This window comes from Pleurotus ostreatus, assembly GCF_014466165.1.
Source record: "Pleurotus ostreatus strain PC9 chromosome Unknown scaffold_6, whole genome shotgun sequence".
NCBI lineage: Eukaryota > Fungi > Basidiomycota > Agaricomycetes > Agaricales > Pleurotaceae > Pleurotus > Pleurotus ostreatus.
The window spans coordinates 3,151,365-3,289,784 of NW_023503161.1; the positions used below are offsets into that span (position 1 = coordinate 3,151,365).

The window sequence follows — 138,420 nt, forward strand, 5'->3', positions numbered from 1 at the left end:
CACGTCAACACAATGGCAAACCATGGCGCCTTGCAATCTGAGATGGGTCAGAAGCGGGCGGAGCAAACGGGTATTGCGTTTCGACATAGTTACAACTTGTGGTACGAGGTAGTCAGGAAGGCTAACAATTCGCGGGACCTCTTCTCCGACACGGAGGTTTTTGATCGCAGCCCAAAGCACGTCGACCAAGTCAAGGGCCTGGTAGACATCTTCCGTAGCTCAGCCACCAAGAAACGCTTTGGAGTTAGAGAGGAGTTTCGGGTCAGTGGGGCAGCGATGGCCCAGGCATCCAAGGCGATTAAGCACCAGGCGCGTGTCCGCCATTTTTTGACAGGTTAACTCATCGCTGATGGTCCATTTTCCACGTAGATTTGGCAGCGTCTGGGGCCAAATTTCGTCACTTGGGTGCCTAGCAAATCCTTTTTCGAATTTCTGGCCTTGAGAATCCTGGCATTGGATGCCTTCCACCGTTACGTCTGGGAAAGGATGCCGACGAACTACGGCACAATCACAGGCGTCGTTGCCTTCTTGATGCAGTCCGTTGTCTTCACGCCGCCACTGACACGATTGTTTGTTCGACAAGCGCTTCGAGACCTCTACTTCAAGCAAAATATGCAGCGTTTTCAGATGTTTTTTCTCTCCTCTTTGCGTCTGAATGAGGCCAACTGCCTTCCGGAAATCTCTCCTTTCGACGACCTCAAAGTTCATCAAGAGATGGGAGTCTCATTTCGTCGGCGACCTCCTCGAGTGCAAATGCCGCAGCAGGGAAACGAACGATTTCCATTGGGGAGAAGCCCTGGCTGGAATGAAATTCAGCAGACGCTGCTCAGGGAGCCATGGACGCTTCTGGGTCCTTTCAAGTGGCCGCTAACCTTGAATAACATTCTTCATGGGCTGCCCAATTCGATGGAACTTAGGGCTGGCTATCTATTTACCAGGATGACGTACTGCACATGGTGGTTCCTGGCTGAACATATGGTCACTCGGTTGGTGGCACCCTCAAATGTGCAAGAGGCGCTTCAGCAATGGTCGGTGACATCAGCCTTGGAAACCCTCAAGCTGGCTGTTTGCCTACCCAACTCAGCTGGGCTACGTGGCAGCATTCCTGGCGCAAAAAGAAAGCCAGCCTTTCAAGCATGTTTTAACGACTTCTTTCCCATCCGAGGTACCGAACCACAAACGAGGATTTGGCAGGCGCTAGCGGGGGAGGTTGGATATTTAGGGGAGTACTGGGCGCAGGTCGATTCTATTACAGAGGATCAGCGTGCAGAACTTGGAATGTTATTGGCAAAGCTTCTTGGCTGCTGCCAGTGTTTGCCCGCTCGGAAGGGGAACGAACTATGGTACACCAAGATGCAGGCCAGTTTAGGAGAGGACGCTGTCGTCTTGGATACCAACCCTCAATTCTATTTGCTGGAATCAGTGGGTGGAGGGGGTCAGCGAGGCAGAAGACAACGACGGAAGGCACGCACATTGCGGTCATCGCTGCAGTTTCAAACCCACCAATTGGAGGTCCTGCACAGAATACCTAGAGGAACTGCCTTGGCGGCCATTCGACGACTCAAATCAATCAAGAACCGACCGCGGACTGGTAGGGCAAAGAACAAAAGGGTGCCTCCAAAACGCAAGACTAGACAAGTAGAGGGCATAGATGAGAATCAAAACCGCATCAATTATATTGATGAACCAGAGGGCGCAGCGCATGGAGAATCGCACGAGCAAAGCGAAGTTGATAATTTGGCACCTGAGGATGGAAGCGAGCTTGATAGCGAAGAAGACTCAGGCTCTGAGGATTCTAGCTTGTGGGGCTGACATACGTGTGCTATAGTAGCATGAATACTCAATGCAGTTGTGCGCTATGTATTTAATTTTCTACCTGGGAATAAATAAGCGATTGAGATTGCAGGTGGTGGCCGGCCATCTCGGCCATCGAGCGCTTATTTGCTCAGGAAAACCGGAGCAACATTGCCCATAAGATCACGTGATAACAGGGGTCAGGGGTCTGCATGTCGGTTCAGAGAAAAATATGCAGTATTTTTGTTTTTTCAAAATTCATCATATAGTGCCTTTTAAAATACCCAAATCGTCCTCAACATAACATCGTGATATACCAAAATTTGTCTTTGCCCCTATTTTGCGTGGGAATTACATGTTTGTGACATTTTTACTTCCTGACGAACATTCACCGTTGCTCCTTGCTCTCTTCGAAATCCAATAGATATCTCTCTGCTATAGACACACAGAAATGTCCTCAAACAACACGGAACAACTTCAGTTTTCCTCCAATGCTGATAATCAGGACATGCAACTGATTACGGAGCCATTGGCAATCGGGTATGATTTCGAGGATCCTTGGGGCGTACGTGCGCTAATCAATTGCCTCATAGAACTTCGGGCCCTTTTCTTGCGGCTGTGGAGCGATTGGGGATTTCAGAGCTCCCCTGGATAATGAGTTTGGCTCACGTCGATCTCGCACTCTCTGTAAGTCCTTTGATGTCATGTTGACGTTACTCATCCGTATCTTAGCCACAACAGAAGACGTCGCTTGTCAATCAGATCACCTCTGCTGAGAGGGAAATAAAGCATTGGATCGAAAACCCATTCAGTAAAGATAGCCATAACTCGAAGGCTGCCCTCGTCATAGGGATAATAGCGACGTATTCCCTGCTCACTGCGATACAACTCAACCCGACGCTCTCCCACAACACATGCGGCCCTTCTCCTCAACCCGATGGTTGCATCAAGCTGGCGGGGAACAGCACGGATTCCATCGTCAAATTGTACGATTGGCCGGTCATGGTCAAAAAAGCGCTTTCCTCCCTGGGACAAATGTTGGAGAACCCGAAAGAGCAGCAAAAGGCCAACCAATTCTTCTCTGCTCTGGAGCAAGGCGACGACGATCTCGGATATCTGTACGGGATATTCCAAAAGTCAAAGAACTCGTCGAAAGCATCAAGGATAGTGGCCAACTTCGCGCTGGCGGCAGCTGGCCTTCGTGCCGCCTTGGAGGTAAGTCAGCATCTAGTTTTGATAATAAGTGTGTCTCACATAGGCTTCCCCAAGGGCAAGGAAATCCCGGAGAAATGGGGGCGGGCTGATAAGCAAACGGGGGCAGAGTATCTCCAGCAACACCGGGGGGCGAACCCAAGTGTGGGACCGCAAGCGTTGCTACTTCCCCTCCACCAGGCATTGGCGGTCTCACCCTTGCTGCTTCTGCAAACGAGGGACGCCATGGGGAAGCATGTGGCAAGGCATTGGCATCTCTTAGTAAGTCAACGTACCTCCTTCCAATTCAAGCTGAATGAAATTGTCGTAGATGTGGAAGCACCTAGGCTGCCAACGACCTCCTTTGCTGGGCTTGATCGAGAATATCATTTGGACGACCCTGTGTCAAGTTGCTGTGAGGCCGAAGGAAATACCTCAGGCCATGGCATCCCTATACGAACGTCTCAAAGAAATGACACGGTACGACAAGGAGAACAACGCGTTTGAGTTGGAAGTTGAGCCAGAGTGCCATGAATTCTACAAGTCGCTGGAGCCTCTCTTTTACGTGCCAACATCTGTCGACGACGGCCCGGCATTGGCCCAACCAGCCCTAGCTCCCGGAACCCCCCCAACCCCGCCGTCTAATACCTCCTACCATCCTCCAGCTGCTGGACCTTCGGGGTTGAATGCCCCGAGGGAAAACTCACCCCCGCCTGATGGCCCTCTTAGCAATGCCGGCAAAGGGGATGACGCCGAGGACAAGGACGACAACGACAACGACAACGACAAAGACGACAACGACGATGAAAGGGACGATGATGTGGATAGGACAGAGACTGCCGACATCAACCTGGATGCTGGCAAAGTGGGCGGTGGCCAAGAGCCCATTGGAAGCAGCAAACGCAGACGCGGAGACGACGACGCCGAGGACGACGCCGAGGACAACAACGACGACGACGACGACGACGATGACGACCCAAAAGCTGGGCCATCAATGCGCAAGAGGCTAAGACCCACCGTGCCCTCCGACGACAGCGACGATTACCTTACGCACAAGCTCAAGAGGCTACACAAGCACCCATCTACTCCGTCCCCTGGCGATGAGAACGACAACCAAACCCCTTCCGCCACCAAGCCCCCCGCCTCCAAGCCATCGCCTGCGAAAAAGGGCCCACGCAAACCGCCCAGCAAGCCATCCTCCTCCAAAACAAGGCGACAGACGTCCACAACCCTAAGCCGATCGCAAGGTGCTGAAGGAGGAAAGAGAGGCGGCATTCCCCCCAACCATACTAGGGGTCCCAGAAAATGGCTAGCTCGTCTTGTAGGTACATCTGCTGAGGAGGTAAGCCGCTTTTAATCAATATAAATATTGATTTATTGACTCTTTCAAAGCGCTACGCTGCTCCCCCAACTGTCCTCTTTGATATCCGCGGCGAAGCCGTCGAACTTCTCCCATCCTTTCATGTAAGTCGAAACACCTTTTTGTCAGCATTTCCTAACATCATTTTCAGCACGAGTACGCCAGGGAGTCTTTCCTCGCGTTGATCAGAGGCATTCGACGGACGTGTGGAGATCGTCCCCCCGATTATACCTCGGGCGACGGGAATGGCACCGCAATCAAGTCTGTGCCTTACGATGTCTATAAGCAATGGTCCCCCAGCCAAGTGGGGGAGCTGTTGAATACGAAGGCCATCTTGGTGACGGGCGTGCCTGTAGAAGCTCCGGAGAGTTTCGAGGGCGCATTAAGGGGTCTAAACAGATTCCTTGACGCATCCATAATATGCAACGGTGAGCATCGCTCAGCCAAAACACCCTGCCGTCTGCTGACTTGCCATGTAGATCAATCGATAGATTTGGGTCCCACAGGCAATGAACGCCTTAGAAGGGCCACCCTGGAAGAGATCATCGCAATCTCCAAGTCGCCCGAACGCAAGGCAATCAACTTCCTCGACTTCCCTGGTCCTCTGCCAGCAGGAACGCCGCTGGTCTCCGACGACACCTTGGATCGCGTTTGTTATTCAGCAACATGGTCCCACCACATGCCTCGGAAAGCGGCAGACATGTCGGCGCTGACATGGACCATTGCTGCCACTCCGTCAACTTGGCACCACGTACATGTTGACTCGAACGGTTTCGGAACGGTAGTAGTTGCTACTTACGGTAGGAAGCTTTGGGCGTTGATCCGACGAAAGGACGACCCTTATTCGTCAAGGCCTATTGACTGGGCAGAAGATGTCATTGGCTACAATGACGCTGTTTTGGACTCGGAAGACTACGAAGTGTCTTACGTGATTTTGGAACCGGGAACGCCGCTGTAAGTCAAGTTGCCCTTGATTTTGTATCTGTCGCTGATCATTAAAAAAGGGTGATGCCTGGAGGGTGCCCTCACATGGTTGTAACCCTTGAGGACTCAACCGTGTTCTCAGGGAGCCACTTTTACCATGGGAGGAGCATCCGGCGTCATATGTTCAGCCTCATCATCTCTGCTGCTATGCCCAGCGCCACGAACACGGAGCACGACGAGTGCACAATTTCTATTATGGGGCGCGTAGTAGAGATGATAGGAAAGGCTTGCCTTACTCCCAACGTTGTTCCTGGTAAGTCCGCTTAAAGAGTCTTTATTTTACTTTTTTACTCATCTTTTTCTGAAATAGATAATCTCTGGCACCATCTGCCCGAAGTCTCCACAACGGAGGGCATGAAGGATGTCCTCGTCGTTTGTGCCGTAGGCCGGCTTCTTCCGGTCTTCTTCTCTCAGCACGTCGAATGTCAGGATGAGGTTGCCGTCATCTCCTCAAATGCTCTCAGAGTGGCACGGCAGATCCAGGCTTCGGATAAATTCAGGTTTAGCTTCGCTGGCCGGCCTCTGAGTTTCATCGGAGATATTTACAAAGTATATCTGCAGCAAGTCTGCAGGATATACTGTCACTTGCTTTCGGAGCAGGGATATCCTATTCCCCTTGAACAGATACGGCGTTTGCGCGAATGCGACGATTTTGAGCCAGGATTCCGGGGTGGGCCAGGGGGCGGCAAGGCTCCCAAACAGCCAGATAGCCTTTCTGATTTGCGTTTGGACTTGGCTGTGGAATGTTTCATAGATTTTGTCTTGGAGAAATAGTCGCATTTCTCATTTATTGCATGTATCATTGTCGTCTTGTATCATTGTACTGGTTTCTTTTTTCAGTTTTAAAAACTACTCTGCTCAGTGCATTGGGCATATAAGTGCGTGAAACTAGTCAATGATGTAATCCTGTATAGTTGTGAAAAGCGGCTGAACCCTAATAGCGATAAACATACTGACGTAGGGTTATAGGACATATTTTGAAATCGTAGGATAATCCTACCCGCTAAATCCCTCCTACCCCAACTGTTGTTACCCTAAGTCTACTGTAGTTTACCCTAACTTTACTGTAGTTTACCCTAACTTATTCTAATGATGCAGGCCTGCTGGATGGCCCTCTGTGATTCTTTGAACACCCCAGAGGCTGTCTGGCCTTCCAGGAAGCCTGCCGTGTGAGAACGAACGGTCAGAAAAATATTTCAGGCGGCGTGGAAGGAGCTGACGCACCTACAGCCATGCACAGGCAGCCAGGCAGCCCGCAGCGACAGTCGCGAGCTTGCTGGTGCATGTACGGGGCGCGTAGCCGCCCACACGGTCGTAGGTGACACACTGTGGCCATCCAGGCAGCCCATGCTTGCTTGGGAGTGATAGAGCAGTCCCAGTACAAGCGCGGGCTTCCTGGAAGGCCACACTCACGAGAGGGAGTCAGAACGACGGCCATACACATAGACAAACATGAGGGACTTACCTCCATCAGTGTGGGCTGCTAGGAAGCCCACGCTGTCGGAGTCAAGGTCTATTAGTCAAAAGAAAGTAAGTTAGTAACTGATCACACTCACCGTGGGCTTCTAGGAATGCCACACACACAGTGGGCCAACAGAGGACTCACGTACATCAGCGCGGGCTGCCAGGAAGCCCACGGCGACCGTGATGAGCTTGCTGGTACATGTATGGGGCGTAGCCGCCCCCGCGTGTCATAGGTGACACAGCACGGCCATCCAGGCAGCCCACGCTTGTTTGGGAGTAATGAACTAGTTACAGTACAAGCATGGGCTGCCTGGATGGCCACGCTCATGAAGGGGAGTCAGAACAACGCCAGGGGACTCACCTCCATCAGTGCGGGCGGCCAGGAAGCCCGCGCTATCAGAGTCAACACCTATTAGTCAAGAACAGGTAAGTGAGTACGTACATATGGTGCTACACTCACCATGGCCTTCCAGGAATGCCACGCGCGCAGTGGGCCCACAGAGAATACGTGTACATCAGCACGGGCTGCCAGGAAGCCCGTGCTGTCGGAGTCTACACCTGTTAGTCAAGCATGAGTAAGTCAGTACGTATTCTGTTGGTCCTACACTCACTGTGGCCTTCCAGGAAGCCCATGCATGCAAGCGCCACATATATTCAGTCCACCTACAGCATGGGCCGCGTGGAAGCCCACGACGAGCATACATACGTCCCCCATTGTATAAAGTTTGTATACCCTACTTACCATACATTCTCATTCACAACGCGGGCTGCCTGGCCGGCCACGACGTGTGTCGACAAGCCGTAGGACTTACAGCCCTCCATTCAGTGGGCTTCCTGGCCGCCCATACGGTGGCTTAGCATTGAGACTCTCACTCGAAGACATCACCTCACGCTGGCCTCATCGTCGACTGAGTTATTCCACTTGATCTACGGCTCAAAAATTCCTCTTTTCTATGTTTTGTAGTGATACATTTCTGTTCTTCATCTCACTGGGCCTCCGCGCCGCCCGTACTATGTATTGTAGTTAATATACTGTCGTTTATATGCATGATGAACGTACCTAAGTCATTCATCTGTGGGTGGGGGTGCTTGGCGCAGTCTACGTCGCATTTCCCTTCGTCCTACGCTCACGAATTGAATATTAGATCGCGTCTGGTGACTTGGTTAGGAAAACTCACGTCGTTCGATCCGGATCAAATTCCTCCACGTCGTGTACAGAGCGTACGCGATGCCGACGACGATCTGGGCGATATTGATAGCGTGCAAGATGTTCATGGTGGTGCTAAGCAGGTTCTGACGTACGTAAATGAGGCCTGCGCTTCACCACGGGCCGCCTGGAAGCCCACGCGGTGAGTACGTACTCCTCCCATCATACCGTACTCACTCGACTTCACTCACAGGGCGGGCTGCCTGGATGCCCATACGGCGCTCAAGTTCCCCTGGCAGTCTAGCGAATGTTCAGCAAATTGGATGTTCGTAGCTATGTAAAGTACAACAAGGGTAGTACATGCGTTGCAATACAAGATGTGGCGTGAAACAAGAAAGTAAGTACGTGATACAGCAGCAGCGAGATGAGTACAGCAGGGGGGGGGCATAACGACATGCGGGGCGGGGGGGGTCTACCATGGAAAAGTATCTGAAGGAGGTCCAAGTTAGCAGATGGCGCTGGAGGGGATGAAGTACTTACCGTCGACACTAAAAATCCTGCGTTCGTCGGTGACGTCCTCCAGCAGCATCACCTTGACGAGCATGCGCAAGGCCCCGTTCTCCAGCCCGCAATGGACGCGCTAGTCAAGTTAGTGGCAGGCGAACGTTAAAGGGACGAGCTACTTACCTTGACAGAGCCACCCACGTCAGTGGTCCACTTGTACTGCGCTCGTTCGTTTCGCGCGTAGACGGCCAGTTGCTGGCCGTGGACGACAACCTCGACGTCCTCGTGCTCGATGCCCGGGAGCTCAAGTTGGAAGGCAAGGGCCTTGCTGACATCCTTCGCCCAGATAGAGCTATATTGGTGTCAGATGAGCGGCGAACGCGTAATCGCGTACTTACGAAGGAGGGAGTACGACGGGCATACGCCCGAGTGGAATGGGCGAAGGACGGGGGGTCGGCGATGCTGGTACGTCGCAGTATGAAAGGGCGGGTGATGATGGTTGGACATGGATTGCCAATGGCGAATCGATGAGGAGGGGCGACGGCGATTGAATGCGGGTGGGCGCGGGAGTTGGCGAGTGTGGTACGCCAGACGGCCCTGGCGTTGGCGAACGGCGGGATGGTGGCGATAGGACGGGGGTGGGCCATTTCGCGGGAGTTGGCGAGCATGGTACGCCAGACGGCCCTGGCGTTGGCGAATGGCGGGATGGTGGCGATAGGACGGGGGTGGGCCATTTCGCGGGAGTTGGCGAGCGTGGTACGCCAGAGGGCCCCGGCGTTGGCGAATGGCGGGATGGTGGCGAGATGGCACGCAGGAGTAGGTCCTCCACGGCGCGGGAGGAAGCCTGCGATGACTTGAGCTGGTCGACCTCCTCCGTTTGGTGTCGAGTCGTCGCCGCAAGAGGGAGACGCGTAGCCTTCTCTGCCTTCTTGGGCTGGCGTGCACGATTGGGAAGGGCGCCCCGCCTTCTCATTTCGTCGCGGAAATATGATGTGAATCTCTGTAAATCAGTTAGTACACCCCATAAGATAGAACAGGCCACGCACCTTGTTCTGCCTGTCCGTCATGTCCCACCGGGACAGCCACTCCTCCCGAAAGTCCACCCAGAACCTCTTGCGCCCAAATTCATCGTCGATCGTGTCTTGGAAGGCGTCGGACCTCGAGGTCATGAAGGCTAGCTGGGCTGGCGTGGCCCACGGTTCGTCTAATCGTTGTCGAGGTGGCATCGTTGTGGTGGAAGGGAGTAGAGATGGCGGAACGGAAGAGAGAGTGGCCAGTGCGCAGGCGCCAAAGCCCACAACCCTGAGTCACGTCACATTATGTGACCTGGCCCCTGCGCCCCAGTCACGGTCTCCCTTCGCCACGGGCAGCTTGGAAGCCCACAATGTGAGTACACATGCAATGTATATAACATATAACGCGGGCTGCTTGGACGGCCACGTTCACGATGAGAGGTCCTGCTGGTGAAAACAGGTCAGCGCAACGGTCCAGGACTCTCCACGACGCGCCAGGAAGGCCGTGCATGCGATACGACTCACCTCCATCGGCGCGGGCTGCCAGGATGCCCACGAGAACCTGAATCAGTAAGTCAGTACGTACTCATGCGGCCTCACTCACAGTCGCCTTCCAGGAAGCCCGTGGACGCAGAGGAGTACAAAAATACTCCCCCAACATCCACACGGGCAGCCAGGACGCCCGCGCTCACGCTGGAGAGTCCTGTGAATGAATACAGGTAAGTCCACACGTCAATCTAGTTGTCGTGCACTCACCGTGGCCGGCGAGGAAGCCCATGTGTGCAGACGAATATGATACACGACCCCCACGCCAGCATGGGCTGCCAGGAGGGCCGTGTTGTCAATGGCAGCGCGTATCTGTCAAAGTACGTAAGTCAGTACATGTTCTATACGTACCACGCTCACGGTGGGCTGCTAGGCCGCCCACGCGCAGAGGCCAGACGATACGGGCGGCCTGCGTACATGTCAACACCAACGGCGGGCTTCTTGGACACCCACACGTGTACGCAGGCACTACGGGCGACACTGCGCTCACCACGGGCGGCCTGGAATGCCGAGACATATTCTGTGAACGTATAACGGTCAGTAAGTTCACGTTAACGCAACTAAGACTTACCATCACCATCCAGGATGACCAGGCGTGCAGACGAAGTCGATACGGTGGACTTAGGATGCTGGGATGCCCACGCGGGTAGGGGGAGTACTGGGGCGGTCGACTGCGCGAGCATGGGCGGCCAAGAGGCCCGTGTTAATGGGACCTGTCAAGGTACGTACGTCAGTACGTGTTCAATATGTACCACACTCACGGCGGGCTGCTGGGACGCCCACACATGCACGTAGACGATACGCGGGATTCCTCGTCAACGCGGGCGGCCAGGAACCCCGCGCCATACTTTGCGAACGTATGGCAGTCACCCACGCCAGCTGCGTTGACAATGGCAGCATGTACGCATGTCAGTACATACTTACATACGACACTCACGGCGGGACACCCACACGAGTATGTAGACGAAATCCTAGATATGTGAAAACAGTAAAAAGTAAAGTAAAAAAATGTACGCGAGAGTATGTATATAAAAGTACGAATGTATACGATATGCGAAACGACCTACTTGCGACCACGAGCGCGACCACCGCCTCCACGGCCACGAGGAGGACGAGGAGGGGGGAGATTGACCTTGGGGACATGTTCCCGGGGTTGGGCCGTCGCCGACTGTGACATATGGACTCGTTTCGCCGCAAGGGGGTCCTCATCTGACGACGACTGTTGGTCTGAGCCAGACAAGTCTGACAAGTCGGCTATCAGCGACGTGAAGTCTTCGCCGTCATCTGGGACTGCTGTGGGACGTCTATGCGCTCGAGGCCCGCGGGTTTCGCTCTGTTTGTCGACCGAAGAAACACGCGACGGTTCCCCCTCTTGCTTGATCCTTGCAATCGCCCCGATGTCGAGGTCGTCCTCAGAGTCAGTCCCCGGGAGTCGACGCCTCTCTGCATCTCTTCGCGCCATCTTTGCCTGCCTCTTCTCAGTTCGTGGCGATTTCTCTGGCGACGAGTGTGGTTTATGCTTAGATCCAGCCCGTGGTGGCGTCGTCGGGTCTGCCTGCGTCCAAGGGGGACGAAAGCCAGGAGAGTCGACATGTCTGGCCTTCGAACGTTTCGACTTGCTTGAACGCTTGCGGCTCTTGGGTTCCTCCCAGTCGTCTATGTCCATTGGCGCGTCCTCCGTACCCGTGGGCGGCGAGGAAGGCCGTCGAAGCGCGTCCTCAATCTCCACGAACTCCCTTTGCGATGGCGACACCAGTGGCGTCCTCTGTGTTGCGGGCTGCGTCGCAATCCATCCCGCCGGCGATCTTCCCTGCATTCCAGCAGTGGGCCCTGCGTTCCCTGGCCCCATCAGCAACACGGCCTGCTGGGAAGGTGGCGCTGCGCCTGCGTCATCCGTTGTTGTCTGCCCAGCAGGTGGATCTATGTCCATCGCCCCTGTCGCCACTGCGGGCTGCCCAGAAGGCCGCGCAACGCTCCCAGACGATTGGGCTGTCAACGAATGCGAGCTGGGCTGGTTTGGAATGCCCCCTCCAACCACGGGCGGCCAGGAAGGCCCTGCTGCGTGGCTGGGCGCGTTGGGAGTGCTCCCTCCAACTGCGGGCAGCCGGGAAGGTCCAGCTGCGTGGCTGGGTTCGTTGAGGGTGCTCGCCCCAACAGTGGGCGGCCGCGAAGGTCCAGCGGCGTCGTTGGGTTCGTTTTGCACACTCCCCTCTGCAGTGGGCGGCTCAGATGGTCCAGCGTCGTCGTCGTCGTGGACCTCTGCTGCGCTTTTCACCCTCCCTTTGGCCTTGGGTTTGGGTCGTGGCTTTGCAGCCGTCTGGCGCTTCGCCGCTGGCTTTGGCTTTGGCTTTGCCTTGCCCTTCACTCGCTGCTCAGCTCCTTCGTCCGCACCCCCCGTCGCTGTCTGCTCCGCCGCCTGTTCCTCCTCCTCCACGGTGGGCGTCTTGGAAGCCCATGAGATCGAGGGAGTCTGCGACCTCGATATCGACTCCAACCCCGCGTTCTTCGCCGCGCCTCTCGCAGTGCGGGTCTTAGGCAACGCCTAGCTATCAAAGCTCAGCCAATGCAAGCATTGGCTGAGCTTTGATAGCGGGGGGCAGACCCAAAAAACTGGGAAATCCTTACATTTTTTCGGGGTGCGGTATCGACACGTAGTGTCGATACCCACTGCCGAACCCAAAAAACTACAAAAACCTAGACATTACACTAATTATTACCCATTAGTTGACGAGTTAGTATATTTATAAACCTAAGAAGCCATGTTAGCCGAGAAAGTTGCATACTCAAGCATAGACTTACTAGCTACATCTTCCCGCACACCCCTCGCGAACGGGAACCATCCGCGACGTCCGACGTACCTGCCACCTTAACCCCATCCCACTCTCCCCTCCTCCACCCTACTCGTGCCACCTCTCGCAGATGGGATCCATCCATGACGATGTCGAGAGTTGTCGAAGGTCTCGCGGATGGGATCCATCCGTGACGATGTCGACCAATGTCGAAGGTCTCGCGGATGGATCCCATCCGTGGCAATCCCCGGGCCGTTGATGATTTCGCGGACGGAATACATCTGTGACGTTATTGACCACCCTCGATCCCTCCCAGCATTCTGTCGATCGCTGCACGTCCCCACGTGATGTATCTCGCGGATGGGATCCATCCGTGACGATGTCGATGGTTGTCGAAGGTCTCGCGGATGGATCCCATCTATGGCAATCCCCGGGCCGTTGACGATTTCGCGGACGGGATCCATCCGTGACGTTCTTGACCACCCTCGATCCCTCCCAGCATTCTGTCGCTCGCTGCACGTCCCCACGTGATGTATCTCGCGGATGGGATCCATCCGTCACAATATTGACATGGCTGGCTACCTTGATCCCCCCCTCGATCGACACCCCTCCACACGTGACATATTTCACGGACGGGATCCATCCGTGAGGTTGCCAACGCGTCCCCCTAAGCAGAGTCCATTCAGCCTCCCCACGTCATCGTTCTCGCGGACGGGATCCATCCGCGAGGATACTGGCGCCTAGCCAACCGTTATTGGATCCGTCTCAATCCCTCCCTCCGTCGACGGTTGCCGTCGACGCCCCCGTCTACTGATTCCCTCCCCATGCATCCACCGCCTGCCTTCCACCCGTAGCGCCACCGTTCCGTCGTGTTCTCCCCTCGTGCGCAAGGTCGAGCTACCGCCTGATATGCATGCCTTGTCTGCGTCATGACCCCCGCAGCTTCGTTTTTTCAGCGACCGTGCCCGTCGCCATCCGCGATAACGACTTGGGCTTCCGAGCAATATCAATGTTGCTATATGCGGCGGTAATGGCGTGTACGGCTGCGCAAGACACGTTGCAGGCGGCGCCAGGATAGTCTTGCGGCTTCACTGAGTCCGCGGCCGTCAAGGTTTGACCACTGGAATCTGTTATGAGCGCATATATGGGTCGACAGAGTGCACCACGTACCTGCGCTTGTGCCATCCGTCACGCTGCTGTCCCTCCGCTTTCCAGGCCCTCGTGCTCAACTCTCCTGCTCTGAGCCACGCTCGCCCTCTGTACCCGCCATCCTCGCGATCCGCAAACTCTGTTGAGCCGTTGGGTGTCCATATATGCGCGCCGCACGATCAAATTGAAGGACAGGGCCTCTGCGTTGATCAGGGTGAGCATAATCCTCGTGCGCAAGAAAAGACCTACCCTGGAAGTAGAGGGTGCTATCAACGAGCGAAGCTCTACATGGCCGTATTTGCCCGTGGAACCTTGCGCAGGCAAGATGTCCTTTACGACGCAGCGGCCGTTGGGCAGGTTTGCTAACGCCTACATGAATGAAGGGCTCAACCTGACAGAATGGGGACTCACCTAGCAACGACGGCTGAAAAAAGGTCCCCCGGCCACTGTGTCCCACCTCCTCCGCATCCCTCGTTATGCTGGTGGCAGACGCGGCGCGCGTGGAATCAGCTTTGCGTATCCAGCATTGCGCAGTGTGCGCCAGAGCCTGCCGCAAACCGTTAATATGAAGGGGAGAGACAATGAGCATGTAGGGGTATGCAGTTGCATCCCCCTCGTCGTTGTTGCCGTCAACTTCGTGCTCGTTGTCGTCGTGGTGTGCGTTTGAGAGGTGGACGGGGTTGAAGACACTAAGTCCGAAGTCGGCTCACGGAACGGAGCGGAGCTTGATCGAGCACGTGGCACTTGTTCGAGCGCCACAATGCGGGGCAGCCCCGCCCTCAACCCGCCGTCAATCGTTTTCCTCGCTATCGCAATCATGGAACGAGGTAAGTAATGAGTACCACAGCGCTTGGGTTGAACTCACCACCATCGACAACTCCAGACACATCCAGCCTCAGCCAGTACCCCTCGCAAGTTCGTACAGCAGCAGCGCGTTTCCTGAACGCTGACAACAGCCCACGGACAGCGACGGGTGCGACGAGTGGTCTGGCAGCGGAACGATGACAGCGCCGTCGACCTGTCCGACTCTTCCTCTTTTTCTGCTTCTCCCTCGTCTTCTTCCCGCATTAACGCCACACCATTCACTACACTTGCTTTGAACGAGGGCAAGCGACGGCGGCCTCGACGTTTCTCCCGACCTAGATGGAAGAAATCCGTCATAATGCGGCAGACGGTGCATGTATTCGGTACAGAAAGTCGAGCCCCGCGAACACAAACACGAAAGCGAACGGAGATGAAACCAACGCGAACGCCGAACACCGCGAACGAAAACGCTAGAACGGGAATGGGGGAAGACATACAAGGCGGAGCAGAGGAGACACGAAAACGAGAACGAGAAAGCAAACGAAAGGGAATGAGGTACGTACCTATGTTGTATCGCTCGTCGTGCGTTTGCGCTGAGCTGAACGGTCTTGCAGGGTGCAGAAGTCGTCTGCGTTCGTCTGGAGTCGAAACGGCTACACGGCCCCTGGGGATGATTGACCAATGCCCACTCACCACCCCGAACGTCTCACCACGCCACCACCCCAACTCGCCACCACCCCAACTCACCACCACCTGGGCACACCCTCAATCCACAACGCAGAACGCAGAACGCAAACGACCCCGGCCCAAACTTACGCACTCACGAACCCACAAACGCCGAACACGGAACTCGGCTCGTCGCACGCCAACGAACGCACGTTACGAGCTGGAGCGGGAGGTGCGGGATTGTGAATCTGACGGCCGAACGACCACACGGTCAAATTACAGCACGGGGGGACGGTCGAAGAGCAGAATGGGGGGCACCGGGGGACGGGGGGTTCAGGGTGCGTACAATGCTAGCAGCAGCAACGGTGACACGATGGTGTTGGCGGCGGCGGCGGCGAAACGACAGGCCAAACACCATCAACCAACCACTAAACTCCAACCGCCAACCGCCAGACAGTGTACCCCAGTCAATGATCGGCTATCACGTCGGTGAGCACCCCGTTCGCTCGCTACTCACCCTTACTCACGCAACTAATCACTCAGACGCGACCTTTGGTCGCTAACTCCTACCCACGCCGCCAACTCCTTGCTCACCAGCACGCCGTCAACACGGCCTAGAGCGCGCCCCAACACCCAGCCAACTCTCACGGACGCCGCGAACACGCCGGACGGCCCTCCAACGCGCCCTGATGCTCAAGCCGGTGCTTACACGTTCTTCGATCTTCCCAGTCAGCACCCACGCCCTCGAGAATGTTGCTCAACGCAAAACGGCACGGGAAACGACGGAAGCGAATGAGAGGCAATGAGCAAAGAGAAATGGGGACAACTAAACGATAAAGAAGAGAGACGGGGCACGCCAAGCGGCCTACCCGTCGTGTCAGTTGTCGATTACCTGAGTGCGAGTCCGTCATCTGCTTGGGAACGGAGTAACGACGTGAGTCGCCGTCCTTTGTCCGCTGAACTCCCAATAGTGACCTCCGCATACAGCATCTACTGCAATATCCGCCGCGCATACACACGACAAACGCAGCGACTTCTCACCCACCATCCATCCCCTACTCCTCACGCTCAAACCTCCCACCTCCAACTCGAACCGGCGTCCTCGCCGCGCCCATGAAGGCAGCTCCAAGTCTCAGCGCTCAGCCCTCGTCTTCTCCCCTTCAGCCACCACCATCATTGCGCCCGCGACAACAACTCGCGGCAAGTCTGTGAATTGGAGGTTAGCAAGGGACACGAACAGCTGAACTAGCAAAATGATGGGCACGAACAGGGAGACCACGAGTACAAGCGAAGGTGTCGAGAAGGGGACGAGGGGACGCGGACGAAGACACAAGCGACATTAACTCGGACGCGGACACCGATACGGGCAGCGAAAATGAACTCGGCGTAAGGCGTGATGCGGGGCAGTGCGCAGCCAGCGCAGAAACCGTGCAAGCAGCGGAATCGGGAACGGCAGAAATAGGGCCATTCCAACAAGTCCGCGCGTCCCAAACCGCCGATGAACGACCCCAACGAAGATCCAGGCTATGAAAGACGACCGCGAGTGATGTCAGGGATCGACGCCGCGATGAAGCGCTGGGCGGGCTGGGCTGGGTTATTTGGCGACGGGCTTGCACTGGCGAGTAAGTTGGATGAAGGGGCTGGGGGATTCGTGGCCACGGCTGTCAGTCACAGGTACGCTGCCGTCGCTGTCGATCTTTGCTGACTTGGACGATTTGCCGGCGCCGCGTTACTCGCACCCATGTCCCATCGTAAACAGTGCCTGCCCGTGGCCCTCTGCGCTTCTTGTCTTGGAAAGCTCCTCGTGTCATCCTCTAGATCCCAGGCAGCGCGCTGATGTCCGATACCGCACTAGAGAGCGCAGACAGGCTCGTCTAGCACGAACGATGCCCGTGCAAATGGGGATGAATTGGGAAACGAACGCAAACGACAGAAAACTCAAACGAACGCAGCATTTCCATACGAAACAAGTGTTACGGACTAAACTACCACTGATCTACGCGTCGCCGCAGTCTCTCCGCATCTTCGTGATAAACGTCTCGACGTATTTAACAATGTCGTTCCTCTTGCTGATAAACTTGACTAGGGTGAGTAACAGCACGTCGTTGTCGGAGTGCGTCCCCGCGTTGTACTTGATCATCCCCCTTCCCTCTTTGAACGTAACCCTTGCTTTACCGCTCACAAGCTCGTCAGAGGTAGCCCGTCGCATCGGTAAGTTGGCCATGAGGTACGGGAGGAATGTCGCGAACGACGGGCTTCGGTTACTCTTCCCAAATCTTGAGGGGTTCCATCTTGGATCCAATAGCACTGCCGTTCCAAACTAGACGTACATGTCAAGTATATATCGATACAAGAGCACAGAGAGTCCTACCTCCTTGTAAAGCGCGAGCGTCCAGTTACGCGCGGTTATCCCTTTCTGCTGACGATCCTTGAATTTCTTTCTTTCCCCAGCGTACCACTTCTCGTAGTCCCTATTCGAACGCCCCAGTTTCATCGTCTCCAATTTGTCGCTATATGCCTCTTTGAACCGCGTATCTGTGTAGGTAGTCTTCCACTCTGTTGGTTTGCTATTCCAATCGATAGCCAGCTTCAGTTGAAGCACTGTATTGAGTATAGAGTGCACAAAATCCTGAGTCACATGCGTTCCTCTTACACGGACAATCAACTGAAAGTAGTCTTATCAGCAAATGCCCTCCAATGTTATTCGTACTTACATCCTCGCGCCGCTCGATACGTTTGTCCAGATCCAACGTATCTATCTCCTTGTCCCAGTCTATCTGCTCTTTAAACGTCGCCTTACTGCCAACGAAATCTTCGAAACAGTCCTCCTGCGCCTATCGATTAAACCGAATACAGAGTGGATAGATATACCACTTACAATCTCCCCGACCTGAGGCGCGTCGTACCCAGACAGCAGCCTCGCAAACGCAGCGTCCTCCTCAAGCTTATGCTCAGCGAATCGTTTCTTGGATACGCTAAGCCACAGCGTTTCAACGGTGCATTTCTTCCCGTCTGACAGCAGCCCCGATATACGGTCCAGTCGTTCCTGGTCCAACACTCAATACCGGCGAACATACGACGTTTGTACACGCACCTCGTTAATACCCTCACCGTTGAGGGTCTCAGACGCCACTGAACCCTCATTACCCTTCTCGATGGCGTCCTGTGTGTCCACCCCATCCCCGCTGTTCGTCTCGCCACCAAGCCGCGTATCCTCTTCATCATCGTTGATTGTATCGCCCGCCAACCGCGTCTCCACGTCGTCCTCGCCCATAGGCCGTCCCTTATCCCGTATACCCTGCATCTCACTGCGAACCCGCTTTGATTTACCTCCGTTCGGGATCCATCCTATGGTCTGTCTGCGTTTCAAACCCCTCGAAGGCGCGACATATGACTCTGTGTCGATATCCAATTCGATACCATGCCTAGAGTAAGGCTCGCGTTGTACGTTTTGTCTACTTGCAGAAACCAGACTGGGCCTCGCTAACCTCGTCTTCGCTTTCGTAGATATATCGTCTGATAGTAAGCATGTAAGAATCCTAAGTATTGCGCATATATCACAGACACTCACCATACAACTGGTCTTGGGTGGCGTCTACGGGTATGCCGCTCTGCGTAGCCCGCAAGTCCTGAATCATCTTCAGCGTAGCATCCGCGATAGCCTCGATGAAGTCGATCTGCCTGCCAAACCCATCGCGTTCATAACCCCTGGGTACCCCGCTGTTCAAATTGGATTCTGACGCGACTTCGAACGTCCTCCTCATGTTCAGGAACAGTTTACACGCCGATTCGACCGCGTTATCGATGCCGGTCCCTCCAGAAGTGTTCGTCGACATCGTTGTCATGGGAGTCTGCGAAGACATGCTTGACATCGACATCCAGAGCTCTACCAAGTTCAATGTCCGTCATAACAAGAAGACTTCACGTACCCATGCTTAATCCACCGCCTTCGATGTCAACATGTACAAGCACGCGTTAATCCTTATCGTTATCATATTCTCACTCCAGCAGAACCACCACCGAATGCCGTCTAGTACCGACTGTACGCGACGCAACCGTTTTCGACGGATCTCCACCCTGGTCCAAATACACTCTCGCCAACCTAAGTAGGATCTGAGCTCATTCTCGTCGTTTAGCATACCAATTCACCACGCGTACGCATGTATCAGAAAGTACCGTCGATCTACTAGCGTCTTTCTGTGATTGATCGACACGGATGGTTCCCATCCGTGTCCTGTCTAAGTTTAGAAGCAAGGACTCCAACGACGATCGTATACGCTTCCATTCATCAATCACCAACGGGAGCTTCTCTGTCGCGCGGAACCGAAAGGCCTGTCGATGTTTAAAGTGGACGTCTATGTGGACGCCTTGACGTTCCCCACTCTTCCGTTCTCCTCGCGTCGTTCGTTTCCCGACACAACGTTCGCGTACCACGCTTGATTGTTTCACCTGCGAGGAACTTCCTGCAGCTGACGTGTATCTGACTACTTGGCCTGCTAGGAACGTCCTGCAGCTCTTGTTCACGATGTCGAGTCCGCATACAGAGAGCCAAGAAGATGATATAAGTATCTCTATTAAACGTGAGTGGATGTACTCTCGTCTGTTCACGATACTCATATACGAACAGCTGGCGTTGTCGCTACTATCCAACGCCAAGACGGTTTTTTCGTTTGTTCTTGCGAGTTCAAGTCGTCGATTGAATCCACGTTCCGGGCGCACTACCGTGAATGCCATTCGAACGAACCGTCGGGGGGGCTGCTTCGGAATGTGTCTCGAACGTTTAGCTATGTCGCCTCTGTGATGTCGCCTCCATCGATTCGAAACAAACCCATCCCCTATCTATATTATCTGACGGATTACAGGGTGTAATCGGTCGACCTCCTCCAAAGTGGACGCAACAACTTCACACACCTCCGTTAGGGTGTTCTGATGGAGAATCACCTTGTCGCGTCCACCTTTTCTTGTCCCGTTGTCCCTCCATGCCCCCTTCTTCGTCGAGAATCTTACGCCACTTTATTAGGTTAAACCTAATTTGCAAGTATGGAATTCTTCAAATCTTGTTGCATATATCCCATGTATACATACTAATAATGTACTCTACAAAGTCTGACGGTGTTCGGCGGTCCCGTTTGTGAGCAATGAGGCATACAAATTGTGTCTGACCGTCATGACCGTCATGAGCGCTTGATTGACGGTCAGTGACAGTTATGACCCACGCCATGCTAGGGACATCTGAAGGACATCGCAGACTGTGTCTACCACGCTGCACACTGGTGAGTACTCCTCCAGTGACTGTTGTGACTCTCCATGACCGTCAAGTTGACCGTCAAGTTGACCGTCATGACTGTCATGACCATCAGCCTATCCACTGACTCCGGACCTAGTGCTGGGTTAGGTCGGCCCAAAACTGGTACTTATGGACCACCCTACCTCTTTCTTTCAACCTCATCATATCACTTATTGGCCAGAACCCTGTAATATATCACACAAATATGTATATTTTACCATTCAACTACCAAGTTAGATAGCTATGTGGCTTGGGATTAGAGCGTTAGAGCTCGCGAACGCGAGCTCTAACGCAATTCCATGCCTTCTCATGCATGCAATCCTATCCTATTCTCTTGAAATCGAACAACTTACTTGGATTAGAGCCTTCAGAGATAGGAACTTAAGGGGCAGGAGCTTCGGATCCACGTATATTTCCAGTAGAGCTCAGTTACAAGTGATATTGACAGCCAGGTAATTGATCTTTCGGATTAAGGACTGCCTTTAAACAATAAGGGTTAGAGCTCGTTTACGAGCTCTAACGCGGACTCACCATCAAATGAAAGCCCACGGATTAGGGCCTTACGGCGTTAGGACCTTAGGGGGTTGAGGTTTCGGGTTTCGGTATATTGCATCTGGAGCTCGTTTACGAGCGACTGTCTCGGCTGGTTAGGTTAGGTGAGTGCAGGAGTAGTCGGAATTAACATTGCGTACCAGTTACAAGGGTTAGAGCTCGTTTACGAGCTCTAACCCGGACCCATCACGACCCCCAAGCCAACGTATTAGGGCCGTAGGGCATTAGGATGTTAGGGAGTTGAGGTTTCGGGTTTCGGTATATTATCTGGAGCTCGTTTACGAGCGACTGTCTCGGTAGGTTAGGTTAGGTGAGTGCTGGAATATCCAGACTTACCATTGCCTTCCACAAGTTACAAGCGTTAGAGCTCGCTTACTGCGCAGAGACTTGAATGAGCAGGTGGCCGGGCGCATCAAAGGCCGGAGGCGAAAGGCGGATGCGAGACGCTCGAGACGGTGGCCCAAAGGTCAAGGGACCACGGCGAATGCGCTAGGGCGGGTAGACACTGGTCCACAATGAGCGGTGATCACGGCGAACGGAGGGGGCAAAAGCACAACAGGGTAGATAGGCCCGGGCGAACAAGGAGGCGGTTACGGGCATCGCGGACAAGGGAGCAAGACGGCCATGTGATACAGGGGCTCCCCCGACGAGGGAGTGGTTACGGGCATCGCGGACAAGGGCACGACGACCATGTGATACAGGGGCTCCCCCGACGAGGGAGTGGTTACGGGCATCGCGGACAAGGGAGATAGATGACCATGTGATACAGGGGCTCCCCCGACGAGGGAGTGGTTACGGGCATCGCGGACAAGGGCACGACGACCATGTGATACAGGGGCTCCCCCGACGAGGGAGTGGTTACGGGCATCGCGGACAACGGAGATAGACGACCATGTGACACAGGGGCTCCCCCGACGAGGGAGTGGTTACGGGCATCGCGGACAACGGAGATAGACGACCATGTGACACAGGGGCTCCCCCGACGAGGGAGTGGTTGCGGGCATTGCGGACAAGGGCACGACGACCATGTGATACAGGGGCTCCCCCGACGAGGGAGTGGTTACGGGCATCGCGGACAAGGGAGATAGATGACCATGTGATACAGGGGCTCCCCCGACGAGGGAGTGGTTACGGGCATCGCGGACAAGGGCACGACGAGCATGTGACACAGGGGCTCCCCCGACGAGGGAGTGGTTTGACAACAAAGCAAGACGCACCAACGACAAACCATGAAAAAAACGTTCGGTCAACGGAATACATGCGTGAAATACTGGACAGACCATCACCGTTCTACGCGAAAGACTTAACCACGCCTCCGCAGGAAAACTGTGAAGAAAAGCCGATGACAGCCTATGCAATAAGCCCACGAGGCCTTCAAACATGACGAAGGGACACCCCTTACCTAGTGCATCCATAAATAATCCATGTCCCGTGCCGTACGCTCAATGCGCGTCGTGCCCGACGGTCTGAGAAAAAAACTTGTAAGGGCAGGAAAGCTGACGAAACTCAACGTACCTCGCGCATTCATTTACAGCTCCTGCCAAACTTCCCTATATCCTTTTCCCCCCATCCACTCTGGCCTAGTTCTCCTAGCGGCCAACACGAATCCTTACTAACTACCATTACCCTCGACGGTATGTAGCGTGGCCGACGCACGGGAGGCGGGTTGTTCGTAGGCAACCTTGACGACAATCGATGCAGGTGCCGCTGATCTACGATCATGGGCCACCCTAGGATACACCGTCGCTCTACGAGCGAGGGTGTTCCCTTATCGAAGCGAAGCGGTGTGAAGGTCGGCCAGTCCACGAGGTCATAGTTGTTCGTTGATGTTGATGCCAATCGATGCAGGTGCTGCTGATCTACGATCATGGGCTACCCTAGGCTTCACCGTCGCTCTACGAGCGAGGGTGTACCCTTATCGAAAAGGCGCGTCGGAGGTGATGAGGGACGGAGGACAATAGAGGACGACGAATCGAAAATAGGCGCCCTACCTTATTCTGCCATTTGATCGGAGACTGATCGGAGTTCAATCGGACGGCTCAACTTTAACACTTGCACCCGGCGCTTATTGCTGCTTCATCAACAACACCAAGTCCGAAACGTAAGTGCTCCCCTTCGTTGGCCCCCACCTTCCTCCATCCCTCTTCCTTTTCGCCTATGCGCCTCAGTCGTAGACTGCCGCCATAGGCTGCACTTGCCCACAATCGTAGATTGTCGGCGTGCGACATACCACCCATATACAACCCTTGTCGGCCCCTACTCTCCCCCCTTTACCTTCGTTTCCACCTATGCGCCACAGTCGTAGACTGCCGCGATAGGTCTCGCTTGCCCACAATCGTAGATTGACGGCGCGTCGATTACTCTTTCTATTTCGATCGTCGCCGATGTCGTTTTCCAGTTCCAAACCCATCACCCAAGAACCACCTCTTTTTAGACTTTTCTCGCTTCTTCTCTCAAGTAATCGCTGCAAATGCTCAATGTTTAGCTTTTATAGATATACTCAATGTCTCTCACGGCTGAACAAGCCAACAAGAATCCGGACTTGCTCAGTCGCAATCGCGACAAGCCTTCGATATGTCGCACATATCTTGACGGCACCATGGGGGCCATCCTATTTGAAGGCAAGGCGTTCATCACCACGCCAAACGGTGACAATGTCTACGAGCCGGTACTTGGGCTCACGACCACAGTCCGACTCAGGCAGGATGGAAGATTCGGTGCCGAGGACCCATTTCAGCTCCCTCAGCAGTACGTCCGAGAACACAGTCACCTTGCATGCATCCGTAGACCACCAACGCGCCGGGAAGACACAAACGATGTTATGTTCATGAACCCCGTCTATGAAGACCACTTCCGCTCATCCCACCAATCCCGTATTGGACTGCTGGATCAACGACTCGTCTCCCGCATCCGCGAGCCCTCTGTGCTTCTTGTGAAACGATATTACGCCTTTATTGAATCGAGGCCCGACCTTTTGCAGAACCGCCGATTCCATGGACACGCCACGCAACTGAAAATTTGGATTGGACGCTTGGAGAGCACCAAGGCGTCCTGGCCTGACATTTTGTTCTCATTTACTCAAGCCCAGAGACACTTCCTCGAATTGGAAGCGTACCTGGAGTACATGCAGGTCCGACAACCACTCATGAACTCGGACGAATATGGGCGGATACTGTCGCCCACGGCCAACTTTGTGGGCGCCGTGACCAACAAAGTCGTCATAGTCGAAGAATTCGCCAAGGCTGGCATCCCTGTCTGGCTTATTCGCCCTATCCGCGAGTTCCACGAAGACACGCGCATCGACACCGTCATTACCCCTACTCCTGCCGAAGCCATGAACATCGAACTGCGACCTTGGCGCGGTCACAAAACCAACGTATGGAACCAAGATGCGGCCGACCCGCAACGTCACAACAATCTCATGCTTTTCGGCCGTGAGTTCCTCGCTTACACCGACTTTGGTCGAACATCCGTTGTACGCGACACCATCGAAAGGCCGCCTCCAGTGCCCAGTTTTGGCCACGACTATTCCGCAGGCCCTGCTCGCGCGCCAAGAGCGCACAACGAGCCACAACATGGTAAGTCGAACCTCAGTTTATCTTCTACTTCTCATCCCTTATGCCAACAAAATCAGATCCCAAGCCCCGGATCCAGCTCAGCCCTACGGACGTGTTACACTTTCGGCCCAATCTCCATCGATTCATGCCGATCATGATGGAGTCATGGGTACACGGCCTTTCCACCGTCGCGGTGACCAAGAAATACATCTCCCCGCAATACAAAGAAGGAGCAAACGGGTTCATATTCCCACCCCCCACGACGTTTGTGCCACTGAACTCGGACACCGACCTCAAACCACGGCAACTCAAAATCCTCCACGCGTACATCACCCACCTCGACGTACTGTTACTTCGCATGTCGCCTCGACTGTCGCCAACCCTCATCTCGCGCAAACGCTGGGATCTATTACTCGGGCCTGAGAGATCGCAACCGCATGCTACTCCTGTTGCCGGCCCTTCCTCGCGAGATACCCACTCGAGCCAGCCTGCTCCGAAGAAAATGAAACTCGACAACAACTATCTTCGTCGCCAATGTATGCAAGGTCTCCTCGCCAAATGGACTGCAGAATACGACAAAGACCACCAGAACCGCAACGAAGATCTCAACTGGCGCAGTGAGGTCATCCCATCTGACAGATGGCCCCACGATCGTATCACTGAACGCATCATGTACGAAGTAATCGAGACCAACTTTCGCTGGGAGCTTCGTATGCTTGACGGCCAGATGCTCGCTGGGGAGGTCGACCACATAGCACATGACGATCTTCTCAATCAATGCTTCCCATCACAGAGTTTCGAAGGCGAAGGAGGAGGTGACCACATGAACGTCACGTACCTCACCGCCTGGAGTGGCCTTTCCAATCCAAACGACCTCGAGAGACGCAAATATGTTCTCGCAATCTCACGCGTAATGGTCGACTGGCGGGATTGCCCGGGCGGGATCGTGGACGCTCTGCGACAGGAAGAGTCTGACGTTGACTATGTGGAGCTTGAGAAGACATGCGCATCCTACTATTGCAGGAGCTTCTTCCACCACTTTGCCCGTGCGCCGTCTGTTCCCCATCGCACCAAGATTGACCCATCCATTTACATCATGCCGTGAACGCTATTCCTATTTTCTTGTCAATCCCCTTGCTCCCCTTTTTTGGCATACTCGATTTCGATAGCTACACAAGTCGTATGTAACACAATCGCACTTTCCATCTTGCACGAAGCCATGGAGTGATAAGATAGACAGATAAGCGCCCTCGCTCACAGATAAGATAAGATAATTGATAAGATCTACTCCAAACATGGTTTGTTTGGACTGGACGCACATGGACAATAGACAAATTCAAGTCCGACCGGTTCCTACTTTTCTTCACTGTTACCCACGTCGAGCTGCCTCGTAGAGGCCCCCCGATCGTTGGATAAAACAGCGACATGGTCGTAGACCATCTCGCTGCACTCGACACACTACACTCACGCTCTGGGACCCCTCGATGGACGGCGATGGACGACGATGGACGGCGATGGACGACGACGATGGACGCGAAGGCTCACATGGTGGACAACGTCGAGCAGCCTTGTAGAGGCCCCTCGATTGTTGGATAACCCAGCGACATGGTCGTAGACCACCTCGCTTCTGTTTTTCGCTCTTATTCCTTCCTGGGAGGACCCCGATATGTCGGGAGGTCGGCCAAAGTGTGCCAACAATGACTGTAAGGCCCAGTCCCTCCAATGCCGCAGATCATCCGACCACTTACTGATCTCAGCGTAGATCATTTACATGACATGTCCCTTATCTTTTCAACCGCTGGGGTGCACTCGATGGTCGGCGATGGTCGGCGATGGGCAGAAGACTCGGAGATTGGCAAATGAGGTGCGCCCTTGTCCTTCCGTCTTCTCCATCTATACTAATAAAGTAGCTAGAGAATGTCCTTTCCACATTCATCACTGAACAGCCAGACCGATCTGCGCAGAAGGTCATCCCTCATGTGAGTATGTCAATCCTTGTTCACAATATCACAATAATCACACGTCGCAAAGTGACACCTTCTTTTTCGTTTCATTCAATGTCTCGTTGGGCTATGCTCATAAAGCTAGGTATGTGGCACTAGAGCTAGCCAATCTCCTGCTAACCTTTCGCCCCCTCCAGCACCCTCGTCGCCCGCCTTGCCAAATTTCTACGCCATCACTTCTTGTCCATTATCCTTGCATTTCTTTCACCTTTGCGTCGACTCAATCGTAGATTGACTCACGCACGCCCCAGAGTCGTAGACTTTCGGGCGGTTAATTCTACATACCATCAGCATTATCAGGATCAATTTTAGTGTAGCACCCTGTATTTTCAACCGTTATCGTTACGCCTTCTGCTCAATCCGTTCTCCCATCGCAATCCATTCTCCCATCGCAATCCATTCTCCCATCGCAACCGCATTTCCTAGATATCATTCCCTTTCCCGTTTGCATTGATCTCTAGTCACCCTCGCATCGCATATACTTTATTGACCCGGACGGCCTTCCCTGGATATCATTTTGTTACTATTTTCACTATTCAATATCGCCATGCCTCCTTGTCCTCACTGCGGCGATGAGGCTAATTCAAGCCACACACCACGCGTCCACCCTGCTGAAGTCTCAATAAAACCGAATGGTAAATATAAACAAACAAATACGATCCTTATCTTATCTAATCTTCGTTTAAGAAACCACTTGTTTCGTTATCAAGCGAACGGCCAGTTACTCGTATCCATGCCCGTTCTGCCCAGAGAAGCACAATCGAGAGATCGACATACGAGATCATATCTCGAACCATCACGCAGGCAGCCACTCTACGGACCGTCCCCACTCGCCATCCCTCGTTATGCCCTCTAGTTCCCCTTCGTCCTCGAAGCGATCAATTGACCTCGTTGAAGACCAAGCTGTAACGCCGAAACGAATTCGCATCCATCCAACGTCCCCCGCATCACTACCTATCATCTCCCCCCCATCGTCTGTGCCCTATGCCATTTCTGAACCGCCGTCTGACTTTACACTTGTCCCTGAAACCCCCACTTCCGATTTGCCTATTATAAAGGTCACGCAGCTCCCCCCAAGTACCCAGCAGCTTCCCCATTCCACCCGCAAGCCCCGTCGGCGAGAAACCGCCAAAACATTTACGTTGAAAGACGCCGGGATCTATTTCCATTCGCCCACCCGGCTGTTATTGTGCCTCGAATGTAGCTCGGCGGTACCAGCCCAACATCTGGCCACACATATCAACGAGTCTTGCCCTCAACGTATCAGATTCGACATAGACCGCTTGGCCTCGGCATTGCAGGAACTCGGAACCAATCTTTCACCCCTCCTTCCCGAAGGAGGCTTCGACCGCCCCATTCCTATACTCCCCGTTCAACAAGGTTGGCGATGTGCTACCCCTGGTCCCTGCTTTGGTCACGTATTTGGATCTAAAACCACCAAAAATATGCACCAGCAAGCAATGCATCCTCAACAGACGCCAATATTTGTCGAAACTAAATGTCAACGAATATACAACCCTTGCAACTTCACTAAATATGTCGCAATCAATTCCACCGCACCTCCCGACGACTTTTTACCCCCCAAGAGTTCTTGGCGCGATCTGAAGAAGCAACTGCAAGATCAAGGCGCCCTCACGCTGGAAGATCATCGTCTAATCACCCACACCCAACTCTCACCGTTAGAAAATGTCACCAAATGGCATCTCACTCTCCCGGGAGCGCACCTTGGCTTTGCCCACACTTATTCTCGTCCACCGGCACCAGAACTTGCTCCCTCAAACTTCCATCGAATCTTTGACGCATTCAAGTACTACATAGTCCACATCGTGGCACCAGTCCTTGAGAAGAGGAGCAATACTATGCTACTCCGTCTCATTAACTCTCCAGACAAGTAAGCATAAATAGTCACTTCGTTTGTACTATATTAAACGGACATCATTCAGAGGCAATTGTGAACGATATCCCTTTCGACTACCGCAGAATCAGAAGACCGTCCGCGACTATGCGCATATCTTTTCCTGCATGATGACTTTCGTCGTTCGTGCCGCCGACAAGGCCATCCCCGGCTTCCCCGTTACTACCACGGACTCGCAGCTATACCTAATAAGGCAATTCCTGAATTCGAATATCCCGGAGGACCTGGTCCACGCACCTCCTTCCTTTTGGGACCTAGTACATCAAGTCTGTTGGTCCATGCTCACATCCATCCCGGTCTCGAATGAATTTAACGAACTCGACATTCCTTTGACACGTTTCTTGATCGCCTACCACTTGCTAGACGACCTGTCCGCTAGATTCAAAATGGCAACCCACATCTGCCACAACATGATCGCCATTCAATGGTGCTGGCGTGCTATGGGGCTGTACCAATGCAAAAAGCTTGCATCCTCAAAGGACAACAGCGAGATGGGGTAAGTCCTTGGCCTTCTTCTGAACCCCATACTAACGCAATGGAACAGTGTATACGAGGACATCTCCAAATATCTGACGGAGGGCGGCCACTCCCCCTTTGCTGTCCTTCGATGCCACATCCATCCCATCACCGCGATCTCGATGCAAGAGCCCAGCCTCCCTCTCTTCCTGATGGGGGCAGACATGGAGACTTTCTCCTTTAAATCTCATCCGTTCACTATGTCCTCTTTCAAAGATTTCGCAGTAGGCCTGGTCTCTTCATCCGAGTCGCTGCTGCTATCCCTTCTCGACGGACTCGATATTACGGACCTTGATGCACGCATCCACACTGCATTGTCACTTGACAACAGCGACGGATGGTTCAAAGACACACTACGAGACGAAGAACACGGATATTCCTTCCTCACCGATGAAAGAAACGGGTTCTCGCGCTATCAGGACTCGCTAATGGACCACATATGCCGCAACGACAGCACTGTCTATGCCGTCCATACTCCTGACGGCATCCAATTCAAGCCCAACGCCCTGTTGTCCTTCATCGACGACGTCGATGACCTCGTCGAACACCTGTACGCCTCGTTGAACTTCACTTGGGCAGGAGCAGCGAGGGGGACGGAAATAGAGGACATACGTTATAAAAACGGCCATGCCCCTCGCAATTTGTACTTCACCAACGGCGTTCTCACCTTTGTGACTTTCTATAACAAAACCCAGCACAATACCGGCCGTCCGTCGATGATTCCTCGCGCTGTCCCACCCCGCTTGGCACGCCTCTTTATCATCCTCCTCGCCGTCATCTACCCCTGCACCCAGTACATCGCCAACATTCAGTCCACCAAAGCCCATGCCGTCCTCTACAGCAGCTGCATCTTTGTCCATCGAGCTCGACCGCTCAACACCGAGCGGATGACTGATATTTTGCGACGATTCACTCAAGAAACCTTTATATTTCCCCTGGGCGTTCGCGACTGCCGACATCTGATGAAATTCGTGTTGAAACACGCCGTTGGTTTGGCGCTGCAAGAGGACCCGGGGGACAGTCCGTCATTGTATCGAATCCTCGATGGACTCTGGGGACATTCCTCCAAAGTCTCGCAAACATATTACGCAGTTGAGGAAGACACGTTCTCTCACATTGATGCGAAAGACGTCACCAAAGCACAGATATTCTCGCTAGCCTACCACGAATGGCTCGGGATTGGTTACGAGCACCTTCCCGCCAACCTTCGCATTGGCCACGCAGAGCCAGCCAAAGCTCTAACTCAGGCTCCCGCAGGCAAAATTGATACCGCTGCATTCGTCCAATCCCTCCATGCCACCATTCCTATGCTTGGTGACGCCCTCCAAGCCACCGTCTCCGATGCCGTTCACACTTACATGGCAATGCACGCCATTCAACCTCGTCCGCCTACACTCCGTTCTCTCCCCGTCTCCCCACCCTTTCGCGTCATCGTCCATCCGTCGCGCAAAGTGGCTTTGGAACGCCTCTACGGAACCTCGGAGCCTCGTTTTACTAGTCCCCAACAAGGTGAACTCTTTGAACTTGTCATGCAGAACACCCGCCACGTCTTGGGCATTCTGCCGACTGGCGGTGGAAAAAGCTTGATGTTCTATGGCCCCCCGCTGATGGAATCGGAGGGTATAACCATCGTAGTTAGCCCCTTCGTTGCCCTAGCGAATCAGCAATACCGAGAAGCCAAGCGGTATGGCATTGATGTAGTTCAATGGCCATCATCCACCATCGACTGCTCATCCGCACGGCTACTCGTCGTCAACGCGGAGCATCTCATCCATGGACAACTGGACGACTGGCTCACAGCCGCATCCAAACTCGGTCTCATCAAGCGAATCATTTTTGATGAAGCGCACGAAATCCTCGTCTCCAGTAATTATCGTGATTGCTACTCCAAGGTCCAATCGCTCATGGATCTTGGCGTCACCATTGTTTTCCTCACCGCCACCATTTATCGATCGAGTATTCCTGAGCTCGCAAAGGCGTTCAACATTGAAAACTTGGAGGTTATCGCTGCGCCCACGATACGACCCAACATACGTTACCAAGTGGATACATATTCTGATGAGCGGCTGATCCTTGAACATCTTACACAAGCATACCGCGAGGCTGTTCAGCACGCTACCCCTCGTGATCGTCTACTCATCTACTGCCGCTCATATAACGAGTGCGATCGCGTCGCCGCCGCCTTGCGCCTACCGGTACACAAGGCGAAATATACAAATGATCCGGCAGCCGATGCTGACACCAGACACCGAGTTGAACAAGATTGGCTAACGGGGGTCACACAAGGCCTCGTCGCGACCACGGGCTTTGGCACTGGTATCAACTACCCTTACGTCAACCACGTCTTCGTCCTCAATCCCTACGACATGATCAGCGTCACTCAACAAACTGGCCGCTTAGGTAGAACGGGAGAAGTTACATTCGCGAGGATCATAGGACAAACTAGCAGGTATCGCAAAGCACCCGCCATCACAGGGGTCGATCATGCCGGGAAACACCAACTCTACCAATTGTTCACGACGAATACTTGCAGAAGGCTTTCTCTCGGTAGTTTCGACGACGAGTCCCATTCGTGCCACTCAGTGCCAGGTTGCACCCCATGCGACTATTGCGACACTCTTGAGGTAAGCCCTATCCAGCTCACTAGCATTAACTTATTTAAGACCTCGCCTCATTAGAACCTTCCACCCGTCCCCCCTCGTTATACATATCCGCTACGCGACACGCGTTTGTCACGCGAACAAGTCACGTGTGAATCAGGGGGTCAGATCACGAGCGAGTCAGGGGGTCAGATCACGAGCGAGTCAGGGGGTCAGATCACGAGCGAGTCACGGGGTCAGATCACGAGCGAGTCAAGTGATCCGGTCACGGGTTCCAACTCGATGATTTTTGACAAGTCCACACGACCTGCCGTCCATGTAAGTGCACCGTCAAATCTGTACTTTTCTTTGCGCTAACAATGCTCAGGCCTATCATGACATTGGAGATCACTATCACAATCATCTCTCCACGCCAACGTTCTTTGACAAGCATGTTGCTCGCTCCGTGTCTCCGCCGCTCCCTTCAACACCTCGACCGCACTCCCACCATGAAGCCCTAGCATTGAACAAACAGGAAGGTGTTGCCAAACGTGATTTGGCACAGGTCCGCTCGCAGTCATTCAAGCGCCTTGTCGACATGCGAGACAGGTGTCTAACGTGTCAAGTTTTCGGCCGAACTCCCTGTGGTACCGAAGACGGCTTCCGATGCCCCGTAGGTATATACGGATACAGATGTCAATACATGCTGGACGGCGAACCGTTGCCGACACTCTACGGGGACGTTTACAAGATGGCACTCAGGAATTTCGACAAGACCTGCCGCGTATGCTGGATCTGTTATTTTCCTTTCTCGTACAAAACGCACACCAAAGACGATGACATTTGCAAAATGCAGAAAGACGTCCTCAGCCCCATCGCATGGGCATTATTCTGCCTTCCCATTGTGCTGTCACCGTCCGTAGCCCATGGGTTACAAGACAAGCTATTGCACACCGCCGGCATTACAACTCCCATCTTCCAATCCCTCGAAACATATTTGCAGTGGCTTGTTAAGCCCCACCCGACTGTCCAGAACTCTGCAAATCTCGTAGAATTATGTATTGCCTTTGAACAGCTGTATCATGCTAAGGACTGGCCGTAGACCGTCGTAATTACTTGTACTCCCGTACGCTACACTGCAATCTCTGACGCATCCTCCTCCAATTTGTCCACCGTCTCGTCTATGAACCGTGCCATCGCATCTGTCGTGAAGTATCGAACTACCTCCACCAGCATCCTTCTGTTCCCCACGTCGTTACCCGTGTGCCACGGCACGTCCCCATCGCCTTCCGCGTCGTCGTCAGCTCTTCGTCGTCGTTTCAATACATTACCTAAAACGCAGGCATGCAACTGATGAAAATCAGGGGACGACGTCTCTGTTGGACTCCACAGAGGATCCAAGAGCACGATGCACCCGAACTTGTCGCCCCTCAGCCGTGGGTCACATAATCATTCTCAACCACTCACCTCTTTGAACAACGCAAGGACTTTATTTCCCCTCGTTACCATCTTCTGGTGGGCCTTGGTCCACCTCTTCCTCCAGGCATGCTCCTTCCCCTTACGTTCAAACACTGGGACATGAGAAAGCGCATAACCATATTGCAGCTCGAACATAACGTCGCTCTGTTCCTTTTTCCATCTCCTCCCGACATCTGTATCAGGCATATTGTTCCTGTCAATGGCCAGGCGAAGTCCAGCCATCGTCAGAAAGATCCCTTCCAGTAAGTTCACGCTTCCCTGCATCATAGACCACTCGATTAAGAACTAATCAAATCATCGTTAACCTCATTCGCATCGACCCAAAACCACAGCGCGCACCTTCTCCGATTCCCATACCCTCTCTTTTTCAGACTTTATATCACAAAGAGCGATCAAACGCTTCTTCGCTTCCTTAGGCCCGCACGCATATGATGACTTCATCTTGCCGAATGCTTCATTCTATCCCAGATTAGTATACACATCTCTCTCCCTCCCAAAACGCACTTACTAGCCGTTCCATGTTGATTTCTCCGTACCCGACGATAAGCCTCGCCAGAGCTTCCTCCTCCAAAAAGCTTTTATGCTTCGGCTTGTCGCAATACCCTTGGAGTGCCTCCAACAAATCCCTTTCCGTTAGCTTGCCGTGGACAGCACCAACGTGCGTGTACACGCAACAGAATCGATCCTTTCCAAGGTAAGCAATCGTCTTTGAACATGCCGAGCAAACTTACATCAACCACCTCATACCCCGCCATGTTCACGTTGTCTATCTGTTCGCTCAACGTATGGGACAACTCCTCGATAATGGGCACTTTGGCTTTACGCCGTTTCCTTGGTGGCCTCTCGTCATTCCCCTCGCCGTTGCCGCCGCCGCCGCCTGCTTCATCCCCTGCGCCTGCTTCATCCCCTGCGCCTGCTCCATCGCCTGCGCCTGCTCCATCGCCTGCGCCTGCTCCATCCCCTGCGCCTGGTTCATTGCCTGCGCCTGCTCCATCCCCTGCGTCGTTCGCTTGTCCCGTTCCACCACCAACACCTAGTTCTTTCTGCTTTCGTTTCCTCGCCGACAGGCTCGTGTTTTCTAAATCTTCTTCGGAGAACTCATCCATATTATCGGCAACGTACGCCTCCATGACTTTGGCGCGTCGTTAATACATATATGCGCATATACTCGTATCAACGCACCCTCTAAAGTCATCCCATCAACTACTGCGCCCCACTTCAACTTCGCGCAAGCCACTTTGGCCAACATCTCCCGTGCCATTGCCTCCCTCTCTTCTAGAAACAGCATATATGCTTCCTCTTCTTCCTCGCCAGTAATGTCGCTGTACTCCAGGATTAACTTACATGATTGTTTCGCCTCATCCCAGCTTCGCAAAACTCCTGCTAATATAGCTCTCCCTGAATCGCCACTGAAACTCTGCGTTGCGTCCCAAGAAATCGACCTTTGTCTCTTCCCCAGCGACGTCCGATCGGTGCTTCCCTCGGGGGAACTACGCCCAGGGTTAGACACGGAAGACAGCGGTGCACGCAACGTTGAACGAGACGGTGAGGACATGGGGGTATGAGACGGCCAAGACATTCCGGTGCTGCAGATGATGGTTGAGAAATAAGGCGCGCAAGGCATGCGATAGCAATCCCGCGGGGCATTTGGCATTCTGGGTAAGCACCGACTTTGACGACGACACCATCCTCGGACTTTTCGGCCCACGCGAAGCATCTTCCCCAACTCCCCACCACCTCGACCCTGATCGAACATATGCTTCTCACTGACGTCATCAGTCCCAATTTAGATTCCGATTGGCACCTCGGTCTATCCTTATCTAGACAAAGCACACTTGCTCGCGCTGTCCATATGCCATGGTCGTAGACCATCGCCTGGCTGTCATCACCCACGGTCGTAGATCGTCGGTGGTCTGTGCGCGCCTACATATCCACGCCCATCATTTCCTGCGCCGTCCCCCGTCCTTCTCTTCCATACCGCCATCATGTCCTCCCAAAAGTTCCCTCCCTTTACATCGGCTGACTTCACCTTCGTCGTCGCTTCCACCATCGCCGAAGCTGATAGCTTCATGCAAGCCATAACCACTAGCACTGTTGCTACGGACACTATATTCGGATTTGATGTAGAACTCACGCCAACCAGGGCCGTACGACTCATTCAAATTGCCACGCGTACGCAGGCATATGTTTTTGATATCACTCTCATTGGCAGTAAGTACATATATGCGCTCGTAACCGCCTCATCTACACCTTTGTAGCTTTTCCCACCTCTCTATTGGACTTCGTCGCCAATGCCAAGTATACGAAGATAGGTGTCGACATCCTTGGTAAACCACCATCACTATCTAGCTCACCTGTGTCTAACATCCATATCCAGGTGATGCCAAAACGTTGCCTCAAGCATCTATGCGCTCGGGCGGCGACCTCAGTCGCCTACATCGCACTATCGACCATTTGGGCGCTCACCTCGGACTCCACTTTGCATCTTCCGTCGCCCTCGCCAGTCTGAGTGAGCAGTGGATAGGCAGGACCCTCGACAAGACCTTACAAAAGTTTGATTGGTCCCAAGACCTCCAAACGCATCATTACACCTGTAAGTGGTGTGAACGTGCAGTCACTATATGTTTTCACACTCACTCTACGACAGACGCTGCTGCCGACGCCGCTGTTGCCATTCGAATATACGATGCCATACTCCAAAGACATGCCTCTATGGCTGTTCCCAACCCCTTCTGGACTTTTGTCGATATCGATCCCCTCAGCGGCAAGGCCGTTGGCCTATACGACGAATACCCACCTTATTCCGCCAAGAATTCGGCCCATGTCAAAAACATCCAGGCCTGTCTCAATAAGATCCAGAAAGCGATCAACCTCGCCGACGCTACTAACAAGGTTACATCTGGCAAGACGTGGAGTGAGATAGAGAATCCGGCTATGGTAGTGTTTTGTGCAGACTTGACTCAAGCCCTCGCCAGGTACCATAGAACTGTGGCCGCATATTCCCAGTAGACACTATGTTCATCATTGCAGCAAATGATATACCTTACTCGCAGTATACACTCATACGCAATCACCTATTTTAGACGAAACCCGGTTCATACAATCTCGCCTCTCGTAATCACAAATCCCCGTAACGTATACCTATAACCCTTTGTCTACATTCATGTTACGTCCATTGCCAAAACGCTCACACGATCATCGTAGCTCGTCAACCATTGCGCCGTCTGTGGGTCATCCGTCGAACGAGGTTGCCAAAGCAGGGTATCTCCGTACGTGGGTGTCCACGTCGTTGATCCCGCTGGATGTCTTACGCTACGCGTCCTACAGTTAAGTACCCTTCTTCATATCTGCAGGCGACGCTTGACGAAGAGTTCGCTCCACCTCCGCGAAGACAGGAAGCTCGAAGCTCTTGCACGCACTTTTTTCCCCTCGAGCAGTCGCTGGATCGGCCTACTACCTCCCCGTCAATCTCAACCGAATCGTTCAGAACGTTTGCCACTGACCAAAGGATCTCGTACCAGCCTATAACTTCGACGCCCTTGTGAATCGCCTCGTCGTGAGTGCTAACTAGCCCTGCGCGCGAGGGATTGACGAATAGCGCATCGACTTCGGCGATGGTAGAACATTAGGCGGGATCGTGACCAATTTCGGCGTACGACGTGACGCCTTGAACAGTCGTATAAGCGCGCTCGTTGAGACGGCGCACACGCACGATAACGGGTTCGTTCGAGCGATGCGCCAAATGGCAGGCATCCGTGTTCCGCTTAACGCCGCGTCGACGTCGATACTTCTTCCGATCAAGATCGACCTCTTATGTCCGCATTGACATCATACTTCTTCGATCATGATCGAAATTCTTAACTCCGCGTCGACGTCGATCAAGATCTTTCGATTATGATCGACCGCACCTTATACCCGCCCCGGCCCGCTCCAAGCCGCTCGACGCTTCCGTCCTTCAATCACCACCAACGACATCGACAAAGTGCGAACTCCCCTCGCTCCTCCTCCTCTCGCTACTGATCAATGCAGTATGACCTTCGTATACATACTAGCCAGCCTATTATCGAGCCCCAAGAGCCGCGGCAAACGAACAGCCTTGGAGGCAGCCGCACAACGAGCGCTGATCGTTTGGAAAACACGGATCGACGACGCGCTGGGGTACGATGCGAGCGATGTCGAACGCTGGATCATAGTGTAAGCTCTATTACACGTGTTTTGCTACGCTGACCTCTTGTAGTCACAGCAGACATCGCAATTCCGCGGATCTACGACAACACGCCACGATACGCGGCTATACCAACGGGCAACCGGTCGCGACGATGCACTTGCGCCTAACGAAGGATTTCGTCGCAACGGGGATCAACGTCTGGGCAAACGGTGTGCCCATGACCGCGCAGGTTACGGATCTTGTTGGGTAAGTCCTCTCGCACTTAGCCGCAATCATTATCCATCTTTCGTTTCATAGGGAAATATATTAGCTATGCCCTACTTAGCCACATCTTGCTTCCGTTTTGATTCCGCAGACATGTACACGGTTGCTGATTTCGAATCTATTCACTACCCTTGCGATCTTAACGCCAACCAATGCCTATCCGCCAATCACCGTCAATCCATCGGGTGCGTATACACTATTTTCTTTTTCTACTTTCTTACTTACACGCTCATCCACTCAGGTCGATTACTATGCCCTACAGAACCTTACAAGATGCTGTTTACTGTGTTATCTACAACGCCCAGAGTCCGTTTGTACGCCCAATCCACCTTACACACGTCGCCTAGCATCCTTTCCACTCTCTGCATCCGCGCGTCGCGCCACGTCAGCCATACCACAGCGAAAAGGAACGCGTTTGTTATTATCCCCATCTTGCACGTTTACGCCGCTCGACTCGTTGGACCCGCGAGCCACCCACACCCAGTGAAATGGCCGAACACGCAACACGCAACACGCGATATGCGAAGTGCTCGACGCCCATTCGGGTGCGCCCGAAACGACAGAAAACGTGCAAGTCTCGCGGACGGCACGCGAAGAGAAAATGAACAGGGAGGGGGAGGGGAACACGAACGCCAACACGCCGCTTGATTGAAGCGGAATGTGAGGGTGCAGCCTGAGAGCAGGGACGGCGCAGCGCGGACTCTATTTCGCTGTAGACATTATGGTGGTGCAAAGGGCAGGTGGGTGAGTGAGTCGTTATGGCAGACGGGTAGCTGACCTCGTCTCAACCCCCCCCCTCCCCTCTGTGCACCCGTCGCCTCTTTCAAGCACCCACGCTCCGCAGCACGCGCGCTCGCACTCCTTTGGCTTCTTGGTCGAGGCCTTGCCAACGCCTGAGACTTGCCTGACCCCGCGCGCCTCTCCAAGTTGATGGATACTACTGCGCGCGCAGTCGGTCGTTCCCGTTAATATAGGCGTCGGGACGCTTCAACAAGAGACGTCAAGTTCGGAGGAAAGGCCGCAACAAGTCGCCTGCTTACCTCGTCCGTCTCCCCTCCCTCCCCAGGCCTACTACGTTGGAATCTTGCCTGCTACTCCGCGGTCTTCTAGCACGCCCATCGCACCATCGTTGCGATATCCATGCTTCGCAACCGCTGTTCTCGTCGCCGCATTGGATTGAGGGACGTTGAGGGACCTCCTGTGGCCCTCAAGCTGTCGTCGGCGGCAGTTTGTGGATTGAGCTGCGTCGGGAGCAGGCTCTTCCCCAGAATTGCCGAGATGGGGCATGATGCGAGATCATATCGAGGCGCGCCGTTGCGGCCTTGCGCACCACGATGTCGGAGGTCTATACACGCAGGTGAGCGCGATTCCATTGTGATAACGACGACCGCTACTTACCTAGTCGTTTGAACGCCCTGCCCTTCCTAGCCGCCCCTCCGTCGCCTTCCTCGTCGTTCCTCGCGCTGGTCGACGCCTATGCCGACATCAGTTCCTCTTCACTCCCTTCCGCCGCGGTTGCTGCAGTGGTCCGATATGGTAGCCAGGACGTACGCCGTGTGGATGATGAGTAGCACGACTAAGTCAAAGACGCGCGGTGGTGGAGTTTGACGCGATGGGACAGTGTATGAGGCGTGCGCGTGGATGGGCGAGTAGAATGGCTGATGGAGGGTAGGTCAGGATCTGGCTCAATCATAAGTCCATATGTACCCAATAAGTAGCCGCCAGTCGTACCTGACTAGACTGGTTTCTCTGCCTTGTCCTTTGCGTCCGTCCCTATGTCCATGCGTGAAGGGTGAACGGTCCTCGTTGCCCTCCTTCTTGTTGCTAGATCGGGTTATCGAGTGATTGTTGATCGTGCTGGAGGTTGAACTCCAGCATAAGTCACAGCGTCCACCGATGTGGACTTGGTCGTCGTACAAGTCCGACAGCGCCTGTTTCTTGATCATTAGGTAAGCGTGGGAGCATTTCGTTATTTCCTGCACTTTATGGTCAGTTGCACGCTTACCAGACAGATCTCCCGTATCCTCTCCGTCTCCATCCATTCCACAGTCCTGATTGCTGGCAGAGAGGCACGGCAATACACAGCGGCTTGCAGAAGCACGGCGACGGTTAGAGACGGCTGAGTCCGCTCTGCTAACTCACACCCCCACTCACTCTCCGCCTCAGACTTAGCCCTCCGCTGCCAAGTCCCCCCTTCGACGCCTACCACATCCCCAACCGTCCTCAGGGCCTCAACGTCCCCAAACTACGGCCAATGCCCTCCCGTCGCCGCCCCCCCCCGTTTTGGCCCAGCGCCGCATCTCGCACCGTACATGCGTCGTCGACCGTCCATACTCGGGTACCACGTCGGTGAGCACCCTATTGGCTCGCTACTCACGCTCACTCACGCAGTTTATCAGTCAGAAGCGACCCTTGGTCGTTCACTCTAACCTACACATCCTAACGACTGCCAACTCCCCAGCACGCCATCGCACCCAAGCACGCCGTGAAAAAGGCCTGAACCCACCCCACTGCCCTCCAACATGCCCTCACGCCTAGCCAACTCCCAAGACGGCGCAAACGCATCCCAGACCCTCGCCCTACATATACGCGCCGCGCCAGGGCAGTACGCGCCATTCAAGACACTGGAATCTCCAGATATACAACCCACGACGGAGAACCCCAAACCCGGAACGCGCCTTTGGTCTCGATTACGCCCACTCCCACTATCTCTTGCCGCTGCTTAGTTCGGCGCCAGCGGAAGTTCGGGCAATCTAACAGGTCCGTAGCTTCTTCAGGGACGACAGAATTGAATACTCACCCCCTCGCAGCGAATGGCTCCCAAAGCCAGGGCGACGTAAACGGCATACCGTCGGCCCCTCCGCCACCTTCGTTTCCGCCGACGAATGCTAAGGGTCAACGCATATGCAGACAGTGCGGGTTTGCCTGGTCGGTACAAAGAGGCAAAGCCCTGCACCCCAGCGTCACTTGAGTCTCTCGTCGCCTCGCGTCCAGTTGCAGCAACTGGCACCCGTCTGCGCCCATTCCTCTCTCCATCGCTCAACACGCAACACAGCTCCCCGTGTGACCACCTTCCCCATATCCATATCCCTCTCTCTCTACACGCCTCAGCCGCCATCCCTTCCTCAATCACACGCGCTCCCGCGTCCAGTATCCCCTCCAGTCATCGCTTACACACGCATACATCCTCCCTAGCGTCCCTGCGCGCTGCCCTTCCGTATCCACTCACCAAATCGGCGTCGCCGCGTTCTCACTCAACTCCTCCGACTCTCCCTTCAATCTCACTCACTCACACCCCACGCCGCCTCCTGCGCCCAATTGGACGCGCCACCCTCTCACGCCGCCTTTTACGGCACTCAACGACTACCAGCTACCGACTACCAATGTCAACGTCGCCGACTTCGACTCCAGGGTCGACTCCAGGCTCGATTCCCGCCCCAATCACCCGTCAACGCCCATCAGCGCTGTCCACAGCCATTTCCAGACGCGTACATCCGCCTGCGCTGCATCTCCTCTCCCACCATCTCCAACGGCGACTACTACGGCTTCTACAACCCCAGCGCCTGCCCTATCAACCCCACACTTTCCCAGCTCACTCAATTCAAGTCTATGCCCCGAAATGCGCCGAAACGGCCTCGAACGCCCGTAAACGATGCCGCAAATGTATACCACTACTCCCACCAACTCTACCTCCCGTACCCTGCCTAGAATCCCCCAAACTGCGTCGAATACCCCGAGCCACGCACAAACACTAAAAACAAGGCGGAGAGACGCGTTCCCGGCATTGGTCGTGCGTAGTGCGTAGTGCGAATGGGTCAGGCTCGGATCGCGGGGGAGTACAGAAAGGAGGAGGCGGGACTATATGAGCGAATGAAAATGAAGATGAGAATGAGTACGAACGAACGACATGAAAATGAATAAGCGAACGGGAACGAACACGAAACCAATGCGAAATGCAACGGGGAGACGATGGGCAGACGCTGGAGAGATGGAGACATAACGGGATCCGGGAATACGACACGAACTAAGGAACGAACGAGGCAACAAGAATGAACGAACGTGGAACCAAAGGGAAGCTAACGAAACGCGCAATACGAAGGGTTGCGGAAGTAGAGAGCAGCGAAGGGACAAGGGACTATTGTGTGGGAGCCAGGTATGTTCCCCGCGCTCTAATATAGCTGGCCGCCGACTCACCAGGCAGCATAGTCGAATCATCGACTCCCTGTCCCTCCTGTGCCAACATCGCACTCTGAGGCTGCGGTTGCCCGGGCGCAGGCTCGCCCATTCGCGTCCCCTCACACGCACGCCAACCCTTTCTCTCAAAACTCCCCACTCAGCCATCTCAGCCACTCACTCCATTCCCTCTCCCTCGCTCTTTCCCTCACTCGCGCTCCCATCCTCGCTCAGCCACTCCAACTCTCCCTTCGACCTCACTCGCCTCACGCGCCGCAGTGCGCCTACCCTACGTCCCGACACCCGATCCGACGCGACTCCCTCACATGACCCTCAAAACGGCTGCCACCGACTACCAACGTCCTACTACAATCCCACGTCGCCCTCTCTCTTTCCCCGTCCAACGTGACGCCATTGAGCGCCCTCAAGACCCTCGCCTGGCCGTCCCCCGACGCATTCACTGCCAGCCCTGCTCCACCCCTCCCGTCAACTCCAAAACGGCTACTACAATGGGTCCCTACGACCCCCAACCACCCTAGCAACTGTGCGCTTGCTCACGAACCTCCAAATCAACTTCACGCCCCCAAAACGGTCAACGACGACCACCCAATACCATAACACCGCTCCTCGCCCCCCAGCATCCCGCTCAAAGAATCCAAGCCGCGCAAGTTGCTCGACCTAGATGTGTCCGAACACGTACGCTTCAGCAAGTCAGAATCAAAGGCACCAACGAAGACGGGATGCGTAAACGAAGCGAAAGCCACAAACTGCATAGGCAAAACGGGGCGTAGGGAAGAAACGAAAACAAGGAACGTGCACGCACACACCGACTTAGGGCCAGACGGCGCCGGAGAATAGACTCGTCACGATGGAATGGGGCAGATACGGAACGGGACACGAGATATGCACGCGAAGACGAAGTACGCACCTAGTTTCTTTTCGTTTTTGCTTTCGTGGGTTGAGCGTTGACGTTTACGCTGGCATTGTGTTCGCGTGTTGCAGAGTCGACGCGAGGACTGTGAACCTGGTTGTGTGATATGACGCGGCGGGCAACGGGTAAAGGGTAGTGGGCACCATGTAGCAGGTCGTGGCGCGCGCAGATAAATGGGGAGAGAGATTGAAAATGAAGAAATGAAGACGCGAATCACGAAGTAATTGATAAAACGAATAACGAAGAGGTGAAGCAATGAAGAAACGAAGACGAAGAAACGACGAAGTGAAGAAACGAAGAAACGAAGGAAGGCGTCTGCGTGCGCGCGCTCTCCTCGACGCCTTGACTGCCCGCCGATAATCCATTCCGAATCCCAATGCACTAAACCCGCAGTCCATCCTCATCGTCATCGTCATCATCCGCGCGACCGCACCCTGTACCTGGATGTCCCTGCCAGCTGGGGCGATGAGCAGTCCAGAGGGAGCCCGAGCAGAGCGTCTCGCCGGGTTATGGCATGGCGGTGTTGCGGAAAGATGTCAGGGACGGTGCGTCTGCGCTATTCTGCGCCCGTCGAAAGGCGCCGGGGCAGCGTGGAGGCCGAACAAAGGTTGGCGACAGAGCAGTCGCCGCGCACAGGACGAGCTGCAGGCTGATCAGATCATAAATGTACGCGAGTGGGTCGCGTTTTCGGTATGGTGATTCTGGGGATGTTGGGCATGGGAGCATGGCTCACGGCGGAGGATTCTGCAGTCGCCGTGGGGACGAGGGGTGGCCGTATAGCAAGGCGAGGGTTCGTAACCCGCGTCGCTGATCGGCCGTGATGGACAGCTCCTCCGCTTTTCGCTGTGACGCAGCTTGAGGAGCGTGTGCTGGGCTTTTGCACTAGTTTTGGTCTCACCCCCCTGTGTGTACTTCACCTTTAAGTGTCGGCCTAGATGTCCTTTTGTGTATATCCCATGTAAGACAGTAGCTGACGTCTACTGTCCCCTGTTCATGATGTCGTCGTCCTGGCCTTGCCCGTCCCTCGATCTGACCTCCAATGTCTGAATGCTCGTGAACGTCTGTTAGACATGTAAGTCGGACCCCAACTTCTCGGACAAGATCCGCCACATTCGCGATCCCAAATTGCGTATGGCGGTCTTTTGGAGCCACTGCAAGACGAAGATGATTTGTGAACCCGATGAGCAGAAGGACGAGGCCGATGGTGCCGATGCCGAGGAACCCAAGAAGGGGCACGGCGGTTGCGGCCATACCCAACCCCAGGTGCGGAAAGAAGGCTTGAAGCCGTTCGTGCAATATAAGAAGTCGAAAGAAGACGACGAGGTCTGTATCACCTCGCCATTCTGCTGAGATCGCAGCTGATGAGATCCCGTAGGATGGCAAGTCGCTACAGCCCGACATACGGCTCATCACGCCGTCGGAGGTGTATACGACGTTCAAAAAGATGACAGACTCGGACCTCCAAATCATCTGGCTATCCGAGGAGTATGCTCGGCCAGAATGGATGATCTTGACCGTCATGCCTGTTCCTCCGCCGCCTGTGAGGCCAAGTATTGCTGTAGACGGGGGCACCATGCAAAGCGAGGACGATCTGACATACAAGCTCGGGGACATCATCAAAGCCTCGGCCAACGTGCGTAGATGTGAACAGGAGGGTGCTCCAGCCTACGTTATCTCCGAGTTTGAGCAGTTGCTCCAGGTCAGCTCGTGCTTGGATCTTTATGAAGTTTGAAGCTTACCTCTCGGTGTTCAGTTCCATGTCGCTACCTACATGGATAATGATATCGCTGGGATACCCCAGGTGCTCCAGAAGTCGGGTCGACCTGTCAAGGCGATTCATGCTCGTCTAAAGGGCATGGAAGGAAGGCTACCTGGGAATCTGATGGGTAAACGTGTTGATTTCTTGGGGCGTACCGTCATCCCAAGGGACCCAAATCTGGAGCTGGATGAAGTAGGCGTACCGAAGTCGATAGCCATGAACTTGACCTTCCCAGAACGAGGTGCGTGTGAAGTCAAGGTCTATGGGTCCCTCCTACTCACCGTGTAGTCACACCGTTCAACATCTCTTATCTACAGGAGCTTGTTCGTAATGGTCCAACAACGTACTCTGGTGCTCGGTATGTCATCAGAGACACTGGCGAGCGCATCGATCTGCGGTATAACAAGTGTGCGGATGCTTTCCTTCAATATGGCTGGATCGTTGAGAGACATCTAAAGGATGGCGAGTAAGTTTACCTTTTCAAATCTCCTGCCCGGCCATTAGCTCAACCTACCGCTAGCTACATTCTTTTCAATCGACAGCCTAGTCTTCACAAGATGAGTATGATGAGTCATCGGGTGAAGCTCATGCCCTATTCGAGTACGTGCCTCCCTATAATCTCTGAACCCCGATACTCATCTTTCCATCAGCGTTTCGCCTGAATCTTTCCGTGTAAGTGTATTGTGCATGGGCTATCTATGAAGCTAGACGTCTCGTTAGTACGCCGTCTTACAATGCCGATTTTGAAGGTGACGAGATGAACATGCAGTACGTGTTGTCGTACTCGTTTGTCGTTTGTATTCTCAAAGCAGCCCAGTATACCACAGAGTGAGGAGACACATGCGGAACTGAGCCAGATAGCTTGGGTACCACAGCAGGTGAGCAACGATGTTCCGTCTGCCTTGCTCCAGCTCAAACCTTGCCACAGATTGTCGCCCCAAGCGAACAAGCCAGTCATGGGGTTCGTGCAAGATACCCTTTGCGGTATACGCAAGCTCACGCTGCGAGATACGTTCATGGACTGGAATGCCGTCCAGAACATCCTCTTGTGGGTTCCTGATTGGGATGGCATAGTGCCGATCCCAGCCATCATCAAACCCAAACCGATGTGGATGGGTAAGCAGATCCTCAGTTTGGCCATACCTCGGGGAATCAATATCTTCCGTGCGGCGGAACCTAAATCGTCAAATCCCGATTTTGACGACGGGATGTGCACTGAGAATGGAGAGATCGCCTGGGGGATAGTCGAGAAGAAGACCGTTGGTGCCTCTCAAGGCGGTCTCGTCCACGTCATCTTCCGCGAGAAAGACCCCGAGGGCGCGCGCGCTGTTCTCTGGATTGCAGAAGGTCGTGAATTACTGGCTTTTCCATAACGGGTTCAGCATTGGCATTGGGGACACGATTGCAGACGCCAAGACGATGGCCTTCATCACGCAAACTATCGCCAGCCACAAGGCCGAAGTCGCAGCCATCACCGAGCGAGCGACTATCGACGAGCTCAAGGCCGCCCCTGGTATGACAATCTGTGAATCCTTCGAAAGCCAAGTCGAGCGGCAACTCAATTTGGCCCGTGATACATCTATCTATCTTATGCCCAGCCAGTGCTAGCACTGGCCGGGCTAAGATAGATGGTGGGGATAACCGAAACACGGTGTCAGAAATCCGTAGCCACACTGTGGCTACGGTGGGAAAATTTTATATACCTTAGAAATATTATATTAGCACCTCGTAGCCACACTGTGGCTACGCTCAGCGGTAGAAAAATTGAATATACATTTGAAACCTTAATTAGCAATTCGTAGCCACACTGTGGCTACGATATTTTACTTAGTAATGAGTGGGCCGCGACGGAGTTTCAATCTCGGCCGCCCGGCGACCGGGTCCGTCGTCGCTGGCTCGACCCAATGGCAGGGACGGTTTTAGAAACTCGTAGCCACACTGTGGCTACGGTGAGAAAATTTATGTACCTTGAAATACTATATTAGTAACTCGTAGCCACAGTGTGGCTACGGTGAGAAAATTTATATACCTTGAAATACTATATTAGTAACTTGTAGCCACAGTGTGGCTACGCTTAGCGGTAGACAAATTCAATATACTTTTGAATATTGAATGAGCAATATCGTAGCCACAGTGTGGCTACGATATTTTACTTAGTAATGAGTGGAGCGGGACGGAGTTTCAATTTGGGCCGCCTGGGCGCTTGAGCAGGGTGGAATCACCCTGCTCAAGCGCCGGCAACTGGCTCCGTCGCTGCTGGCTCGACCCAATGGCAGGGACGGTTTTAGGGTTAGGGTCACCGAGCAAGCGACTATCGACGAGCTCAAGGCCGCCCCCGGTATGACCATCCGTGAATCCTTCGAAAGCCAAGTCAAGCGGCAACTCAATTTGGCCCGTGATACGTCTGGTCAGTACGCGCAAAAGAATTTGAAGGAGGACAACAACGTCAAGCAGATGGTGGTCGCCGGTTCGAAGGGTTCCTTCATCAACATCTTCCAGATGTTGGTTTGCGTGGGGCAACACAGTGTGGAGGGGTGACGTATACCGTTCGGCTTCCGTCATTGAACACTTCCTCACTTCACGAAGGACGACTTCAGTCCTGAGGCAAGAGGCTTCGTCGAGAACTTGTACCTTCGGGGGCTAACGCCCCAGGAGTTCTTCTTCAACGCCATTGCAGGTCGTGAGGGTCTCATCGATACCGCTGTCAAGACTTCCAAAACGGCTTACATCCAGCGTTGTCTCGTAAAGGCCTTGGAGGATGTTCAGGTCTGCTACGACGGGACCGTCAGGAACTCCCTCGGCGATCTTATCCAGTTCGTCTATGGCGAGGATGGTATAGATGGTGCCTTCATCGAAAAGCAGAACATCGCGACCTTCGGTGTCAACCATGCTCAATTCAAGCATAATTATCATGTCGACGTTGTTGATCCCGCTGGGGGTTTCTTGCCAGGCGTCCTTCAGGTCGGAGTCGACGACTCCTCCCCCAAGCTACAGGCGAAGCTAGACGAGGAGTTCGCTCAACTCTGCGAAGACAGGAAGCTCTTGCGCGAATTTGTTTTCCCTCGAGCAGTTCCTCGCTCGTCCCACTACCTTCCCGTCAATCTGAATCGAATCGTGCAGAATGCCTGCCAGATCTTCCACATTGACCGACGGAAACCGAGTGATCTCGAACCAGCCTACATCGTCGATGCCGTAAGAGACCTCGTGAAGCGCCTCATCGTCGTTCGTGGCGACGACGCCTTGAGTCGTGAGGCGCAGACCAATGCCACCCTCAACTTCAGCATGCATCTTCGCGCTACATTCGCGTCTCGGAAGGTCCTCGAACAGCATCATCTAACCAGGGAAGCGTTCGACTGGGTTCTCGGCAAAGTCGAGGCGAAGTTCAACCAGTCCATTGCCAATCCACCCTCGGTGTACCGCGTCTGAAGGAGATCATCAACGTCGCCAATAACATTAAGACCCCTTCGCTGTCGGTGTACTTGGAGCCTGAAATCTCAAAGAATCAATACCTCGCGAAGAATGTCCAACAGGAGCTCGCTTACACGACTCTTCGTACCGTCACGGCCGCTGTCGAAATTTGGTACGATCTTGACCCTTCCTCTACCATCATCGAAGACGACGCAGTGTTCGTCGAATCTTTCTTCGCAATCCCCGACGAGGAAATATCCAGCAAATTGCATCTCCAATCACCTTGGCTCCTGCGTTTAGAGCTTGATCGAGTCAAGATGATTGATCGCAAGCTTACTATGGCCTACGTCGCCGGGCGTATCTCCGAATGTTTCAAAACCGACATCTTCGTAATCTGGAGTGAGGATAACGCGGAGAAGCTTATTGTTCGTTGCCGAGTACTCAGTACGCACGACAAGGAGGATGTCAGCGAGGTCGAGGAGGACGTTTTCTTGCGACAGCTAGAGAACACTATGCTCAGCTCCGTCAGCTTGCGCGGCGTGGAGAACATTAACCGTGTCTTCCTGATGGAACATGACAAGGTTACGGCCGCTGAGGACAGCAGCATCCAGGCCAATCAGGAGAAAGAGTGGGTTTTGGAGACGGACGACGCCAAACTCAAGGGTTAAATCGAACGTGACAAAAGCAATCACAATCGCACCGTCCCCCACAGCCATACCCTCAACCCCCATCCCTAACTGCATGCTCGCAACCACGACCAATCGCAAACTCCCTACGCCACGCCCGCAACCATCAAGCCTCCGTTCAACGGCGCTGGCCCGCACGTCTATCACGCTGTCGAGTCGGCGCGCCAGAGCTGTTTGTCGTTGTGAACGGGTGTACGAATAGGCGGGTCAGCGAGACGGATGGAGAGAGCGGAGAGGGACAAAGCAGGGGATGGGGGAGCGAGCAGGGAATGGGGGAGTCAAGGGACGAAGAAGGAATGCCACACCACTTTGCCATGCACGGCGATCACTAACTGCGAGCCAGAGGTAGAGGTGGTCCGTTGTGCATTTGTTCTGTTGCAGCGGGTACATGTACATAGAGACGCGAGGGTTGACCTCGCATCAGTGACGTCCCCACGGCCCCCTCCTTCTCTCTGCGCACCCGCCGTCTCTTTCCCGCATCTTCGCCTTGTTACTCGAACAATACCGCTCCCATCGCTCTCTCCAGTTTCTTGGTCGAGGTCTCACCATTGCGCGAGAATGACCTGACCCCGCGTGCTTCTCCAAGCAGATACGCGCCCAAGTGGCCGGTCCCGTTAAGAGGAGCGTCCCTAAGCTACAAAAAGAGACGTCAAGTAGGAAGGAAAGGCCGCAAGTAGTTGTCTGCTTACCTCGTCCGTCTCCCCTCCCTCCCAGGCTTACTACATTGGAATATCGCCTGCTACTCCGCGGTCTTCTAGCACGCCCATCGCACCATCGTTGCGACATCCTGCCTGCACCCGATGGGTCTCTCGCTCCTCAATGACTTCAAGTTTGCCTTCGTGGTGCACATCGACAGCGTCGACGAAGATCACGAACCGTCTGCATGCCGCCAGCGCGCGGTGTGCATTGTCATGGTGAGTAGGTGGGTTGAGACAAAGAAAAAGGCAATTGACTCATTGACATAGATGTTGAGCGAGCTAATATAAATACAAGACATGGATGGACGCTATCAATACAATCATGGGGGGGAGTCCGAGTGTGCGCGGCCAGGGAGCCTGCGTTAGCGATACATTGGGAAGGCAATTGAAATCGAGATTGTATGTGAGCTGTAGTGTCGTCGAAGGCGTGTTGTACAAGATATGAAGCAAACGGGCGGGAGAGCGTGCGCCTAGAACCTACCATGGCCATTCATCTGACAGAAATGAAGTTAGCGATGCGAAGATGGTGTGAAATAGACTTACTGGTGATCGTGAACACCCAGTGATCGACATCGGCGACCACGGCTTCCTCGACGGTGACAGCGAGGCGTAGATCTCCCGAGACGATCCCGCCGTGGACGCGGTCCGGCTATGGACGTGAGTGAGTGACCGTGAATGGCGCGCGCACTATGGACTCACCAAGATATTGCCACCAAGGTCCATCTCCCACTCGTACGATACGCTTGAGTTATGCGCGCAAACAGCCAGCCGTTGGTCTTGTACGAAAAGACGTACATCGTCGTGCTCAATTCCCGGTAGGTTCAGTTGGAAGCGGAGGGACCGCGTCGCAGCTCGCTGCCGTACCTGCCTGCAAACGACGATGTTACAGGAAAAGAGAGAGAGAGAGAGAGAAGGGGACTTACCGAGGAAGAGGGGCTATCGTTTCATCGTCCCGTCTCTCTCTGCCATCCGGTGGGGGCGAGCTCACTACATCTTGTAAAAGAAGTCTCTCAACTGAGACTGTCGACGAGCGGGAGTAAGGAGGGTGCAGTGAGGAATCTAAAGGCGGGGTCACTCGCGGGGTGATCGAGAGACCGAGAATGAGGTCCTCGACGGGGCGCGGATCCTCCCTGAATGATGTCGAAGCGACGGGGGAACGAGTCGCCAAGATCAGCTCCGAAGTCGGCTCCAATGAGCGTGTGTCTTGATGGTGAGATGTCCAAGCGAGAGGAAGACGAGCAGGGGCATCGGGGGGGGTTGATGGAGTAGCCTTCGGCTGATTTGGCTTCTTGGGCGCTGGCTTGCGCTTGCGCCTTGGGACAAGGCCCCGTTTGATCAATTCCTCGCGGAAATACGAGGAAAACATCTAAAGTATCGGTCAGTATAGTATCTCATCGTTCCACGGCCACGCACCCTGATATGTTGGTCCAATAAAGGCCACCGCTCCGACCAACCTTGACGAACCTCCGCGTTGAACTTTCTACGCTCAGCTGTCCCCTTCACCGTGGCGTGGTAAGCTAGAACCTTTGTACTCATGTACTCGAGCTGCTCGGGAGTGGCCCACGGCATATTGAATCCGAACGAGGGGGTGAACGAGGTGGTGAGCAAGCGCGATAAACCCTTGCCCACGTCCGTGACACTCAGTTCGGCGCCAAAAAGACTCACACGCCACCGTCTCGGCGTCGTCCACGTGGCGTGACACTCTAATACCATCTCCTATCCACTGACTCCGGACCTAGTGCTGGGTTAGGTCGGCCCAAAACTGGTACTTATGGACCACCCTACCTCTTTCTTTCAACCTCATCATATCACTTATTGGCCAGAACCCTGTAATATATCACACAAATATGTATATTTTACCATTCAACTACCAAGTTAGATAGCTATGTGGCTTGGGATTAGAGCGTTAGAGCTCGCGAACGCGAGCTCTAACGCGATTCCATGCCTTCTCATGCATGCAATCCTATCTTATTCTCCTGAATTCGGACAACGTATTTGCATTGGAGCCTTCAGAGATAGGAACTTAAGGGGCAGGAGCTTCGGATCCACGTATATTTCCAGTAGAGCTCAGTTACAAGTGATATTGACAGCCAGGTAATTGATCTTTCGGATTAAGGACTGCCTTTAAACAATAAGGGTTAGAGCTCGTTTACGAGCTCTAACGCGGACTCACCATCAAATGAAAGCCCACGGATTAGGGCCTTACGGCGTTAGGACCTTAGGGGGTTGAGGTTTCGGGTTTCGGTATATTGTATCTGGAGCTCGTTTACGAGCGACTGTCTCGGCTGGTTAGGTTAGGTGAGTGCAGGAGAAGTCGGAATTAACATTGCGTACAAGCTACAAGGGTTAGAGCTCGTCAACGAGCTCTAACCCGGATCCATCACGATCCCAAGTCAACGGATTAGGGATGTAGGGCGTTAGGACCTTAGGGAGTTGAGGTTTCGGGTTTCGGTATATTGTATCTGGAGCTCGTTTACGAGCGACTGTCTTCGTTGGTTAGGTTAGGTGACTTGAGGACAAGTCCAACTCACCATTGCGTAGCGTAGGAGCACTTGCCTTCGCATGGATGCAGTGGGCACGCTAGACGTGCCATGTGGACTCGCAGGCTCCGGGGGCCGGGCTGAAGGACGCCGTGTCCTGAAAGACGGCGAACGGCGGCGGGGGGAGGACAGGAGGACAAGGCCTTCCCCAACGAGGGGATGGATACGGGCATCGCGGCGCAGGTGAGATACGCACGTGAGAGACAGGGGCCCCCCCAGCGAGGGGATGGACACGGGCATCGCGGCGTAGGTGAGACACGCACGTGAGAGACAGGGGCCCCCCCAGCGAGGGGATGGACACGGGCATCGCGGCGCAGGTGAGACACGCACGTGAGAGACAGGGGCCCCCCCAGCGAGGGGATGGACACGGGCATCGCGGCGAAGGTGTGAATCGGCAGTTCGGCCGAGCGAAGACACGTGAAGCTGCACAGGCGGGCACCACTCCCGAGCGCGCGATCACGAGCAAGCAGACAGGGGCCTCCCCGCCAAGGGCGCTGGGCAAAGATGACTGGCAGAGGCCTCAGGCGAACACAAGGGAAATCGTTTGGTCAAATGACTACACGTGAGAGGTAGTGAACACCCCACAGTCCACACGAAAAACTCAGCCATGCCTCCGCAGGCGAAGCGCGAAGGAAATCCTATCAGAGAACAAAATCCACGACTGCCTATACAGTTAGCTCACGGGCCGTTGACATAGACGTAACCAGGCAACCAGGACTTACGGAGTACATACATCGACAGCCCATGTGCGCTCGCGGCGTCCTGTCTCTTTGAGCTAACGATCTGAGAAAAATAGGTGAGGTGCCAGAAAAATCCATGGAAATCGACGTACCTCGCACATTCATTCAGCGCTCTACCCAAGATTCCGGCCTCCATCATTCCCCCAGCCACTCCCTAGCCCTTTCTCCCTATCGTGGCCCATCCGACCCCTCATCGGTTCCGATATCTTCTCCCGCTGCGTCGCGCGCAAAGAACAAATGCCAGGGTGTGCCAACTTCGGCCTCGGAGGTGGTGCCAGAGGGCCAGGAGCCGGTAGTCTACGACTATGGGCATCCTTAGGGTCCACCGTCGCTCTACGAGCGTGGATGGACCCGTAGCAGCACGGTTGGGTTGTTGGACGTCGGCCGGGGCAAGGGAGTGTAAAATTTGGACGATTCGTTGGTGCCAGAGGGTGAGGAGCCGGTAGTCTACGACTATGGGCATCCTGAGGGTCCACCGTCGCTCTACGAGCGTGGATGGACCCGTAGCAGTGCGAATGGGTGGTGTTGGTGAGGGACAAGGGGACGAACTTACAATAAGCGCCTCCCTCTGGCGTTTGATCGGAGAACGATCGGAGTCCAATCGGATTACTTAACACTGACACCCGGCGCTTATTGCTTTCACGAAAAACCTAAGTCCAAACGGTGAGTACTCCGGTCCCGCTTGCTCCTCCTTCTTCCCTCCCTCCATCCATAGGCCCGTCGCCACAGTCGTAGACTGCCGCGATAGGGTGCACCTGCCCACAATCGTAGATTGACGGCGTGCAGCTATCTTTTATTCGTCTTGATCGTCCCCGATGTCCCATCCTAAAAGACACCGTCTGTCGCCAGATTCCTCTTCTTTCTTCTCCTTTCGCTTCTCCTTCCCAAGTAAACACCGTATATACTCAACGTACGAACTTGATAGATACTGTCTATGTCACTTACCGCCGAAGAAGTCAAAAAAAAACCCGACCTGCTAAGTCGCAATCGCTCGAAGCCTTTGGCAAACTTTGGCTATCTCGATGGCACCATGGGAGCCATCCTATTCGAAGGCAAAGCGTTTATAACTACTCCCAACGCCGACAACATATTTGAGCCGGTTCTCGGGCTCACTACCATCGTCCAGCTCAGGCAGGATGGCAGATTCGGCGCTGAGGACCCCTTCTTGCTCCCTCAGCAGTACATAAGCGAACACCCCCATCTTGCATGCATTCGCCGACCCCCCACCCAGCGAGAAGATACCCAGGATGTCATGTTCATCGACCCCGTTTATCAATACCACTTCTGCGCATCTCACCAATCCCGAATCGGCCAAATGGACCACCACCTCGTATCTCGGATCCGTGAGCCAGCCGTTCTCCTTGTGAAACGTTACTACGCCTTCATCGAATCCAGACCTGACCTTGCGCAGAATCGGCGGTTCCACGGCCACGCGACCCAGCTCAAAATCTGGATTGGACGCTTGGAGAGTACCAAGGCGTCCTGGCCGGATATTCTATTTTCTTTTACTCAAGCGCAGCGGCACTTCCTCGAGTTGGAAGCCTACTTGGAATATATGCAAGTCCGCAAACCGCTCATGGACTCGCCGGAGTACGGAGGCATACTCAGGCCCGCGGCCAACTTTGTAGGCGCGGTGACGAACAAGGTTGTCGTTGTCGAAGAGCTAGCCAAGGCCGGCGTGCCTGTTTGGCTTATCAGGCCCATCCGCGAGTTCAACGCGGACACGCGTATCGATACCGTCATCAATCCTACTCCCGCCGAGGCCATGAACATCGAGCTGCGACCTTGGCGCGGCCACAAGACGATCGTATGGAACACGGACGCGGCTGACCCCCAGCGCCACAATAATCTTATGCTCTTCGGCCGCGAGTTTCTCGCCTACACGGACTTTGGTCGCACATCATCTTTGCGTGACACCATTGAAAGGCCGCCCCCCATTCCCAGCTTCGGCCAAGACTACTCCGCGGGCCCTTCTTGTGCGCCCAAACCGCCACAAGACGACAAACAAGGTGAGTCGAAACTTAACTTATCGTCCTCCTCTAACGTTTTTGCCCACAGACTCGGAGCCCAAGAGACGCCTTATCATAAACCCGGCGGACGCCCTCCATTTCCGCCCCAATCGTCATCGGTTCATGCCGATCATGATGGCAGCCTGGCAACATGGGCTTTCGACTGTTGTGGTGAAGCAGAAATACGTCTCCCCGGAATACATAGAGGGAAGGAACGGATTCATCTTTCCTCCGCCCACCGCGATCGTGCCACTTAACTCCGAAGACAACCTCAGACCGCGCCAACTTAAGATCTTGCATACGTTCATCAACCATCTTGATGTACTCTTACTTTGCATGTCGCCTCGGCTGTCGCCAACCCCCCTCTCCCGCATCAAGTGGGATTTCCTACTGGGTCCAGAAACGTCCCAAACGAGCGAGCCTGCGCAGAAGAAGATCAAACTCGACAAGCACGCCATTCGTCGCCAAAATATGCAAGATCTCCTGGCCAAGTGGACTGAAGAACTCGATGAGGATCACAAGGATCGCCATGAAGATCTTAACTGGCACAGCGAGGCTCTCCCATCCGACAAATGGCCTCACGATCGTGTAACCGAGCGCATCATGTACGAAATCAGGGTTATAGATGAAAAAAAAAGATTGTAGGGATCCCCTACCGACTATTTGAACCCTACCATAGGGTTTCCAACCCCTAAATTAGGGTTCAAAATGTTTCTCCCACGGCCGTAAATGTCCCACACTCACCGCAGAAGTTGCCCGAAAACCACACGGGCACCTCGGCAGCCCACAACGGGAGTGGGACTGGTGTAGTGCCACTCTTCACGGGCACTCTTGTAGCCCACAGTGAGAGTGGGACCACAGTAACCCTCTCTGCTCCACGGGCTGTTCAGGTGCCCGCAGTGAGAGTGGTCGATAACGGTGGGCTCCACTCCATGGGCCACTAGGGTGCCACACCGCACACAGCCTCACATACCACTCACCGCTGCACGGGCACCGTGGTGGCCCATAGCGTGAACACGGCCAATACAGGCCTCTCACACCACGGGCACCCTGGTAGCCCATGCAGCGGACAGCTTTCCTGATGCTGCACTCTCATGCACGGGCATCCTGGTAGCCTGTGAAGCGGACAGCTCTTATTGTGAGTCCATCGTGCAGTGATAGCGGCCTAATATAAATACAAGATAGGTAGTGGGGTGCTATCAATACAAGTAAGCGGGGTGTAAATGCAACAAGATTGTACAAAATGAAGAGCTACGTATACAAGATGGGTTTTAAGATCTAAGCATGCAAGAAGAGACGATATTGCGGCAGCAGACGCGCGGTGATTGCGTCAAATGAGAGAGAATGGGGCGCGTCTACCATGATGGACATGTACCTACGGTGGAGTCAGGCGTGGCTAGAGAAATAAGCAGGCAAATGAACTTACTAGAGATGTGGAAGGTGCGCCACGCGTTGGTGACCTTCACGTCGCCAGTGACGTTCACGATGATGCGCAGAACACCGTCGGCGAACCCAGATCTGACGCTTTCGGGCTACTGTAGTGAGTAATCAGGCTGGTTGAAGGACTTGGGGACTTACAATTACTTGGCCCCCCACGTCTGTTGACCACTTGTATGAGACCTCGTTCGTTTGCGCGACCACCGAAATCCGTTGGCCTTGGATAATGAGGTCGATGTCGTTGCGAGTGACGCCCGGCAACTCCAAATGGAATGCGAGGCACTTGCCGAGCTCCTTTTGAAGGATTTTGCTGCAAAGATCAATAAGAGGTCAATAAACGAAAACGAAACCGAAGAACTTACGCGGGCGGGGAAACAGGAACATCCCCTGCTTTTGGGGGCATGTGCAGGGGGCGCGGAGACGGGGACTGAGACGATGGAACGCACTCTGTCCAGACGCGGAAAGGAGATGGCGATGTCGAGTGATGCGAGGATGCGGGAGATGGCAGAGTGTACGGAACGGGTGGGGTTGGCGATTGAAGTCGGAGGCGGGATTGAGCAGGTGTTGGTGTGTGGTCAAAAGGATCAGACAGGCCTGGTGTTGGCGTGTGATGTGAAGAAGGTGGGAGGGGGGATGGAACTGGCGTTGGCGAATGGCGGCGGGCACGAGATGGGCCTGGCGTTGGCGAATGGCGGCGGGCACGGGATGGGCCTGGCGTTGGCGAATGGCGGCGGGCGCGAGATGGGCCTGGCGTTGGCGAGTGTTGTGAAGAAGGTCGGCTGGGGGATGCGTGTGGCACTAGGCGGCGGTGATAAATCGTGATGGACTCTGTTGAAGCAACAGGAGAACGAGCAGGAGGATCTGGGGGATTCGGCATTGCAGACTTGCGCTTCTTGCGCTTCTTGGGTGTTGGCTTGCGGGTGCGCCTAGGGATGAGGCCCCGTCTTATCAGTTCCTCGCGGAAATACGAGGAGAACATCTATTTGATTCGTTAGTAGACCATCTGAGAGTTCCATGGCCACGCACATTGGTATGCTGCTCTAGCAAAGGCCACTGCCGCGACCAACCCTCACGAAGCTCTGCGTTGAACTTCCTACGCTCAGGAGTCCCCTTCACCGTGCCGTGGTACTGTAGAACCATCGTGTTCATGTAGGCGAGCTGCTCGGGAGTCGCCCACGGCATGTCGAAGGCGAAGGAGGTGGCGGAATAGAGGCAAGTTCGATAACCCCTTGCCCAGGTCAGCCACCCCTGTTTTGGTGTCACAAGTGTGACTCAACGTTGGGCGCTTACGGACTTGTTCCATCCCGACCCACCACCACCCTGCGCGAACGTCGATTGGGGCTGGTTGGGGGACTGGATGGACAGTTTCACTGGTAAGCTCCACCTTATCTCTGCGTCCGGGCTCACACCCTATACCCGTTTCCCCTCACCACGACCAGTGAGGATGACCAGGCGTGCAGACGAGGTCGATACAGTGCACTCACGACAGTATGGGCTGCTGGGATGCCCACGGGCGTAGCCGCGCGTACCAAGGCACTCCCAGCCACTCCCTTCGTTCAACGGGCACCCCCGTCGCCCGCAGCCACTTCTGCGCGTACCCAGCCACTCCCTTCGTCTTAACGTCGCACCCAGCCACCCCCTTCGTTCAACGGGCACCCCCGTCGCCCGCGCCGACTGCTGCCCGTACCAAGGCTCGTACCCTGCCATGGTCATCGCGATACCGACTGGGGACGAAGACGTCGTTCTCAGCCTGCAATTACTTGCATATCTCAGCAAGTACCCTCATGTCAGGCAAGCTTTCTACAAGCCTCGACTCTCCTTTCACCCAGCAAGCGCACAGCTACCTGGCCGGAGCTACCCTGGAGGTGTACAGGTGTGAAAGGAGAAGGAACGCGCGAACGCCTCTGTCTATGGCTCCTCGATTGCGGGGCCGTCATCATCATCAACATCAACCAACCCCATCCCATCAACTACGAATGGACCTTCTCCGTCGTCTTCGACCTACAAAGCGTTCACGTCATCTCCCAACCCCCAACCCGTCCACCAAACCAACGTCTTCTCCTTGGTCGAGCGCTTTACGTTCCGACCTAGCGCTAGCGAGTCGGATTTACCGAACGCGCCACCGAAATTGCCCCAAGAAATACAATACTGGGCCGGAGTGATTATGGGAAACGCGTGTAGGAAGGATGAAAGTCGTAATGGGATCAGGCAATGTGCCAACAGTGCGTACGGTACCTCTCTCTACCATTGCACAACTCATGTTTTCATAGTGCTCTGCGGTCGCTGGGAGTCGTATCCACGGGAGTTTGATGTCCCTTGCATATTCTTTCCGAGCAATTTCTCATCACTTAGTATAATTCCTTACCTGTAGACTGTCCGCCTTCGTACACCATCATCTGTCACCGATTTAGGCATATATTTCTGTTTCTCCCAGTCAGTACTACTACCACCGTCATTTATGATTCTGCAGTCGTCCTTTCTCAATGTATCATAGCTAGAATGAAACTACTGCCTCGTTAGTTATCGGCGAGTGTATGGGCTACGGGGACGCCTGTGCGTAAGACGGCGCTGCGTCTTCAGCTGTATGTGTGCACCGGGCGCTGCGGGCGACTGGGATGCCCGTTGAGACGATGGGGGTGGCTGGGTACGTGCAGAAGTGGCCGCGGGCGACGGGGGTGCCCGTTGAACGAAGGGGGTGGCTGGGTGTGACGTTAAGACGAAGGGGGTGGCTGGGTATGTGCAGAAGTGGCCGCGGGCGACTGGGATGCCCGTTGAACGAAGGGAGTGGCTGGGTACGCGCAGAAGTCGCGAATGTTGAGGGTCACACGAACGATACAGACAATCAAAGCGGAACATACCTCCGGTTCTGCTGATCGTCCCTCCGCCTGCTGCTCCATTTGCTGCCGAATGAGAGCCCTATACAGCGCGTCAACATCTTGACGCTGTCTCTGCTCGTTCTGCAACATCCGCCTTGCCTGACGCTGCTCCCTCGTCTCCTTGGGGCATACCAGTAGCACTCGCGCTGGGCCCAACCGCAAATCCCTTGTTCGCAAGCCACGCCTCTAATATACACCCCACAACAATGTCCCGGCTTGAACGACACGACTTCTGATCAGCTCGCTGCCTCTCACCCCAATGTTGACTAGGCACTGGAAAGCGAGCGAGAATCTGTAGGCAGCGTGTTTATCGAAGGATGGCGGATTGAGAGTGGGTACGAGTTTGTTCGGCCGTGCGGTGGGCGGGGAAAGTCCATACAGCATGGCGGGATTCTCTGGCGGCGGCGGGCATATGCAGAAGTCATGAAGGATGCGTACTAGTACTAGGCGCTCGAGTCCACCGTCCATGGTCATAATTTCTCGGATTCTCGGAGAAGTCGATGTAAGGTATACCAGCTGCGTAAGCGAGTTGAAGAGCGGCAATGGCGAGGTTGTATCCAATGCTAAATCCAAGCTATGTGAGCAATCAAGGCGTTGGGAACACGCTACTCACCTCGCCTATCATAAAGTTGAGACGTTATACACACACAAGCCCTATTCTGCGCCGGAAAAGCGAAGTTTGATTCACGCATGGCGGTCTGCGGTCAAAATTCCAAGAAATGGGAAGGCGTTTGGGGTCGATTACAAGGCCGTAAGCGGTATATTCCAATCGTATATCGCCCGCGTAGATGATAGAGGAAACAGGAAAGAATCAAGGAGGGGGTCACCTCTCGTCGTCGTTGTTGTTTTGGTGGCTGAGCAAGACCAAACCGGGCCCTTCACCCACTCTTCGCGCATGTTTGGATCCTCCCGACTTGGTGCAATTGTCTCCTTCACTCATCAATATCCGAATTTATCGCTAAGATCATCACAGCATTACAATCGACTTTCGTTGTCAGCTTTCCTGAAAATTCATATGTGAGCTCAGCCGCGCGTCAGTCAAAGTCAACCCACCACCTCCGACTACCGAGCCTCACCGCCTGAATCAGCTAGCGAATCATATCGGTCACTCGGATGATGCTATCAGTAAAGCATGATCTAGTTACGGGGCATCAGCACTACTGTGATGCAGAAGCGGCTGATACAGCTAATGCTGTATGGCGATGGCAGCATGAATGTTTGATGAATCACGACGAAGACCCGAGACCTAGCCACCCTAAATGGTCAACCAGTCAAATTTCAAAGCTTGTGGTCGATCGTCTGCGTACAATTCCTCTAGATTTGCCGCTGTTATCCACGTTGTATCCAATTGTCGACTACGCATCAGGAGCCTTGCACTAACATCCGATATAGTGACCGTAGGAAGGAGCAATCAGCCCTTGCTGCTGGCTCCAATGCTAGAAGCGGCGACACGGAGGCCAAGAAGGCAGCTTCAAGCAGCCCGTGCGTGTAACAGCGGAGGGGAATAGGGAGTAGAGCGGGCATCCTCACGGGATACCTGGGTGCCCGCAGAGCGGAGCCCTCTATACGCGCGGGCATCCCAGCAGCCCAGACCGTCGTGGGTACGTCACATCGACCTCGTCTACCCGCCTGGTCCTTCTCGCTGGTCGTGGTGAGTCTTGGACGCGTCAACGTGTATCGACTTAACGTTCTACGTTCACAGAATGCGTGTGGGCTTCCAGGCCGCCCGTGGTGAGGGTAGAGCCGTCTGCATACACGGTTGGGCAAACTCCTCGTCTAGCTTCGCCTGCAGCTCCGGGGAGGAATCGTCGACTCCGACCTGCAGAACGCCTGGCAGGAAACCCCCAGCGGGATCAACGACGTCGACGTGATAATTGTGCTTGAATTGAGCATGGTTGACGCCGAAGATCGCAATGTCCTGCTTTTCAATAAGGCGCCACCCATGCCATCCTCGCCATAGACAAACTGGATGAGATCGCCCAGGGAATTCCTGACGGTCCCGTCGCAGCAGACTTGGACATCCTCTAGGGCCTTCACGAGACGGCGCTGGATGTATCCCGTCTCGGCAGTCTTGACGGCAGTATCAATAAGACCCTCCCGACCCGGCCATGGCGTGGAAGAACTCTAGTAGTTATTCAACGCGCGATGACTGCGTTTGTTCAAGGGATAGCAACCTAATATAAATACAAGATGTGTGAGGGGCGCTATCAATACAAAATCGGGGGTTCTAGTACAAAAAAGCGACACGATAAGTCCAAAATGGTGATAGAAAAATGTTGCGGCGAGCTGAAAACAAAATGTGAGATGCGATATATGTTCTAGAGTACGCGATATGAAGATGAAGCGGGGGCGGACGCGCGGTAATTGCGTCGAATCAAGGAAATGGGGCACGTCTACCACGGACATGTGTCTAAGGTGGGATCAGGTCAGGCTACAGCGATGAGGAACCGAAACACTCACCGGAGACGTGGAAGTTCGTCCAATTTTTGTTGACTTCTACAGTGCAGTCAACGTTCACGATTATGCGTAACTCGCCATCGGCGAGCCCAGCGCGGACACTTTCAGGCTACTCCAGTGATTAATCAGTCTGGGTTAAGGACGCTGGGACTTACGACTACTTGGCCCCCTACGTCTTTCGACCACTGGTATGCAACATTGTTAGTTTGCGCGGATACCGAGAGCATCTGGCCTTGAACAATCAGGTCGACGTCGTCGCGCGCGATCCCCGGCAACTCCAGGTGGAACGCGAGGGACTTGGTGAGCTCCCTTGACCAGACTCTCCTGCAAGGAATGAGTATGAGTCGAATAAAGCAGAAAGAAAGGAAAGACTCACGCGGGGGGCAAAACAGGAACTCCCGGGGATTGTGACGACGGGACCAACTCTGTCGAGACGTGCGTATGGGGAGTAGGTGCGGGCGAGTCGCCGAAAAGGTCGGATGAGACTGCCGTTGGCGAGTCTTTTGCCGGGGTCGGCGATTGAACACGGAGGGGGGATTGGGCAGCGGTTGGCGAGTAATCAGAAGACGATGGGCTGCGGGATCGCTGGCGATGAACCTCGATGAGATCGCCAGGAATGATCCTTGGAGTCGGCTTGCCAGAAGGAGTGATCCTTGGAGTCCGCTTAGGAGCCGCCTTCTCAGCAGGTTTCGTGGCCTTGTTGACGGCCTTTCTGTCGGCCCCCCGGTTTCGCATCTCCTGGCGGAAATGTGTTGAGAATCTCTGCACGTGTCGTTAGCTCGATAGCCAGACAGAAATAGGCACGTACCTTGCTCTGCTTCGCGGACAAGTCCCACTTCGCCTTCCAATCCGTACGCAGCCTCTCCCAGAACTTGGTTTGATCCGATTTGGAGTCCATTGAGTCTTGGAACTCCTGCACGCGAGAGTTGAGGAACTCGATTTGCTCTGGTTGGGCCCACGACATGTCGAAACGCAAGGTGTGCGAATTGCACAAGCGCCTTGTCTTATCGGGTAGTTGCGGCGCTTGTTTAGACGCTTATCAATGGGTAAAACCCATTACTCAGTAGGCATCCCAGCCGCACGCGCAGCACACCCAAAAGCGAGCACTATACGGGCACCCAGGTAGCCCGCACTCAGTGCCTAGTCGCGTGCTGGCCGCGCGGGGGAACCGGATATGGTGGAGCAGGCGTCGTTGCGGGCCGTCTAGTCGCCCGAGAGGGGCAGTGGCCCCACACAAACCGACATCTGGGAGATATTGATGAACGAACCCTTCGAGCCGGCGACCCACCCACCGTACCCCTCGCAACCACGGGCGACCAGACAGCCCGCAACGACGCCCGAATCCACCTACTTGTCCCCTTCGCAGCCCCGGGCGACTAGACGGCCCGCGACACGTCCAGCACCCCGCTGGAGGATCATTCGTAAGTCCCGAGTTGTGAGCATTCGTCGGATCTCATGGATCTTCGACAGCCTTCAAATCTATACCATGACCACATACACTGCTCCCATTCGCGCTCCGTCCAACTTTCAGACGGTCCGAATCCGACGATAGCGGCGAAGAGGGTGCTGACGAAGGCCAGAAAAGCCCAAAAAGTGCAAACGGAAGTTCGAGGCAGCGCGCAGTCGGATACTGCGGCGATGACATGCGTAGTAATGGAGAAGACGGCAGCCATGGATTTTGAAGGACAGGCTGAGCCCACAGGTGCGTCAATCGACTTCCTTCTTTTCGTTCACGTCTAACGGACTGCAGCAGAACTCGGGCGATGTCGCTATGGCAGATTAGAGGGCTTGCAGACCGTAGAGGCAAAGAGACGGGGAGGTAGACGCAGGACTCGCCACGGGCTACTTGGGTGCCCGTGGCTTCGAAGGCGACTGGAAGAGGTTCACTCGACCACACGGGCATCTCGACAGCCCGTCTCGACGTCTGCCGCGGGCCACTAGGCAGCCCGCACAGCACACGCGTCCAGAGACACCGCGCCGTCGCATCTACGGGCAACTTCGCAGCCCGTCAAGCGCCCTGGTAGCCCGTGAAGACATGGGGAGACATCCATATATTGTCCGTTCGTTGTATGTAAACCATAGGGTACATGTAATACATGAGGGAGTAAATCATAAAAGTTCGAGGAGCATAATAGGTACGAGTATCGCGAGCATAAAGTCGAGAGAAGCATAGGTATGAGTGCGAGTGATAAAAACAGAGGAACAGTTTTGTACAGAATGAGTATGAAAGGACGGGCATGGTGGAATACGCAACAGCATCATATTTATCGTCGAGTGGAACTGCGATGCTTTGAAGAGCCAGCCTTCGAGGACCCTGTCTTGCTACGCATACCGTCTTTCTTCGATTTGATAGGCTTGAAGGCGAGCGGGGGGACTGGTTCGTCGACCTGCGAAGTCGCCCCAATCGCTAAGTTGTAGGGATTATTATTCGTGGGGGAGCTATCCCTGACGCCTGCCATCTCTGTGGTGAAATCTTCACCTTCAGACGATGGCGCCGTGCGTTTGTGCGCGCGACGGTCTGCTTTGGGACTGACTTCCTCTGGGGGACGACTGTGCTTGTGACTGCGGGGTGGCGTACCTCCAGAGGGCGGCGGAGGGGATTCCTCATACATCGAGATATCATTGATAGATGCGGCCAACATATTGGCATCCAATCCGCTGTTGGATAGCGGCGGAGTGCCCACAAGGACGTTCTCGTCGACCTCGAACTGGCTTTCTCGAATGAACTCCCTCAGGGTTTCGCGCCATTCCGCCAAGGCGTCGGAAGGCGGGTGGACGACGGGGGGGTAAACTGACCCGTCGCGTATATCGACGAAGCGCGGAGTACGAGTGTTCATGTCCTGCGTGTGATCCCACTGCGACATAGGATCAGTGCCGGTCGATCCTTGAGTGGCGCCCGTCGTTTGCATGCTTGAGGGAGGAGCTTGGGTGGCTCTTGGGGGTTGACCACAAGGTGGCGGAGTGACAGAGACGCGTGCTTGAGGTGGTTCACATTGTTCAGACTGTTCGTCGACATCCATCGCCTCGCGTGCATCGTTCGAGCTGTCTGCGGGCAACTGGGAAGCCCGTACAGCCGCAGCCGCCTTCTCGTCGCTCTCGCTTTCCTCGCCGCTCGGGTGAACAACGGTTCGTTGTTTCTTTGCCATCTTGCCCAACTCCTCATCGCCTTCCTCGTCCATATCGCTGATGTCCTTCTTGGAATCCCGCGCAGCAGTACGATTCTTCGTCCTCTTCTTCGCGTTGGTCTCGGGCTCCTTGGAAGCCCGTTTAGCCGTCATCTTCGTCTTCGTCTTCTCCTTCGCTGGCTCCGCTGGTCCCCCCTCCGAAGACTCGATGAAATCTTTCGACTTCACCCTCGACTTCCCCTTTCCCTTCGCTGGCTGCTTCGCCGTCCCCTTCCCCTTCCCCTTCGCCTGCGCCTTCCCCTTCCCCTTCGCTGGCTCCTCCTCTGAGGACCCTTCGTCTGCCGCGGGCAACTGAGTGGCCCGTTTCGCCTGCGCCTTCTTCCCCTTCCCCTTCGCTGGCTCCTCCGCTGGCTCCTCCTCTGAGGACCCTTCGTCTGCCGCGGGCAACTGAGTGGCCCGTTTCGCCTGCGCCTTCTTCCCCTTCCCCTTCGCTGGCTCCTCCGCTGGCTCCTCCTCTGAGGACCCTTCGTCTGCCGCGGGCAACTGAGTGGCCCGTTTCGCCTGCGCCTTCTTCCCCTTCCCCTTCGCAGCTGCCTTCGGGGGCTGCCTCTTCGATTTCCCGCTACCCGACGCTCTGGCTGAGCGAGACTGTGGCTCATCCTTCTCCATATCGATTTCAATATCCTCGTCGTCGTCGTCGTCGTCACCGTCGAGGATCTTCTGTAGGGCCGGGTTTGTACCCTTCGTGAGTAACGTTTCCAACATTTCGCCCTTTTCTCGCGCTAAGGTCGACATAAGGACGTCCGTCGTTTGTAAGGCGATGAGGTAGTAGACGTGGACCGGTTTATCTTGCGTCAGCCGGGCGCTCCGGCCGATAATTTGCTCGACGCCGACCTGGGACCATATGGTGTCCTAGTCGCATGTATTAGTTACCACCAATCCACAGCATTGATATACTTGGTGTACTTACCAACATGATTACGACGTCTGCGCATGTCAAATTCAATCCTACTGCCCCCACGGATGAGAACAGCAACACTCGTTTCTCTGGGTCATCGCCGTGGACGAACTCGTCGATGACTTGGTCACGTTCTTCGCGCTTGAGCGTCCCGTTCATAATCAGTGTCTTGATGCCTTTGTATGCGAGGATCTGCGCGAAGTAAGTCATTGACAGATCATATAATGGATGATATTCACGTACAGAGCTGATGGTCGAGACCATCATAGTAAACTCGTGATACACGAGTATCCGGCGACGACGGGGGGCGACTTGGCCTTCGGGAACGAACGGTACGTCAGGCCAGATGAAATGGCCGTCTTCGTCTTGGGTGGGATGCCCAATGTCGTCATGTTTCAGGAGGTGTTTGAGGAGGAGTCCCAAGGTGTCGAGCTTGGAGCTGGGGAACTTCCTATAGGATCCACCATCAGCCGACCTGCCACGTTCGTCGAATATTGGCCAGTTTTTTTGCCCGGGATCCTTGTAGAATACGACGCCAGTGCGGTATACGAGCCAGAAGTTCTACACCAGGATCAGCACGCGCCACGAGGGAGTCCGTAATCGACTTACCTTCAAATTGAGATCCGTCGGAACGGTACGCCCACCCTGCCCGAGTTTCTCAGTCAAGATGTTGAGGTTCTTGAGTTCACGCTCGGTGAGCGTTATTGATATGACATGGCTAGTAATCGAGGGCATTTTGTCGTTGATGGGGCGGCCATCAGGCTGCTTCGAAGCCATCGTTCGCCTGATCAGATGCGGATGGAAGTTGAACTGGATTTCTCGGATAACGGAGTACTGCGTGGCACGAACGGCTACGCCAGGAGTGTGGTCGTCGACGTGCTGCCCTGCCATCACTGCCAAGGTTCGTTTGCTTGCGGCGTCCTTGTCTGCCTTTGAATTCGCGCGTTTCTCCTTCGCGATTCTACTGTTCAGTTCTCGCTCCCACTCCGCGCCTGCGGGACCGCTGAAACGCGAGATAGCGATCATCCGGGCCATGTTGAATATATCGCGTATTTGGGTATACAGCGGAGTCGCCGTGATGCAATTGACGACGTAGGCGTTATCTTCAATGGCAATCGCCCCGGTAAAGCCGCGAGAGAGGCCTCGGAACAAGTGCGCCTCGTCGATCCATACGCTACACCAATTAATGTCGAAAATGGTGCGCGGGGGGGGAGGTGAAGTTATCTTGTCGCGCTTTTGGTCTACGTATCTGAGGCCAGAGTCTTTTCCGCAGCGAAAGGTCCTCGCCGTCAAAGAGGTGAAAGTCTGAGAGTCAGGTCAGTTTTTTAATTCGTTGGCCACAAATTCACTTACGGAGTGCGCACAGAGAACGATGTGATTGATTTCCTTGTGCTGAGACAGTTTCCACGCGGTGTTCTTGCCGAAAAAGAAGAGTTGCACTGCGTCAGCAGTGTTTGGAAGAACAAAGATATCGACCGCTCCCTTGCGAAAAAACCGATGGAGCTCCGACAGCCATTGGCTGATGAGGGAAAGCGGGACGACGATCAGGTGGGCTAAATTGGGAACGGTTCCGATCTCTTCATCGGAGTCCCCGCCCATGAACCACTTTGACTGGCCTGTAGAGTTGCAAGTCAGCAACCATTGTATCAAATAAGAATTGAACTTGACGTACTGATAATTGGAGGACGCTTGAGGACGGTGTTCCCCTCCTCGATGGTCGTTTCGATTAAGTAAACTTGCTGTATGAACGCAATGGAAGCCATAACCTGCGCCGTTTTGCCGACACCCACACCGTCAGCGAGCAACGTCCCAGGCGGCCTATCACCCCTTTCGGACGTCCACATCCCACGTACGATGCCGCAGGTGCCAGCCAGTTGATGCCAGAGCAGTCGTTGCTCCAGGAATCCTGGCCCACCGTTCTGAAAGCCTGCTCGCAACGCAGACGATGAAGTCGTGGTATCGACTCCAGCCGGCGAATCGGGCTGCCCAGTGGCCCGCGACATGGGAGAGGGAGACGATGCAGACGCCGCCGTCGTGGGCTGCCCAGTGGCCCGCGACATGGGAGAGGGAGACGATGCAGACGCCGCCGTCGTGGGCTGCCCAGTGGCCCGCGACATGGGAGAGGGAGACGATGCAGACGCCGCCGTCGTGGGCTGCCCAGTGGCCCGCGACATGGGAGAGGGAGATGATGCCGTCGTGGTATCGACTCCAGCCGGCGAATCGGGCTGTCCAGTGGCCTGCGACATGGGAGAGGGAGACGATGCAGACGCCGCCGTCGTGGGCTGCCTGGCAGCCCGTGCACCATTAGCGTTATTGAGATCCTCGATTTCTTCTTCGGCGTCGATAATCTGCCACTCTGTACGTCCGTCAATGCGTACATATGGGTTCCAACTCGCTGGACGTCCATCGATGAAACCCAGCAGGCCTTGTAGGTCTTCGTACGACAGTTTCGCGGCAAATTCGACGCCTAGGTCCCCGTCTAAGCCGAATTCATCGTCGATGTTTCGCAATGCGTAGGGGGCTGCGTCGTCTTCGCCGAAACACGTTTCCAGGTGCGTAACGATCTCTTGCAGTGTTCGGGAGACCTCTTCCTTGTTCGCCAAGTCCACTTTAGCAATTCGCAGTTGTCGTCCCGCCGCGCGCGCCTTTTTTACTGAATGAAACGTCAGTGTCGTTGAATACCTGGCGTGAAAACCCTCCACCTACCCATCTCCTCCGCGTTCGGCTTTATCGAGTGGACGGCGTCGGTTTTGGCGTCATCCGGCATCTTCAGCGCGTTATCGACCGCCGACTGCAAGAGGTTAATGTTGGCTTCGGCGTCTAGCTGGTAACTCGGAAGCCAGCAGGCCATATTGTGAACGGTCCGACATGCGCTGATGGCCATCCGTATATCCTTGAGTCGCACGTCATCCTCCTCCTCAATGGCCACTCTCAGCGCTACGATTATTGGGTTAGTTGACTTACGAGTATAATAAGAGTTAGAATTACTTACGCTTCATGAGCTTCTCCATGTACTCTATCTTTTCGTCGATCTGGGAGCGAGCGCGTGCCCACTGCTTGCGAAGGCGAACATATCCAGCGTTCAGGAACGATTTCGCAACCCCGTGGAGGTGTCGATCCAGGATAACCCCCGAACCGTTGTGGACGCTGTCTCCAAACACCGATATCATGATCGGGACGAGTGCGAGGTTCGACAGTTGATCAGGCATCGGGAAATCGTCGGTCCTGGACGTCTTCAGAATCTCTTGAGGGTGGGCGCCATGCTCAGTCATGGCCAGCTCGACTAGTGAGTTTATCTTGCGGGAAATCTTCGGGAAGAAGGCCTTGTAGATCTTGCGCTCACCCACGGAATCGATGCCGCTGTGAACAAACTCGGCTTTCTCTGTGTTGGGCTTGAGACGAACCTTTGCAATGAAATGGTGTAGTCGACCGGCCTGAGAAGGGGTGAGATTTCCGGGGACCCAGGACGGGTCGAGGATTCTGGGGATGCCGATATCGCGCATGACGGCCTTCTCCTCGATGAGCTGCGCCGGGTGGTCCTCATCCGGTTCGTGATCTCGAGTGATAGTTAAGAGCGCTAGGAATAAGGCTGAGTATGAGACTGTCATTGATAGTGGGGGAATCAATGTACGAAGTATTCGAGCATATATTGGGCTGGCATCAATGAGGCCGCCTCATTTTCTGTACAATTGGGTTAGCCGGGGCCAGGACATTCTACCTGATAGTCATGAGCCTCCCTATCGATACTGTATATGCTGAACATCCGTCGGACGTAGTAAAGTGCGATAATCTATTATCTCATCGGTGCTTCATCAGTCGGGCGCTTATCGCCTTGTCTCTCCTTGAAACCACCACGACGCACGCCCGGAGTTCCAATGCGCAAGAACGAGGGAGATCAGACGACTTATGGCGACTTTGAAGTCTCGGCAGTGGACAACAGCCCTGCATTCTCATGCCCTAGTCGCCCGCGACCACGTCTGCTCGCCTCAGTCATCCCCATCGAAGCCACGGGCATCCTGGTGGCCCGTGACGACGCCTGCGCACCTCTACTGCACTTCCCTTGTCTCTGCGGGCGGCCTGCGACGATACCCGCTCGCCTCTGCCACCTCCCTCGTTCGTCTCTGCGGGCGACCGTACAATCGACTGCACGATACCAACCACCGCAGCTGCAACGCGCAACGGAGGAGATTAAGCAAGATGGAATGACGGTATGGGCAGTACTCTAGGTACGTGTCTGATATTGGCCAGAGCTAACCGGTCTTACCCTGAAGTTCCCTCGTGCCACTGTCCACGATAAGTCCAGCGTTCTCCTTCCCAGCGTCCAAGCACCCCCCGCCTGCGTCTCTGCCATTCCATTCCTCTCGTCGCCACGGGCTTCTAGGCAGGGATAGGCATCGGAGGGCCGGGAATAGTGGGTTCCACGATAGCCTTGGACTTAGAACTGGTGAGTCTCGTCTTATCGTCCAAGTTCACCCTTCAAGGACATGGGGTCTGCCTTTCCCCCTTCAGGCATCCAAGCAGCCTGCGATGACACCAGGCACTTCTTCCGCATCCCCGTCTCCGCGGACATCCAGGTAGCCCGTGTCGCCACCTGCCAATCCATTCATGGCATCGCCGTCTCCGGCGCTGTCCAGGCATCAAGTCGCGGCGCCTGCGCCGGCGACGTTCAACAAGAAGGAAGAGCTCAGAATCAGCACGGGGCCGAACTGGAAATCGATCACCATCGCAGTCGCCTACAGGCACCAACGTCACGAGCGCATCGTCATACGATGGCATGACGGACTCGACCAGCGTCGCGAGCGTCAGCCAGGCCACTCTCAACGGGCATCCACGTCGCCCGCGCTGGCTCCTGCGACTACCAAGGCACTCCCATCGTCTTAACGACTCCCAGCGACTCCCTTCTTCGTCTTAACGTCGCTCGCAGCCACCCCCTTCGTCTCAACGGGCATCCCCGTCGCCCGTGGCCACTTCTACGCGTACCCAGCCACTCCCATCGTCTTAACGTCGCACCCAGCCACCCCCTTCGTTCAACGGGCATCCACGTCGCCCGCGCTGGCTCCTGCGACTACCAAGGCACTCCCATCGTCTTAACGACTCCCAGCGACTCCCTTCTTCGTCTTAACGTCGCTCGCAGCCACCCCCTTCGTCTCAACGGGCATCCCCGTCGCCCTTGGCCACTTCTACGCGTACCCAGCCACTCCCATCGTCTTAACGTCGCACCCAGCCACCCCCTTCGTTCAACGGGCATCCCCGTCGCCCGCAGCGAATCCTGCACGCAGCCAGCCACTCCCATCATCTTAACGTCGCTCGCAGCCACCCCCTTCGTCTCAACGGGCATCCCCGTCGCCCGCAGCGAATCCTGCACGCAGCCAGCCACTCCCTTCGTCTCGACGGGCATCCCTGTCGCCCGCAGCGAATCCTGCACGTAGCCAGCCACTCCCATCATCTTAACGTCGCTCGCAGCCACCCCCTTCGTCTCAACGGGCATCCCCGTCGCCCGCAGCGAATCCTGCACGCAGCCAGCCACTCCCTTCGTCTCGACGGGCATCCCTGTCGCCCGCAGCGAATCCTGCACGTAGCCAGCCACTCCCATCATCTTAACGTCGCTCGCAGCCACCCCCTTCGTCTCAACGGGCATCCCCGTCGCCCGCAGCGAATCCTGCACGCAGCCAGCCACTCCCTTCGTCTCGACGGGCATCCCCGTCGCCCGTGGCCACTTCTACGCGTACCCAGGCACTCCCATCGTCTCAATGGGCACCCAGGTAGCCCACACGAGCACGGATTTCTCGCCGAGTGTTCGATATAATGCACGTATTATACATATGTAGCGTAGGTACATCATATGACATATAGCACAACCATAATGAATGAAAAAGGTTTGCATAAGTATGAGACGCGAGTGGTAGAGAATCAGGAGACTGATGGACTACGCATAAGGGCTTGCCTGACCACCTCCCAAACACCCAGCATTCTCCTCCGTGAACGCCTGGCGCACTATCGACGACACGCCATCGAGCTGCTGCCTGAGGAGCGCTTGATCTTCAGGCCCTTCTTCTCTCGACAAATTCGTGGGCTGCCTGGAAGCCTCTGTCGCGGGCTGCTGGAGAGCATCGGCGTCGGAAAGCAACGCACCGAGCCCCGCATGTCAATTATCTGCTTCGGGCGTTGTTTATCTTATCGCAGATCAATCCGTCAGTTCCGAATGTGGGCGCTTATCGCACCCGTTCCGTTCTTTCAACCACCATGACGCAAGGAACTCCAATGAAGGACGACGAGGGGATCAGGCGACTAACCCGGGGTTCCAGGGAGCACAGATGCGGCATAGGTACGTGTTCCACTGCATCAATAACGCCTTGATTGCTCACATAAGTTGGATTTAGCGTTGGATACAACCTCGCCATTGCCGCTCTTCAACTCGCTTACGCAGCTGATATACCTTACATCGACTTCTCCGAGAATCCGAGAAATTATGACCATGGACGGTGGACTCGAGCGCCTTAGTACGCATCTTTCATACCCGCCGCCGCCAGAGAATCCCGCCATGCTGAATGCGCCCACCGCACGGTCGAACAAACTCGTACCCACCCTCAATCCGCCATCCTTCGATAAACACGCTGCCTACAGATTCTCGCTCGCTTTCCAGTGCCTATTCGGATATTGGGGTATGTTTCGCTTGATTATCTGTATCGTGCGACCCTTAACATTCCCGCAGGATGAAGCTATGGAGGATGATAACACAGCGACCGCGCGCGACAGCAACTCTCACCTCACCGAGGGACGTCGGAATAACAATCTAATAGCGATACGGACACATCAACGGATACGTCCGCGAATACGACCCTTATTGGCTCTACGACACCCACAACGACCGTTCTCGTCCCAGGGACGGAAAGGAGTGGCACAGTCATTGGAAGGAGGGTATGGGACGATGCGCCAGCCCAACCGGCTCCTCCCCATACTGCAACGCGTCAACGCACGATCCAAGTCTCGTCGAGCACCTTCGTGCTCCGCCTACTCCGTCTTCGGACACGTCGCGCCCAGAGACAGAGACGGAAGATGACGGAGACGCTGAGGGAGACCTGGACGCCGACCGCGACGGGGATATCAGCATGGATCGTCGACGAATGCGCCAGGCCATAGTGCCCTCCGCCTCCACTTCGCCTGAGCGTCGGCCTTCCGTTTCGATCACCCGTCCAACCCGTCGCACTGTGGGCATCGTATCTGATGATCCCCCAGCCACCTCCATCATTATTACCGACGCTGGCGGAAGCGTGGACGTAGTCGCAGTTGGAGGGGATGGAGGCGTGGAGGAAGGAATCGTATCATTGGACCAGAACGACGACTTCGCTATGGGCGCGCCACCAGGTGCTCCGGGTGCTATCGATGATGGTGCAGGAGGCCGTCGTGTCGATCTTGATCTTGGCTTGGGCGCGCTAGAGAGACGGCTTTCGATACCCGGCGTCAACGGACCAGACATCATCACCCCCCCGCGCTAGATAGTCCAGCGCGAGTGCCACTTCTGCTCGCTCCCCGCCACTCCCTTCGTCTTAATGGGCATCCACGTCGCCTGCGCCGGCTCCTGCGACTACCAAGGCACTCCCATCGTCTCAATGTCGCCCTCGGCGACACTCAGCCACTCCCTTTTGTCTTAACGTCCCCCGCGGCCACTTCTGCTCGCTCCCCGCCACTCCATTCGTCTAAATGGGCATCCACGTCGCCCTTGCGACTACCCAGGCGGCTGCGACGACGACGGCTTGCGGGTTGCCTCCCCAGACTTCGAGTCCAACGAAACGCTGCACGATGCGAAAGACGCAGGAGCTGCTGGGTTCGTACCTCATATAGGGCGGTTTCGACCGTTTGCTTACCGTAGACGCTGCCGATAACGCAGCTACCGCGTCGCATACCACACGAAAACGAGCCGCCCACCCCAACGGCCTTCGAAGCCACGGGCACCCAGGCAGCCCGTGACGCTGTCTGTGTCCATCTCTCGTTCCCCTCCAAGCCACGGGGACTCAAGGGGCCCATGGCGAGCCAAACTCGGCTGATCGTGTGGAATGCCATATGCGTGCATCCTTCGGGGACACGCATTCATCGTATCAATCGCAGTAAGTATCTATAGCTGTATATCAACTGGCTACTTCTGAACAGCAAGCCCACAGCGCCATTCACTCTGAGGATTCTTCTTCCTCCTGCCTCAAAGCTTCAATATCGACAACACGCCGCTCCTCGTCCACTCCCATCACCTCAATTTCGTCGTCGCCGTCGTCCTCCAGCCCAACCCTGATTCTCTTCGGATCGGGCGTCACACTGTCTTGGGATTCCTCCTCCTCTCTCCGTGATCTGCGCCCCAAGGACGAGTGAGTCCTGTTGATGAGACTTCCCACTGGCGTTGCGCTCGGGCGACCAGGTGGCCCGTTGGGTGCCAGGCTTGCTGCGCGACTACTAGCACGACTTCCCACTGGCGTTGCGCTCGGGCGACCTGAGCGTGGAGGTGTGAAGAAATCAGACAGAGTGCTCTGCCTCCTCTGCGGGCCACCTGGTGTCCCAATTCGCGGAGATGCGAATGGACTCCCACTTCGTGGAGGTTCAAAGAAGTCTGTCAGGGCGCGTTGCTGCCCATGCGCGCGCGGGCGACTACAGTGCCCGTGTCGATTAGAGTTGGCGGTACTCTGACGGCTGCCCCCCTGAATTGCTGGGGCGCTCTCTTCACGATTTTCCCTCCTTCCGCGCGGGCCACCAGGATGCCCGTCGTCTACAACAGATATCTCTCGCAAAACTTCTGCTTCCTCTGCTTCGTCACCAGATAGCTCATCTTCATCAGCGAGTCGCACATCCGGAACTTCGCCATTGACTCGCAACGAACCTGCAGGCGGGAGCGCGAGTACAAGTGGAACTGAGGGATCCCAAACTATGTTGGGGTCTGCGAATGGGCTCCATAGAATCTGGGGACCGGGGATATTCGGCTCTGAGAACGGCCCCTGGTGGTCCAGCGGTGGTAACTGGGTCCATGATGATTGCCTGTCCGTGCGCCATGGTCGATCACCGGTTGCGGCAGGGATCCAGGTAAGTTTCTCGAACTCGTGCCATAGTATTTCCCGCACTCTATCAGCATCTGGGGCTTGTAAAGAGGCCACCAGCGTCTTCCAATTCATATAGTATCGCATTTGGGTCCAAGCCTGCGCGGATTTGGGCGTAATGTGACCTTTCGGCGGGAAACAAGCCTCGAACGCTGTACGCCACCGTTGGATGGTTGTAAGAGAGACTTGAACCCGCGCGAAGACCTTCGCAAGGTTCGTGTCTTTCATGACATCGATCGTGACCTTCTGCCTGTCTTGCTGATGGATTCTGCAGTAGCTCGGGAGCGACCACTTGGACTTTGGATTGCCTATTTTCTGAAGGACACAGCAAGGGAACTGCGCCCAAATGTCCGCCACCTTCTCTTCGACGGTTCGCTCCTGTTCTTCATCGTCGAATACTTGTTGATTCACGGGGACATCCGGACCCACGTCAATAACAGGTTCTTCTTCTATCTCGCTCAAGCCTACGAAAAACGCGCTCGCTGGAGTTGGTCCTATGCGTGCTCGACTGAGGCCCTTATTCATCGGATACCGTTGCGCAGGTAAGTCTCTGCGTCTGATAATGCCAGTAGCCTTGAACTGAAGCCGTAGATCAGCGAGAGACTTCCCGAACATCCAGTTATAGAACTTCTCGGGAAGGACGCGTCCCATTGGCAGTCGCACGGTGTTGGTTTCAGGTGGAAAGAAGATGCGTCGCATGAATACAACATTGAAGGGGGAGAAAGGAGACTCAGCATATTGTTCTTCGAGTGCGTTGAGTTCGCGGTCGGCATAACCGGCAGCCTGCAAGTCGGTAGCGCTGTAGTCTTCAAACAATGGTATTGCAATCTTCTGGCACGCACGACCACCTGATTCAGAATTCGGACGGCTGTGAACGCCGTTGATCATCCAAACCACGGCAGCGTAGGTGCTCATAACAGCGGTAGTGACAGTTTGCTCCGCACTTTGATCATTCATCGCAGAAAGAAGTCGCGAGAAGGCATCCATTCGAACGATGCGCCAATTCCTGTCGCAATCATCAGCGCTGACTATCTAGAAGCCCGCAAACAGACCAGCATGCGTACCAAAAATTCTCCCGGTGCACACTTAGAACACTATGACGAAGCACATCATAGTCGAACTCGAGCATATACTGCAAGGCAAATTCAATCGGAAGGCGAACCTCCAATCTTGCGGCCACATTCTTCTGTTTTGCATCCGTGTATGCTGCGGTAAGATCGGTGCAGTATTTTGGCGGATTCCCTGTTAGGGCAGCTAGCCCTGTAAGAGCTTGCGAGTGCTGAAAGCCGTGTTTGTGATATGTCAAGCTTTTGTCGGTAGTATAGGCTTGAACATAGGCAATTTCGTTATCGCCGATGGGGGTCACGAAGCCAACACGGAATCCCGCAACTTCGAGTAAGTGGGAATTGACATCTTCTTGAAACTGTGTGCTGTGAACGATTCGCCCCGCTTCATCAAGTGTGTTACCTAACACATAGGAGAGCAAGTTCGGTGCTGCATCCTTGCGCCAGAGAATTGCGCGGTCGCCGTCTTGAATTTCAAGGCCAACATCAACCCACCACAATCCTTGAACGGTGTCAAAATCTTCAAGCATTCTTGTCAGGGCGATATCCGCGGAGAGTGCAGACATGTCGTGCATGGTAGAGGCTTTTATTCCTTGAATGTGTGTGCAAAAGACTGCATGTTTGAAGAACTCGTGCTCCTGCAACCGGCGGCTGAGCTCGTGCTTGAACAGACTGATGATGTCGGCACTGAGAATATATGCGGTGTTCTGAAAAGCCGATCGTGTGGTTCTTGAACGAAAACGCTCCACTTCAAGAGATGTCGGCCAATCTTTTGCCAATGCTGGAGCAACCGTGACCACCGTTGGGTAGAGAATATCGTCATAGAGCATCTCGGCTTTTTCACTGGTCAGTTTAACTGATGATTGAGTTTCAGACCACAGCGATGGAAAGAAAATTCGAAGCTGGTGTCGGTCATTGTATTTTCCAAGCAAGACATTTGGAACCGTCGATGGATCCAAGTTTTGAATGCCCTAAATGAGTAAAGTATTAATAAGTGGGTTTTGCGGCACATATGAAAGTAATGAAGAATACCTTTGATGTGCGAAATGGAACTTTGAGGTGCATTGACTGCGCAATTGTTGAAATATGATGTGGAGGCAATGCATACAAGTAGAGATCACGTTTGATGGGAATACGGTCGGTAAAGCCGATGAATGAATCATAGTCCCGTGTGATATTTGGCATTCCACCGCCGATACGAAGACGGTAGGTGTTGACCATGTTGATGCGAAAACGAGATTCATCCACATCAATACCAGCTAGTGCAAAATTGACAAGATCTCGGTCCAAATTATCACTGCTTTCATCTTCCATGATTTCGGAATAGCGGATGAGGAAGTCAGTGAGTGACATATCTGTGAAGGTCGACATTGTGGTGATTGTCAAAGAGAGGGGAAAAGGAAACAAGAATGAAAACAATCATGGTATGGTGAAATATATATACGAAATGGACCCTGAAGTGAAAAAAAACCCTCTAACCCTGGTGTAACGATGACATCATCTATTGTACCTTATTGTATTGTATTTGGAGTCTATATATATTTACAAACTTGAACAAATAGCATTAGTCATGGTCGCCTAAAGATAATACCGTATAATCAATATTGAGAAGCTTATGGGCCACCTAGTAGCCCACGGTGAAAGATGCAATTTGCCTCAGCTGAATACTGCATGGGCCATGAAATAGCCCGTGGTGAGACTTGCACTCTGAGATGGCTATATTCCGCATATGCGCTTTAGATTCTTAGTGTTTAATGATACCGCAAGTCATAGTTGAGCAGCTAAGTGCTTTACGGGCTACATAGTAGCCCGCACAAGTCGACAGAAAGACATAATTCCGACTCTGTTAAATTTTCAAACTCAGATTCTCACAGTCACTAAATGCGAAAACAATTAAGATATTTTTGGTTAGTACATCTTTGGTTGTAAAGGAGATGAAACTTCGGAATTGGTGCTACATAGCCAACGGGCCACCTGGTAGCCCATGACAGGGAAGGGAAACTGATAGTGCTATTTACTGCTTAGGCCACTTGGTAGGCCATTGAGAGGGGAGACAAATTGCGATGCAATTTGATTTTCAAACTCAGTTTCCCACAGTCACAAAAAGCGAAATTGAGACTATAAATCTGACTCACTAAATGTGTGACTTCAAAATTAATGCTAAGCAGCTAATGGGCCACCTGATAGCCCATGGTGAGTGGGGAGGGCTAGTAGTGCTATTTACTGCATGGGCCACCTTATAGCCTATTGAGAGGGCAGACAGATTGCGACTTAATTTAATTTTCAAACTCAGATTCACCCAGTTACAAAATGCGAAGATAATTAGTACAGTGCTACTGCTTAGAGAATTGAGTCACAAAAAGCGAAATAGTGACTACAACAAGCAGAAACTGAAGGATATTCATTACCAGTGATCAGAAAGCTTAGCAATCTGGACAAAAGTTGCTCGGAGTGTTCAAATACATATATGTAGAAGATAATAATGAGGATATAGCAAGTATTGCCAGCTATAGAAATAAGAAAAGCGAACCAAAAGTAATAAATAAGCTATAGAGACTGAGGAATTGATTTTAAGAGGTTGCTAGAGTGAAGAAAGTTGTTGACAACGCCATTTTACATATATAGCGAATTGCAGTACATGAATAGGTGGAGTTGATGAGTTAATAGTAAAGGAATTTCTACAATCAGTAATGCAATAGTAGTTGTAGGCATTCTGACTCAAGTAAGGAAAATTTGCTACGGTCAGATGCGGCAACAGTGAGTAGTTAATGCAAGTCAGTAGAAACATATTCTCACAGTCAATAGAGGCTAAATATGACTACAAAAATCGAAATTTGTTTCCATAATATTGTAGCTACTAGTGAGACAATGATAGCGATGTGCAGATACTTGGCAGGTACTTCAGAAAGAACTAGTAGAATGAAGCACTGAGTGCAGGAGGTGCTTTATGGCTGGAACTCATTCTGTGAAGGCTGTTTATAGTTTGAACCCAGTCCGATGGTGACATACTCCAGAATGGGACAGCTCAATGTCAAATATTACCATGTATGATACATTCCAGCCGCTGCAAGTGGTAGTCAGCTGCAGAAACACCGTGGGAACATGGCACAATTACTACTAAGCAAACACACGGGGTTAAAATTAAGTTTTATATTCTATCCACTGAGTCCGGGCCTAATGCTGGGTTAGGCCGACCCAAAATCACATTATTTTGGATGCCCTCAGGCGATTTTTAGACTTATCGTATCACAATTTGTACTGGGAATCATATAAATACACATTATTTACTACCAAATGGCTTAGATTGAGAGTCAAGAGGCATAAACTTGAAGCATTAGAGCTTGCGAACACGAGCTCTAATGCAATTCTACCCTCAATCATCCACTCAATCTCACTCTAAGATCCAGAAACGAGTCTTATTTGCTTCCAAAATACTTTAATTGTACATGTGTAAGTATAAACTACAAGTGTTAGAGCTCGCGAATGCGAGGTCTAACGCGGAATCATTACTGAATGCGGAACCTGGAGTTAGGGCTTTTAGGACTTTAGGTACTTAGGGGGTTGAGGTTTAGGGTTTCAGTATATTTGTTTTGGAGCTCGTTTACGAGCGACTGTCTCGGTGGTTAGGTTAGGTGAGTACATACAAGTGCCAGATATCATTCATCTGGTTGGTCACATAAGTGAGCCTAGGATATTCAGCATTAGAGTCAGTACTCACCTTCAACTAGTGTGCTCTTGATGCCTTGCAACTTGGGTGAGGCAGCGGCAGCCACATCTGAAAGGTAGGGAATGTAACAGACAAGGGGCGTTGAGGCATAGCAGTGTGCTGCGTAAGACAGGGGCCCCCACGATGAGGGGGCAGCTACGGACATCTCAGCGAAGGGCGGATACTGGCCGCACCCAAGCAATACATGCCCCAGATAGGGGCCCCCCCAACGAGGGGATGGCTGCGGGCAAGTCGGCGAAGGAGGATGCGATGGCAGGATGAGGGAAAGGGAGATAGGGGCTCCCCCAGCGAGGGGGTGGCTACGGGCATCGCGGCAAAGGGGGAATGCGAAGGCAGGATGGGGGAAGGGGAGACAGGGGCCCCCACATTGAGGGGGTGGCTACGGGCATCGCGGCGAAGGGAGAGGATGAGTCAATGTCATTGTGCGTATGGGACAGGGGCCCGCACAAGTTGCGGGTGGGAGATAGGGGCTCCCCCGGCGAGGGGGTGGTTGCGGTCATCTCGGTCGAAGGAGGGTGCGCGTCAGCGAGACAGCGATGTCGTGACCCCTCCAGTGGCCGCCAGCCTAATCTACCCCATGTGAGTGCGTATATGCGCATGGACTCAGTAGCGACGTACCGCGGTAGTGCTACCCATCGTAGCCTTGTCCTCTGCGCCCTACAGCCCTCCCGTTCTACTCTCCTTCTCTGACTGGTACCCGCATACCCGCATGTTGCCGATGTCGCGTTTAACGTCCTTATATGCACGCGTATAAGACCGCCTTGAGCTTCCTCTGCGAACCACGACTGTGGGTGAGGGAACCAAGGGGGACGTAACGTGGTCGCAAGTCTGAAGACGCTGGGTGCGCCCCAGTCGTGGGTGGAACGCGCAAGGCACGAGGCCGGGGGATACGGGGAAGTCGACGACGTCTGGCTGACCTCGATGATGACGCCGTCAGGCTAAGCCCACGTTCGCTTTCGTTCACGCTCCTGCAGCCGTCGCGCGCGTCTACTACAGGCTATATGAATGAGACAGCCTTCCCAATGGTGTGGAGACTCACCTGCGGATATCTCTTCTATTCACTGCTCATCCCTTTCATCCAACACCCTGGACCCTCGTTCGCCGCCTGGTTCGACTTGAGAACGCGCAGCATTGGGTACTGGCACCTTTTCTGTTAGTCGTTACGCGCCAGAGTCCTCTTGCTCAAGGAGATACAGAAGAGGGGGGGATTGGAGTGAAATGGGGGCGCTGTGGCCTTCCCAACAGTCGTCGTCGATGTCCTTATCGTTGTCGTCGCCGTCGTGGTAAGCATGAGAGAGTGGTGAATTGGAAGTTGAAAATCGGCCAACGGAATACAGCGGAGTTGGATCGCGCACGTGGCGCTGGTTCAAGCGCCAGTCTCGCACTCAACTCCTTTCCCGCTCCTTCCCCGCTCCACTCGCTACACCTTTAGTGCTGCATGTCACCCCAACTGCAGCCACCCACAATCTCCCTTATCCCTTATCCCTTATCCCTTTTCACCTGCATAAATAATAGCGCAGCGCGAATCAAAGACAGCGCGTCTCGACGCGCATCGGGGATCTGGGTATGAACTAGAACGGCGTAGCATCAGAATCGGCGCAATTCGCGACACAGTAAACGATGCGGCCTGGCGTACCTGTATCATTATCGCTCGCGGCTGCGATCTGACGCTGGGTGACCGGAACGCGGGTTGCGGGAGAATATGCGTATCCGTATACAAATGCGAACGGGGGTTGTGCGCGGAATACGTATACGGGGATGTAGCGTAGCACTGTCGGTGCGTCTCGCTCCCTCTCTTTTCACTGCCGCTGGGTTGACCTGACCACCGCGCAGGAGCTACACGAACCCTGCTGAACAGCATCAAATGTGTGTCCCATCCCCTCTCCCTCCTCCCTCTCATCAATGACAACGCGACGAGTAGACTGCGTATCCTGTACATGCCCGCCATCTACACCTACGAGCTCCATTTCCCATAGCGGCATTTGGAGGTGCAGTTGCGCGCCCCGATACTGCCATTCTGCGCCCCTCGTACTGGTGAGTTCTCCGTGTCGTCTTGGGCAACATGCTAACGTCCTTTGACATTACAGCACCGTTAGCGACCTCCACGGCCATCGAGGGTGCGCATCGACACGTCGCTACGTCTCTATGGCTCTGCACCGGTAGTTTCTGCTGGAGCAACGCCTGGGGGCCGACAGAGCTGTGTAATACTCGACACTGAGCGCAGGAATGGGCGACCATCGACTGGATATTACTGATCGTGTACTGTGGACACAGCACGCAGGTGAATGGCCGCACGGCGCTGGCAAGGCGTGAACTTACCTGGTTACCTGCTGGCATCTACGCTCGTCTTCGGTTCCGCCCACACGTGCATGTTACGGCGACCTCTCGACGTAGTTGAAGATGCGCCGTAAGCTGAAAAATTTTGGCAAAGGGCCCTCCCTGAGACTTCGGCTCGAGAGGCATGGCGGGCATCGATGTCGAGGCGTGGAGGCGTTGAGCTGCACGCACTCAGTCCATGTTTCAATGAGTTTTGACATGACATCTTTAGGTGTCGGGGACGCGCAGCAGGTTTGGGGACCCCCGTGAGCAAGTGTGTCGTCCTCGCATGTTGCGTCGACGATTCCACGGCCTATTCCCGGCACGCGTGGCACCCAGGTGTTCGCTTGTGGCCCGGGGACTTTACGCACGTCCTCAAGTCGCGGGGTTCTAGTGCGCGCGCAACGAGCATCTACTTTGTGAGGGGCGTTGGGTAGCTATGAAATGGCGCCCATTCGCTTCCCTCGTTTGCAGCGCCGTGTCTTGCTGAGGAGTGTTTTCGAGCGCGTGCGTGCCGTCGAATAGCTTGCTGGTGCTGACTTGGGGACGAAGCCATACCTCCCGCGTTATTTGCGCATGGAACGGGCTAGTGTGTTTGGGGTTGCACGTACCCTAGGTTGGGGATTATCGCGAGTAAGGAAGAGGCTGCGAGCGTGTTACCTTGTACGAACACCTCCAAATCGTGCGTAGTAGCAGCATTTCGACATCCCGGGGTCCCATCCCAGAGCGCGTACGGTGAAACGAGCCCAATCTATGTGACGTTGAACGCGGACATCGTGCCGTCGCGGTTTTCTGGAGGCTTGCTTCGTTTCTGTGGCAAGTTCTTCCATGTTCCAATCACTGCCTCCACGTCTATAACTCTCTCGTGTCCAGGTTACTTCCCGATGCGTACCCCGCAGCTGCAAGGTGTCAACATGCCGTAGCGCGTCCCACAAGTACCAAGGCTACGCTGGTTCGGCGCCGGCCATCTATCTCCAGGGTATGCAAAAAATGCCAACATGCCGACGCCATCCCCGCCCCAGACGGCGCAGTGGGGAACTGTACGGAGTTGGTGAATCTTCGCGCTGGGCGTCCACGACCATGGTACAACCTCGGCGCTATTCCCAACATCCTCTATGTTCTGTCAACGTGGCCACGTATGAATGGCCGGGGCAGATAATTCGTGTCGTCCAGCACGTCGTCCAGCGTCCATCGGCAAGGGTAGTGAGGGGCTCCTGCTGCCCGCCACAGTGCATTCCAACGAAACGCTGCGGAAATGACAAAACGGCCCCTCAAGGCCAATCAGCACCACGACTTTGACCTCGACCTCCATCACCAGCATCGATTAAGTCCACGTTTTTGGCGCATGTGTTCCCGTATTCCCGACATTGTTTTGTCCGCTCAATCATTGGCCATCTTAGGAGCGGGCGAAATCGAATTCGGGCATGTCTCGCATCGCTGGCCGTGCGCCAGAGCTTGGCGATACACGTAGATGCGGAGAAGGGTGTACAAGGGAAGTGGACGTACTGTGTCCTTACATTATATCGCCGTTGTCGTTCTCGCCGCCGTCGTGGTGCGCGCGCGAGATGCTGGTGTGTTGAAGTCCGAAGTCTGCCAACGGAACGGAGCGGACTTTTATCACGCACGTGGCCTTGGTTCGAGCGCCGACAATGCGGGGCAGCCGTCCTCGATATCGTCAACCAAACGCGCAGGAGCACGCACTTGGCATGGGTTCGGAAGCAACTAAGGTAGCTGGATCGAAGATGACGTGAATGTCGACGAAATGAGCAGGACAAAGTTACAACGAGTATGTACGGTAAATACCCAGTCACCTTTGATCTCTGCCTCCCCACTGTTCAAACTCATCTCGCCACCAGTGCTGTCCAAATCCCGTAGCCAATTTCGCCATCGCAAAGGGACTAGTCGTACAAAGTGTCGCCCATACGTTGCAAGACATATCAACCAGGTCCGAGGAAAGAAAACTATTGCCAACTACCTACGGACGGAAAGGACTGGACAGAGGGAGAACGACAAGCAAAACATCGATTTTGGTACGCTGTCTGCTTACTTATTGTGCTTAGACTGACTTAAATCTTTCACCCAGGCCGAACACCACGTCAACAAACCCTCAGGTCCCAATCCTCACTCTGCCGCGGGCCGTCTCCAAATACTTGCCACCACCATCCGGGCAGTGAAGCCACACCCCGCTCCAAGCCTCGGCGATCTGAGCACCGAGGATTTCGCTCCGCCGCCAAACCATGACACGGTAGCGAGCTTCGCGCCACACGATAACGCTCTGACCACATGGAGGGCCTGAAACGTTGTCGACAACGAACGGCCAGCATCTGGGAAGCGTCGACAAGGGGAGGAAGAACGCGCGGGAGGCCCTTGTCATCCAGCGCCCAGCGTGGAAGGCGCCACGATGAGGCTGACGATGAGGCGACAAAACACGCCCTACTCAGCAAGGAGGAATGCGAGGACTGAGGGAGGCAGTAGTTGGGCACGAGAGAAGGGCCAGGCAACGACGAGCAAGGTAAGTATGCACTCCCTCCATGAAGATGGCATAACTCATCATTACGACATCTAGCAGGACCTGTCCTTTCCCCACATCCCTGCTCCCAGCCCTCCCCCCAGCTACTCCCACATTTTTTTCGCGCTCCCTTCAACACCCCGCTGGTCGCTGGCGAGCACTTGACGACCTACACAATCCAAGACCGCAGAGCATCAGGGCGCCCGTCTAGCCACAGCCCCTGACCTCCCTCCCGACCTCAAATAGCGATGATGAGTGTTACGAAACGCCTGCGGAAACGTATGAGATTCAGCGCGGGACAGCACATTGGGGCGAAGAACGATTTCGAGAAGCGTGGGGGACATTTGCTATGCCTAGAGAGATAGGGTGATGGGGAATCGAGGCAGTGTCGCTGTACAGACCACGTATGTTCGCCCACACGCCGCGACGAGTGAATGAGACCTCACCGTATTGGGTAGGCGTCGGCCAGCTGCGCGGGAATAGTTTGTCTCGGTTGCGAGAGTTTGGGGTTACCTTGGGGCTGTCCCATCGCATCAATGCCGCTAGTCGATCGCATGTGCGTGGCCCATGCGTTAATAGCGCTTTCGGGCGTGTCCTCGCACAAAGACGCATATGCATACGCACGGGGAACGGGAACGAGAGCGGGAACGCGAGCGGGACGGGAGACGCACGCGCGACACAACACGGTGCAAGAGGGAAAGGACGGATGAGAGGAGGGAGAGAGACGGAGACAGAGATGGAGACAGGAAAGAAACCGACGGGGAACGAAGGGGAACGAAAGGGGCGGAGAGGACGAGTACGCACCGGCGAATCCAGAGTGCAGGCGCGCGATTGCAGGATGTGGGGTTGCGCACGCGTATCCTGGGAGAGGACAGCGAGGCGTTGGTGCTGTGAGGGAAGGGGAGTCAGCGATGTGGTGCACAGGCGAGGAGGGGAGACAAGGAGAAGGAAATAGGAAAGGACATGAGAAAGGGACGGGATGCCCGGAATGAAACGATGCACGACGGACGACTAGAACGGTAGACGCACCATGCGAAAAAGGCCCAACGATGATGCTACGGGGTGGGATTGACATGGAAGCGAAACGAGACGGGACGGAAACGAAAGAACAGGAGAAAAAGACGAATGAACGCGAAAGGCGACGAAGATACGCACCGACGCACCGACGCACCCAATCTGCGTGTCAAGCCGAAACGTGCTACGTCGACAACAGTGAGTGGGTATGTTTGCGTCTATGGCTTGCGAGCGACGCTGGCGTTTCGCGAAGACGTTGATGGCTGGTAGAACGACGAAGACGTTAGAGGAGGAAGCAATTGGAACGTGAACAAGAGGAGAAGAGAGGTACGCACCTTGTCATTCGATAGCCGCTTCGCAGCGCTGACAGCGTCGTCGTTGTCGACAGCACTCGCGCGCGACCCGTAGACAGGAATCCTGTATTAACAAAATGTAGTGTCGTTAGATCACCCTCAAATAAGCTGGTTTGCGCATGACTTACCTACGCCGTCGTTGAGGGATTCGAGGGCGCCTCGCAGATCGAGCCTAAGATTCATACAGGATCAGCTGCACGGCATGGGATTGGAGGGATCAATGGATAAGGTACGCACTCGTTCGTTGGTTGGTCGTTCGTTCAGCGTACTGACGGCGCCGGGCGTTGAACGTTGAATCATAGTTCCAGCAACCAGTTTTGTAGATGGTCCATCTGATTTCAGACTCGATCAGCAGCGTTCTCTGGTTACGGCCAGGAACTCACGTACTCGCATTCGCACTGACACTGACACGCAGTTGTGGCGCGTCCCGTCTATCCACGGGCACGCTTCACCGCCACACGTCTGGATCCGCGCCGTTCGGACTGTCCCGTCGTTCAAAGTGGACCAACTCGACCGGGACTTGGTGCTCTGGGTGTGCGGTTCGTCGGAATCGCCACGCAGACGACCACGGAGTGCCGACTCTGCAAGAAGCGGCGCGAGGACTGAGGTAGGCGGTAGTGGGGCACGAGAGAGAAGTGACGATGTGGGCAGCCGTCAAACACCATCTCGACAATCGTGCCCAGGCGAAGAACGTGGGGATGAAGACAATATGTGGCGGTGGTGCTGCTCGGGCCCTGGGCGTTGCAATACGCTAGTGAGTGACTTCTTATTTACACATTAGTTAGGTACTTACCTTCGCCATCGTTGCGCCGTCTCTCGAGGTATTCCTCCTCCCATCCCCTTCCGGCGTCATCCCGTTCTTCGTCTGCGTGTCCCCCGTGGAATTACTGCACGACATTTGACCCCATGCCGCCAACGATGATGGCCCGGGCATTGTTCATTGCGCTCTCGGGTTTCTGGCCATTCAGTTCGGAGGGATCCAGTTCGGCCAGCAAGCGCGTCGAGGCTTCTGTTGGGGTCGGGAGAGCGCATGGGTAAGACAGACGACGTGGGTCACAAATGGCGAGTGGCGTGGACAGGTTAGTACTTCTTTCTCCATCTTGTGGAGTGTACGACTCACCCTGCCAGCCCAGACCAAACGAGAGAGTGCGTGTTTCCCTGCTTCATCGTTGTTTCTGACGTCCTCCACGGCAGCCACTTCGTCTTGGGACCGTGTTTCGGAGGGTATGTCGCTGTCGCGGATGTTGCTGCACGGGAAGGGGTTGTGTCAGAAATGTGGCCCACAACCCGTTCGGATAGGATAGACTGGGTTGGACTTGTCGTTGGCGAAGAACTCGGGCGCTTCCTTTGTGTTAGGTAAGCTTGTTGAGCTTGTTTCTTGCGCAAAGTCCTCACTAACGTCGCTGCCTTCCACGCCTCTTCCCTTTCGTTACGACATCATCAGCAAGTTGATTTCGCGCGAGATGTAGACGGGTTATCTCCTTACCGTCCCTCTCGCACCCGTCGCCAATGCTATGCACGTTCAACCAGGTCTTGTGGTGTACATACCCCCTTCCACAACCGAGACACATGAGGACCGTGCCCCTTCGTCCAAGGGCGACATCCGATACAGATGCCCTACTCCGATGACAACACCACGACAATGGGAGACGAGAGTAGACACGGGACTTAGGGTTTCCACTCAACATACCACCACCATCACCCAGCAGCAACAGCGTCTAGTTGCGCCGTCTCGTCTCTCTGAGCCTCTCTCACTCACTCACTCTGCGTACACTCTGCACTTCGCACTCAAATGCCAAGATCCCCAACGCTTACGATGCTCGCCAACCGGTGGATGAGCGCACAAGCTCGACGAGTTGTCGATACGGCCTCGTCACCCACTGCAACGCCCATAGATATCAACGACGTGTTCTCACTCAGTTCACTCCGACTCTCCCTTCAATCTCACTCAATCACCCCACGCCATCTCTTGCCCCCAATTAGACGCACCATCCTCTCTCGACGCCTTCTACAGCACTCAATGACTACCGACTACCGACTACCGACTACCGACTACCGACTACCGACTACCGACTACCAACGTCAACGTCGCCGAATTCGACTCCAGAGTCGATTCCCGCCGTAAGCGGTCCCAATCACCCGCCAACACCCATCAATGCTGCCTAGGCCATCTCCAGACGCGTACAACGCGTCTAAGATCGATGACATGCGAGCACTTACCTAATTATCACAAAACAGGCGCCTTCGAAGTTCGATCTTGCACCAAGTCCAGACCGACCACAACCTGCACAACTACGAACTGGCCTTATCCGACGAAGGAGAACACTCACCCTCATCACATACGACCGACGTCGTCAATCAACATGTCCAGCCCACGGACACTCGAACCGCACAACCCACACGCACGGACTTGGGCTACGCTGAGGCAAACGGCAGGGCAGAGGAGTGGAGAACACAGTTCGTCTGTTAAGGTACGTTGAATAACTATATTTTGAGCTCGTACGGACTCATGGTCGACCCCAGATGCCGTCCACCAACTCCCCTCACCCAACTCCTCCACCTGCGTCTGAGACTGCGAAGGCCCGCTCATCAGCCATATATCACCCGCCCCTGCTGTCCAATCCGGCACTATAGTATTCACGCGCGTGTGGAGACAAGTGTGGCGACCACGGCTACACACAAACCTGGAACTCCAAAAGGACGGGGTCGGGTAGGCGGGCAGAGACATGAGGAGCGACGGAGAGGATTGATAAGGACGCCAGGGCCTGAACGCTCGAACACGCGAAGGGCGAGGAGGAAGGTGCCATTGACGGCCGCGGAGGACGAGGAACGGTGGCGAGAGGATAGGTACGAGGCCACAATCATTATCAGAGGAAATTGGGACTCACCGAGTCGTGTAAGGTCCCCCGAGGACAGCACCATGGTACAGCATCAGCCTCCCTCGACATTGACGGCCAACCATTGCGCCGCGACTATGCACGCCAACGAAGTCCTAGGGGCCACAGCCGGGATTCTGCAGTACGAAGAAGTGCACGCTCCCCTGAGTATCAAGAACCCCAGCATTCTCACCACGGCGTTGACACTCTCCCAGCGCAAGTTAAGCCGTCAAACCCCACGCGACTCGCGACAACGAGAGAATGGGAGAGGTGGGCGGAGCACTGGCGACGACATGGAAGGCGACGATAAGGATAGAATGGCGGGGAGAGAATGAAGGAGCAGTTGACGAACTGCATAAAGAGGTGAGCGCTCACGGGATTGCATAAGACTCACCTAAGGGCAGCTCATACGACCAACACGCACGACATCCACTGCGACGACATCCCCAGACGGGGACGATTTCAGCTGCGGCGATTCGAACAAGGACTACACCCATACAAGCGCTGCCAACGGCAGAAGATTAGAGGACAAGCCTCTCGCACTCATCCCCGCTTCGCATGGCACGTCTAGAAACGTAAGTCCGCCGCTCTTTAATCCAGCTGGACGCAAACTGACTAGGCGGCACAGTTCATTCCCTGAGTCCTTGCCCCGACGCCGGATACATCCTCTGTACCAAGACCAAGCAGCACAATCGACGAGGGAGCAATGCGCAGCTAGCTGACAGCACGACGACGACGACGACCAGAAGGCTCTCAACGGTCCCCTCTAGTTTGGCGACAACACGGAGACGACCACGGAGTGCTGAGATGCTCCCTAATTTGCAACGGCAGTGATGGGGCACGAGAGCGCAGCGGAGGACTCACCGAACAGGGAAACAAGTAGCAAGGTAAGCTCCCTCGCCCTCCGCGAAACAGGCACACTTTATCAACATGTTGTGACCCAGGACGTGCGCAGCGGCGCCTCCCTCCGTTCCCCACATTCCTGTGCCCCTCCACGACATCCCCACATTCCTGTGCCCCTCCACGACATCCCCACCCTCGAGTGCCCACCCATTCTTGCGCACGACCCCACCATTCTCGTTACCCACTTCCTACTTGCGCACACTGCGCAGAGCGGCTTCGAAACCATGGCTGGCGACGACAAGACGAAGGGGAGACTAGCACGGCTGGGCAGGTAATGTGAGGGGTTAGCCCTCATCGCAGCGCACGTACGGTGAAACGAGCCCAATGTAAGCGACGCTGAACGCGGAGATTGTGCCGTCGCGGGGCCCTGGCGACGACTGAGGGTTGATGTTAGCGCAGCTAGGGAGGCTACGATGAGACGCATGGGGGGGGGCAATGGTCCACGACTTACGCAAATGCGGTGCGCAGAGGCGTGCTGCCGTGCTTGGCTCGCTCGTAGGAGACGTCGACGTTGGCAGCGTGGGATACAAATGCGAAATGCGGGGTGAGGCATGGAGAAAGTTGGTAGGCGGCGTGAGATCCAAGGACAACGAGCATCGCCAAGTAATGGCGGCATTCCTCGCATGCTACGTCGCACTGATGCCCCAGAAGAGAAAGCCAAAAGAGACGAGAAGAAGAGGAGAAGAAACGACACGAGAACAGAAAGAGAAAGAGGCGGGGAACTACCTTCGTCGTCAACGACGACACGCTGACAGCGACAACAGACAATGAGCAGGGCGCTGTGGGGGCTATGGGGATGTTGGGGTGCTGTGAAGAGGTCAGCGATGCGAACACGACACGGGCACGGGACGAGCCAGCAAAGTGAGGCAAAGCGAGGCGGGCACAAGAACAAGGATACGACGAGACGGTGAGCAAATGAAATGGCAACGAAAGAAGACGAGAACAAACGAAAGAAGAGGGGACGAGAACAAGAAAAAACGAACACGAACATGGCACGACGCACCCTGTTCGCGTGTCGCATCGAGACAGCGAGAGGAGCTGAACGACATCCTGCGTCAGGGAGGGTGAACGAGGTAAGTGTGCGTCTTTGCGCGTTCGTGTGGGGGACTTAGCTGTGTTGCTTGTTGTTCCAGATACCCTCGTTAGTAGCAATGGTGTTGACCGTGACGAGGGTGAGGCTAGAGCGAGGACGGGTTAGAGCGAGCGATGAAGGCGGAGGAGGAAGCTGACATGCGAAGAGGGAGACGAAGGCGGGATTAAAGAAGAAACCTGCGCTCGACACCGAGCGCAGCGCAAAAGAATGCACGATTAAGATGTTACGCACCTTTCGTTGATTGGTTGGACCCGTTAACGACGTCCTCGTTGTAGATGCAATCGATGCGCTTGTGTTCGCATTGCCGTCGTCATCAAGGACTCGCGCGCGACCCGTTCATTCGTTCGTGGGCCTGTTCGTTTCGCGCTCAGTCAGTCGCGTGCATGGTTTGACGGATCGGGAACTTACTCACACACGCACACTCACTCGCACGCACACTCGCACCCCATCTCGTCCGTCCACGTCCACGTCTCTTGTCTCACGGCCAGTCACATTCGTTGAGAGTCAGCTCGTTCGAGTTGCCTGCGCCGTTCGAAGTCACCCAACTCAGCGAGCTCCCCATGACATCCTCTACAGTCTGGGCAGCACATTGATGATCAGTGTCGAACTAGAGAGTGCCTCCACCTTCTCCGTCGATGCCTGGCGGAACGGAACGTAGAAAGCTTACCTAACGACTGGGAAACAAGCGCCGTTGAACTTGCACCACAACCACCAAGTCCCTTTCAACAACAACGTTCACAACGGCACAGCACCCTCAGCCAGCCAAAGCAGACGCTCAAAGACGTTGACAAGTACAATGACTGCTGGCACAAGCGCGAGAACTCACTGGGACCGCGCAACCCACGCGTACACACCTATGCCGCACGCACCCTGAAGAAAGGGAAGAGGGAGTGTTGAATGTTGAACGTAGGACGTCTATTAAGGTACGTAGACTACAGACACACGGAATGCGTACAGACTTACATGCGACTACAGTTGCTGTCCCTTCCCGCCACCCAACTCTCTTACTCACCCTCTCATTACGTCCCACTCCACCACCGCAACGTACAAGCATGTCGACGGCTACGATGACGCAGGTCCCAGAGCAGCCAGGATAGACACAAAGAGGGTTGAAAACAGCACACATGAGTGACGAACAGCCAGGTACGTGGTGACGAGGGTTATCAGAACGATATCAAACTCACCAGCGCGGATAGAGCAAATGGCGACGAAGAGCGTGTGCGTGTGCAGGCAGACACCCTCCACCAACGACCGTCGTGTACAACCAGCTCCCGACGTTGCTCAATCTACGGGGCACCAGCAAAGACATCCCGCCACCTTTCCACGGACCCGCCCTGCCGGCCGACTTACCCTCAATGTATGCTGAATGCCGACCCCGAACACAATACAGTCTGCTGCGCAGCATCGTCGCTAGCGGCACTCATCCATGTCGATGCGCTTGCTGCACAGAGATGCCCTCGACGTCTCCAGCTCGTGGACAGGCAGATGACAGCCAAGTCATCGTCACGTACGACCCACTGCGTCTCCAAGCATCCGGCGACCATCCGACAGCGTGGAGCGAGGCGAACATGGGCGGGAGGTTGACCACAGGAGGGCGAGGCAAATGAAACGAGCAGGATGACTCACCAAGGACTACAACCAGGCGCGCGCAGACGACGCACGAAGTAGGTCCATCGCTCCCCGTAGTTGTAGTTGAAGATGACTCACCTGCATGCAGCGTACCTGGCAGACGCCTAGCAATGCTTACACTCCCCCTTTTCCACTCTGCGCAGCGCACCGTGGAGGCGATAACAGGAGCCGTCTCAAATCGTCGAGTCGATGGGGCCCTTACACAACTCTCCCTCTCTCACAGGTCATCGACGTCACCACCTCTGGCACACACGCCTCGATGACACCACGTCGCGACTCTCCCTCTCTCACGCAGCCTCTCACTACGCTACTCTACGCATTCGCACTCGCATTCCCGCGTCATCCTCTCTCTCTCTCTCGCATGCCATCCCCACTCGCATACTCACCCCGTCGCATTCCTTCGCTCCCCTCCAACGCCTTCCAACGCCGTCCACCTGGCAGATCAAAGCCCACCCCACTTCCATCCTTGTCCACCAACGCACGCAAACCTCGACCCCACCCTTCCTTCGCCCAATACACCTCCCTACTCACGTCGTCAAACCCGCAAACCGTCGCTGTGGATGGTCTGCAGGGAGTCAGTTAGTATGGGTTGGCAACCCATCTGAATCAGCAGCGGTACTTATTTGTACATACAGACTCTCAGATCCCTGTTTACGACAACTAGCGCCCACTCGTTCGCTAGCCGTCCGATCCGTCCGATCCCAACTCCAACGCACTCCCTTCCCGCGCCAACGCCTCCGTCTCCACTCGCACACACCACCGTCACCGCCGCCGTCTCCATTCGTATCCCCGCCGCCGTTCAACCCACTACACCGCCCGCGCACTGAACACAAAAAACAATTTCCCGCCAATTCGCGCAGAAAACATATCCTCTAAGAAAAAGTCAGTGTGCGCAAGTACGCGTCAGACGACGCTCCGGCGCTCGAACCGCGCAGAAACGAGGTCGCCAGAAAGCTTTTCGACGAGATCACGCAAACACGGGAGGGATGCGATGTGATGCGAGGAAGGGAGGGAGTAGGAACGAATGCAGGTAGACGACAGGCAAAGGGGACGAACGAAGGAATGGGGAAGGAACAAATGTCGCGTAGGTGAGTAGGCGATTCCCGCGTGCGCAAAGACGACTCACCTGCTACCTGCTCCCATGTAGTCCTTCGCGTTCGGTGTTGCTTGAATGCGACGACCCTATCTATCAAAGCCTCAGCCAATGCTTGCATTGGCTGGGCTTTGATAGTGGGGGCAGACCCACATATCAGGAACTTCCTACATTTCTTTGAGAAGCAGTATCAACATGTGGTGTCGGTTTGCACTGCCAAACCCAAAAAACACGAAAACTCTTGAATTACAATGTAGTAACCACAATACTTACCCATTCAATATATATATATATATATGAACCAAAGAAAGGTCATTAGCTTGTAAGTCTGCCTGCGCAAGCCTATCCACTGAGTCCTGGCCTAATGCTGGGTTAATTTTGACCAAAACTTATACTTTTGGCCTATTCACTCCCGTTTTTTGACCTCATTGCATCACTCTTTAGCCGGTTATCTCTTATAATTGTTCAATGTATTGGGATTTACTACCGACCTACTACTCACTAGCTATACATGCCTTAGAATTGCTACAAGCATGTATATTTCTCTACCAACCTACTACCCTAGAGAGCCATTCTGACATACATGAGAGCGTTAGGGCTCGCGTTCGCGAGCCCTAACGCAATCCCCACCCTTCCCATGCCTCCAAATTTTACTGACTCACCTGAACCCATGTTACTAGTCTCAAGATTATCTATTCCTTATGAAACTCAGTCACAGTTGAACACGATATCTGCGTACTTGATTCATCGGACTAAAGACTGCCTACAAACAATGAGCGTTAGAGCTCGGTCACGAGCTCTAACGCGGACCCAGCACGACTCCCAAGCCAACATATTAGGGCCGTTAGGCGTTAGGACTTAGGATGTTGAGGCTTAGGGTTTCGGTATATTATCTTCGGAGCTCGTTTACGAGCGACTGTCTCGGTAGGTTAGGTTAGGTGAGTGCTGGAATACTCGGACTTACCATTGCGTCCGCAAACTATTAGCGTTAGAGCTCGTTTACGAGCTCTAACGCGGACTAAGCACGACTCCCAAGCCAACGTATTTGCGCCGTACGGCGTTCACAAGTTGGACTCAGCGTTGCGTCGCGTAGTGCTACTTGGATGAGCACCACAGGCTCCCAACGTGATCCAGCGATCGTGGCGAATGTGGGCGCAGGCAGGACAGGAGCAGAGCAGAGGCGGAGAGACAGACAGGGGCCCCAACAATGTGAGGGCCCGTCGCGCAAAAGTCCGAAACGTTGTGCTGACGTGCAGAGACAGACAGGGGCCCCAACAATGTGAGGGCCCGTCGCGCAAAAGTCCGAAACGTAGAGCTGACGTGCAGAGACAGACAGGGGCCCCAACAATGTGAGGGCCCGTCGCGCAAAAGTCCGAAACGTAGAGCGAGACGAATATATGCGCGGGCAAAAGACCGAACCGCAGAGCACACATGCAGTGACAGCTAGGGGCTCCCGTATTCCGAAAGAAACGAGTCGAGGGGAGAAGCCAACAGTTCGCCGTCGCTCTACAAGCGAGGGCCCCCGTATGCCGAAACAAGCGCGTCGAGGGGAGAAGCCAATAGCCTATTGTACCCCTACGAGCGAGGGTCACCGCATCACGAAAGAAACGCGTCGAGGGCAGAAGCCAACGGCTCGCCGTCGCTCTACGAGCGAGGGCCTCCGCATACCGAGAGAAACGCGTCGAGGGGACAAACCAACGGTTCGCCGTCGCTCTACAAGCGAGGGCCCCCGTTTACCGAAACAAGCGCGTCGAGGGACAAGCCCATAGCCTATTGTATCCCTACGAGCAAGGGTCACCGCATCACGAAAGAAACGCGTCGAGGGCAGAAGCCAACGGCTCGCCGTCGCTCTACGAGCGAGGGCCTCCGCATACCGAGAGAAACGCGTCGAGGGGACAAACCAACGGTTCGCCGTCGCTCTACAAGCGAGGGCCCCCGTATACCGAAACAAGTGCGTCGAGGAGGGGGGGGATTGACGCGGCGTACGCGATAGAGACAGAGACATTAGGCGCCCCACCTCCATTGACATTCGATCGGAGACCGATCGGAGTTCACTTGGAGGCCATGGATAAACAAGCGCAAGCGGCGCTTATTTGCACTTTCGAAAATCACCAAGTCCATCGCCGTTCATCCCCATAGCACAGTAAGTCCTCTTCTCCCCCTCGTTCCCTTTCCTTCGTATATATATGCTCTCGGAAGACTATACGCCACGATTGTAGATCGTCGCTATAGTCAGGACTCGTTAGCACATGCCCACAATCGTAGATTGTCGGCGTGCTCCCCTACTTCCGAATGTAATCTCTACTTTTTACGCGACGCCGCATGATTCGTAGTTTCTTTCACGATCTCTCTTTTTTCACCTCAAGTTTGCCTTGTAGACCTCGCAAATGTATTGGTACAACACTGACACCACCCCAGAATGCCTATCACCGCTGCCCAAGTTCTTGCCAATCCCTCCCTCTTGACAAGCAATCGTTCGAAAACATGTAAGCTTGACCTCCTCATCCTGATTCTTCGTTAATCCAATCTCACAGCATTCAATTACCTCGACGGCCGTACTGGCGCCGTACTATTTGAAGGGCGCGCGTTCATAACCACTCCGAACGTCTACGCCGTCCATGAGCCCGTCATGGGGAATGTCGTCCCCATCCATCTGAAACGGGATGGCAGATTCGGCGCCGAAGACCCTTTTCAACGGCCCCAACCGTACATGCGAGAACATGCCCATCTTGCTTGCATCCGACGACCACCACCCAGCCGAGCCCTCACGCAAGACGTCATGTTCATGAACCCAACAGAACAACACTTCATATCTTCACTCGGCTCCAAACTCGGCTACATGGACGCCGGTCTTGTCACCCGTCTCCGCGATCCCTCAATCGATCTTGCCAAACGATACCGCCAATTCATGGCCAAACGGCCAGACCTCACTTCCACTTCCACCGCTACTCGATTCAACGGCCACGTCACGCAACTGAAGGTATGGATCGGCCGACTCGAGGCCATCAAAGCCCCGTGGCCAGACATCCTCTTCGCATTCACGCAGGTCCAGCGGCACTACCTCGAACTAGAGGCCTTTCTCGAGTATATGGAGGTTCGTCAGCCTCTGATGAACTCTGAAGAATATGGCAAGATCCTCCTCCCTGCCGCCCTACTCATCGGCGCCGTCACCAACACGGTCGTGGTCGTTGAAGAATTTGCCAAAGCTGGCGTTCCCGTCTGGCTCATACGCCCGATAGAGCAATTCACGGATGACACTCGCATTGATGCCGTGACGAATCCCTATCCACCTGAAGCTCTCGATATCGAGCTGGCACCGTGGCGTGGTCACAAAACGCTCGTCTGGAACAGGGCCGCGGACCATCCGCAACGCCATGACAATCTCATGCTCTTCGCTCGGGAGTTCCTCTCCTACACCGACTTTGGGCGAACTTCTACTATAAGGGATACCATCGAGAGACCCCCTGCCGTCCCTAGCTTGGGGAACGATTACTCTGCCACTGCTGGTCCCTCTCGTGCCGTGGAGGCAGCCAAACCTCCACCTGGGCGAAAGCAAAAGCCACATTATCCCCCCCATCGTAAGTTATCCTATTACATATTCGCACTCCACGTACTTACTCGTATGCTTACAGCGCCCAAACCTCGTATCAATCTCCACCCGCACGACATCAACCACTTCAAGCCCAATCCGAACGCAATGGCACCCATCATGATGGAGGCCTGGGTTCATGGGCTCTCTACCGTCACCGTGACGAAGGAAAAGGTCTCCATGAATTTCGCTGAAGGAGACAACGGCTACATCTTCCCTCCCATATCTGTCTTTATCCCCTTCCAAGTCGACGGCAACCTGAAACCTCGTCACTTGAAGCTTCTTCACGCTTACCTCACGCACTCCGACATCCTCATCTTGCGTCTGTCTCCTCGCAATAACCCAACGTCCCTCCTACGAGGCAACTGGGACTTGCTCTTGGGACCTGAGCGGTCCAACCCAACTTCGATTCCACCCAGCACGACTTCTACGGCGACAGCTGACGACGAACCCAAAGCAAAGAAAACCAAGGTCGAGAAGCTCGTCAAACGTCGTCAAAATTTGCAAACGATTCTCGCGGAATGGACGAATGAATATGATGTCGAGAGCAACGCGCGAAACGAAAGCCTCGCTTGGGCCAGCGAACAGCTTCCGAAGGACCGATGGCCCCACGACCGCGTCGTCGAGCGTATCCTCTACGAGATCAACGAGATCAACTTTCGCTGGGAATTCCGTATGCTCGATCGCAAGATGGTCAACCCCAACATCTCCTACGTCGCTCATGAGGATCTCATCACCCGATGCTTCCCTTCGTCTAGTTTCAAGGGGGAAGGAGGTGCTGACCACACAAGTGTGAAATACACGACGGCTTGGAGTGGGTTATCGAGTCCCGACGACAAGGAACGACGCCAATACGTACTTGCTCTCTGCCGCGTTATCGCCCATTGGCATAGATGCCCCGACGCAATCAACAAAGCTCTGAAGTGCGCAGAATCGGACGTTGACTTTCTGGCCGTCGAGAAGCTATGCGCGTCCTTCTACTGCAAAAGTTTCTTTTATTACTTTGCGCGCGCTCCCTCCGTCCCTCATCGTACTGCCATTGATCCTGAGATATACCTTATGCCCTGAACTCTTGCACGTATTCTAGCTTAGTTTTTTTTGCTCATACTCTACTCTACCTTTTGTATCATCTCCGTAGCCATACTATTACACGTTGCTGTGCTCTATTCAGTCGCGCTAGCCCGACACCTTCGAGTGACACGTCCAAGTCTGACTGTCTCCGAGCCATCAAGATAAGATAACCACATCAGATAATGAGCCATATTTGGTCTGAATGCCCTACGCAAACAACCGAACTCAGAAGTCCGCCTTGTCCCCGTCTATGTCCGTCCCGACGTCGTTGACCCAGTCGAGCAACCTTGTAGAGGTTCCTCGATGTTCTGGAAACACGGTGACATGATCGTAGATCATCTCGCTGATGTACACTGCATTTCTTCATGCTTTAGGGATCGCCGGAAGGCCGCCGAAGGACCCCATCAACAAGAAATCGTCGGCGATGGCAAACAGGTACGCCCATGCCCTTACCCCACCTCTCATATATACCAATGCGGTAGAATCCAGACAGAAGGGGGTTCGTATGACCGTCTCAGTACCTAAGAGAGAATGAGGACATACATGTGCGTACGTCAATTCGTTTTCACAACTTCACAGTAGTCACACGTCGTGCAGTGACACCTTCTATCCCATTGGACTCCATGTCCGCTACGGCTATGATTTTAAAGCCAGGTGCGTCGGGGGTGACTTTACCTGACCCACTGCTCACTTTACGCCCCCTCCAGCCTGCCCCTCGTTCGCCAACCAGCCTGCTCGTCATTCGCCAACCCAACCGCTCGTCATTTGCCAATCAGCATCCCCGTCGTTTGCCAACTCGGCCGTTCGTCATTCGCCAGCCCGCCCTCCGTAGATTACATTCCGACCCTAGATTACATTCTGCCAATTTGTTATATCTCGCCATTGTATCGACACAATCGTAGATTGTCTCGCATACTCCCCAGAATTGTAGATTCTTGGGCGGCATCTCTTTCTATCGCGTTAGAAATACCATCGGAGCCGTCGGAATCATACACGGACTCTTATTGTGGCTCCCTGTATTCGCAATTAGCAGTAGCACACCCTGTAGCCTCGTATAAATTGTATCGTAGACTTACCGCCTGGCCTTTCGTAGTTACCATTCGTACTGGACCGCTTTTTTTTCATACACCCAGAGCCCACCATGGATTACTGTGCCCACTGCGGCGACGAGGCTACGCGGAATCATGATCGTCGAGTTCATCCTGAAGAAGTTACGATAAAACCAAACGGTATTTAAATCTGAGAGCCATTGATCTTCAATTTTGTCTGACCTACGTTGAAGAAACCCAAGTCTATATCATCAAAAGAACGGCAAGCTTCCACTATAAGTGCCCATTCTGCGATGAGACGCACAAACGTGAAATCGACATTCGTGCCCACGTCTCCCAAGCCCACGCAGGCAGTCATACCCACCAGACTATGCGCCAACAATTGCCAAATGTCGCGGATAGCTACCCTTTGCCTGCGAAGCGTTCAAAGGACCATGCAGACGACGAAGCCGTTACGCCCAAGCGACCACGACTGGATACATCCTCGGCCATACTCATGACGACATTGCCTCCCTCCTCGCCCTTTTCTTGTGCCACATCGGAACCGCCGTCCGACTCCACCCTTGTCCCTTTGAGTCCCCTTTTCCAATCGCACTTGGGCAAGCAACCACCGACACCCCAAATTGTCGACCTGCCTACCAAGCGCGCTCCCCAATCACGCAGACGAAACGTAGTTAAAGAATTCACGCTGCAGCAGGCAGGGATTTATTTCCACCAGCCGACACGTCTGTTCCTCTGCGTCGAATGCAGCACCGCTGTTCCCGCCGAGCACATACCCACTCACGTAAACGACTCTTGCCCGCGACCTGTCGTGTACGATCGAGAACTCTTGCATTCCAAATTGGGAGCCCTCGACGCCAACCAAGATCTCGTCTTCCCCGTTGAAGGGCTGGATTCTCCCATCCCGTTACTGCCTATCATCAAGGGTTGGCGTTGTGAAATTCCAGGCGCCTGCTTCGGACACGTCTTTGGCGCAGAAACGACTAAAAACGACCATCAAAACCGGCAACATCCTGGAGCACAGGCGTCATTCTCTGTCGTTCAGTGTCAACAGGTTTTCAAAGCTCGCAATCGCACCCGATATGTCATGATCAAGCCTGCTACAGATCCCACCGCCGTCGTGCCACCCAATTCTATGACATCGTGGCGCGAGATCAAAAAGAAACTCGAAGTTGAAGGCGCATTGACAACCCCCGACGACCGCATGGTCACCCACACCCAACTCTCTCCGTTGGAGAACGTTACCAAATGGCACCTCACCCTCCCAGGAGCGCATCTCAGCTCCACTCGAGATTACTCTCGCGAACCGCAGCCAGAACAGGCGCCCTCCACTTACATTCGAATTTTTGCTGCGTTCAAGGCCTATATAGTCCAGATTGTCGCCCCAGTCGTCGAGCTGAAGAGCAACACGATGCTCCTTCACCTTATCAATTCACCGGACAAGTAAGTCATAATTTACGCCGCATTAGTATAAAATTCAACGGACATTATAATTAGAGGGACATGCGAACGACATCCGTTTCGACTACCTCAGAACCACTCAACTGTGTCTCACTACGCCTACATATTCTCCTGCATGATGACGTTCGTTGTTCGCGCAGTCGACAAGCCTATCCCAGGATTCCCTGTTACCACCACCGACGCGCAATTACTTAACATCCGCCAATTACTCACCACGGAAGTCCCGGAGGACCTCGAGCACGCACCTCCTCCCTTTTGGGAACAATTGCATACGCTATGCTGGTCGTTGTTCACTTCCATCCCAGTCTCCGCCGCATTCAACGAGCTCGACATTCCTCTGACGCGCTTTTTAATCGCGTATCATCTACGCGACGACCTAAGTTCTCGCTTCAAGGCGGCGACCCACATTTGCCATAATATGATTGCCATCCAATGGTGTTGGCGCGCCATGGCTCTATACGAATGCAAAAAACTCGCTCCCAAACACACAGAAGGTGAAATAGGGTAAGCGTATCACTTTCTGCAGAGAGCCCAAATTAACCGATTGAAACAGCGTCTATGAGTCGATCTCTCGATATATAACAGAGGGAGGACACTCCCCCTTTGCTGTCCTTCGATGCCACATCCATCCCATCACCGCGATCTCGATGCAAGAGCCCAGCCTCCCTCTCTTCCTGATGGGGGCAGACATGGAGACTTTCTCCTTTAAATCTCATCCGTTCACTATGTCCTCTTTCAAAGATTTCGCAGTAGGCCTGGTCTCTTCATCCGAGTCGCTGCTGCTATCCATTCTCGACGGACTCGATATTACGGACCTTGATGCACGCATCCACACTGCATTGTCACTCGACAACAGCGACGGATGGTTCAAAGACACACTACGAGACGAAGAATACGGATATTCCTTCATCACTGACAAAAGAAACGACTTCGCCCGATACCAGGATTTGTTAATGGATCACCTCTGTCGTAACGACAGCACCACGTATGCCGTCCATACTCCTGACGGCATCCAATTCAAACCCAACGCCCTCTTGTCCTTCATCGACGACGTTGATGACCTGGTCGAACACCTGTACGCCTCGTTGAACTTCACTTGGGCAGGAGCAGCGAGGGGGACTGAGATAGAGGACATACGTTATAAAAATGGCCATGCCCCTCGCAATTTGTACTTCACCAACGGCGTGCTCACCTTTGTTACTTTCTACAACAAAACCCAGCACAATACCGGCCGTCCGTCGATGATTCCTCGCGCTGTCCCACCCCGCTTGGCGCGCCTCTTTATCATCCTCCTCGCCGTCATATACCCCTGCACCAAGTACGTCGCCAGCATTCAGTCCACCAAAGCCCACGCCGCCCTCTATAGCAGCTGCATCTTTGTCCATCGAGCTCGACCGCTCAACACCGAGCGGATGACTGACATTTTACGGCGATTCACTCAAGAATACTTCATATTCCCTCTCGGCGTACGCGACTGCCGACACCTCATGAAATTCGTGCTGAAGCACGCCGTTGGTTTGGCGCTGCAAGAGGATCCGGGAGATACCCCATCGCTGTATCGAATCCTCGATGGACTATGGGGACATTCGGCGAAAGTCTCCCAAACTTACTATGCCGTCGAGGAGGACACGTTCTCCCACATTGATGCAAAGGATGTCACCAAAGCCCAGATATTCTCGCTAGCCTATCACGAATGGCTGGGCATCGGCTACGATCACCTCCCCGCCAACCTTCGCATTCAACATATCGACCCCGATAAAGTCCAAAACCCGGCGCCCGTAGCTAAGATCGACACGACTTCGTTTACCAAATCCCTCAACGCGACCATTCCTATTATTGGCGACGCGCTGCAATCCACCGTCTTCGATGCCATTCAGACGTATATGGACATGCAAGGCATCCAACCTCGACGGTCTCAACCTACCTCCCCCAATATCTGCACGTCATCCCAAGTCGTAGTCCATCCGACGCGCCAACGAGCGTTGGAACGGCTCTACGGGTCATCTGAACCTCGATTCACCAGCCCGCAGCAAGGAGAGCTATTCGAACTTGTCATGCAGAATACCCGACACGTCCTGGGCATTCTCCCGACAGGAGGAGGCAAAAGCCTTATGTTCTACGCCCCCCCGCTTCTTGAGACAGAGGGTATAACCATCGTAATCAGTCCGTTCGCGGCTCTAGCACATCAGCAATTTCAAGAAGCCAAACGCTACGGTATTGACGTTGTCCAATGGCCATCATCCCAAATCGACTGTTCTACCGTTCGGCTACTCGTAGTGCACGCTGAGCAACTCCTTCATGGTCAACTAGATGCCTGGCTTACACGCGCATCTCGACTTGGCCTAATCAAGCGTATCATCTTCGACGAAGCTCACAAAATCCTCATTTCGTCTGGTTATCGTGACTGCTATTCGAAAGTTAAAGAATTCATGGACCTCGGCGTGACAATCATCTTCCTCACCGCGACCATATACCGTCGGAGTATCCCCACGCTTGCGAAGGTCTTTGAAATCGACACCTTAGAGGTCGTAGCTGCGCCCACTATGCGCACCAACATCCGATATCAAGTGGATACGTACGATGATCAACAAATCCTCCTACTCACCCTCAAGGAAGAATACGTCAGGGCATATGAAGTCGCCGAGGCACGCGATCGCTTCCTCATCTATTGTCATTCATACGGCGAGTGCGATAGAATCGCGAAGGAGTTGGGATTACCTGTCTACAAGGCGAAATACACCAATGATCCCGAAGCCGATGCAGAGACGAGACGCCAAATCCAACAAGCGTGGGTGAGAGGAGAACCGCAAGGCCTTGTGGCGACCACCGGCTTTGGCACAGGCATCAACTATCCGTATGTCACCTACGTCTTCGTTGTCAATCCCTACGACATGGTGAGCGTTACCCAACAAACTGGTCGCGCAGGCAGAATTGGCCCGGCGGCACGCGCGATGATCATGGCTTATCGGCCTATGCTGCGCAAACTTCAATCCGACGCAGGGCCAGACCATGCGGGAAAGCTCCAACTTCACAAGTTGTTTACGACGAATACATGCCGCCGTCTAACACTAGGCAACTTTGACGACGAGGCCCACTCCTGCCACTCGTTGTCAGGTAGCACGCTGTGTGATTATTGCGAAAATCTTGAGGTGAGTAATACCGTCGCTGACCCTTGACACTCCTCACCCACAGTCTCTCCTTAGCACCTGCCGCCTGTTCCTCCATGTTACGTGTATCCTCATCACATGTCAGCAAACGTAAACACCAACAGCGGGGCGGAGCAACCGAGCAGCAGTGGCACTCGCCAACAAGGGCCCCATTCACTTACGTCGAATTCTGCATCGTCCGAAACAGCACGCGGGACTGTATGTGCGCCCATACCATCCGTGAGACATTGATGCTGACCGTTATTAGGGATACACAGACATCGACAATGGCTCTCAATCCTCCTCAGGAACCCAATCATTTTTCGACAAACACTGCGCCCGCCCTGTAAACCCGCTCTTTACTGCGACTCCTTCAGCGTCAGCGACGGCACCCCCACGCCCCAAGGGTCATCACCAAGGCCTCGCATTCAATCAAGCGGAAGGCGAGGCCAAACGTCTATTCGAGCAACGCCGCGCAGACTCACTCGAGCAGCTCTGCGACTTGAAATATAGGTGCCTAATATGCCAAGTCTTCGGTAGAAATCCCTGCGGATTTGAGAGCGTACTACAATGCCCGGTGACTGTCCTCGGCTACAAATGTCAATACCAACACGAAGGACGTTTGCTGTCTACCATTCACGATGAGGACTACAAACCGTTACTCAAGAGATTTGACCCCGCATCCAAAGTCTGCTGGATCTGCTACTACCCATTTTCTTACAAAAAGCACACCAAAAACGACGCAACCTGCCAGGAGCAGAAAGACATCCTCTCCCCCATCGCCTGGGCCCTCTTCTGTTTACCCATAGTTCTGTCGCCCGCCGCGGGGCAATCTTTGCAGGAGAAAATACTGACATCGGCCGGAATCACGGACCCAGTCTTCGAGACAGTGGAGGGGTATTCTAAATGGCTCGTCAAGCAACACCAAAGCGTTCAGAACTCTTCGAACCTCGTGGAAATATGCATTGCATTTGCAGACCTTTACCGCGCAAAGGACTGGCCGTAGAATATGGTAACTACGGGTTTCTCTCCGCTCTCCCATGTCTGTACATTACGCTACAACTTCCGCTGCGTCCTGCTCCAATCGCTCCACCGTATCGTCTACGAAGTTTGCGATATCATCCGTTGTAAAATACCGAACCAATTCCACCAACATCTTTCTATTCTCCATATCGTTACCCGTATGCCATGGCACATTGTCATCCCCTTCAACGTCGTCGTCTACCCTTCGCGCTCGCGTCAACATGTTGTCTAGAATGCAGCCGTGCAGCTTGTTGAAATCCGGGGTGCGGGTAACCATAGGACTCCAAATCGGGTCCAGGAGTATCACGCAGCCGAACTGGTTGCTAATCAGCCGGCCTTTAGCGTAAATTACAACTCTTGCTCACCTTCTTGAACAAACCCAGGACCTTATTACGCCTCGTAACGAGTCTCTCGTTATCTTTTGCCCATTTCCTCCTCAACGCTACCTCTTGTCTCCTTCGAGTAAGAACCTGGAACTCATCCAGCTGCCCGTGACATTGAAACTGGAACAACGCGTCGTTAGTCGCCCTTTTCCACTTCCTCCCTTCTGGCGTCTCCCCGATACTTTTCCAGTCGATCGCTAGACGCAGCGCTGCCATGGTTAAGAAGATCCCCTCCAACAAGTCAACACTCCCCTGCTTCATCCCACACTCAATCAAAAGCTAAACAATTAGCTAACGAATCCTTATCCCTGTGTTGAACGACGCATACCTTCTCTGACTCTTGTATTCTCTCCTTCTCCAACTCCAAATTGTTGATGACCATGAACTCACTTTTCACCCAACTAGGTCCGTACGTATAAGACGATTTCACGTCCGCGAAGGCTCGATCCTAAACACGATGAGTATATAATACTTCGCCCCTCATCTCACTCACCAATTGTTCCATGTTAACCATCCTGTAGCCGACGATCAGTCTCGCCAAAGCCTGTTCCTCCGACACACTCTTATGCAACGGCTTGTAGAAATAGCCATGCAGGGCTTTCGCAAGATCATTTGCGGATAACTTGCCCTCGACGGAACTCACATGCACCCAGACGCAGCGAAATCGGTCCTATCGGGGGTAAGCTTCTGTACTTTACCATGTCGAGCTCTCTCACCTCCACAGACTCATAGCCCAACATATTCATACTCTTTATTTGCTCACTCAGCTCCTCTGGCAACAGCTGCATCGTCGCGACCTTCGATTTACGAGGTTTCTTTACAATCCTCTCGCCAGTCTCGTCATCTGCGCCATCGCCGTCGCCAGTGCCATCGCCACCCCCACCGCCAGCGCCAGCGCCAGCGACATCGCCGTCGCCACCCCCACCGCCAGCGCCATCGCCGTCGCCAGTGCCATCGCCATCGCCGTCGCCAGCGCCATCCACATCCCCATCAGTTGCGCCATCGCCAGCACCAGCATCAGCATCAGCGCCAGCACTAGCTCCTGCGCCCGACCCCACACCGCCGCCTCCTGATCCCCTTTCTTTCTGCCCTCGACTTGCCGCCGACAGGTTCGTGATTTCTATATCTTCCTCTGAGAACTCACCCAGGTTATCCGCAACGTAGGCTTCCATCACTTCTCTCGCTTCGTCAGTGCATATATGCGCATATAGCTATAACAACGCACCTCGCAGGGTGCTTTTATCCACCTCAGCGCCCCATTTCAGCCTCGCACAGGCTATTTTAGCTAACATGCCCTTAGCCATTGCCTCCCGTTCCTCCAAGAACAGCATATATGCGTCTTCTTCCGCCGCCGTATTCAGTTCTCTCAACCGTAGCATAATTTGACAAGACTCCACCGCTTTATCCCACCCACGCTTCACATCATCGAAACTAACATCCTCAGGCCCACTGTCGAAGGCTTGCGTCAGGTTCCACGAAGGGGATCGTGCACTATTCGCTCGCGCAAGTGATTTGGGCGAACACATCTCGCTGTTATGGCCGTCTAAATGCGGCTCATATTCGCTTGACGCTGATGGCGATATCGAGCGTGACGCCGACGACGAAGTTGAACGGGCCGCTGAGCTCTCAGGGTCAGGGGAGGACACAGACATCAGGGCGGGAAGGGAGGGAGGTGATTGTTGTAGGATAAGCAGCGTAGAGAATAGCAAGGCAGGGGACGCAGCCTTAAGTAATACATCGACGCGACTTCGACAACTCTGCGCGTACCAAATCAAGATCGCTCGATCATGATCGAAAAACGTCATCCTCGCGTCGACGTCGACGCTTCTTTCGATCATGATCGAAACACGTCATCTCCGCGTCGACGTCGACGCTTCCCTCGATCATGATCGACCCGGCCCGCCTTATCCCGTTCGACACTTTGTCCTTTACCACCGCCAACCCAAACGCCAAAGTACGTATTCCCTCGCTCCTACTCCCGCTACAGCTCACCATTCGTAGTATGACACTCCTATACATTATCTCCACCCTTCTATCGAGCCCCACGCGCCGCGCTGACCGAACGGCGTTGGAAATCGCCGCCCAAGTAGCACTGATCGTGTGGAAACAACGGATCGACGCCGCGATTGGATTCGACGCGCGCGAAATTGAACGCTGGAACATCGTGTAAGTAACTCTACTCGTATTGCGCCACGCTCACCTCTTGTAGTCACAGTAAGCATGGAAATCGCAAGGATCCCCACCAACACGCGACCATGCGAGCGTATATCACCGGACGACCGGTCGCGACAATCCATTTGTGCATGACGAAGAAGTTCACCGCGACGGGGATTACAGTCTGGGCGAACGGCGTGCCCATGACCGCGCAGCGCATGGATTTAGTTGGGTAAGTCATCTCTCCGCGCCGCGACCAATCACCCTCATCAATTTCATTAGGGAAGTCTATTAGATACAAGAAATCGCTACATTTTGCTTATATTTTGGCACCACAGACCATACCAGCAGCAGCTCAGCAATACCAGTTCTCGCGTACTCAACTGACATACCCGCGTCTCACGCTCCTCTACCAGATCGGACTCGGGCGGCATTCGCGCACGTTCCCCATCCTCTCCGTCCCGTTTCCGTTCCACGGCCCACCCGACGGTGCTTATCTGTCTTATGCCCGGCCAGCGCTAGAATCTCACCCTCCGACGGCAAGTCGTCCCATTCGCCTAGAAATCAGGGCGTCTATTTCGACCTTAGCCCATCCGTCGAGCGTCAGGCTCTCGTTCGCCACTCCAACCGTCTCCCAGCGTTAATCGATGCATACACCACCACGACGCCACCTTCATCGTCGTCTCTGGAGCTCAGGGCAGCGAATCGTCGCCTTCCAATGGGTCTTGATTGGTTTTAACTCTGTGCGTACCCCATTTTCTCATTCTCGCTCCTTACTCGCGCGTTCACTCATTCGGTCACTCTATCACACACACAGAATACCCCAAGCTGCCCCAAGTCATCTCCCTCGTCGTCTATCTCGCCGGCAACACCCAATCGGACGCGAACTCGCCGTGAATCACTCTCAACATCTGCGCTTTGCGCCAAATAACTACGCGGCAACGAAACATCAAAACGAAACAGAGACTCGTTCAAATTGTCGCTGAACTTGCTTGATAGGCTCCAAGATGCCGACCTTGCGTGTCGTCTTGATGCACGTAGGCTTCTGTCTGGCGAACCAATTCCCTTGTTGGACGCGGACGATAATGGCCCCGGTGGGCTCGATGGGGTTGTCGGTCGCGATGGGCCCCTCTCGGACGTTTGGGAAGACACAGACATGAGATGAAGGTAAAGATCCAGAGCAGAGGAGGGCTAACAACTCAAAGGCGAGCTCTGACGGTTAGGTAATCCGCGCGACGCTTACCACCTTGTCCCAACCGCAGACCCCCTCCCCACCAAATCAATCAAGATCGAACCCATATCTTCGATCCTTCGATTGGGGACAGCTCCCGCATTCTATCCTTATCAGGACTTATCGCCAAATATGCCAAAATCCCCTACTTAGTCGTCGTCCATGTGCCACGGTCATAGATCATCGGTGTTCTTAGCACGGTCGATCTATTTTAAACCACGCGGTGTCAAACCTAATCGATCCGCCGCCTCGATCCCTGTATTAATATGACGCGTTGGTCTGTGCGTCACCGTGTCGCCGTATAATAAGTTGTGTCGAACCATCGTCCCTCCAATCCCTCCCATCTCCACCACCATGACCACCAACGCTCCGCTGCCACTGTTTACGATCGACCCAAACTCCGTCGTTGTCGCCACCAACGTCCCACTCAGCGAAGGATATGTCGCAAAATTGATCAAAGACGCCCAAATCTGCCCATTCTTCGGGTTCGACGTGGAGCTGACGCCGTGTAAAGAAGTCCGCCTCGTCCAAATCGCATCCAGGAACGCCGCCTATGTCTTTGACATCGATAAGATCAGCTGTATGTCCAAAATTCCCCATATATGCGTCTACTATACGACTTACGTTCGACAGATTTCCCAGATGTACTAAAGTCCTTCTTGCGCAACGACAAGTACGTCAAAATTGGCGTCGGAGTTCTCGGTAGGTGGAGTCCTCGAGCCCGAGTATGCAGCGGCATGCTTATGGTGTATTACAGGTGACGCCAAGGCACTCCTGGACTCAGACGAGGTCGAATTGGCAGGCGCAGGCGAGCTATCGCGGCTCCATAGAATGTTCGACCTGACAGGAGCGCTATCCGGACTGCACTTCTCGTCGTGCGTCGCGTTGGATACCTTGGCTAAGGTATGGCTGAGTCGGGGGCTCGACAAGGCTCTTCAACCGGCACACGAATGGGTCGGAGAACTAAGCGTCGAGCATTATACTTGTATGTGAATCGTATCGACCCACTCTGTCAATGCTCACTATCTTATCCAGATGCTGCAACAGACGCCGCTGTGGCTCTTGCTATCTACCACAGAATGATGTCCGTCAAAATCTTGAGCAACGCCCGCCCACGCCTATGGATTTTCAGCGGTTACGACGCATGCAGCAGAGAGGCTGTCGGCCTCGTCAAAGACTACGCGCCATACGCCGCCTTGAGTACTCAATGCATCACCTCTATGGAGGGATTGTTGGCGAAGATGAAGAGAAGGCATCAGGACGCTGACAACACGCTACCCGGCGACGACTTCCACACTTGGACCGAGAAGACGATCCCAGAGGCTGTCAAATTGTGCGCTTCTTTGACTATGGCATTCGACGTTTACAACCGGCAGATGTCCGTAAGAAAAGATAGTTAGCCGTACATCGTTCGTCCGTAATGCGTTCGTCGTTGAAATCCAATAATTTGTCACACCATCCATACCTTGTATTAGGTCGCGTGCAGAGACTGCCAGTATCTTACGCCACTTTATTAGGTTAAACCTAATTTGCAAGTATGGAATTCTTCAAATCTTGTTGCATATATCCCATGTATACATACTAATAATGTACTCTACAAAGTCTGACGGTGTTCGGCGGTCCCGTTTGTGAGCAATGAGGCATACAAATTGTGTCTGACAGTCATGACCGTCATGGGCGCTTGATTGACGGTCAGTGACAGTTATGACCCACGCCATGCTAGGGACATCTGAAGGACATCGCAGGCTGTGTCTACCACGCTGCACACTGGTGAGTACTCCTCCAGTGACTGTTGTGACTCTCCATGACCGGCAAGTTGACCGTCAAGTTGACCGTCATGACCGTCAGCCTGACCGTCAAGTTGACCGTCATGATCGTCAGCCTGACCGTCAAGTTGACCGTCATGACCGTCATGACCATCAGCCTGACCGTCAAGTAAGCGCCAATGACCGTCATGACCGTCAGCCTGACCGTCAAGTAAGCGCCGATGACCGTCAGCCTGACCGTCAAGTAAGCGCCAATGACCGTCAGAGGTTCTCACGCATTCTCCATTGTCTGAGGTTCCTCTCCGTTAAAATGAATGTATTCAGCAACATATTCTGCGCATATTTCCCTGAACCGACCCCTGAGATCACTTGCTCAGTTGCACCGGAATTCCCGAGCAAATAAGCGCCCGTTGACCGTCAATCTGGGCGCCTAATGACTCCGGAAAACCGGAGCCTATCCACTGCGTCCTGGCGCAGGCAAGAAAGAACCAAATCTGCTCAGAGGGATGAATATAAAGAACAAAGTACAAAATATAAAGCTATAATTGTTAAAGCAAGACATGTTCTTCTAATACAGCCGTCACCGTACTATACAAGACATCGCTCTTATCGTTCACAGTGTTTGTGAATAAGCAGGCACCCATCCATGGCTCTATCTCGCTCACCCAGAAGGAGTATTGGCCGTTTTCAGTCCTGAAGACACCAATATCCAGCCTAGCAAAAAGCCGAAGGTCGGACCAAAGGTTCCTTTCCCCCGCACCAACCTTCTTCCAATCTTCTTCCTGCCTCGTGATAAACTTGTAGAGGATATTGGTGGCGAAGCTACGAAGTCGCTCAAAGCCATGGGAACCCAACCAGAATGGGACATTGCTATCCAACATGTCGAACACCTCCTGATTGGATATCATGGACGCTGTTCGTTGATTGTCCCCATCGCCAGCACTGAGAAAATAATGCGTGAACAAAAGATAGCAACTCAGAGGTGTCTCACTCACCGTAGCTTCTCCAATGGGATGATGCTTACAGGCTCCATGGACACCATTTGGGACCCACCCGCACGCGTACCAACCGTGTAGATCAACTCGCCTCCAGCAAAAAAGCACCTCACCTCACCCTTCTGCTGCATCTCCTGAATGAGCGGTTGAATGAAGTAGTGAGGTCTTGGAATGGTCGCGTTCGCTGTTTGCCACATCTTTTTCGTCTTCTTCATGTCGTCCTTCACCTTTTTCAAGACTTGCCTTGCCATGTTGTTATCATCCACCTTCCAGACATGGCTTGAGCTTGCCCCCATAGTTCGCTTGATCACAATGGAATTGAGATCGACGTTCATCTGGCGCAGTTCCTCCATGTCATTGAAGCCCAATACTGCCGGGAATTTGCCAAGGGCGTCCATGAGGCCAACAGAGCAGTGAGCGACAGACAAAAGAATATTCCTTTTGTCTGATAACCACCATAGCTGGAATGGGTCGGGAAAAAAGACGACGGATTGGCTCAAATGTCTCAACCCATTCAAGTAAGGAGCCAAGTCCTTTGCCGGCATGGCGTTCGGGCTGTAGGTGGGATCTCTGAATGAACGTGAGCCACGGAACCACCGCAGGAAAGAGATCGACTCACAGAGGATCAAGAATGAAGTCCATTCCCCCGCAAATCAGGTCGAAGGACTGGAGTTGAATCCAACCCGGAGTCTTGGATCCTTTGAGCACGAGACGCATCCACTGTCCCATGTCCATGAACGTAATGTCCCAGGCATCCTTTCTAACCCACATCTTGATGGCCAAGGCTGACTGGAGCAGACTTGTCAGGTCTGGGTGAGAGGACGAGCGGAAGGAGGCTTACAAATTCATCCACCACATAGGGCACATTCGCCAAAGCATTTCCAAGCTCCTTCGCACGCAGCTTGTCCACTGAAAAATGATCTGGCCACGCCTTCAAAAGGATTTCTGCCAGTTCCTCGTCCACATGCTCTAGCCTTTTGAAGCCTAAGAGATCCCCTTCGTATTCAAAAAATCGAGAGACTGGGTTTCGAAAGTTTGGCAACCAAAGGACCTTTCTCCTGAAGCCCCTGATTTTATGCCCGTCCTTTGCCTTGGGAAAGGGAACGACCTGTTGGACCTTGGGCAGGCTGGATGCCGGTCTGACAGCCCAAGCGGTCGTTTCATGCTCTAGCACAAGCGAAGGTTGAGCGTGGCCGTGCCAGGGGGTTGGCGTGGCTGAGGGTTCCCGAGCAAGGCCAAAGTCGCGTGGATTGCGGGGCGTCAACCAACGTGTTTCATGGATGGGCGTCTCTGCGTTAGAGGGTCGTGGCAGCTGGGATGGCCTAGGGGTAAAGAGGTGTAGGGGATCTTGGGGAGGTAGTGAGATGCGCGGTGGGGAAATCGGTAGGTGAGAGGGGCCTGCTGCGGGTGGCTGCTGTGGGGAGGAAGAACGGCTGGTGTTGAGATTCAGCCGAGCCGCCACCTTCTGCTCGTAGATATCCGGCGGGCATTCTGCCTTGAAATTGTCCAGATGAGCCTTTTGATTGCTCAGTTTCCCCTCCGTAATGAAAAGGTAGAAGCCATAGGCGTTCTCTTCCCACTGTTGCCGCGTGGGTGCAACAGTTTCGTCAGGAAGTTTGACAGGCTTGGGGCATGGCTCATTTCCCTTGACGCAAGGATTATCCTTCTTGCATAGAAGGTGGTGCATCGGACATTCAGCTGTGCATTTTGGGTGGACCCGGTTGTTCGGGAGGTGCTTTCGAAAACGGCTGCCTCCTTCTTTTATGAACAGGAGACAGGTCTTGGAGGCAGAGTCTTGTCCCACGGCGCGAGCAGTTTTTAACATATGGTTGCTATCGTGGACGCAGGTGTGGGGGCAGGCTAAGATCTTCATGGTGTAGGTGGAGGAGGATCGCATTTTTTTGTACCATTACCTGTGATGGTCGTGACCGTCAGATAGGGGTCATTTTTGTCGCACTTAGCTTATCAGATTGAATCTCATCAACCGTCATGTCGTTCAATCGCAAACGCTCAGACTCTTCTAGCTCTGAATCTGAAACAGGGAATCTGCTCGCAGATCCCAACTTCTTGGATGTGGAGGATGACGATGCAATGGTAATTCCATCTCTTCTTAGAGCGCAGCCTGAGCTAACCCTGTCCAGAAAAAGCGGAAAGCAAAGTTGGACCCGCTCAGATCCCGCTGCGCCGTACCCCCCATTGAAGGCAATCTCACGTCTCCTTTTTCTCAGCACGCAAAGAAGAAACTCAGCGAAGAAATCCTTCGCCAGAGGTTGCATGAGCAAATGGGGAAGAAACTTGCCAGCTTCAACAAGTACGCTCCTACGTTCAGAACAAAGTTTCGGTTGGACGAACTGCAGCCATCAACGCCAGGCAACATGGCAGAATATGCGCGGAAACACCTTGGAGATGACGTTCTACCTCAGGTCGTATCGGGGAAGTGGGTTGACGCCGGCGACGAGCCTCTCCTGTTCTATCTTGGACAGCGAGATAAGAATGACAACACGGAGAAGCCGGTAAGTCTTTTCACTTGTCTTTGGCCAGATATCATATTCACAGGTTGTTTACAGATGGCTGAAGATCTGGACGCTCAATATGTTCCTGAGAGAACCAGCCTCGATCACCCAGGGGCCAGTTACGTCCACGATGGTCTGCCAGTAAGTCTGTAAGTTGTATATAAGAGTCCCTTTCTGATGTCTCTGACAGCCAGCCGCACTTGAGCGGCTCTGGCAGGCCACACAAGATCTTTGCTCCCAATTGCCGCCCAAAATCCCGCCCGAGCTGACTCGGCATGGGCTGCAGCGCCGGGACGGAGGAGATGACCGTGTTATGGAATACAGGATGGAGGATGGAAGTATCCGAGAGGAACGGCGAGGAGTACACCATCTCGTCCAAGGGTGGGTAATGCAAGGACACCACGATGTACGTCCCGCACTTTCAAGGCTTTCTCATCCTCACCAATTTCATGCGGCAGAAACTCTACCTATCGGCGGACATCCACGAGTCTTCTTCAGGCGTGGCAGCGACCAGAGCATATTACGCAGCCACGAAGGAGATAGCAGGACTCCTCGGCCTCGTCGTCAAGACGCTCCTTCCGGAGCAGTACGAAAAGTACCAGGAGGCTTTTGAAGCAGGAGTTTGGTTCGCAGATGAAGATCCTGGGCCCTTCCTGGGCCGTGCTGTAGTATGGAAGCTTCAACTTAGGATGCATAAGGATAAAGCAGACGCAGGCTTTTCTATCAGCGTCCCATTTGGTGCCTATACAGGTGGTTATATGATCATCCCTCAACTCCATGCCAAGCTCAGGTAAATTACTCTTCAAATATTCTTTCTCAACTCAACATCTTCGTGATTAGCTACCGCCCTGGGGACTTGTGTATATTTCTGTCGTCCAAGCTATATCATCAAGTTTCAAGATGGGAACCTACAGATGGCATGCAGAAGGGTGGCCTCACTCCGGGCAGATCTGCCCACGTATTTTTCTTTCCCAAGCCCACTTTTCAACTCCTTCAGGATAAACCCAAGTTTTGGGGGCGTAACACGGCTTATGGGAATGTGGGCGACGTATCAAAAGTTGTAGGGTAGCTACTATTTTGTTTTTGCACAACAATGTATTCGCTAGTCTTGAAATGAAGCGTAAGGATTCTACAGCGCTCACAAATTGAAAGCTAGTGATCCAGATACTATATACTTCTAAATTTGAGAACACTTCGCACTTGAGAACTTACTTCTAAGCAGGACCTGTACTATCACTGCGCTAGATGTGCAAATATTTGGCACTCTTTCACAGAAACGAAATTCTACGACCACAAGTTCGCGCTGGATCCCTTTCGGCATGAGTGGTCAAGTAGTATACATTGTAATCTACCTTAAGAAATAATCCAGAGGTGCTCTATCCAGAATTCAAGAGGTTATAGACATGCGGGAGTGCGCAGTGCAAATGGATCCTCTAATGCAAAATGCCAAGACGCAGTTCTGTCTCGATCTGTCAGCAATATTTGCACTCCGCCATCATGCTGCTATGCTTTCCCTGAGCCGCGTCCAAGTCGTGTCAGACGCGTCGCGCGAGACCTCAAGAGCGGTGGAATGACAAGGAGAAGAATTGAATACTAAACTCTAATACGACTAAAGCTATGAAGGATTATGCGGGTGATAGTGGTATAGTATGAATTAGTAAAATAAGCAGTATTCAGACTTAACGCAGAAGTTGAGGGCTGAGGACGCGTCGATGGAGTTTGAACTTTATCGCTGTTGTCCATGCCAACCATGCCCGCCGCCCAATTCCTTTTTGTAGCTCGCATTCCAGGTAGCCAATCTTGTAGAAACTTGATGTAATGTCTTACGATGACAATATCCGCACGACGCATTTCAGCTCTGAACGATGCTGCCAGCTCGCTGGACTGTGATTTGCACCCAAATGCAAACAACCATTTGCTACCTACATCACGAGGATATTGACGAAGGAGCTCTAAATCTCTTACCAAGGTTGATAGTATCTGTACTCGTTCAAACTGATTTTTTGGTGATTTGCGGGACAGAGGATGGGCAGCAAAAAATGTTCTTGCATTAGGGGATCCGCTTTGCATTGGTGGCGCAGTGATAGTACATGCGCTGGCCAACACGGCATACCTCCTCTGCTTCAGGTCATCTCTGATGAGGCCAACGTAGGCGCCCTCGGGGCACTCAAAAACGAAGGCAAGCTCAGGTGCCCACGGGGCACTCAACAAGGAGCACATCCAAGATGTCCATTCAAGCATGAGAGAAGTGGGGATGAACGAAAGGAAGTTGAAAAAATCAACCCTAAACCCTGCGCCAAGCAGATGACTACAGGTCAGGGCATCTCGGCGTTTTGGGCGCTTATTCTCACCGGAAAACCGGAGGTCTATACCAAATTGGCGTCTGTCGGAGCTCAAACTTTAAGCTCCGAAAAAAGTGTCGCACGACTCGAGTCCAAAGTTGAGCATCGCGTCAATATGAGTGGGACAGAAGAGACGTTTAGCAGCCCTATCTCATCCCCTTATCCACATTCCGGCGACAATGACGATGTCCCCATGTCGAAACCCATAAAACCATCAAAGGCTGGCGCCAAACGGCGTTGGTCCCATCTCATCTCCGACGATGACGACGACGAGTATGAGGATCAGTCCTTTAAACAACAAGACGCCGATACACCACCCCTGTCCACGCGCTTCATGAAAGGCCAGTCAAAGAAGCGTGATTCCCCACCTGCCAAACGTTCCCGACAGACCAGGCAGGCCGCCATCCCACCCCAAATGGCAGGCAATGAGATATATGATCCCCCTGACAAGCCGGAGTTTGATGGAACGGAGGAGCTGGAGCAACTATGGCCATGGGCTCAAGGTAGTATTTATTCAAGCTCTTCCAACATTCTGACCGAGCGTCTTTTGTAATAGAACCCTGCCCGATTATGATGGTGAGCGATCTCACAAAGCCATTCCCAGGTCCCCTGGAAAACGGCCTTCGTCAGCGCGCCCTCTTTCGGACTTCCGCATGTAAGTGGGCATTTTATGCTTTCACTTGTTTTTTCTCACGTCAATTTGTACAGGGGTTGATTCCGAAGAAGAGGATGAGCCAATGGAAGGGGAAAAAAGTAGATAGCCGTTAGCTCCTGACAATGTCTTCTACCGAAGTTGACAATCGTGTTTTTTGTCAGACTCTTGGATGCTTCTTGAAAAGGAAATGGAGCAACTTCCTCATGGTGAGTTACGCTGTTTTCAATTCATATCCTTTCCTGATAGACGAAGAAGTCTCAGAAGAAGTGCCAAAAACGCCTCAAAGATATGGCCCGCAGACACGGTTTCTCTCCGTACCGTCAATAGGCTTGCATGAAGATTCAAGTCCAGGAAACGATGACATAAGGGTTGAGAAAAAGACAATTATGGAAGAGATAACTGTGAGACGAAACGCAAACATTCCAGTCCAAAAACCAACCGTCAGGGCCAAACCAAACGCACGTAAAGTAAGTTCATCATTTCCTCGTTCTGAAATACCATGTATCTACTTCTTCTCAGGCAAATACCAGCACGGCTAGCCAGGCAACTGCAGCGGTATCCGTTCTGATCCCATCTCTGCTGTCCAAAATGCCTGAGTTCCGCCTTTATTTAGAGATCTCAAGCAAAGAACTACCCAGTTATTCAGTCCGTACGACGTCAGGCCCCCTCAATCTCTGAGCTAGGGTTACCTGTTAATCGGACAAGGTGTCATGTCTCATCGGTCTCAACGTCCAGCACTAGCACATCGTCTACGCACCAAGATCCCAAAGAACCCTCAATATGGCTTGAGTATCTTACAAGTCATTTGAGACAATGGGCAGACAGCGCTGATTGGACAATTATTCTGGAGTGGTTGAGCGACAGGGAAAACCAATGTTCTTCCAAGACATTAAGTAGTATCCCCGCAGACGTGAGTTCTTTCAACCGTCTGTTGACATCTTCCTAAATTTTAAGACAGAGTATTGAACTTCTCCTCCCGCTCGTGAAGAAGCTGGCGCGACAGCTTATCGACTTGAAGGCAAGGGGCCAATCTCTGGACGAAAAGTTTCTCCGAGGGATAAAGTATGTGATGAAAATCATGAAGCTGTGGGACTGTAGGCAATAAGAATTAGGTATATAGCTAGATGTACGATGCCAAAATTCACCACCTGCGAGAACCCCTATCTTGACATTTGCACGCCGTTCCTTTTTTTCCCCTTCTCAAAAAATGGACGCAAAGTACATTCCCCCTTCTTCCTCAGTTCTAAAACGAATGTCCACAACGCCAGGCCTTATTATACAAAGGGATATTGCGATCCAAATAGAACAGAATGAATTGTAAGACGTCTTCCTCAATCCAACAACTCGTAACAGAGTTTATCCTGCAGCGTCGTAATCTCGCCATGGGAGGATTCCGAAGAAACATGGAGGGGTAAAGTGACGGAAATCAGGCTGTCAGAGTCCCAAAAGGCTTGGGTTCAGATCCAATGGTTATATTCAGCAAGGGACACCCGCAATATTTCATGGATAGGCGGCAGGTTGTCTGACTCGCAGTTCGTTCTTATATCCCTTATCTCATTTTCTAACCATTTATGACATTTTTATTCAGTCAAAAGGCGGTCAGCTCCCTTGGGACGCATGAGTATCTCATATCTGATCATTTTGACTGGGTTAGCAGCGAAGCTCTTCTCGGTACGTTGGTTCGCAGCTCCGCTTTCTCCAGGACTTCATCTGCGCATAGGGCCATGCGAAATTCTCCACTACAATGACATGCCTGGATGTTCTCCTTTTGAGGTCTCTCCGAAAGCCCTCTTCTACCGATTCTCTTTGGTGACGACTCGCAAGCATCCTAAACTAAGGGTATGATAGAGTCCACCCATTACTTTGTAGCTCATTCTTTCCAGGGACTGACGTATCACTGCCTATGCAAGTCCGTATATGATCCAGAGAAAGATCGACAGAGATACTGCTCTAGTTGCTCTGCATGGTATCATGAACGGTGTATGAAGAAGGCTCCTGCTGGTTTGGACAGCGGAGTGGATCCCGCATTGAATGGACTCAGCCATGTCCTATTGGCCAGCCCTATTGTGCGGGGAGGAGAGAATCGCTCCATAAGGGACACGCGTTCTTGGGAGATGGCTGGATCTGGGCAGGTGCTGAGAAACCTTGCCCATTTTCTTAACCATGGGGGCTGTCTAGATCCCAATTGGGCAGCGTCAATGGGCGGGGAAGAGTTTTTTCAAACACTTCTAACATTAGGAAAAGTAGCATACCTCTGCCCCAGCTGCGAAGAGTCCATATAGTTTAGTCATAATAACCCTGAAAAACAAGCGACGTAAATAAAACATCCGTTCAAACCCGCTCTCTTTTTTCACTGCAAGAAGCCATGAATATCTTATCCCTTCAGCAAAACTTGGCCAATTCTTTTGGACTTTCTTCTGATGATGATTCCTCCCCTCTTGACTCACCCGCCTCTTCTCAAAGTCTCGGTGGTCGTCTTAAGGATGCTTATGACCTCAGTCCCTCCTCATCTGTTTTTTCTGACGGCGGTAATTCCCTGGGCTTAGTTGCATCATTTCAGAACACCTTTGGGCTTATTTCACCATCCCTGTCTCTGTCCGACAACGACAACGACGATGACAGACTAAAATTGGTTCAAGAATTTCGGAACAAGCACAAGCCCAAAAAGTCACAGAAGCCCCCTGTATGGAGAAAGGACAGCATATCAAGCGTAGATACCGATGAGGATGACCCCAGTTCTACATTCTCAGACTTCGAAAGCAAAGGCCAAAAGGATGACGACTACGTGGAGCCTCCAGGTGCGCCGATGGGTTCTCCGCAGCTATCACCAGAGGGCGAGATGAGAGCTGCAGCAGGAGCTAACTCCATTGGTAAGTGTGCTGCGTTAACGTCTGATCGCACTTTAACAGTAGTTCCAGAGTTATACCTCATCAATCCTCTTCGGCTGGTACAAATTCGCGACTCTCTGATGACTCTGAGTCACGAACAGTACATCGACGGGATTGCGATGGATCAGTGGCTTCTGAAGCAGTACCAGCAGCTACAAGAGCCATTGCCTCGATACATCCCTATGACGTACCTGCTATGCGATGGGCCACCTTGGGGACCCGACGAGATTGATGGTTATCGAAGAATTTACGACGACTTACCCCTGATCGAGGAGGGTCCTTGCATAATGCAGGACTGCGTGGGTGTTATTTTGGTTAACAGAAACCACTACTGCTGCGTCATATTCCGCCCTGAAGCTCGTGAAATCCACATTCTGGGCCGCACTGGCGACCTCATGGGCAAGCGGGGAAACTGGACTGCGATAGGATCGCAAGATGTCTGGAGAAGGGTTTGCCTGCTCAATGGCTGGCAATTGGGCGAAGAGACCATGCATATCAAGGAAGTTGGATTACCGCAAAATGGCTACGACTGCGGCCCAATCGTATGCCAGGCCATTACGCACATGTGGACAGAACGGCTCGTCTTCGACTCGAATGGTTATTGGGAGAGGCCAGCCCTTCTTTGCTGCCATACAACTCGATTGACCATGCTCCGAGATCTCCAAATTAGCCTTGTGGACTGGATAACCATTCATGCCCATCTTCAAAACCATTACCCCGCTTTGATCGCCCAGTACCTAGATTTGCGAGAATTAGTTGATAACCTTCAAAAGTCCCTAACGCCCACCCTGTTAGCTGCTGTGGTCATTCCGATAGAGCAGAACCTCCTAACGAGCATGGCAATCTGCGCGAAATGCAAGCCGACGAGGCCCTTTCATCCGCAGAGGTCCTGTCGATCTGAACAGCTGAGCAAACTTCTCAAAGGCGCTCGAAGGTTCAATCCGTTCAATAATATAGTCTCTCCACCAGCCCAGGACGAGGACGGCGATAACCCATCCGGTGGAGAAAAGGACGACGACGAATTCGAGCTTGGCAGACTGGGGGCTCCAACTGAACACACACCTGCTCCGCTCGGTGCACTTATAGAGCGATTCCCACGACGCGTACTTCCGGTTCCCTTGACCCCGAGACCTGCGTTTCCTGTTCGCCTGACTAGGAAAGACAATCTGCCTGTACTTCCTGTCCCCTTGAACCGGAAAAAACAATCTGAGAGGCCTTCGCCTTCCTTTTGACCGAAATTTCGACGAGTATGAGACAGGGCCTACTGCTTCTGCTCTTTTGCCCGTTGATGATACGATTGAGGGGTACGCCCCAGGGCTGGTCTACATAGCCAAGCATATTCTCTTGCATGGCTGGGAGCACTTTCATGACTATGGCTGGCGTATACTCCCATCCTTTGCTCAGATGTTTCATATGACCCCACCCACTCAAGTTGGCAGCCACATAATGCGTGAAGTCCCTGACGACCTCGTTCAGCCCTCATGCACCGAGCCGCCCTCTGGGTATGATGTCATCTCCATGGGCTTGGAGGATATGATCGCACACGCTCGCACTTCTCAAGAGGCAATCAACATTGTTGTCACCGGCCTTGATTCGGAATCACGCCATGTGCATGTAGATATCACTAAGGATCAGCTTATTCTCGGTCCTGACGATCTTGCTGTATCAGCAGACATCGATAGTGTCATCTTTGTCACCAGGGAGCCGCGTTTCATGAAGCCTGTCGCCATATTAACCAGCCCCGTCATTCGTGATCGCGCCCCAATTTGGAAGAACAACCACGCTTACGCGGAGCTCCTTGTGCCGCCCTCAGATGAGGACAGAGATGCAGGAGGCGCACGAACAGACTGGCTTCTTCAACGTTTTGCTCTAAGCCGTGTTCCCCATGTGCACCTTGGCATTCAAGGTGGTCTCAGCAGCATGGTCAACCTCTACCTCTTCTTTCCTCGAATGACACACAAAGCCCCTTACTCACGGTTCTGGACGTCCAAGGTTCCAGCTCACATTCAGTATCTCATCTGGGAGGATGTCATCCTACCATCGCTCCGAAGGGTCATTGGTGTGACAGAGGAGGTCTACGCAGGCTATGACCAGGACCATGTCAAATTCAAGCAAGGTGGTAAAAGCTCGGCAACGCCATCTTTCCCCTTGAGCAGACCCAAATTTGCCCAATTTTTGCGGGAGCTTGATCAAATGGTACAATGCTGCTACGAATTTCTATCCCTTCGCCTTGCTCATGCCATATTTCAGATCAGAGCCCTTGACCAAGAAGGGAAGACGCAATACGGGTCCTACTTCTTCGTCTTGGAGAACAAGGGGTGCAAGTCGTACTGCCGAGCGACATATGAGCCAGAGATTGGCATGGATATGGAGGACACGGTCTCCAGTGCATTCCGCAAGTGCCAAGAGACGTTTGATGGTCTTGATTGGTCGTACATGTTAGATCCGTCGAATGGCGGCGACCTGCTTCTAGACATTGGGGTTAGTATCCATCCGAAGTGTCGTGGGGTAGTCGGACTTTGGACGCTGGCTGGGTTGGAGGCGTCATACGGAGCATCAGGATATGGCGCTGGCAACATCCACCACGTCAACACAATGGCAAACCATGGCGCCTTGCAATCTGAGATGGGTCAGAAGCGGGCGGAGCAAACGGGTATTGCGTTTCGACATAGTTACAACTTGTGGTACGAGGTAGTCAGGAAGGCTAACAATTCGCGGGACCTCTTCTCCGACACGGAGGTTTTTGATCGCAGCCCAAAGCACGTCGACCAAGTCAAGGGCCTGGTAGACATCTTCCGTAGCTCAGCCACCAAGAAACGCTTTGGAGTTAGAGAGGAGTTTCGGGTCAGTGGGGCAGCGATGGCCCAGGCATCCAAGGCGATTAAGCACCAGGCGCGTGTCCGCCATTTTTTGACAGGTTAACTCATCGCTGATGGTCCATTTTCCACGTAGATTTGGCAGCGTCTGGGGCCAAATTTCGTCACTTGGGTGCCTAGCAAATCCTTTTTCGAATTTCTGGCCTTGAGAATCCTGGCATTGGATGCCTTCCACCGTTACGTCTGGGAAAGGATGCCGACGAACTACGGCACAATCACAGGCGTCGTTGCCTTCTTGATGCAGTCCGTTGTCTTCACGCCGCCACTGACACGATCGTTTGTTCGACAAGCGCTTCGAGACCTCTACTTCAAGCAAAATATGCAGCGTTTTCAGATGTTTTTTCTCTCCTCTTTGCGTCTGAATGAGGCCAACTGCCTTCCGGAAATCTCTCCTTTCGACGACCTCAAAGTTCATCAAGAGATGGGAGTCTCATTTCGTCGGCGACCTCCTCGAGTGCAAATGCCGCAGCAGGGAAACGAACGATTTCCATTGGGGAGAAGCCCTGGCTGGAATGAAATTCAGCAGACGCTGCTCAGGGAGCCATGGACGCTTCTGGGTCCTTTCAAGTGGCCGCTAACCTTGAATAACATTCTTCATGGGCTGCCCAATTCGATGGAACTTAGGGCTGGCTATCTATTTACCAGGATGACGTACTGCACATGGTGGTTCCTGGCTGAACATATGGTCACTCGGTTGGTGGCACCCTCAAATGTGCAAGAGGCGCTTCAGCAATGGTCGGTGACATCAGCCTTGGAAACCCTCAAGCTGGCTGTTTGCCTACCCAACTCAGCTGGGCTACGTGGCAGCATTCCTGGCGCAAAAAGAAAGCCAGCCTTTCAAGCACGTTTTAACGACTTCTTTCCCATCCGAGGTACCGAACCACAAACGAGGATTTGGCAGGCGCTAGCGGGGGAGGTTGGATATTTAGGGGAGTACTGGGCGCAGGTCGATTCTATTACAGAGGATCAGCGTGCAGAACTTGGAATGTTATTGGCAAAGCTTCTTGGCTGCTGCCAGTGTTTGCCCGCTCGGAAGGGGAACGAACTATGGTACACCAAGATGCAGGCCAGTTTAGGAGAGGACGCTGTCGTCTTGGATACCAACCCTCAATTCTATTTGCTGGAATCAGTGGGTGGAGGGGGTCAGCGAGGCAGAAGACAACGACGGAAGGCACGCACATTGCGGTCATCGCTGCAGTTTCAAACCCACCAATTGGAGGTCCTGCACAGAATACCTAGAGGAACTGCCTTGGCGGCCATTCGACGACTCAAATCAATCAAGAACCGACCGCGGACTGGTAGGGCAAAGAACAAAAGGGTGCCTCCAAAACGCAAGACTAGACAAGTAGAGGGCATAGATGAGAATCAAAACCGCATCAATTATATTGATGAACCAGAGGGCGCAGCGCATGGAGAATCGCACGAGCAAAGCGAAGTTGATAATTTGGCACCTGAGGATGGAAGCGAGCTCGATAGCGAAGAAGACTCAGGCTCTGAGGATTCTAGCTTGTGGGGCTGACATACGTGTGCTATAGTAGCATGAATACTCAATGCAGTTGTGCGCTATGTATTTAATTTTCTACCTGGGAATAAATAAGCGATTGAGATTGCAGGTGGTGGCCGGCCATCTCGGCCATCGAGCGCTTATTTGCTCAGGAAAACCGGAGCAACATTGCCCATAAGATCACGTGATAACAGGGGTCAGGGGTCTGCATGTCGGTTCAGAGAAAAATATGCAGTATTTTTGTTTTTTCAAAATTCATCATATAGTGCCTTTTAAAATACCCAAATCGTCCTCAACATAACATCGTGATATACCAAAATTTGTCTTTGCCCCTATTTTGCGTGGGAATTACATGTTTGTGACATTTTTACTTCCTGACGAACATTCACCGTTGCTCCTTGCTCTCTTCGAAATCCAATAGATATCTCTCTGCTATAGACACACAGAAATGTCCTCAAACAACACGGAACAACTTCAGTTTTCCTCCAATGCTGATAATCAGGACATGCAACTGATTACGGAGCCATTGGCAATCGGGTATGATTTCGAGGATCCTTGGGGCGTACGTGCGCTAATCAATTGCCTCATAGAACTTCGGGCCCTTTTCTTGCGGCTGTGGAGCGATTGGGGATTTCAGAGCTCCCCTGGATAATGAGTTTGGCTCACGTCGATCTCGCACTCTCTGTAAGTCCTTTGATGTCATGTTGACGTTACTCATCCGTATCTTAGCCACAACAGAAGACGTCGCTCGTCAATCAGATCACCTCTGCTGAGAGGGAAATAAAGCATTGGATCGAAAACCCATTCAGTAAAGATAGCCATAACTCGAAGGCTGCCCTCGTCCTAGGGATAATAGCGACGTATTCCCTGCTCACTGCGATACAACTCAACCCGACGCTCTCCCACAACACATGCGGCCCTTCTCCTCAACCCGATGGTTGCATCAAGCTGGCGGGGAACAGCACGGATTCCATCGTCAAATTGTACGATTGGCCGGTCATGGTCAAAAAAGCGCTTTCCTCCCTGGGACAAATGTTGGAGAACCCGAAAGAGCAGCAAAAGGCCAACCAATTCTTCTCTGCTCTGGAGCAAGGCGACGACGATCTCGGATATCTGTACGGGATATTCCAAAAGTCAAAGAACTCGTCGAAAGCATCAAGGATAGTGGCCAACTTCGCGCTGGCGGCAGCTGGCCTTCGTGCCGCCTTGGAGGTAAGTCAGCATCTAGTTTTGATAATAAGTGTGTCTCACATAGGCTTCCCCAAGGGCAAGGAAATCCCGGAGAAATGGGGGCGGGCTGATAAGCAAACGGGGGCAGAGTATCTCCAGCAACACCGGGGGGCGAACCCAAGTGTGGGACCGCAAGCGTTGCTACTTCCCCTCCACCAGGCATTGGCGGTCTCACCCTTGCTGCTTCTGCAAACGAGGGACGCCATGGGGAAGCATGTGGCAAGGCATTGGCATCTCTTAGTAAGTCAACGTACCTCCTTCCAATTCAAGCTGAATGAAATTGTCGTAGATGTGGAAGCACCTAGGCTGCCAACGACCTCCTTTGCTGGGCTTGATCGAGAATATCATTTGGACGACCCTGTGTCAAGTTGCTGTGAGGCCGAAGGAAATACCTCAGGCCATGGCATCCCTATACGAACGTCTCAAAGAAATGACACGGTACGACAAGGAGAACAACGCGTTTGAGTTGGAAGTTGAGCCAGAGTGCCATGAATTCTACAAGTCGCTGGAGCCTCTCTTTTACGTGCCAACATCTGTCGACGACGGCCCGGCATTGGCCCAACCAGCCCTAGCTCCCGGAACCCCCCCAACCCCGCCGTCTAATACCTCCTACCATCCTCCAGCTGCTGGACCTTCGGGGTTGAATGCCCCGAGGGAAAACTCACCCCCGCCTGATGGCCCTCTTAGCAATGCCGGCAAAGGGGATGACGCCGAGGACGAGGACGACAACGACAACGACAACGACAAAGACGACAACGACGATGAAAGGGACGATGATGTGGATAGGACAGAGACTGCCGACATCAACCTGGATGCTGGCAAAGTGGGCGGTGGCCAAGAGCCCATTGGAAGCAGCAAACGCAGACGCGGAGACGACGACGCCGAGGACGACGCCGAGGACAACAACGACGACGACGACGACGACGACGACGACCCAAAAGCTGGGCCATCAATGCGCAAGAGGCTAAGACCCACCGTGCCCTCCGACGACAGCGACGATTACCTTACGCACAAGCTCAAGAGGCTACACAAGCACCCATCTACTCCGTCCCCTGGCGATGAGAACGACAACCAAACCCCTTCCGCCACCAAGCCCCCCGCCTCCAAGCCATCGCCTGCGAAAAAGGGCCCACGCAAACCGCCCAGCAAGCCATCCTCCTCCAAAACAAGGCGACAGACGTCCACAACCCTAAGCCGATCGCAAGGTGCTGAAGGAGGAAAGAGAGGCGGCATTCCCCCCAACCATACTAGGGGTCCCAGAAAATGGCTAGCTCGTCTTGTAGGTACATCTGCTGAGGAGGTAAGCCGCTTTTAATCAATATAAATATTGATTTATTGACTCTTTCAAAGCGCTACGCTGCTCCCCCAACTGTCCTCTTTGATATCCGCGGCGAAGCCGTCGAACTTCTCCCATCCTTTCATGTAAGTCGAAACACCTTTTTGTCAGCATTTCCTAACATCATTTTCAGCACGAGTACGCCAGGGAGTCTTTCCTCGCGTTGATCAGAGGCATTCGACGGACGTGTGGAGATCGTCCCCCCGATTATACCTCGGGCGACGGGAATGGCACCGCAATCAAGTCTGTGCCTTACGATGTCTATAAGCAATGGTCCCCCAGCCAAGTGGGGGAGCTGTTGAATACGAAGGCCATCTTGGTGACGGGCGTGCCTGTAGAAGCTCCGGAGAGTTTCGAGGGCGCATTAAGGGGTCTAAACAGATTCCTTGACGCATCCATAATATGCAACGGTGAGCATCGCTCAGCCAAAACACCCTGCCGTCTGCTGACTTGCCATGTAGATCAATCGATAGATTTGGGTCCCACAGGCAATGAACGCCTTAGAAGGGCCACCCTGGAAGAGATCATCGCAATCTCCAAGTCGCCCGAACGCAAGGCAATCAACTTCCTCGACTTCCCTGGTCCTCTGCCAGCAGGAACGCCGCTGGTCTCCGACGACACCTTGGATCGCGTTTGTTATTCAGCAACATGGTCCCACCACATGCCTCGGAAAGCGGCAGACATGTCGGCGCTGACATGGACCATTGCTGCCACTCCGTCAACTTGGCACCACGTACATGTTGACTCGAACGGTTTCGGAACGGTAGTAGTTGCTACTTACGGTAGGAAGCTTTGGGCGTTGATCCGACGAAAGGACGACCCTTATTCGTCAAGGCCTATTGACTGGGCAGAAGATGTCATTGGCTACAATGACGCTGTTTTGGACTCGGAAGACTACGAAGTGTCTTACGTGATTTTGGAACCGGGAACGGCGCTGTAAGTCAAGTTGCCCTTGATTTTGTATCTGTCGCTGATCATTAAAAAAGGGTGATGCCTGGAGGGTGCCCTCACATGGTTGTAACCCTTGAGGACTCAACCGTGTTCTCAGGGAGCCACTTTTACCATGGGAGGAGCATCCGGCGTCATATGTTCAGCCTCATCATCTCTGCTGCTATGCCCAGCGCCACGAACACGGAGCACGACGAGTGCACAATTTCTATTATGGGGCGCGTAGTAGAGATGATAGGAAAGGCTTGCCTTACTCCCAACGTTGTTCCTGGTAAGTCCGCTTAAAGAGTCTTTATTTTACTTTTTTACTCATCTTTTTCTGAAATAGATAATCTCTGGCACCATCTGCCCGAAGTCTCCACAACGGAGGGCATGAAGGATGTCCTCGTCGTTTGTGCCGTAGGCCGGCTTCTTCCGGTCTTCTTCTCTCAGCACGTCGAATGTCAGGATGAGGTTGCCGTCATCTCCTCAAATGCTCTCAGAGTGGCACGGCAGATCCAGGCTTCGGATAAATTCAGGTTTAGCTTCGCTGGCCGGCCTCTGAGTTTCATCGGAGATATTTACGAAGTATATCTGCAGCAAGTCTGCAGGATATACTGTCACTTGCTTTCGGAGCAGGGATATCCTATTCCCCTTGAACAGATACGGCGTTTGCGCGAATGCGACGATTTTGAGCCAGGATTCCGGGGTGGGCCAGGGGGCGGCAAGGCTCCCAAACAGCCAGATAGCCTTTCTGATTTGCGTTTGGACTTGGCTGTGGAATGTTTCATAGATTTTGTCTTGGAGAAATAGTCGCATTTCTCATTTATTGCATGTATCATTGTCGTCTTGTATCATTGTACTGGTTTCTTTTTTCAGTTTTAAAAACTACTCTGCTCAGTGCATTGGGCATATAAGTGCGTGAAACTAGTCAATGATGTAATCCTGTATAGTTGTGAAAAGCGGCTGAACCCTAATAGCGATAAACATACTGACGGTGCGCCGACAATGCCAACTATTTAAGTATTGCCAATTTACCAACAACTGAAGCGAAACAGGGCACAGCAGATGGCATCACAAGCAGCAATGCCATCGCCTCCCCCTAACCCTCCAAAAGCGCCAATATGCCCCGCCTCCCCCTACCTAACCAGCTCAGCATATGAGCGCAATCTCCTATCTATATTATCCGACGGATTACAGGGTGTAATCGGTCGACCTTCTCCGTTCGCGGCGCAACAACTTCACACACCTCCGTTAGGGTGTTCTGATGAAGAATCACCTTGTCGCGCCGAGTTGCGCCGCTTCCCCACGCTCCAGTGCCCCCTTCTTCGTCGAGAATCTCGCTGAGCGCAGCGAAGCAACCGTCGCTCCCCGACCCAGGGTTAGGTGACGAAATATGTCCGGGCATGTTAGGAGAGTATACTGATAAAATTCCTACGGAGATAGCTGCCCTCCTCCTCGTGCTGTAGCTCAAATACCGTTTCGGTACGAGGAGAAGAGGGTGCCAACGGCCAGGATGTTGGCGCGACTCGGCGCAACAAGTACCCATCTCTAGGTATACCCTCAAGGTATATGGGACAACTTGTTGCGCCGTGTTGCGCCGCTTCCTCATCATCCAGCAGCACGTTTACTACCTGCAAAACTACCATACTGGCCCCAGCCACTTCAAACAGTGGCGCAACTCGGCGCAACAGCTCCCCAAACCTCCCCATATATATCCCCCAGGACTGGGTCGTTGTTGCGCCGAGTTGCGCCACCATCTGAGGAAGCTGTGGAATTATCTTTGTGTTTTATTTAATGTGCCCCTGTTCCCTCTTTCCCCTGACCTGCCTATTCAGGCAGCTGAGTGTTCGCATTTTCTCACAGTTACAATACATCACAACTCCGACCTATCTATATTATCCGACGGATTACAGGGTGTAATCGGTCGACCTTCTCCGTTTGCGGCGCAACAACTTCACACACCTCCGTTAGGGTGTTCTGATGAAGAATCACCTTGTCGCGCCGAGTTGCGCCGCTTCCCCACGCTCCAGTGCCCCCTTCTTCGTCGAGAATCTCGCTGAGCGCAGCGAAGCAACCGTCGCTCCCCGACCCAGGGTTAGGTGACGAAATATGTCCGGGCATGTTAGGAGAGTATACTGATAAAATTCCTACGGAGATAGCTGCCCTCCTCCTCGTGCTGTAGCTCAAATACCGTTTCGGTACGAGGAGAAGAGGGTGCCAACGGCCAGGATGTTGGCGCGACTCGGCGCAACAAGTACCCATCTCTAGGTATACCCTCAAGGTATATGGGACAACTTGTTGCGCCGTGTTGCGCCGCTTCCTCATCATCCAGCAGCACGTTTACTACCTGCAAAACTACCATACTGGCCCCAGCCACTTCAAACAGTGGCGCAACTCGGCGCAACAGCTCCCCAAACCTCCCCATATATATCCCCCAGGACTGGGTCGTTGTTGCGCCGAGTTGCGCCACCATCTGAGGAAGCTGTGGAATTATCTTTGTGTTTTATTTAATGTGCCCCTGTTCCCTCTTTCCCCTGACCTGCCTATTCAGGCAGCTGAGTGTTCGCATTTTCTCACAGTTACAATACATCACAACTCCGACCTCACTACTAAATTAGTTTCTCACAGTCAGTAGCCCACATTAGGGACTTCAAATTCCGCTCTAATGACACTTTTTGTAATGAAACATGGTCAGAACCTGCTCCAATTGCTTAGGTATATAGAGGAATGTTGTTCAGAATAATAAAAAGCATAAGATGCAAAAGCTCCGAAGTAGTTAGGGCCATTTTAAGACAGTCAAAAGCTGGAAAAATGCGAACTTAAACAGCAAATACAGGGTTAGTGACTCAGGATTTGATTTTCATGACTTGCTTGAGGGTAGAAAAGTGTTCAGAATGCGAAATTACATGAGATACAATTGACAGTATATAGCTAGCATATTTGATGGACAAGCTACAGTCTCCAAAATGCGAAATTAGCAGGAAGAATGAGCTGTACTGCCTCAGGATTTGATTTACAGGTCTTGTTTGAGTGGACAAAGTTGTTCAGAATGTAAAGAAACATAAATCCGATGTGGGGGGCAATTTGTAGCAACAGGTATTGCTGTATAAATTGAGCAAAAATGCGAAGTACAGCCAGAAGGTGACTCCTAGCCCCCCTAGATCATGTGCTTACAGAAAACCTCTGAAGTATTCTGTAAGCACATGACCCAGGGGAGCTAGGGGACATTCCCACAGGCAAAGAACAACAAAATTCGCTCAGAGGGCCTTTTTTTTTGTGAGTACAAGGGCAGGACTTGTCCCAATTACTTAGGTATATAGAGGAAAGTTGCTCAGAATGATAAAATACATAAAATGCAAGAACTCCGAAGTAGTTAGGGCCATTTTAAAGCAGTCAAGAAGGGCAAAAATGCGAACTTAAGTAGCAAATAGTGGGCTACTGACTTAGGGATTGACTTTCATGACTTGCTTGAGTGACCAAAAGTGTTCAGAATGCGAAATTACATAGGATACAATTGACAGTATATACCTAGCATATTTTAAGGACAAGCTACAGTCTCCAAAATGCGAAATTAGCAGGAAGAATGAGCTGTACTGCCTCAGGATTTGATTTTCATGGCTTGCTTGAGTGGACAAAGTTGTTCAGAATGTAAAAGAACATGAATCCGATGTGGGGCACAATTTGTAGCAGCAGATATTGCCATTTAAATTGAGCAAAAATGCGAAGTACAGCCAGAAGGTGACTCCTAGCCCCCCTAGATCATGTGCTTACAGAAAACCTCTGAAGTATTCTGTAAGCACATGACCCAGGGGAGCTAGGGGACATTCCCACAGGCAAAGAACAACAGGGTTAGGGTTATAGGACATATTTTGAAATCGTAGGATAATCCTACCCGCTAAATCCCTCCTACCCCAACTGTTGTTACCCTAAGTCTACTGTAGTTTACCCTAACTTTACTGTAGTTTACCCTAACTTATTCTAATGATGCAGGCCTGCTGGATGGCCCTCTGTGATTCTTTGAACACCCCAGAGGCTGTCTGGCCTTCCAGGAAGCCTGCCGTGTGAGAACGAACGGTCAGAAAAATATTTCAGGCGGCGTGGAAGGAGCTGACGCACCTACAGCCATGCACAGGCAGCCAGGCAGCCCGCAGCGACAGTCGCGAGCTTGCTGGTGCATGTACGGGGCGCGTAGCCGCCCACACGGTCGTAGGTGACACAGCGTGGCCATCCAGGCAGCCCATGCTTGCTTGGGAGTGATAGAGCAGTCCCAGTACAAGCGCGGGCTTCCTGGAAGGCCACACTCACGAGAGGGAGTCAGAACGACGGCCATACACATAGACAAACATGAGGGACTTACCTCCATCAGTGTGGGCTGCTAGGAAGCCCACGCTGTCGGAGTCAAGGTCTATTAGTCAAAAGAAAGTAAGTTAGTAACTGATCACACTCACCGTGGGCTTCTAGGAATGCCACGCACACAGTGGGCCAACAGAGGACTCACGTACATCAGCGCGGGCTGCCAGGAAGCCCACGGCGACCGTGATGAGCTTGCTGGTACATGTATGGGGCGTAGCCGCCCCCGCGTGTCATAGGTGACACAGCACGGCCATCCAGGCAGCCCACGCTTGTTTGGGAGTAATGAACTAGTTACAGTACAAGCATGGGCTGCCTGGATGGCCACGCTCATGAAGGGGAGTCAGAACAACGCCAGGGGACTCACCTCCATCAGTGCGGGCGGCCAGGAAGCCCGCGCTATCAGAGTCAACACCTATTAGTCAAGAACAGGTAAGTGAGTACGTACATATGGTGCTACACTCACCATGGCCTTCCAGGAATGCCACGCGCGCAGTGGGCCCACAGAGAATACGTGTACATCAGCACGGGCTGCCAGGAAGCCCGTGCTGTCGGAGTCTACACCTGTTAGTCAAGCATGAGTAAGTCAGTACGTATTCTGTTGGTCCTACACTCACTGTGGCCTTCCAGGAAGCCCATGCATGCAAGCGCCACATATATTCAGTCCACCTACAGCATGGGCCGCGTGGAAGCCCACGACGAGCATACGTACGTCCCCCATTGTATAAAGTTTGTATACCCTACTTACCATACATTCTCATTCACAACGCGGGCTGCCTGGCCGGCCACGACGTGTGTCGACAAGCCGTAGGACTTACAGCCCTCCATTCAGTGGGCTTCCTGGCCGCCCATACGGTGGCTTAGCATTGAGACTCTCACTCGAAGACATCACCTCACGCTGGCCTCATCGTCGACTGAGTTATTCCACTTGATCTACGGCTCAAAAATTCCTCTTTTCTATGTTTTGTAGTGATACATTTCTGTTCTTCATCTCACTGGGCCTCCGCGCCGCCCGTACTATGTATTGTAGTTAATATACGGTCGTTTATATGCATGATGAACGTACCTAAGTCATTCATCTGTGGGTGGGGGTGCTTGGCGCAGTCTACGTCGCATTTCCCTTCGTCCTACGCTCACGAATTGAATATTAGATCGCGTCTGGTGACTTGGTTAGGAAAACTCACTACGTTCAATCCGGATCAAATTCCTCCACGTCGTGTACAGAGCGTACGCGATGCCAACGACGATCTGGGCGATATTGATAGCGTGCAAGATGTTCATGGTGGTGCTAAGCAGGTTCTGACGTATGTAAATGAGGCCTGCGCTTCACCACGGGCCGCCTGGAAGCCCACGCGGTGAGTACGTACTCCTCCCATCATACCGTACTCACTCGACTTCACTCACAGGGCGGGCTGCCTGGATGCCCATACGGCGCTCAAGTTCCCCTGGCAGTCTAGCGAATGTTCAGCAAATTGGATGTTCGTAGCTATGTAAAGTACAACATGGGTAGTACATGCGTTGCAATACAAGATGTGAAGAAAGTAAGTACGTGATACAGCAGCAGCGAGATGAGTACAGCAGGGGGGGGCATAACGACATGCGGGGCGGGGGGGGTCTACCATGGAAAAGTATCTGAAGGAGGTCCAAGTTAGCAGATGGCGCTGGAGGGGATGAAGTACTTACCGTCGACGCTAAAAATCCTGCGTTCGTCGGTGACGTCCTCCAGCAGCATCACCTTGACGAGCATGCGCAAGGCCCCGTTCTCCAGCCCGCAATGGACGCGCTAGTCAAGTTAGTGGCAGGCGAACGTTAAAGGGACGAGCTACTTACCTTGACAGAGCCACCCACGTCGGTGGTCCACTTGTACTGCGCTCGTTCGTTTCGCGCGTAGACGGCCAGTTGCTGGCCGTGGACGACAACCTCGACGTCCTCGTGCTCGATGCCCGGGAGCTCAAGTTGGAAGGCGAGGGCCTTGCTGACATCCTTCGCCCAGATAGAGCTATATTGGTGTCAGATGAGCGGCGAACGCGTAATCGCGTACTTACGAAGGAGGGAGTACGACGGGCATACGCCCGAGTGGAATGGGCGAAGGACGGGGGGTCGGCGATGCTGGTACGTCGCAGTATGAAAGGGCGGGTGATGATGGTTGGACATGGATTGCCAATGGCGAATCGACGAGGAGGGGCGATGGCGATTGAATGCGGGTGGGCGCGGGAGTTGGCGAGTGTGGTACGCCAGACGGCCCTGGCGTTGGCGAATGGCGGGATGGTGGCGATAGGACGGGGGTGGGCCATTTCGCGGGAGTTGGCGAGCGTGGTACGCCAGAGGGCCCCGGCGTTGGCGAATGGCGGGATGGTGGCGAGATGGCACGCAGGAGTAGGTCCTCCACGGCGCGGGAGGAAGCCTGCGATGACTTGAGCTGGTCGACCTCCTCCGTTTGGTGTCGAGTCGTCGCCGCAAGAGGGAGACGCGTAGCCTTCTCTGCCTTCTTGGGCTGGCGTGCACGATTGGGAAGGGCGCCCCGCCTTCTCATTTCGTCGCGGAAATATGATGCGAATCTCTGTAAATCAGTTAGTACACCCCATAAGATAGAACAGGCCACGCACCTTGTTCTGCCTGTCCGTCATGTCCCACTGGGACAGCCACTCCTCCCGAAAGTCCACCCAGAACCTCTTGCGCCCAAATTCATCGTCGATCGTGTCTTGGAAGGCGTCGGCCCTCGAGGTCATGAAGGCTAGCTGGGCTGGCGTGGCCCACGGTTCGTCTAATCGTTGTCGAGGTGGCATCGTTGTGGTGGAAGGGAGTAGAGATGGCGGAACGGAAGAGAGAGTGGCCAGTGCGCAGGCGCCAAAGCCCACAACCCTGAGTCACGTCATATTATGTGACCTGGACCCTGCGCCCCAGTCACGGTCTCCCTTCCCCACGGGCAGCTTGGAAGCCCACAATGTGAGTACACATGCAATGTATATAACATATAACGCGGGCTGCTTGGACGGCCACGTTCACGATGAGAGGTCCTGCTGGTGAAAACAGGTCAGCGCAACGGTCCAGGACTCTCCACGACGCGCCAGGAAGGCCGTGCATGCGATACGACTCACCTCCATCGGCGCGGGCTGCCAGGATGCCCACGAGAACCTGAATCAGTAAGTCAGTACGTACTCATGCGGCCTCACTCACAGTCGCCTTCCAGGAAGCCCGTGGACGCAGAGGAGTACAAAAATACTCCCCCAACATCCACACGGGCAGCCAGGACGCCCGCGCTCACGCTGGAGAGTCCTGTGAATGAATACAGGTAAGTCCACACATCAATCTAGTTGTCGTGCACTCACTGTGGCCGGCGAGGAAGCCCATGCGTGCAGACGAATATGATACACGACCCCCACGCCAGCATGGGCTGCCAGGAGGGCCGTGTTGTCAATGGCAGCGCGTATCTGTCAAAGTACGTAAGTCAGTACATGTTCTATATGTACCACGCTCACGGTGGGCTGCTAGGCCGCCCACGCGCAGAGGCCAGACGATACGGGCGGCCTGCGTACATGTCGACACCAACGGCGGGATTCTTGGACGCCCACACGTGTACGCAGGCACTACGGGCGACACTGCGCTCACCACGGGCGGCCTGGAATGCCGAGACATATTCTGTGAACGTATAACGGTCAGTAAGTTCACGTTAACGCAACTAAGACTTACCATCACCAGCCAGGATGACCAGGCGTGCAGACGAAGTCGATACGGCGGACTTAGGATGCTGGGATGCCCACGCGGGTAGGGGGAGTACTGGGGCGGTCGACTGCGCGAGCATGGGCGGCCAAGAGGCCCGTGTTAATGGGACCTGTCAAGGTACGTACGTCAGTACGTGTTCAATATGTACCACACTCACGGCGGGCTGCTGGGACGCCCGCACATGCACGTAGACGATACACGGGATTCCTCGCCAACGCGGGCGGCCAGGAACCCCACGCCATACTCTGCGAACGAATGGCAGTCGCCTACGCCAGCTGCGTTGACGATGGCAGCATGTACGCATGTCAGTACATACCTACATACGACACTCACGGCGGGACACCCACACGAGTATGTAGACGAAATCATAGATATGTGAAAACAGTAAAAAGTAAAGTAAAAAAATGTACGCGAGAGTATGTATATAAAAGTACGAATGTATACGATATGCGAAACGACCTACTTGCGACCACGAGCGCGACCACCGCCTCCACGGCCACGAGGAGGACGAGGAGGGGGGAGATTGACCTTGGGGACATGTTCCCGGGGTTGGGCCGTCGCCGACTGTGACATATGGACTCGTTTCGCCGCAAGGGGGTCCTCATCTGACGACGACTGTTGGTCTGAGCCAGACAAGTCTGACAAGTCGGCTATCAGCGACGTGAAGTCTTCGCCGTCATCTGGGACTGCTGTGGGACGTCTATGCGCTCGAGGCCCGCGGGTTTCGCTCTGTTTGTCGACCGAAGAAACACGCGACGGTTCCCCCTCTTGCTTGATCCTTGCAATCGCCCCGATGTCGAGGTCGTCCTCAGAGTCAGTCCCCGGGAGTCGACGCCTCTCTGCATCTCTTCGCGCCATCTTTGCCTGCCTCTTCTCAGTTCGTGGCGATTTCTCTGGCGACGAGTGTGGTTTATGCTTAGATCCAGCCCGTGGTGGCGTCGTCGGGTCTGCCTGCGTCCAAGGGGGACGAAAGCCAGGAGAGTCGACATGTCTGGCCTTCGAACGTTTCGACTTGCTTGAACGCTTGCGGCTCTTGGGTTCCTCCCAGTCGTCTATGTCCATTGGCGCGTCCTCCGTACCCGTGGGCGGCGAGGAAGGCCGTCGAAGCGCGTCCTCAATCTCCACGAACTCCCTTTGCGATGGCGACACCAGTGGCGTCCTCTGTGTTGCGGGCTGCGTCGCAATCCATCCCGCCGGCGATCTTCCCTGCATTCCAGCAGTGGGCCCTGCGTTCCCTGGCCCCATCAGCAACACGGCCTGCTGGGAAGGTGGCGCTGCGCCTGCGTCATCCGTTGTTGTCTGCCCAGCAGGTGGATCTATGTCCATCGCCCCTATCTATATTATCCGACGGATTACAGGGTGTAATCGGTCGACCTTCTCCGTTCGCGGCGCAACAACTTCACACACCTCCGTTAGGGTGTTCTGATGAAGAATCACCTTGTCGCGCCGAGTTGCGCCGCTTCCCCACGCTCCAGTGCCCCCTTCTTCGTCGAGAATCTCGCTGAGCGCAGCGAAGCAACCATCGCTCCCCGACCCAGGGTTAGGTGACGAAATATGTCCGGGCATGTTAGGAGAGTATACTGATAAAATTCCTACGGAGATAGCTGCCCTCCTCCTCGTGCTGTAGCTCAAATACTGTTTCGGTACGAGGAGAAGAGGGTGCCAACGGCCAGGATGTTGGCGCGACTCGGCGCAACAAGTACCCATCTCTAGGTATACCCTCAAGGTATATGGGACAACTTGTTGCGCCGTGTTGCGCCGCTTCCTCATCATCCAGCAGCACGTTTACTACCTGCAAAACTACCATACTGGCCCCAGCCACTTCAAACAGTGGCGCAACTCGGCGCAACAGCTCCCCAAACCTCCCCATATATATCCCCCAGGACTGGGCCGTTGTTGCGCCGAGTTGCGCCACCATCTGAGGAAGCTGTGGAATTATCTTTGTGTTTTATTTAATGTGCCCCTGTTCCCCTTTTCCCCTGACCTGCCTATTCAGGCAGCTGAGTTTTCGCATTTTCTCACAGTTACAATACATCACAACTCCGACCTATCTATATTATCCGACGGATTACAGGGTGTAATCGGTCGACCTTCTCCGTTCGCGGCGCAACAACTTCACACACCTCCGTTAGGGTGTTCTGATGAAGAATCACCTTGTCGCGCCGAGTTGCGCCGCTTCCCCACGCTCCAGTGCCCCCTTCTTCGTCGAGAATCTCGCTGAGCGCAGCGAAGCAACCATCGCTCCCCGACCCAGGGTTAGGTGACGAAATATGTCCGGGCATGTTAGGAGAGTATACTGATAAAATTCCTACGGAGATAGCTGCCCTCCTCCTCGTGCTGTAGCTCAAATACTGTTTCGGTACGAGGAGAAGAGGGTGCCAACGGCCAGGATGTTGGCGCGACTCGGCGCAACAAGTACCCATCTCTAGGTATACCCTCAAGGTATATGGGACAACTTGTTGCGCCGTGTTGCGCCGCTTCCTCATCATCCAGCAGCACGTTTACTACCTGCAAAACTACCATACTGGCCCCAGCCACTTCAAACAGTGGCGCAACTCGGCGCAACAGCTCCCCAAACCTCCCCATATATATCCCCCAGGACTGGGCCGTTGTTGCGCCGAGTTGCGCCACCATCTGAGGAAGCTGTGGAATTATCTTTGTGTTTTATTTAATGTGCCCCTGTTCCCCTTTTCCCCTGACCTGCCTATTCAGGCAGCTGAGTTTTCGCATTTTCTCACAGTTACAATACATCACAACTCCGACCTATCTATATTATCCGACGGATTACAGGGTGTAATCGGTCGACCTCCTCCGTTCGCGGCGCAACAACTTCACACACCTCCGTTAGGGTGTTCTGATGAAGAATCACCTTGTCGCGCCAAGTTGCGCCGCTTCCCCACGCTCCAGCGCCTCCTTCTTCGTTGAGAATCTCGCTGAGCGCAGCGAAGCAACCGTCGCTCCCCGACCCAGGGTTAGGTGACGAAATATGTCCGGGCATGTTAGGAGAGTATACTGATAAAATT

At 53.8% G+C, this 138,420-nt stretch overlaps 31 protein-coding genes across 31 annotated transcripts; 19 read left to right on the top strand and 12 right to left on the bottom strand.

The window, feature by feature from the left end:
- Nucleotides 1–2,448: 2,448 nt before the first annotated feature.
- PC9H_009173 (uncharacterized protein) lies at nt 2,449–6,103 on the top strand (the record flags this gene model as incomplete). The annotated part of the gene is made up of 9 exons (XM_036778680.1): nt 2,449–2,481; nt 2,527–3,009; nt 3,064–3,267; nt 3,317–4,327; nt 4,378–4,449; nt 4,497–4,773; nt 4,825–5,299; nt 5,350–5,582; nt 5,640–6,103. The coding sequence occupies 9 exons, from the start codon at nt 2,449–2,451 to the stop codon at nt 6,101–6,103; spliced, it is 3,252 nt and encodes a 1,083-aa protein (XP_036630108.1).
- Nucleotides 6,104–11,066: 4,963 nt separating this feature from the next.
- On the bottom strand, nt 11,067–13,256 carry PC9H_009174 (uncharacterized protein; the record flags this gene model as incomplete). Its single annotated transcript, XM_036778681.1, has 2 exons — nt 11,067–12,545; nt 12,885–13,256. 2 exons carry the CDS (start codon nt 13,254–13,256, stop codon nt 11,067–11,069), a joined length of 1,851 nt encoding a protein of 616 aa, XP_036630109.1.
- A 761-nt stretch (nt 13,257–14,017) lies between these two features.
- Nucleotides 14,018–14,530, bottom strand: PC9H_009175 (uncharacterized protein; the record flags this gene model as incomplete). Its single annotated transcript, XM_036778682.1, has 3 exons — nt 14,018–14,080; nt 14,191–14,303; nt 14,353–14,530. The coding sequence occupies 3 exons, from the start codon at nt 14,528–14,530 to the stop codon at nt 14,018–14,020; spliced, it is 354 nt and encodes a 117-aa protein (XP_036630110.1).
- Nucleotides 14,531–14,701: 171 nt separating this feature from the next.
- PC9H_009176 (uncharacterized protein) lies at nt 14,702–16,941 on the top strand (the record flags this gene model as incomplete). The annotated part of the gene is made up of 8 exons (XM_036778683.1): nt 14,702–14,768; nt 14,825–14,856; nt 14,909–15,300; nt 15,367–15,900; nt 15,955–16,139; nt 16,254–16,345; nt 16,399–16,615; nt 16,682–16,941. The coding sequence occupies 8 exons, from the start codon at nt 14,702–14,704 to the stop codon at nt 16,939–16,941; spliced, it is 1,779 nt and encodes a 592-aa protein (XP_036630111.1).
- Nucleotides 16,942–17,407: 466 nt separating this feature from the next.
- Nucleotides 17,408–19,247, bottom strand: PC9H_009177 (uncharacterized protein; the record flags this gene model as incomplete). The annotated part of the gene is made up of 6 exons (XM_036778684.1): nt 17,408–17,731; nt 17,783–18,076; nt 18,126–18,239; nt 18,290–18,457; nt 18,506–18,927; nt 18,983–19,247. 6 exons carry the CDS (start codon nt 19,245–19,247, stop codon nt 17,408–17,410), a joined length of 1,587 nt encoding a protein of 528 aa, XP_036630112.1.
- A 4,506-nt stretch (nt 19,248–23,753) lies between these two features.
- PC9H_009178 (uncharacterized protein) lies at nt 23,754–25,912 on the top strand (the record flags this gene model as incomplete). Its single annotated transcript, XM_036778685.1, has 2 exons — nt 23,754–24,828; nt 24,885–25,912. 2 exons carry the CDS (start codon nt 23,754–23,756, stop codon nt 25,910–25,912), a joined length of 2,103 nt encoding a protein of 700 aa, XP_036630113.1.
- A 1,445-nt stretch (nt 25,913–27,357) lies between these two features.
- Nucleotides 27,358–32,922, top strand: PC9H_009179 (uncharacterized protein; the record flags this gene model as incomplete). Its single annotated transcript, XM_036778686.1, has 6 exons — nt 27,358–27,445; nt 27,498–28,701; nt 28,754–29,221; nt 29,270–31,865; nt 31,920–32,159; nt 32,209–32,922. 6 exons carry the CDS (start codon nt 27,358–27,360, stop codon nt 32,920–32,922), a joined length of 5,310 nt encoding a protein of 1,769 aa, XP_036630114.1.
- A 29-nt stretch (nt 32,923–32,951) lies between these two features.
- Nucleotides 32,952–34,854, bottom strand: PC9H_009180 (uncharacterized protein; the record flags this gene model as incomplete). The annotated part of the gene is made up of 6 exons (XM_036778687.1): nt 32,952–33,239; nt 33,288–33,584; nt 33,639–33,758; nt 33,808–33,984; nt 34,031–34,431; nt 34,482–34,854. The coding sequence occupies 6 exons, from the start codon at nt 34,852–34,854 to the stop codon at nt 32,952–32,954; spliced, it is 1,656 nt and encodes a 551-aa protein (XP_036630115.1).
- A 430-nt stretch (nt 34,855–35,284) lies between these two features.
- PC9H_009181 (uncharacterized protein) lies at nt 35,285–36,308 on the top strand (the record flags this gene model as incomplete). Its single annotated transcript, XM_036778688.1, has 4 exons — nt 35,285–35,510; nt 35,558–35,626; nt 35,677–35,892; nt 35,947–36,308. 4 exons carry the CDS (start codon nt 35,285–35,287, stop codon nt 36,306–36,308), a joined length of 873 nt encoding a protein of 290 aa, XP_036630116.1.
- Nucleotides 36,309–37,329: 1,021 nt separating this feature from the next.
- PC9H_009182 (uncharacterized protein) lies at nt 37,330–38,379 on the top strand (the record flags this gene model as incomplete). Its single annotated transcript, XM_036778689.1, has 3 exons — nt 37,330–37,493; nt 37,537–37,713; nt 38,079–38,379. The coding sequence occupies 3 exons, from the start codon at nt 37,330–37,332 to the stop codon at nt 38,377–38,379; spliced, it is 642 nt and encodes a 213-aa protein (XP_036630117.1).
- Nucleotides 38,380–38,837: 458 nt separating this feature from the next.
- Nucleotides 38,838–39,677, bottom strand: PC9H_009183 (uncharacterized protein; the record flags this gene model as incomplete). The annotated part of the gene is made up of 3 exons (XM_036778690.1): nt 38,838–39,076; nt 39,130–39,205; nt 39,468–39,677. The coding sequence occupies 3 exons, from the start codon at nt 39,675–39,677 to the stop codon at nt 38,838–38,840; spliced, it is 525 nt and encodes a 174-aa protein (XP_036630118.1).
- Nucleotides 39,678–43,999: 4,322 nt separating this feature from the next.
- RPB1_3 (DNA-directed RNA polymerase II subunit rpb1) lies at nt 44,000–48,670 on the top strand (the record flags this gene model as incomplete). The annotated part of the gene is made up of 12 exons (XM_036778691.1): nt 44,000–44,158; nt 44,211–44,534; nt 44,589–44,835; nt 44,883–45,060; nt 45,115–45,194; nt 45,245–45,266; nt 45,315–45,362; nt 45,523–45,944; nt 46,003–46,164; nt 46,759–47,099; nt 47,181–48,005; nt 48,053–48,670. 12 exons carry the CDS (start codon nt 44,000–44,002, stop codon nt 48,668–48,670), a joined length of 3,426 nt encoding a protein of 1,141 aa, XP_036630119.1.
- Nucleotides 48,671–49,863: 1,193 nt separating this feature from the next.
- On the bottom strand, nt 49,864–50,955 carry PC9H_009185 (uncharacterized protein; the record flags this gene model as incomplete). The annotated part of the gene is made up of 5 exons (XM_036778692.1): nt 49,864–49,880; nt 49,930–50,035; nt 50,086–50,254; nt 50,310–50,752; nt 50,800–50,955. 5 exons carry the CDS (start codon nt 50,953–50,955, stop codon nt 49,864–49,866), a joined length of 891 nt encoding a protein of 296 aa, XP_036630120.1.
- Nucleotides 50,956–53,600: 2,645 nt separating this feature from the next.
- On the top strand, nt 53,601–55,320 carry PC9H_009186 (uncharacterized protein; the record flags this gene model as incomplete). The annotated part of the gene is made up of 2 exons (XM_036778693.1): nt 53,601–54,675; nt 54,725–55,320. 2 exons carry the CDS (start codon nt 53,601–53,603, stop codon nt 55,318–55,320), a joined length of 1,671 nt encoding a protein of 556 aa, XP_036630121.1.
- A 710-nt stretch (nt 55,321–56,030) lies between these two features.
- On the bottom strand, nt 56,031–57,294 carry PC9H_009187 (uncharacterized protein; the record flags this gene model as incomplete). The annotated part of the gene is made up of 5 exons (XM_036778694.1): nt 56,031–56,050; nt 56,102–56,207; nt 56,254–56,422; nt 56,475–57,091; nt 57,139–57,294. The coding sequence occupies 5 exons, from the start codon at nt 57,292–57,294 to the stop codon at nt 56,031–56,033; spliced, it is 1,068 nt and encodes a 355-aa protein (XP_036630122.1).
- A 1,357-nt stretch (nt 57,295–58,651) lies between these two features.
- PC9H_009188 (uncharacterized protein) lies at nt 58,652–59,680 on the bottom strand (the record flags this gene model as incomplete). The annotated part of the gene is made up of 4 exons (XM_036778695.1): nt 58,652–58,900; nt 58,971–59,174; nt 59,244–59,551; nt 59,602–59,680. 4 exons carry the CDS (start codon nt 59,678–59,680, stop codon nt 58,652–58,654), a joined length of 840 nt encoding a protein of 279 aa, XP_036630123.1.
- A 1,701-nt stretch (nt 59,681–61,381) lies between these two features.
- Nucleotides 61,382–69,136, bottom strand: PC9H_009189 (uncharacterized protein; the record flags this gene model as incomplete). Its single annotated transcript, XM_036778696.1, has 16 exons — nt 61,382–61,398; nt 61,449–61,554; nt 61,601–61,769; nt 61,822–62,207; nt 62,254–62,443; nt 62,738–62,852; nt 62,944–63,011; nt 63,242–63,431; nt 63,778–65,482; nt 65,541–65,720; nt 65,772–66,089; nt 66,138–66,833; nt 66,882–67,144; nt 67,201–68,181; nt 68,235–68,465; nt 68,521–69,136. 16 exons carry the CDS (start codon nt 69,134–69,136, stop codon nt 61,382–61,384), a joined length of 6,231 nt encoding a protein of 2,076 aa, XP_036630124.1.
- A 267-nt stretch (nt 69,137–69,403) lies between these two features.
- PC9H_009190 (uncharacterized protein) lies at nt 69,404–70,409 on the top strand (the record flags this gene model as incomplete). The annotated part of the gene is made up of 2 exons (XM_036778697.1): nt 69,404–69,736; nt 70,107–70,409. The coding sequence occupies 2 exons, from the start codon at nt 69,404–69,406 to the stop codon at nt 70,407–70,409; spliced, it is 636 nt and encodes a 211-aa protein (XP_036630125.1).
- Nucleotides 70,410–71,771: 1,362 nt separating this feature from the next.
- Nucleotides 71,772–73,024, top strand: PC9H_009191 (uncharacterized protein; the record flags this gene model as incomplete). The annotated part of the gene is made up of 3 exons (XM_036778698.1): nt 71,772–71,853; nt 71,909–72,216; nt 72,329–73,024. 3 exons carry the CDS (start codon nt 71,772–71,774, stop codon nt 73,022–73,024), a joined length of 1,086 nt encoding a protein of 361 aa, XP_036630126.1.
- Nucleotides 73,025–73,693: 669 nt separating this feature from the next.
- On the bottom strand, nt 73,694–77,040 carry PC9H_009192 (uncharacterized protein; the record flags this gene model as incomplete). Its single annotated transcript, XM_036778699.1, has 3 exons — nt 73,694–75,611; nt 75,670–76,640; nt 76,702–77,040. 3 exons carry the CDS (start codon nt 77,038–77,040, stop codon nt 73,694–73,696), a joined length of 3,228 nt encoding a protein of 1,075 aa, XP_036630127.1.
- Nucleotides 77,041–87,951: 10,911 nt separating this feature from the next.
- On the top strand, nt 87,952–88,222 carry PC9H_009193 (uncharacterized protein; the record flags this gene model as incomplete). Its single annotated transcript, XM_036778700.1, has 2 exons — nt 87,952–88,059; nt 88,112–88,222. The coding sequence occupies 2 exons, from the start codon at nt 87,952–87,954 to the stop codon at nt 88,220–88,222; spliced, it is 219 nt and encodes a 72-aa protein (XP_036630128.1).
- Nucleotides 88,223–88,508: 286 nt separating this feature from the next.
- Nucleotides 88,509–89,104, top strand: PC9H_009194 (uncharacterized protein; the record flags this gene model as incomplete). Its single annotated transcript, XM_036778701.1, has 3 exons — nt 88,509–88,734; nt 88,864–89,039; nt 89,093–89,104. The coding sequence occupies 3 exons, from the start codon at nt 88,509–88,511 to the stop codon at nt 89,102–89,104; spliced, it is 414 nt and encodes a 137-aa protein (XP_036630129.1).
- Nucleotides 89,105–89,555: 451 nt separating this feature from the next.
- On the bottom strand, nt 89,556–89,964 carry PC9H_009195 (uncharacterized protein; the record flags this gene model as incomplete). Its single annotated transcript, XM_036778702.1, has 3 exons — nt 89,556–89,621; nt 89,673–89,766; nt 89,819–89,964. The coding sequence occupies 3 exons, from the start codon at nt 89,962–89,964 to the stop codon at nt 89,556–89,558; spliced, it is 306 nt and encodes a 101-aa protein (XP_036630130.1).
- Nucleotides 89,965–91,911: 1,947 nt separating this feature from the next.
- PC9H_009196 (uncharacterized protein) lies at nt 91,912–92,916 on the top strand (the record flags this gene model as incomplete). The annotated part of the gene is made up of 4 exons (XM_036778703.1): nt 91,912–92,039; nt 92,103–92,124; nt 92,178–92,663; nt 92,725–92,916. The coding sequence occupies 4 exons, from the start codon at nt 91,912–91,914 to the stop codon at nt 92,914–92,916; spliced, it is 828 nt and encodes a 275-aa protein (XP_036630131.1).
- Nucleotides 92,917–95,601: 2,685 nt separating this feature from the next.
- PC9H_009197 (uncharacterized protein) lies at nt 95,602–95,971 on the top strand (the record flags this gene model as incomplete). Its single annotated transcript, XM_036778704.1, has 3 exons — nt 95,602–95,668; nt 95,717–95,820; nt 95,867–95,971. The coding sequence occupies 3 exons, from the start codon at nt 95,602–95,604 to the stop codon at nt 95,969–95,971; spliced, it is 276 nt and encodes a 91-aa protein (XP_036630132.1).
- A 50-nt stretch (nt 95,972–96,021) lies between these two features.
- Nucleotides 96,022–97,839, top strand: PC9H_009198 (uncharacterized protein; the record flags this gene model as incomplete). Its single annotated transcript, XM_036778705.1, has 2 exons — nt 96,022–96,760; nt 96,815–97,839. 2 exons carry the CDS (start codon nt 96,022–96,024, stop codon nt 97,837–97,839), a joined length of 1,764 nt encoding a protein of 587 aa, XP_036630133.1.
- Nucleotides 97,840–98,983: 1,144 nt separating this feature from the next.
- Nucleotides 98,984–104,504, top strand: PC9H_009199 (uncharacterized protein; the record flags this gene model as incomplete). Its single annotated transcript, XM_036778706.1, has 6 exons — nt 98,984–99,071; nt 99,125–100,334; nt 100,389–100,856; nt 100,906–103,501; nt 103,556–103,717; nt 103,767–104,504. 6 exons carry the CDS (start codon nt 98,984–98,986, stop codon nt 104,502–104,504), a joined length of 5,262 nt encoding a protein of 1,753 aa, XP_036630134.1.
- Nucleotides 104,505–104,549: 45 nt separating this feature from the next.
- On the bottom strand, nt 104,550–106,742 carry PC9H_009200 (uncharacterized protein; the record flags this gene model as incomplete). Its single annotated transcript, XM_036778707.1, has 6 exons — nt 104,550–104,837; nt 104,887–105,156; nt 105,233–105,352; nt 105,398–105,574; nt 105,621–106,078; nt 106,130–106,742. The coding sequence occupies 6 exons, from the start codon at nt 106,740–106,742 to the stop codon at nt 104,550–104,552; spliced, it is 1,926 nt and encodes a 641-aa protein (XP_036630135.1).
- Nucleotides 106,743–106,789: 47 nt separating this feature from the next.
- PC9H_009201 (uncharacterized protein) lies at nt 106,790–107,353 on the top strand (the record flags this gene model as incomplete). The annotated part of the gene is made up of 3 exons (XM_036778708.1): nt 106,790–107,070; nt 107,120–107,290; nt 107,341–107,353. 3 exons carry the CDS (start codon nt 106,790–106,792, stop codon nt 107,351–107,353), a joined length of 465 nt encoding a protein of 154 aa, XP_036630136.1.
- Nucleotides 107,354–108,643: 1,290 nt separating this feature from the next.
- On the top strand, nt 108,644–109,689 carry PC9H_009202 (uncharacterized protein; the record flags this gene model as incomplete). Its single annotated transcript, XM_036778709.1, has 4 exons — nt 108,644–108,869; nt 108,923–108,991; nt 109,047–109,274; nt 109,325–109,689. 4 exons carry the CDS (start codon nt 108,644–108,646, stop codon nt 109,687–109,689), a joined length of 888 nt encoding a protein of 295 aa, XP_036630137.1.
- Nucleotides 109,690–124,479: 14,790 nt separating this feature from the next.
- Nucleotides 124,480–128,134, top strand: PC9H_009203 (uncharacterized protein; the record flags this gene model as incomplete). Its single annotated transcript, XM_036778710.1, has 9 exons — nt 124,480–124,512; nt 124,558–125,040; nt 125,095–125,298; nt 125,348–126,358; nt 126,409–126,480; nt 126,528–126,804; nt 126,856–127,330; nt 127,381–127,613; nt 127,671–128,134. 9 exons carry the CDS (start codon nt 124,480–124,482, stop codon nt 128,132–128,134), a joined length of 3,252 nt encoding a protein of 1,083 aa, XP_036630138.1.
- Between the last annotated feature and the right edge of the window lie 10,286 nt (nt 128,135–138,420).